We start from the raw sequence: 143,293 nt of genomic DNA on the forward strand, positions 1-143,293 counted from the left end.
TGCAGTGTTCTGTGGTTTTATTGCAGCGGCAGTGGAGGGAGGGGAGGGTTGGCAGTTCTGTTTTACCCTCCACGTTCAGTGACACACACGAAGGTTTTGCAATCCCTCTTCCAGAATTAATAGCACAGCTGAGCCTTTCCTAGAAGGGCTAAACCATTCAGAAAGAGGAAAGAAAGGAGAGGACGCAGAAGCATCTCCTCAGCTGCTGACAAGCAGTGGCGTGACAGGCCTGACGTGATTATGGAGCACAACTTGGACGCCCTTCCTCCCAAACCATTCATCCTCATCTTCCCAGCCCAGCACCTGGCTCCCTGGCTGAGCTCCCCACCACCTCAGTTATTTGCATTGTTACTCTCACGTCTGTGGAAACAAGAAACTTGTGTCACACTCCGAGCTGCATCTCAGAGCATCCCGAAGCAGGGGGGCGCGGGGAGGGACAGTGTTACCTAGGAGCTCTGGGATTTTCTCCGATAGACTTGGTTCATTTTCTCTGAAGCTTCTGTGTTTTCTTTTTTCCCCTTTCGCCCCACTTCTCTCAATGGTCTGGTGCCCTCGGAGAGTCCAGGATCAGACACCAGCTGGCCCTAGCAAAGGCCACATCCCCCACTGCCTGTGTTGTTCTCTCCAGCTCGCCTATATGGATCCCTTAATTGCATGCATGTCTTTCAGGCTATTCTCCATGCATGAGCTGTCAGCAAAACCTTGCTGGAAACACTGGAATTTCACATTTTTCATGGAGATTTTCCATATCAAATGGGCAGTTTCACATTTTCCATGAAATTCCTAATGACTACAAAAAAAATACAGCCCCAGTGTTTGGAAGGGCTTGCTCAGCTTGCCTTGGGCACCATTTGCGTTTTAAATGCATGTGTGTGAATTTACTTAGCATATCATTTCAGGGATGGGATTGGAATATTTTTTTTTTTTTGTTGTTGCAGATGACAGGAGAGTAGCATGCATTCATCCATTCATTTATAAACCCAACTTGTGGCACGGCACGCCGGGGAAGGGATCTTTCGCATCATTTTTAAAACAGAGAGAGTGCAAAGCCCTGTCAACTGACAATATCCATCCAAGCTGTCATTGCCAATCACTTGAATGGACTGCAGCAGAGAGTATTTTCCACAATGAGATACCAATGGGGGTGACCATTAGGTCAGGAATCTTATTTTCTCAGCTCACCAACCCCTGCAAATAATTTCTCACCAAAAGGAGAGAAAAGCCTCATTGATTTGACAAGCGATCAGACACTGCAGTTGTCATTTTCCCAGCAGTTGCTGGCATATTTTTTTGCCTGGTGTGTGAGATATGAATTTTGTGACTTAACCTATCAAGCTCTTAAAGGGATCATCCCTTTTTCATCTGCATCCTCATGAAAAGTAGAACTCACAGCAGCAAGACTCTGAAAGCAAAATACTGTTCTCAGCTTTAGTATATTAGTTGATTTACAACAAAGTTCACGCAGGGGCTCTAGTTTGTTGTTAACAGTCAGACACACTTATTTGACCTGCAAGAATGTGTTTTTTCCACCCATCAATACCTGGTTTAATTTGTAAAACACATTTTTACAAAGTTGCTGGTATTTTTCCCTTATGAATGCATAACAGCCAAACCAAGAGAGGCTACAAAAGCAAGAAAAACCACATTCTTTGACAAAAGAAGTCACATTTTCAGGTCTTGGTGTTCTTAGACACATGAGTTCTCCTAACTTTTAAAAATACTGCATTAATATAAAAAAAAAACCAAAAAACAACTTCATGCTGAATTCCAGCAAAGGGCCTAAATTCTACTAGTGGATCCAGTGAAACAGATTGGTGCTGGCAGACAAAATATATTTTCTTCCATGCTACCCAAATCCACTTCATCTCTTTGAATTAGAGCTTGAAAATTCGTGTTAAATTTGCTGTGGAGTTTATCAGGAGTATCTCAGCACGACCCAAAAGTAATTTATTTACTGATGTAAAAACATAGACTTTGTGATGTTTTTACAGGAAGGTTTTTTGAGAATATTTTCGGAGCCCAGCTAAGAACAGGTAAGAGCTGAGATGAGTCCCTGGGTTAGCTGCCTTCCCACAACAGGCACATCAAGGATCTGAGAGTTCCCCACAGTGACAGCTTTGCTTTTTTCATTAAAAACATAAGTTTAGTCTATAGAAACTTTATACACTATGAGAAACTTGTCTCTGCCCACTTCTGGATACTTTCTGAGGAGCTCAACACCAGCTTGAACACAACTACTTCAACCAGGCTGGAATATGATTTGCAAAACATGCAATTCCATCCATCCAGCCCTTTAGTTCCCAACAATAAAACTGCACTGAGTCTCACTTAGTCTATAGTATTATTATTATTTAGAGAAATAATGTGATCCACTCATACTGGAAGCACTTCTGTCAACAATTCAGAAGATCTTTAAAATATGACATCTCTATATAAAATATTTTCATTCCAATAATTGATGTACTTATATTTACTATTTCGAGAACATGACCAAGTCAGAATGTTTCTTTTTAAGTATTCTAAAGAATGGTCAGAATTCTATTAAAAATAGATTAAGGATCAGGTAAAGCCTCACCTCAGTGTTTTACACTTGGTCTAGCACCAGGATTTTTGCTGTCAGTATAGTTTCTCTAGTAAGAATGAGAGGAAGGAGTTTTATGATCAAATGTCAGAAAAATAGTAATTTATTATTTTGGTAAATTGACAGGTCACTAGACTTGGTATCAAATTCTTCTAAGCATTATAAGCCATTCTTTGTTAATCAATACTGCACATTTCTTACTGGTCTTATCTTTGGAGTACATTGTTCCAGAAATTCTAGCAGCATATTGAGGCATAAGTCTGCTTCCAGATAAGCCTGGTTGTCTTAATTTTTCTTCTTCTTTAATTCAAGATATGTGCTCCAGTGCAGGGCCCCACCAAAATGACATTTTATTCCTGATATACCTATTAATTCTAGCTTTGCCATATCCTTACAATACAATATTCAGCTGCTCAGGCTATGAGCAGTCTGTAGGTAGGACTGACTCTCTATTCCTTTTTCTGATGTTTTTTCCTCTGTGCACACACGTGGTAAACTCACCAACAAGGTACTTTCAGTTGCTGCTGATTCCCTGCTACAATTTCACATCCAACAGTTCCACTACAAGGTGTAATTTTAACTCAGACAGCAATGCTTTCAGTGCAGTGAGGGCTTAGTAGGTGTGTGAGACAAACAGTTTCTAACACATGTCAAGGAATTTGGATTCAATGTTCAGGAATATTCTGAAACCAGTCAGCTGTGGATAAAATCCTGAAATTAATTTTCCCTGGGAAATCTCAACTCCTCAGGAAAAAATACTTTTCTGTTTTTCACAAAAGTGAAGTTCAAACAACTTAAATAAGCATTTTCAGATGCTTCCACTGTAGATCACCATGGATTTTAAATGCAAGCAGGCTCATACTGTCTGTCAGGAGGACTTTTTCTCCCCCCTGAAGTCCATTTTTCCTCTGTCTGCTGTTAAGTTACTATTATCTTCCATTCCTTGTAATAATGGGCTTAAGATCAAGTGAAACTGGAAATGGAAAGAACAGTGAAAGATGACAGACTTGAAGGGGCTTTATTGGGACTATGGGTTGCTCCTGAGGTCAGAATCAGTAAGTATAATTAGATTCCTGGCATTTACAACAAATGTAAAGCAACTCAGAGCTCCCTTTTGTGTGGCTGTAATTAAACATGCACTTTTACTGCCCTCTGCAGTGCTCCAAAGTACCTTTGATTCCAGCACATGAAAGTGGAATGAAAGAGCAGGCGCAAATCTTCATCTCTATATGGCACTCATATTTCTGAAAACAAAGTATTTCTCAGCAGAAATGGAATAGCCCTTTTCTAAAGAAACACAAAAGGGAACCTTGTTTTTGCTAATAATTAGGGCCATGCCTGTACCTCCCAGAAACTTTCTCAATAGAAACTTGGACAGATAGAAAAGTCCCAACACAGACAGCTGGGCCCCACTTTAACCCAGAAAATAAGTTCCAAACTTCCACTCAAGGTGAAGTTATTTCTTGAGTGTATGAATCAGCATTTTTTGGATAAATTACTTTTCTCTTGTAAGTATTGTACTTTATTAATTGTACTTTTCTCTTGTACTTTTCTCTTTAAACACAATCCAAGAGGTAAGTGACAAGCTCAAAGAGTGAATACTTCTGGTAATCAAAAAATACAGGGGGGGGCCAGCAGTGGCAGATGCTAAATCTTGGTTCCTGGCATGTTTTGTATTTAGGTATTACCCAAATGCCACAAAACTAAATATTAGCCAAGTAGAGTAAATTCTGTTCAGCATTACCACTTTCTCTCCTAACTAAAGTGTATACATTACAACTACACCATTTTCCTTGAAAGTAAAATGGATTTTTGACACTTCACCATGTAATTTCAATCTCTTAACTATTTATATAATATTTTGGCAAAATTATCCCTAGTTGTCAGGAAGCACTCAAACTTAGTATTCAACAGCTAGCAGCCAATCTTCTCATGTTATGAGAAACCATATAGAAGAAGAAAACAGAGAAGAGCAGAGCTTCCAGTAAGGTCAAAATTCTTTCAAAAGGCATCTTTTACCAGCCCAGTTTTCATAAAGAAGGGCCTGATCCCCAAGTTTTCCACACAGATCCATACTCAGGCATACATAGTTGCTCTACATCTGCTCAGATAAACCTGAAAACAGCTTCAGTAAATACTTGCATGAACAAAAAGTTGTTTGAATGGTATTCTGGAGTTAAAATGGATTCATCGAAGAAAGCTGGTTTTAGCTTGGCTTCCTTAGGGGCTTAAATTGTTGTATTGGCAAGTCTTTTTCAAAAATCTCTGTCCTGCCCCTCCTTCTAATTTCTGAACTGGCTGTCCAGATACCGAGCAGAAAGGTAAATATGTTCCCTTAAGGTTTATGTGACAACAGCTGAGTAACGAAGGAAGACCCAATTAATGCCCAAGTGAAGGACAAGCTGGGACAGCTCAGCTCTTTAATGTTCTGCTTGCCATGCTACCCACACACATGTACCAATGGCCCAGCCAAAACAGATGGAGCTTTAAATTAGCCACAGCCATGACTGCTGTCAGCCAGGCATGGCATGAGGATGCTCAAAGGGGACAGGGCTTGGTGCGAAGCGAGTAAGAGAAACACAAAACAGAAGGCACAGGTCTATAAAAAGCAGGGTTGACAGGTTCTGCTGCCTACAGAACAACCTGCTCCGTTTTATTTTTGGAGGAATTTAACCTAATAAGGCTAAAATTTGACAGCAGTACTTTCCTATTCTCCATCTGAAGCAAACTCCACTGCATGCAACTATGCACAACTGAACATACGGATATTGTTTTTCTGTAAGATTCCTGTTACCAGACACTGCCCTAAATGGATGGGGTTAGCCCACATTTAACCACTAGAGGGCTTCACTCTATAGCTAAAAAAGCCCCAAAACAGCGGTCGTTTTCCAATTCGGTATTCAGTACCTTTGGAAAAACATCCAAACTGAGAGCTCTCTTTAAATACCAACCATAAAATCGTAGTGCTCCACATAATTGAGACCAAGGGATATAACTGTAGTGAAGACACTATTGTGGATGGCCAGCTCCTTTGGGAAAAAGTAACAAATCTGAGCCTGTTTCACAGATCAGCTACTGAACACAGACCAGCTACATTTCTAGGCTGGATCACACTCACACATCCCTGGTTCCTGGGTAAGTGTGCTGCACAGCACAAAACTGAAAGCCCAACAGCACCTCAGGCTGCTTTTAATGACATCAACAGAATTAAGATATCTGTAAGCAAGCTGGAGCACACCACAGGAAAAGAAAACAAGGGACAAACTAGCTGAAAAAATGAACAGTGACATAGAACTTCACAGTCTGAAGCAGAAGTGACAGAGCACACTGAAAGGTGACAGGATAGAGAAGAGATGGAACAGAGTGAGTGCAGCACAGTGAGAAGCAACTCCCATCTCAGCAGGGTGGGGTGGTGTTCAGGAGGGCACAGCTCAGAGGGCAAGGCACAGGCAATGCAAGAGGGTCACACCCCAAGGCCTGTGCTGAGAGCCTTGTCTGAGTAGTAGCAGGCTAGTTGGATTTGTCTCAAATTATATATCATATTATGGACTAACCACTGAGAAATTACTCTGCAGAAATTTAAAAGCATCTCAAGACGTTTGTCAAAGAATTATTTGTCGTGTGCTCCATTGTAACAGAAAAGTACTTCCCAGTTGTTTGCCTGGTCTCTTTCTACACTGCACAGGTATTAGTGTTCTTCACCATCTTTTCCCCACATTCCACCCCAGAGCTGGATGCAGCACTCAAGGTGGGGTCTCAGCAGAGCAGAGGGGCAGAGTCCTTGGTGGGAGTTCCTTGGTGGCCACACTGCTCTTGGTGCAGCCCAGGACACAGTTGGCTTTCTGGGCTGTGAGTACACATGGCTGAGTCACTTTAAGTTTCTAATCCACCCAACATTCCCAAGTCCTCCCCAGGGCTGCTTTCTATCTATTCATTCCCCAGCCTGGATTTGTGCTCAAGAGATTGTCCCAACCCATGTGCTTCCTTATTTCAAAACCAAGTGTGAGTAACTTTACCCCTCAGAAGCTTCTAAACAATCTCCTGAATATTCCACTGATCCAACCTGTTTGGGTAACTACAGCAGGATAGAAAAACTTCCTTTAAAAAAACAATTTTACTGGCAGTTCTGATAGTCAGGTACAGATTGACACACCAAAAATACTTGTAAGAACAACCAGAGACAGAAAATGAGACATGAGAATAGCAATCTGGGGAGGACAGAGGGGACTTAGTCCAGGTAGAAAACAACTACCATTTTGCTGCCTTCTCTGGAAAAATACATGCTAGGAAGGCTGTCTCCTTAACATCAGAGCCTAGCCACCAACCTTATCCCAATGCCACTGCTTCCTCTTGGAAGTTCCCCCACCAAAACAAGCTACCTGATTTCAAGAGTGCCTAACAAATTACACAGCTGTAAGCAATATTACTAGCTAAGATACTCCCTTGAGTTGATGAGTTTAAATGGTGTAACATCAACTGCCAGAAATTCCATGTTAGAGATAAAACCAGGTGATGTGACTGTAGAAGATGTCCTGTTAGTAAAGAAGATTGAAGTATTCACACAGCTCTTCTTGCAGTTTTTCTTAGAGAACAGGACTTGGCAGCCAGCTGATGGACATCTACTAAACTAAACTGTCTCAAATTCACCCCTATGGCCAAGTAAGTAGATTTTAAAGTCTCCCTCAAAGTCAGAGGATGGTGCTAACACAGATACATCCTGGCTTAGTATCAGACACTTGGCTTTCAGTATTTCACTGCATTTCATTATCCACAGAGCACTGCTAGCAGGAAATGAAGAGTCATATGTAAAAGTAAAGGCAGTTCTGTTTATTTTCCAGCAACAACCCACGCAAAAGCAATAGAAACATGAACTGCTCCCAGCAGAAAATCTGTACAGTTGTTATCATTTACAACAGTTTTACATTGAAAACCAGCAAATCAAAAGAATCAAGCACATTCCCTAGACATTGGGTTTTTTTGACTGCATTAATAAATGACTGATGACTATTTACAAATTTCAAATACAGGCTGCTGCTTCAACAAAAAACATCATTGCATAGACTTTATCATATTGACCTCGAATTTCTTGAGGTTATTTAATTTCAAATTGTTTCTGAAACATTTTTGCAAATAAAGTGTTTTTTTTTAAGGTAAGGTAGTTGATCTTACAGTCACTGCAGTAGATGGGTTTACTAGTACCAATCAGCCACATGGTTCAACTACCATGTGCTTTACTTCAAGTCAGGTCTTTTAGAAGAGCCAGATATAAAAGCAAGATAACATAAAAAAAATATCTCCCCACTTGGCTCTTGATTTGCAGGTGGACAACTGAAATGAAGTTCACAGTGGGGAAAGGAGTGGAGGGAAATTGGTAAGATCTTGCTGTACTATTTATAATTACTAGAGGATAGCACTGCCTTTGGCTATTTTTCTATTGAAAAGTTTTATAAAAAAAATCTGATATACATAAATTAAAAGTTAACAAGAAGTCACACAACTTAATTGCAATTGTACATAAATCTGGTCTGGAGAATATCTAGACCAACCACAACTTTGAGAACAGTCTTCAACTTTGCTTAAGCGTTCTTACTATTAACAGGTTATGGATCAAGCTAATCTCTCAAATCTAAAAGAAACTCTCTCTAAAACAGTTTGCACAAGGCTATTTAACTCACAGTATCAAATTCTTTCAGTGGCTCACTCAAACACACTTCCAAGTCAAATTCACCTTCTGCTTGATAGTCAACATGTCTAACTTTGGTGGGAGTGCCAGAACAGGTATCCTGGAAGACAAAAGCAATTAATAATTACTAGTTAAGTAGAGGTTATCAGTACAGGTAATTCAATTAACTTCTGTTTCATTTAGACCACACTATAACAAAGCTTACAAGTGCTTTAAAGGCCATACAAAAACCCAAGGCTAGTCTTAAGATTAAAGAAATTTATGCATAGGCTTCTGCCGATTCAACCACATTTGAAGATCTCCTGCAAGTGTTCTAAAGATATATATATGCAAACATTAAAACATTACACAGATTTAACATTCATCAGAAAAACAAACCTAGTACAAAAAGCATTCCTAGATCTTTACTGCTCAGCTGTACTAAGTGCTTTCTGGATAGAAAAAGACCTTACTTCTGTGTGACAAAAGAAGTCTACCCTATTTTAACACTAGATATTGCAATCTAAAGTAGTATTTCAACTGTACATTACAGTTCATAACTGATTTGCTTTCAACAGATAAATATTCTTTTGTAGGCTACGAAAAAATGGGATATTTTTGAGATGATCATTTAAGTTCTAATCCTGTAAACCAAAACCTACAAATAATGCCTATAGCTGGAAAATACCTGAATTTAAAGATTGCTCAGCTTTATAAACAATCCCTAAACAAAGTAGATGATGGAATTTATCATGTATTCAGGCTACTCTGAATATAATTCTAAGCAATGAACCAATTATCAACAAATATTTATGCAAATGACAGATATGCTTACATCATTATCTTGACAGCTTGTTCGAGATTCAGTAGAATTGCTTCCAACAGATTCTGTCTCCATCTCACCAAGGTCAACAGGACAACTGTAAAATCATTGAGAAGAATACCATATAAAACAAATTGATATTTTAGTGTTAAGCTGCACTTTGTTGTGCAGTTCTGAAAACAATGGCCAGAGGAGAGCAAAGAGACCCACAAGATCACAGGGACAGTGGTGGCAAACTGGGGAGAGCAAACAGAACTGCAGGCCAGCTCAGTACATCCAAAATGGCCAAGGAATGAATTACTGTCTTGAGACTGAACAGTGCAACTTGCCAAAGACAAAAACCCAATGCTCAAACAATGCCTCAATACAAATGTTACAGGAAAGGAAGAAAATTTTTTTCCCAGACAAGGTTTTCACCAACCTGTTTTGCAAAGTTTTAATATCCATTATACACAGACCTAGACCCCAGGGTCTGAAGGCAGTATTTCAACACCTATGTATACAGCACAGTTCTGGCTCAGGTACCAACCCCCCTCATAGTGATTATAACTAAAGGGAAGCCACAAGGAAGCTTTGCTTTTAGATCCCATTGCTTGCATTGTTTTTAAATTCAGCATTCTGCTAGGGACAAACAATGCTTTATTAACCAAACTGCATTATGAGGAACCAAGTTCTGTCTCTGTCCCCTTCATTCTCTAGTGCCAGTTTTATGTCATGTATTATCTGATCAGCTGTGCTGCTTTCTTTAGAGGAAAATAACTACCTCATTACATCTTCTAGAGCTTGGACTGTGAACACTTGTGGCCATACTTCGAGTTTAGTGGTACCTTGGGATGAGTTCACAGCTCTCCCTCTCTGGTCAAGAAACATTTTACACCACTGTTCTAGAACTAGCAAGTGAGAAGGGTGAGGCAGGTTCTTGGACACTGGATTGGTCCAAGCTCAATAGTCAGGAAACCTGCCATTGGTGAGAACTCTCCAGCACTGCTCCCACCAGATAATTTGATGACTGCACTGAAAGAATCAGCTCATGTCGATGGTGCAGCGATTTTTTTTATAAAGCAGTGCAGAACTGGCTCTGCTTTCACCATTAAAAAAGTGAGGGATATATATGTATGCCCTTCCAAGGACACTGGGCAAGTCTACTCCCACCAACCAGGTCCAGGAAGCTATTGGATATTTTGATTGAGAAGGAACTTAACAGCATGAAGTGTGGTCAAAAAATTACTGAAAACATTCAGCCCTCACTGACTTATCTCAAAGAGGACTATGCTGAGGGTTGTGTTTATTTTTTAAACATGAAACTTCACACAATGATTTCCATAAATGCATCTTGAATACTCTGTACATACATTTCTTGCAGATCACATCCTTCTTCAGTGGGTGGATCCCAGGAATGCAGTGCAACTTTCCACAGTTTAATCTGCTGGTCCCATGACCTACGGCTGTACTTCTTAAATTTATTTGGAGTTCTGGGATGAACTCCTGGTATACGATGACATCTGTTCAGATATTAGACATGAAAAATTTATCAGTGTTTTATTCACACATGCATAACTTAGCTTTAAATGCTAACTGATTGTATTATTCATTTATGAGAAAAGGCTAATGTGCAATTCCAGCACTCAAGCAAAGATTTGCCAGCTCCGTATGAACTTGTTTTTCTGACTTCAAGTCAAATTAAAAAAAATAAAGATATATCATTCATAGGTCTGAAAATCTCATTCCAAACTCAACAGCAACTGTAGCCCACTTTGTCTTGTAGTTAACTCATGAGAAAACTGACTGCAAAAAGCAGTTTCATTTCCCTCTTGTTGATAAACACAATCAAAAGAACTTTCATTTCCATTTCTGCAGCATGAGGTATTTCTTAAATACTGACTCATTAAAAAAACCCAAAACCACATCTCAGTTGATTGTTAGTGAGACCTAACAGTTCAAAAATGTCTTAAAAGTTTAATTTGTAGATGCCTCCTATTTGAATGTGTACTGGATACCAAGTTTAGTAGATTAATGTGTTTATAAAGAACAGGTGTGACTTGCAGTTTAAAACATTTAGTTTTCCAGAAAGTCAAGCAGCTTACCTGGGAACTTCTTTAATGTATCTATCATATGCAATGGTGTTTTTTCCGTAGTTGATCTGTTTTTGTCTTCTCATCAAAACCACTTCATCTGTCTCAAGTTCTACTGTCACCGTGGACTCCTTTGAATCAGAACTAAAGAAGAAAAACATTGTAGGTTTGGGACTACTAGGAAACAAGTGACACTCAGACAAACCCACTTGTAACAGACTATAAACAAACATGTCAAAACTTTTCAAACAAATGCTTGGGGTGTTAGTAAACTATGGCGTTGGAACAGACTTAAGATGAACTATTTTAAACTGTGTGTTTTAAGAAGCAACATTGTACACCTGAAAGCCCAGACCTGTTTTTAATATTTTTCCCAGCTAAGCTAGAAATGTAACCTACCTTCCTGAGGAGGACTTCCTTTCTCTTGAAAATTCGTTTATCAGGAGTTTTCTTCTGTATCTGTAAGAATTCATATCAATATTAAGAATATATGTACACAAAGAGAGCATTAAGCACTGCCACAGATCACAGATGAATTAACTTCTCAGCAAAGCAGTAGCACCTGAGATACTGTGGAGGCCTTTCCACTGTGAAATTTCAGTTTCCCATAAAGAAAAAAATAAAAATACAAGGACTTGCTTTTTCTAACTATTTTCCCTAAAACAACTTCTTGTAGAAATATGATATGAAAAACCAGTCATTAGTGAGAGGGTACTTTAAGTGTTTCAATCTAAGAGACTTAGGAAAAGCTTCTTCCAAAAGGGAGATATTTAGGGATACACATCCAATCTCCAGAGAGTGTCCCCTGACATTCCTGCAGGACTTAAGCCAAAGCTGATTTAAAAGCAGCAGACAAGAGGCTAAAGTTGGCCTGATTCTACTACAATGGTGAAGTTAAAAACAGATTCTACAAGAAAACTTCCATTTCCCTTCCTTTCCCCACTTCATTTTAAACAAACACCCAGGGGTACCTTGCAATTTCTTTGTTAACACTGGTTCTCATTTCATCTTCCTCCACTGCAGTTCCCCAGTCTAAACACCGGGAAAGGGGTCCAGGGCCTTCTGGTGTTGTAAAGCTAGAAAGAAAAAAAAAAAAAAAAAGTAAAAATTAAGGCTCTGTGTTAAAAGTTTGGTTTACTGTATTCACCTCCCCCACTCACAGCTTGATTCCTTTAACATATTTATTAACAGTACTCAAAATGGCTGTGAAAATCTTGTGTTGCTCTATTAAAATTTCATCATTGTAAAATTAAGCATCAGTTGCAAGTTCCACCTTGAGGTTGTATAGTTTGTGTTGGGTTTTCTTAAAATCTATGTAGATATTTCTAGAAACATACCACTGTATCTTGCTAATCCAGCCTATATTTTCAGTAACTTCAGCTCATGTCCTTCAGAAAATGGTATGTGAAAAACCAACTTTACTCACTTGTTTTCACTCCACTAAATGACTTAGCAATTATTTATTCTTTCATGACTACGCACTCATTAGCTATTTAAGAGATAAAAACTAGAACACAGAATTAAGCTGCAAAACTAATTAATTAAAATTACATGATAGCACCATGAGTTCCTCTCTGTGAAAATATGCCTAGTAGAGAAGACAAAGGCACAAAAAGGTCCTATTTTAGCTGGAAACTGAGATTTTCTATGACTTTGCAAACTGGTTTAACAACTTTACTGCAGCGCATTAGCATTACAAGTAAGTTCAGCCTCTTGCAGGGGAATAAGCTCATATCCCTTCCCAGCCATCTAGAGCTGTCTGCATTCAGATTATTCAATACTTCCCCTGCCTGTCTGCCTGATGACCAATTTTTTTAAAGTACAAACTCAAAACTGTATCCTATAGAGCATAGCTTTTTCAGTAGATCTGGAAATGCTCTGGAGACTTTCCTGGATCTGTGCAAACACGTCCATTGGAGCCAGGGAATTAGATCCATCTGCACTAAAACCAGCTCCAACTCCCTCCTTGCTCCCAAACTGGTTTGTACAACTTCGAACGTTTTGTTAAATTCAAACTAAAAGATCTTTTTTAGATGAAACCCAGTTACCAGCTTGGCAAAATTAAAACTCCATAGCAAAACAGTATAGGTGATTCAGCAAAGATCTGTTCAAGCTGCAAGGATTTTTAACTTTTGCCTGTACTGATTTCTAATTTTGCAGAGAATACAGACCATGTTCAATAATTGCTCTCCTGTGACAGAGAGCGAACAGCAGAATCGCAGTCAGTCCCAACTGCTGAGCTTTTTCCTCAACCCAGTGATGTACCTTTTAGTCCTTGTTTGATTCTGCACCTGTGCTGTGATTATAGATGACCCAGCCTCCATCCTGATCTTCTATACTTTTGAGAATTATGATGTGGCTGGATTGGCATAAACAAGAAGTTGTTTCAGCACAGGCAGAGAATGATTTCAGTCAGAGCTCAGTCCAAACTGAAAGCAGGAAATATTCCTGCACAATTCAATATTGGAAGACACACAGAAGTCCTGCTCTTTTACATTGAAACTGATGAAACTATCTGTCAAGTTTCACCCTTGTACTTTTATTCATGCTTCCTGAAATTAGTTTAAACTACTCTGGATAGTGTAAGTTGAACCACTGACCAACATAAGGTTCCCTGCTTATTGTTAGCAAAGGAAAATGGCAACTTACAGGGCACAACCCACACTATTTTACATTAGAAACCTTGATTCAGTCGACTGGGCTGTGGCCACAACTCCCATCCGCTGATCAAAGTGACTAAAGAGACTGTGGCATGAATAGCTCAGACTGTAAATGTGATACAAAATAAGATAGTTTAGTCTAGCTGTGCTGGGAAACACGGAAGGCAGCGAAGAGCAGTGTGAACATCACGGGGTGACCCTCAAAACTGGATCCCCCCACAAATGTGCTGAAATACAACGTAACTTCTCGAGGTGGTCTGTACTCCCTTCAGAAACATAAAATAGATGATTCTAAGAACTCGACTCTTAAGAACTGACTCCAAGAGCATTGCACTCGATCTTCTTCCCTCCTGTGGCTGATGAAAGAGGGATAACCAGGCAGGGCTCGGAAAACTGAGCGGAACGGTGCGTTCAACATCTCCTGCTGAACAAAAGAGCAGGGAGTCGCTGCCATTGTCACCACTGCTCACCTGTCCAGCCGGCTGTCCTCAGGCCTGGGCTTGTTCTCCTCAAACACGGCGGATTCGGGCTCGTTCTGCCTGCGCCGCTTCCCATCGGCGCCGCGTTTCCGCGCCTGGGCCCAGCGCGGGGCGTGCTGCGGGCTGGGGACAGACAGCGACACGCGAGGTGAGCACCCGGGTGGGTTATAGAGCTTTAGCCTCCTTCAGAGACCGCGGTTATTGACCGATTTCACTCCCGACGACCCAGCGAGGCGACGCCACTCGCTGCAGGCTCTCTGAGGGGCTCTGCGCCCCCCCCACCCCCTCAGAGAGCTCTGCCCGAGGGACGGCGGGGAGCGAGGCCCGGGGAGCACGGGGGGAAAGAGGGCCGGGGAGCACGGGGGAGCGAGGCCCGACGCCGCCACCCCACCTCAGCCCGGCGGCCCTACCTGCTCTTCGTGCTATCGTGCGGGCTCCGCTGGCGGAAAGACATGGCGCGGTGTATCTTCGGGAGGGAGGGCGGGCAGGCTGGAGGCAGAGCCGGGCGGTGAAGGAGAGCCGGGCGGTGAGGGAGCGGCGGGCGAGGGGAGCTGAGGCGGGCGGAGAGGCAGAGCCGGGTGAGCAGTGAGGGAGCGCTGCCGCCTTCCCGCTCAGCCCCTTCGCATCTCCCGCCGGCGCTGAGCGACACCGCCCGCTCCGTCTCCCCGCGGGGCGCCTCCACGGGGACAGGTGCGGCGGGGGGGGCGAGCGGGGAAGCGCAGCCGCCGCCCCGCGCCCTTCCACGCTCACACGCACATATCTCCCCCCCGCCAGCGCAATGGCTCAGCCCGCTCCGCCCGGCTCCGCCCCCGGGGCGTGTTGGCGGGAGAATCGAGCGCGGCCGCGCGCGGTTTTGGCGCGCGCTGGCGGCGGGGCTCACGTGAAACAACAGGGAGAAAAAACCAAAACAGCACAAACAAAAGGAAAAATATAAATTCCCGCGATTTAAATATGAAGGATGGCTGGCACTGGCACGGCTCTACAGTCGATGAAGCGCACAGGGTATTTCAAGGGCCAGTTTAAACCCCGCGCCAGACGGCTGCCACATAAATTTCACAATGACATAGCATTAAATTTCATACCAATAGTGAGGAAGGCTGGGTAATACCACGAGGTGGCTACGCCCTGGTATGTGGAGCTTTCTGGGGTTTTCAACGGCACATGCATTCACAGTGAGATCCCATTCGTCCTGCTATTAGGTATACTCACATTTTAGAACAGTAATTTAGAAACAACCTGAAGAACTCCTTCAGCAGAACACAAACAGCTTTAAACAAGAATACCTTTGCAGTCCTTGCAGCCTGAAGACTGGTGGGACACTTCAGAGAGATGGTTTTCTTCTGGCATTACAATCACAGGATCACTAAGGTTGAAAAAGCCTTATAATCACAGGTTCTTTGAAGTTGGAAAAGATCATCAAATACAGTCATTATTAACCAGGCACTGCTAAGTCCATCACTATACTATGTCCCAAAGAACCACATCTTGCAAAACAGATGGCAGAAGCTGCAAACAAAAAGTTGTTTGGTGGGTTTTTTTCTCAGCTTAAAACACAAAAGCAATTATTGAAGCACAGCAATGGTTTTGGAGAGACTTTCTGAACACACAGTGACAGGTGCTGTTTGGGTTTGATTTTTTTTTTTAATAGCCTTGCTATGCATGAAGGAATTTACCTTGAAAATTCCTTTCCTGTTGCCAAGACTTGCTGTCATTTTGTATAAACTTACACATCTTGGGTGGCATCTGCATGAACATCCACGTTCCTACAGAAATCTGCTCTGCTGGCATCTCTCCCTTCCCACACATTACCACGGAAAACAGAACTGTGTTCCTGAATCAAGGTCATGCCTGAAGTACAGCAGAGGTTCAAAACATGCACAAACAAAACACCTCTCCCTTCAGCCTGGCTCTGATATAAGCTGCAACAGCATGTTTACCTGAACACATCCAAGCAAGCCAGCCAGAGTACAGCTACAGCCTGGAAGCCATACAGTACTTTTAGCATAGCATCACTATGTACAAATCAAATTCAGTTTATCCAGCAAAACTACCTGCTGGGACACAGCTCGGGGATTACAGCTGCATTGCATCTTTCTGTCCCTGTCAGCAACAAAAATCCTTCAGAAAAGAGGTTGCAAACCATGGTGAGAATTTAAGGGGAGGAGATATCCTCAACTGTGACCTCAAAGGAGTTTTACAAACCAAAAAGAAATACATACAACCCACGGCATTTCAGAACTGCCAGTGAAGGATGGTTTCCACATCAGGCACAGATAATGTATCATCTGTAAGGAGATTCTCCCAGTGGAAGCATGCCAAAAGAAGATACATGTCCCTTCTAGGAAGAAATTGAAACCTGTCTGCTGAAGTTCAGGGTGTATTTTGTCTTAATTACAAACTGAGCACAGATTTATGCAGAGGAGATTTAATTAAGTTGGGTAAAATTAAAGGAAAAACTGGGGGTGGAGTGCCAGACTTCTGCTTCACTTACTTCAGTTGTAAACTGTGTCAGACAGCCTTGGGTAGGTAAACAAGTGCATGGGCAGGCTGCATTCCAGTTTTGCCTGCTGTGTTTAGACTAATGAGGTTACTAATTAGAACACATGATGACTCTCGATCCAGTGGCAGCACTGCATGAAATGACTTTAGCACACCTCATCTTCATCTGCTGTTTCATTCTTTCCCTTGTGCTACCATAGTTTGTCAAAGCACACAGAATCTGGATTGGGGAATAAATCTTCCCAAAATTTAACTGCTGCAGGCAGATTGGTTATGCTATGTCTAGTCTAAGTATCTTCAACCAAGAAATACAAAGATTTTTTTAAGGACAGCTGAGTTACAAATCCTGTGGATGTGTCCATAAATCCATTGCAGGCCCTGTCCATCACAGGCAAAAGCTTAAGGGCTCCTAATACTCATGAAATACTTAAGATGAGTTTAAGTATTTCATGACAGCCTATTACTCTCAGCTAGCAGTTCCATCTTCTCCAGCAGGACACCTTTCCATGGCAGAATGGGTGTTGGGGCTTCAGCAGCTCCCTTCCACTACGTTACAATGCCCTAAACATAAACTGAGAGGCTGGACACAACCCAAGTTGCAAACTGCCTTCAAGAGTTTAATTTAATCTCTGAAGATTCCTCCTTACCCCTTTTAGCAAGGGCTAAAACAGCAAAAACATCACTCAAAATAAACAAAAAAGGACTACTGAACCCACATATTCCTTTTATAATCAAACTGACAACACAGCTGCACAAGCAGACAAAAAAGGATTTTTAAAGTTAAAGATTTTAATTCTTCTCCATAAAGGCAAATTGCCAAAAATGTAACACATTCCCTTATTTACAATCATCATAAATCACATGGAAGCATGCACACTGGAACAACAAGGTACTAAATATTACTTCTTAGAAAAGTGCTGTACAGATGTGTCCCTTGTACACACACTCAGTGCTCTGTGGTGTGTGACTGATACACCCTTGTGTTGGGAAAAATGCCAAAGCATGCCTGGAAACAACATTCTGGGAGTCAGAGTAGTTTCTGGAGAAGCAGCTTACTTCCAAATCAGCAGCACAATGGGCTCTTGGCCTGAGTACTGCAGGCCCCACAGCAAGGCTGTGGTGAAAAGCAAAACCAAACTCCTGCAGAGAGACAACTCCCAGCTCTAGCAGACACTGCTATCCCAGTACATGCCACGTAAAATGCCACAAAGACTGTAAAATTCTTGCAACTGGCACATGAATTTAGTCTAAACCACTGTAGCCACAGCTCTCACTTCAAACTTCTGCACATAATGCTAGAAGAGTAAAACAAAGGAGAGCCTATCCCAACACCATCACAACCCTTAGCCTGGACAAGAGCAGCTCCACACCTGCAAATACTTCTATTCATCCCCAATAGTTGTAGGAACAACAGGCACTGAATGCATCCTCTCCTACTCTTTAACAGTAGACTAGCTCTTTGGGTCAGGCTGCAAAGCAAAATCCAGGTAAAAGCAAAATCCAGGTATTTAAGCTGTGCTGCTGTTCTAACAGTCACTCAGCCCCTTCAAAAGGATCTGATTTTACTAAACCATCTACTTTTCCCTTCTCTTCTCCCACCTGGCTTAGGCAAATGCCAGCTTAATACATCTCAGAAAACAATGAATAGGCCAAATGGGTGATCACCCAATCCAAAAGCTATGAACAGCTTGTCTTAGACAACAGCTGGAGAAAGGCTGAAATTATCTACATTCTTTTGAAGCAGTTCTTCAGGCTGGATGTACAATTCTGGTCCAGTGGAGCAGAGGAGGTTCCCTGGTTTGAGGAGTGGCATTCTTCAGTTTGACTCAATACTGGACCAATTCACTGGAGACACATCAGCACACTCTGAGGAACAAGATCTCCAGAGGGAACGTCAAGATCCATTACCTGAAGCAGCTTTGCAATATAATGCACATGTCACCTGCCACCGCAGGCACAGCAGGAATGTCCTCAAAAAAGCTTTAAGGAACATCCATTGTCATTGCAGCACAGGCTTCATGAAATCTGAAGTTTTACACTTGAGGCACAGCTTGCAGAAAACAATCTATCCTTATAAAGATCTGGAGAAACCTAAACAAAAAAGCAGGTAACAGCATTTTGTAACAGTGCTATATTGAAGCACTAACAGCAAAACACTTCCTCTTTTAAGCTGGATTGTTACAGTAGCAGTAAATGGAAAAGAGTACTGCATATGGTGAGCTTATACCACAGTATGAAGGAGAACCCCATATTGTCCATACTAAAGGAAGTGTTACAGCTAGTATGAACATTTTAAGAGGATGAATTACTGAAAAAATACTATACTAGATACCCTACATTCCGAAAACGTTTGTCAGAAAATGAAGTAGCTGAGCCTAGTCTTCCCAACCCCTCACGTAATTTTCATTTCAATGTCAATAGACTTCAATCTCAATTCTAATTAACAAATTTCTGCCAGGTCTCATATATCCTATTGACTAAGGTTTTCCTTAGAAAGCAACCAGATATATTTATATTTATTCCTGTGCAAGACAGAAATTTTCCTTTAGCAAAAGGGAAGGTCATGTGGAATTCTACCATGTAACCCACTATCTGGTTTTCCTTCCACAGATAAAGTCCCTGACATTTGAGAGTTAGAGCTCATCACACCTAAAAGCCAGGATTAAAGACAATGTAGCTCTGAACACTGATTTTTCCATCCCAGAAAACCAAGGTACTGCTCCACACAGATGCTATTTAATTCACTTTATACATTTTACATCTAACAGAGGTATTTTTTCAATTACAACAAGTGATTCCAAACCCACTGAATATATACACTCCTTAATAAAGCCTTATTTACAACAAAGACCACTGCAAAAAAGCTAAATACCAACTACTTGGAAACCAGAAAGGCTCTTAACTGTGATGTAGAGATGCTTCTTTTACCTGAATAATTTCACCTTATGTTGATTGCACGTATGCTGACTGTAAATCTCTTCTTCTTTCAGTGCAGATCCTACATGACAGCACCAGTTTTCCAAGACTTGATCTGCTGATCTCAGACTACATCCCTATTCTTCAAGTCTTTTTCTGTCACAGGAGAAATTCCTTCTTCAATATTTCTATATACAAAGAGAGACTAGATATTTTCAAATATTGAATTAGCACTTTAGAAAAGTGAATGGATATTAAATCTTATTCATGCACAAATAATTTATATTAAAAATCAATAAAGTCAGAAGAAAAATGCCATCAGCATAATTTTTAAAAGCTCTAGCCACCTTTTCCTCATATTGCTATAATGCAAAATCTAAGTGTAAAACTAATTTTGGCCATATTCTTAATAAGTTTTATTATGCAAAATATTCAAAGATCCTTGTTTAACGACAGTTACATCCTAGGCCATGTTTCAGGGTCTGTATCAAATGCAGACCAAAGACAATCTAATTACACAAAAGACTACCTGCCAATAAAACCTGTTTGACCCAGATTACCACCCACCCTATTAATGCATCACATTATCTATTGGAATCTACAGCCCAAGAGAAAATTTTCCCTAAAATCTAGTGCTGCAAATGCCAAGTTGTGACTTCATCACAAAAATATTAAGAGGCAGAATTAGGCATCAATTATTACTGAAATAATTTAAAAAACTGGCACTTTTCATTTGAGTGATAAAACACATTTTCTGGCTGACAGGTAACAATTTCAATTTACTAAGTCTGAAGCATTAGATCTTTTAATTAAGGTGCTGTATTAAGTGCAAGAGGATGGGATAAAATACTAATAAAATAAAGGAATAAAAGAGAAACTGATCTGCATGAACTGAACAGTTGGATTCTGTAGAATGATACTGGGGATGGACTACTGAAACAGAACAGGTCAAGTAAGTAGACAGCAAAAACTCACCTTGGTATTTAGATTTTCTTTCTCAATATTGTATCTTCAGCATTTGCATCTTCCCATCCTCTGTCAGGATATTCTGACTGATGTCCTTCCAATAAGCTGCTACAAAGTTTAAGCCTACAAATATAACAAAACAAGACATTAAAAAACCCTCAAAAACCAAGAAAAAAACCAGCCAAACCAAACCAAAACCCCCAAAGACTAAGCGGCTTTAATATGGTAACTTTTAAATATTAAATACAGCTACAATCTATTTACATTAACACAGACTATAACATGAGAACATAAAGACAGAATTTTACCACACAACATATAAATATTGACCAACACATTCCTAAGAAGAATAGTAAAAAATAAATAAATGAAAATTAAAAATCAATGTTTATAATAAAAGCTTGGATTGAATTACAGCAAGAAAGCAACTAAGCTTCTAAATTAATATGCAAAAATACCCTCAACCCCCAATTTATGAGCTGCATTTGATACCTCTCCAGCCTGCAGTCTGCATCTCTGCAAGTTTTGCTGTCAGGCAGAAAGAAGCTGGATTTCTGCTGCTTTGGATTACTCCATCCTGAAGAACAACTGGCTGGAATTGGGTCACTGCATAAAAACAAACAACTATCGTTGTCAGCTACAAAACAAGTTAATCTCTAGGGAGACACAGAGGAAGCTTCCAGCTCTAAGGCTGAGGAAGTGAGAGGCAAACTCCCAATTCTTTCCACAAGACAAAGAGTGTGAAATGAGCTAATAATTTTCCAGCATTACCTGGGATGGCAGATGCAGCAGAAAGCAACAGATGGAGAGTCAGCAGACTGGAAAAAGCCAAGTAAACTCAAAGAACAGAAATAACATATCACGTGTTGGAGGAAATGTAAGAAAGCAAAAAAGGTAGTAGTAATTAGTGAAGGACAAGATTAAAAGGAAAAGGACACCTTTACACCATAAGCAATAAACAGAAATAAGATCATAATCACTGGGGTATTTACCTTGTTATTTCTCTACTTTGTTGTACTGTCATTACTTCATCTTTTTCATTGCAGGCTTCCCACTCTGAGCACTTTGAAAAAGCCTCCTGATGTCCTGAGTCAGTAAGGCTGGGAAGAAAATGAAAAGGTCTGAATCCATGCACTTTTGTAACACAGTTCTTAACTTTTCAGAAGGGAGCTAGTAGTAGTAGACAGAAAAAAACGCATCTGTATACACATTTTTACTATGGTTAGTGTGAAATGTCTGCATGGCGAAAACCCTTAGTGCTGCCTAAACCTACACACAAAAAACCTGTGTTGTGTCTTCTGACAGTTTGCAATGGACCACTGTAAATACTTGCTATCATACAGTACAATTATTCCAGCATGATTTCCTTTCCTCATTAAATTGCAAATGCTTAGATAAAATTAAAGCTATTAACAAATGGAGGGAAAAATACCAGTCATATACTAAAAGTCAGTTAATAATATCAGTGAATTCCCATATGGAGCATCATTTGATACCTTTCCAGTGTGTGGTACATCTGAAGATAATGGTTTTTGCTCTCTGAAACCACAGAGGAGTCAGAATTGTTTCTTTTCCTGCGTTTCCATACTGGAGAAGAATCGGGAGAAGAGGAACTACAAAAATAAGACACAGACTTTACACACATCACATTTTTTATCTATGTCTAAATGTTTATCAGAGTTCTCCTAAATAATGGCATATGCTACAGAGGAAGTCTTCTTTTGAGGTATGATTTTTCAGTCACACAGAGGAACACAGAGCAAATGGCTCGCATTTTGGAAGCAGAACCATTTTGAGCTCCACACGTCACCCCAGGACAAGATATTTCAGTAAACAGGGAAGTACATGTCACAGTCAGTCTCCCTGCTGTTCTGCAGACAGCCACAATACTACTTAGGATGGGAACTCCTGCTTCTGAAAAGGCTGCCCTACTTTCAGCACATCCCAGCAATGGTTAAAGAAACCTCAGTACTCTGCTGTATAAACTGAGAAGCTGAAAAATACTGCCTTTCCTTCTGTTAAAGCGTGTAATTCTGCAATGCTGGTAATTTTTCCACATTCAGTGCTCTGTAGCACTGATGGATTACATTAAACAGCAAAAGTACCAAACTCCAAAGCTGAGCATTAACTGCCCTTCTACACTAACCATTTCCTACAAAAACCTGACAGCATCAACACATACTGAATCATTTCCATTAGCTAACCACAGAAGTTTTCTCTCATACCTCTCAGGTGTGCAGTCAGCCTGTCTGAATTTGTCTTCACATTCATTTCTCTTCTGCTTTTCGTCAAACACAAAGGAGCCAGAAACATCCTCATCTTTGCAGAACCATTCCTGGGAACTACCTGAAGGTTCTGTACTCCTAAAAACAGGAGGAAAAAAAAAGTTTAAAAAACTACCCAACTGGCTTACTGCTCAGCAGAAAGCAGTTAAGCTACAGTAATAATTAACAGTTCATCTCACATGACATCCAAATGGTGTAAAACCTGCAACTTCTACCACAGTTCAATTACAATGCAGCTAAAACTATTTACACAGTGCAGTTACAGAGCCAAGAGAATTCCAGTTACTCTTTTCCTCCCAATTTACTAGTCCAAATCTTGTAAAGTATGAGGTGGCATCAATTAGCAGAGCTAGCCTTGTTACAGAAATTCAAAGTTCTGAAAAGGTAAAAATATTTCCATCTTGAACATAGCTGCTACTCTCCTGCAGAGAGCAGAGAAATCTCTCTCTCACCTTCTGAAACATCACAAATCCTTGAACATATTGTTACTGTAGGAGACAAGTGGTTCCAATGACATCAGGAAAAGGAAAGATGGAAAGTTATCAAAGTCAAGGAACAGTAATCACCAAATTTCTGCTTAGGCCTCTTGCTTTCTAGAAAAGGAATATTGCTTGTGCCCACCAGTGTAAATAAAAAGGGGAAGGGAATGTACTATTTCAGGCAGACCAAATACCTTCCTCCCCATAATGCCTGACTGCAGATTAATTTAGACTAAATAACTGGAGTATCTCGAGGACTAACAGGATTCAAACGGAAAACAAAACATTCAGGCAGACTCCCATTTCTGAGTCTGATCTTTTTTCTCCCAGTCAGGAATGCTCTAAAGGAAATACAGAGCCCTCCTAAATTCTTTAAGCCCTAACTTAATTCACCCATATACACACACTGGCTGCAGATCCCAGGTTTCTTCAGCAGGAGGATCCCAGGCATGCAGTGCTATCTTCCACAGCCTGATCTGCTGGTCCCAGGATCTACGGCTGTACTTCTTAAACTTGTTGGGAGTTCTAGGATGAACTCCTGGAATTCGCTGGTTCCTGTAAATGCACAGTGGTGTTTATTGTTTCAGAATATATTTTTTTTTCCTTGAAAAGAATCCTTAGGTCACCAGATCACACAGGCATCAGTGGTCTGATAAATAAAGTGTCCATAGTTTTGAACACTTAACTGAAATGCGTGTATTATAACACATTATCAAAAATAGATCACAAAAGCAACAACCAACCATAATGTGCTAAGTCAGACTGGAGGCTCATCCAGTCCGGCACTTTGACAGCTGCCAAGAGCAGATGCCTACTGCCCACAGACAAATATGAAACAGAAGCATAACTCATACTCCTTCTGTAGTATCCTAACCTCCAGATCCCTCTACTTTTTCCTGAGTCAAAGTGCAGCTTCTTTTATTTAGTATTGTACTGAGACTGGCTGGGACGAAGTTAACTTCCTCCACAGCAGTCCCTGTAGTGCTGTGGTTTGCATTCATGGCTAAAACAGTGTTGATAACATACTTATTCTTGGTCACTGCTAAACAGTGTGCTTGCACAGCTTCAAGGCCTTCTCTTGTCCCCAGTCAGCCCTGCCCCATCCCACAGACACAAAGCTGAGGGTGAACTCTAAGCTCAGGGGGAAAACTGCTGGGAAAGCTGACTCAAGTTACCCAGAGATATTGCACACCATATAAAGTCATACTCAGCAATAAAGACCAGATGAAGAATTTGAAGAGAACTAAGGCTGTGTGTTGTTCTACACACCCACACCAGGAACAAATAAGAGTTCATCTGAAAATCTGCACCCCAGTGGAACTTACTTTGGAACTTCTTTAATGTATCTGTCATATGCGAGGGTATTCTTCCCAAAATTGATCTGTTTTTGTCTTCTCCTCAGGACCACTTCATCAGTTTCCCTTTCAGCTGGATTGGCAGAGTCACTTGAAACAGAACTTGAAAACAAAAATTAGAAGTTGGAAAGAACCTTAACAGCTTTACAAGAAGTTATATAAACACATACTCTAGAACTGCCTGTATTCCTACTCTGATAGACAGTGAGCACAACTCTTACCTCCCTAGTTCATAGAAGTGAAAAATCACATCTGCATCTCAAATAATCCCACAAGTAGCTTTTGAGATAAAACTTCTCAGTGCTACTCCCCTCCTTAAGGAAGGCTTCCTTCAGGCTTGGTATGGTACAGCCTGTCTGTGTTTCAAATCTTCATTAATGCATGTAAATTAGTCAGAGATCATCACATGGCTATTGCTAAAACCAATGCAACAACAAGCAGTAATAGCTCAGTACTTACTTTGTCATTTTTTTATTTGATGTCCTCATTGTTTTGCCTTCTTCAATTCTACCTTCCCAGTTGGGGCAACTGGAAAGAGGCCTAGAATGTTCTTGTGTTGTAGAGCTAGAAAATAATGGGAATTCAATGTGAATGTGTGCTGCTTATAACACAGGTAATGAACAGAAACATCAATAGTGGACAAAACCATCTCCACAACTGTAACACCACGGGCATGCTCCTTCTCTATTTCAGTTCAAAGTCACCTTCAGTCTGCCCTCTTCTGTCAATTTTAATGCCTCAACATTTAACAAGCCATGCAAGTAATCCAGAAGCAGATTTAGCTTATAGTCTTACTTTCCCTAAATGGTTTCACAACAACAGATGAAATTACAATCCATGCTGACAATGTCATTTTAACACAGGACAAAGATTCCACACTGAAAAGGAACATATCCACTCAGCAAGAGAAACACAAAACACTGCTGGCACATCCATTTAAGTTGCACACTCATGCCATACTGTTAACATTTTTATGACCACATCAAAGACATAGAAAACACTCCTGAATACAAGGCCTTTTCCTAAGCTCTTCAAAAGATTCAATTATTAAAGAAGCAATATTAAACATGCCATCAAAAATCAGAATCACCTTTATACAGTGTAATACTCAGAAATGTTATGAATTACATAAAAAAATATTTTCATGTACCCTCAGTAAAATATTTCCTCTTACATTCTGTTCAGTTTTCTGCCCATATCTCAGCACTCACCACTTTTTACCCTTGGAATCAGACTGTAAGATAACAGTCTCAACCACTTCCTCCACCTTAGGTCTTTAGTATAGAATATCCAAAAGCCAAGCAGATTATCCCTAGAATTACCTAAGTATAAAATTCTAGCTCATCTCAAACTGTCCTCAGTAAGGGACTGCAGAAAAAGAAAAGGTACTCACTAAGAAACTCAGTACAGCTGAATACACCAAGTGCACTGTGAAGAGACAAGGATGGTCTGCCCACACTTACACATCAAGATGCATAGGCAAATTATGAAAGTAATAACATAGGGCTTCACTGGGAATTTCATACTAATATTGAAGACTTCAGCAATAAAGGGCTTAAACTACTATCTCAGTACACAGCATTTGTCCCTTTCATTTGGAATACTTGCTAATACTATGGCATGTATTTCAGTTAGACAAACTGGATGGTCTTCTTTAGGCATGATGCAGGCATCATCTCCTAACTCTCTGCTACTGTATTATAAGAAAACACTCAACCTAAGTACATTCAAGGTTTTCTTGGAGTCCTAAAGAAAAGTGCAGGAAAATGGAGCTGTAAAGAAAATTCACATTTATTTCTTACCTCTCCAGCCAATGGTCTGAATGGCTGCATTGATATTCCTCAAACACCAAAGAATCTGAATCATTCCAGCTTCTACATTCCTGTTCTTGATGCCAGCAGTGTGGATGTTGCACAGAACTAGAAAACAAGAATTTTCATCTGAAATTAAGTCACTGGTAGTCCTGAGCATGCCTATAAAAGAACAAATATGGACAATCTGATTTGGCACACAGATATGTGATCTACATCAACTTATTCAGAGAACACTTACTTAACAAAGGTGTTACACAATGAAATTGCTGAGAAAAGGTCTTTGACTAATGCAATTAAGACATTAAAATTTTCAAGGAAGCCATTATTATTTAGATAACCAAAAATATAATCTATTTGCAAACAAAATGGCAGGGAAAAAAAACCTAACTGAAGACTATCACAAGTGTTTATGAACCTGTGGACATGTGCCAACATCTGTCAGCAGTGCACTATTTGACATTTATGTACTGCCCCATCCGGTAGTAAACTCATGGAAAAGGCAAATGCAGAAATATCACTTCAACGTACAAAAAAAAAAAAAAAAAAAAGACTAAGGAGAAGTAGGTCAAATGTTTATGTGGAAACACTTTTACACAGGAAACTCTTGACCAGACGAAGCTGCACAGTCCTCACAGGGAAGCCTGGGACAAGGAGCTGACTGTAGTGCTTGCGACACGCTGGCAGGTCAGCCAAGGATTGCTTAAGGGTTGAGTTCTCTACGTTTTTCTCCTCAGTTCTGGCAGCTTTGACATCTTAAATGACAGGTTACTAAACAAAACACAATCACAGCTTCTACTAACACCAGACCTGGCTTCTAGGCTAAGGACCACACCTGCAGATCCACCACACCTGCCCCAGAGAATGACCTGCTACTGCAAACCCTGCGCTGTAAATACACGTATTTCTGATTGTGTGAGTAACTGCAAACACACTGCTCGCTGTATGTGCCAGGTCTCCATGCTCAGCTCAACCAGGGAGCGGGAAAAAAGGGGTTTTGGTATTTTATCCCTGCGTTAACCACCCATGTTTTCTTTCCCTTCCTCCTCCGCCCTGACTGGCTTGGGGAGTTTGCTGCTCCCAGAGGCCTCCAAGTTACCAACACCACAGAGACAAACAGCTCCCTCTGAATCACAGACCAGGGAAAAGGACACTAACAAACCCGCTCGGTTGTCGCCACGGCGATGAATGGATAAAACCCTCCTCTAACCACCTTCAACCATCGCACCATTTAACGACTTTAAAGAACAATTTTAAAAAAGCACACTAGCTTAGGTGCTTCACTACAACACACGCCGTAAGCACAACACTGTTTGAAAACGAAAGAGGAAATGACAACCGAAAATCATGCCTTTTAGAAACATTCCGGTATTCGCTGCGCACCGCCCGCCCACTCCAGCCCGCAGCCGAGCCGCGCTGCTCCCAGCCGGGCCGGGGCGTCTCGCCGAGCCCACCCGCCTGCCCGGGCCGCCGCTCCCTCATCGCCACCGGCACGGGAGGCCGAGGGCGCAGGACAAGGGCTGGTTTGCAGGAGGAGCACGGGCTGCCAGCACTGCCGCCAGAGCCGCCCCGGTACAGGCAGCGCCGCACCCCCGCCCGCCCAGCGGCTCGCTGCCCGCCCCGTCCCCAGTGCCCCCGCGGCCGCTCCCACCTGCGCAGCCCGCCCGGCTCCGCTGCGCCCGGGCGGCGCGGCCCGCCGGACATGGCTGAGGCGGGCGGCGGCAGCGCCGAACATGGCCCCGGCCCGGCCCGGCCCGGCCCCGGCCGCTGTAGCAGCGCAGGCGCGGCCCGTCCTCCCGCGGGAGCGCAGGCGTGCGCCGGGCGGGGCCGCAGCCGGACGGCCCGGGACGGGGCTGTGCTTGTGGGAGGGGTGGTCGGTGGAGCAGCCGGGAAGAGAAGCGTTCTGCGCCCCTGTGAGAGCCCTGGTTCAGCTTCCGTCAGACCGAGGGCACCGCTGCCCTCACAGCATCTCCCTCCGCCCGCATCCCCCGGCCCGCTCCGCTCGGAGATCCAGGGAAAATCCAAAATCCAGCTCCCCCAGCACGGCGTTACCTCACGCAATAGCCAAGGATTGGTTTTGGGACAAGTTAGTTCCCTGCTAGATGTCGTGAGGGGTTGGTGGCCGCCACGGTGTACACGCTGCAGGAATGTGTCCCACATTTCATGCCATTAATGCAATCACAGAGCAGTTTGGATTGGAAAGGACCTTAACTTGGTCCAGTATACATATGTATCTCAATTCCTTAAATAGCGCAAAGTCAACAAACATAAGAAATGGCATTCAGAGCTTTAGTCTTACTGAGGTTATCCAGACTGGAATGGTAGTTAGCTGCAGGCTAACCAGTTCCATAAAATCACAGAATGGTTTGGGTTAGAAGGGAACCATCGACTTCCAACGCCCCTGCCACAGGCAGGACACCTTCCCCCAGAGCAGGGTGCTCAGAGCCCCATCCAGCCTGGCCTTGAACAGGATCCCTCCCAGGGATGGGACAGCCACAGCTTCTCTGGGCAACCTGTTCCAGTGCCTCACCACCCTCACAGTAAAGAGTTTCTTCCTAATATCTAATCTGAACCTACTTTATTTCAGTTTAAAGCCATTCCCCCTTGTCCTGTCATGCCACGGCGTTGTCAAAAGTCCCTCTCCAGCTCTCTTTGAGACCCTTTAGGTACTGGAAGGTGCTCCAAGATCTCCCTGGAGCCTGCTCTTCTCCAGGCTGAACAACTCCTGCTCTCTCAGACTGTGTCCATAGCAGAGGTGCTCCAGCCCTCTGAGCATCTTCATGGCTCTCCTCTGGACTCGCTCCAGTAGGTCCACTACTACAGGAATATGATACAGGAATGTGATAGGTGCTTGGTAATAAATCTGAGCAAGGTCATGATAAAATAAATGTTTTATATAGGACACACTATTGCTGCAGGCCGGTGCTCCCTTGGAAAGACAAATTTTTAGACACTTGCCCCTGCTGATTTCATGAGATCTGTTGTCATTCCTTCCCATCTGGAAGTTGCAAGAAGTGTTTGGAGGCTTTTTTCTTGAAGTTCTTATAGAGATTTCATACACACCTTCTTCCCTTTATGCAATCCTCTGTATCCAGGTTACAGTAGGGAAATCCATCCAAGAAGGACTTACCATGTAGACCTTTAGGAGAATTTAAGCCCTATTTGCAGTTATTCTCGTATTCTCAAATAAGACATTGCATACAGATAAGTCAGACTGATTTCCACCCATATGAAGTTTTACCTGATAAACATAATTTTAAAATTAAAACCAGAAGTCTTACAAAGAATCAACTGCATTTTTATTCAGTTCTTCAGAGAGTTTTAAGATTAACTGCATGTATTCATTAAGCCTTTTCCTTAAGGGCTATCCAGATAATACTGTTCATTTTAAACAGGTAAGCTATCTAGCAAAAATGACCACCAAAAACCACAAATAAGAAATCTTACAGTAGGTCTTTGGAGGAACATGTCTTGTAATCCATGTGAGAGCTTGAGTATTTGTATCTCAACTCCTTAAACAGCTCAAAGTCAACAAACATTTCTTAAGAAATAGCATGAGAACCTCGGTCTTACTGAGGTTTCTCCTGACTGGAATTGTGCTTAGCTGCAGTCTAACAAGTTTTATAAAATCACAGAAAGGTTTCAGTTGGAAGGGACCTTAAAGATCATCCAGTTCCAACCCCCTGCCACAAGCAGGGACACCTTCCACCAGACCAGGTTGCTCAAAGTCCCATTCAATTCCTTTAGCACTTCCAAGCACGAGGCAGCTGCAAACTTCTCTGGGCAACTTGGTCCAGTTTCAGCCCAACAAAAATACTCATACTGAAGAGATCACATGATAACCTGGTATTTTGGTTTCAAGCTATGCCAAACCTCATGGTAGAAAAAATGTATTCATACAATGGATTAAAAATATCTCCTGCTTGGAAAAAATGTCTTTTTTGGGTTGACAAATTATGTTAACCTAAAAAACCAACAGATAACATTTTCCCCGATATCTTCTGGAATGCTACCATTACAGAAGTAACAACACTCATGGAAATAAATAATAAAGCCATGATTTGAGAAAGACCTGTTGAGCTGCAGCACACCAGGAGATTTGGGCTATACATGATACACTCATATGGGGTATTTATACTGACATAGTCCACTCACAGATTGTCTTTAGTTTAATGACATCACTTTTATGTAATGTACTTCAGATTACTAACACTGCCCACCCCTGAGTAAGTGATGTGGAAAAGCACACACAGCTGGAAATACAACACAAAATCACTATTAGTGATTTATACACAATAATAAAAAAGAAAATTCTTTCAGCAAATATTTTAGCCACTTACATTACTTAGTTTTTTTTCTTTTTTTTTTCTTTTTTTTTGCAAAATGTGGTAAGAAAACTGATTCTAAACCTTCTCTCATATTTAAGAAATGTATCAAGATTGTGTGGGAGGCAGTGGTGTGTTCTTTACTGCAAACAGAGAGGATCTTCTCTAGAAATGGCTCTATATATGCATGTGGCTCTTTGGATGATAACCTAAAGCGATCATGAAGACATATGCCTATTTTTGCACTCTTATTTTCCTGTTCATATGGATTTTTAGCAAGTTGTTTCTCTAACACAGCCTTTAAGAAGCTTACAAACTTTGGAAGCACATCAGATTACTTTGAGAATCTAAACTTTGGGAACACTACTTGTTTTAAGGAATTTAAGTCTAGGCGCAATCATTAACACAAATTATAATTTGGTTTTTGTTATCATTATTAAGTCTTCTAAGAGGCACTTCTGTGGACAGTGCATTAAAAAAGCAAGGATATAAAACATCTAACACTGTTACTCTGTCATACTTTTATATAGAGAGAAGAGGTAAGATGAACAAAAGCAAAGTTCCACTGAAGTGAAAACTTCCAGTGAATTCAGAGTAGATTCCACTGCAAAAGCAATTAGGAGTTTAAAGCTTTTATTACATGAGATAATATTGGCAACTGACCTGCTTTTATTTAATAAAACCATCTGCAACTATGTTTCCATTATCTAAGTTTCTCGAGGCCTTTATGATTTTAGCTTCACATTCTTTACAATATAGATTTTTTACTCCAAACTGGCAAAGTGCTGTAGGAACTGAATGACTGTAGGTGGCAAAACCACAGCTTCAAAATCCTACCCTTTCTTCTGCAACTATTTCAAGGGCTATATCCCTTGTATCTGTGCCATATTATGTAAACTTTCCAGAAGAAAATGTTACAAAATGCTTATTTGTAAAGGCTGCTGTGTACTGATAGGTGCATGTCAGACAACACCACCGGCCCTGTAAAAATCTGCAAAAGGTTAAAAAAATCCTGAAGTGACCATTTTCAACCTGGAAATAAGTTTCCCACAGAAGTATTGGAAAATATTTAAAATTAAATCTAAAATTGCTGATCAGCACCTAGCTTTGTTTTATTAATTTTCAGACTTGCCAACAAATCTGTCTGAAACTCCAGAACTCAATTTAATTCTCTTCAGATGAAGAGTGACATGCCACTTAAGATCTCTTTGGGAAAGAGAGACAAATCCATACTACCTGTCTCAGTGTCAAATTTTCACTCTGTACAATCCAAAACAAAACGTAATGAACAACAGAGAAGTCACTCTTATTAATAGGTAGTTTAGATAATTGCATAGTAGATGTCATATATAAAGAAACTGAGATATGCTAAAGCAATGAGTGTCCTTAAACTCAAGCAGTTTGGATTTTTACAAATGCGTATTATTGTAAAAAATCCAAAAGTTAAATCCAAAAGTTAAATCCAACACCAACAGTAGAACATAAATGCTAGTTTTCACGCAATGCTGTCAGATCTGTTTTCAGTTCCTTACCTCTCTCTAAGTTATTGCTTGCAGCCACATTTGTAACCATTTCCTGCCTGACTCCAAGTGCAGGTGGGTGCATTCCCCACCTGTAGCTCAGCTGAGACTCATGAAATGTTTCATGGTTGTGCTTGCAGTACTTGTACCCTTTTTACATCCTGCTGCCTGTTCCTGCTCCAAGCAGCTGCCTGTCATGGTAATCAAGAGGTTTTCACATCACCTCTGCCCATGATTTACTGGTAAGATCCTTCTGATTACTCAGGTGGGAGGTATTAAGGACTTTTATTCTCCTAGACCAAAGCATTAAAGTATTCCTTTTTCTATTTGACCCAGCCATGATTTTAATTTACAAATTAAAGCTCAGATGTTTGCTGCACTCCCTTCAAATGTATGTTAAAAAAGTCCCATTACCTAAAGAGCATTGAAAGCAATGTAGCTCCTAAGCAATGTAGCTCCTGGAAACCAACAGATTTAGTGATGCGTAGCATTAGCAGTGTAAGTAAATGGGTTATGCTGCCAAATCCTTCTGTTCTTTGAAATAAAGACATCCATCAAAAGGCATGCTAGAGGCAAATTAATGGAATAAAAGGTCCATACGGACTTGTAAATCTTCAGGGACTAAATTTCTTAGCCTACTGCAACCCTTTGTGAGTGGAATGGAGCATCTGAAGGAACACAACTGGTACACTTGTTTGAAGAACACCTGCAAAGATTAATAATAACTTTAAAACTGGATTAAAGAATAACAAATGTATTAATGAAGTCTAACCAAAGCAATTTTTTCAGTTAGCCCTTTATTAAAGAATCAAAACCCAAGTTAAATTTAAAAATATAAAGAATTTAACCTACGTTAAAACCTGAAAAGACAATAGTACTGCAAATGTAGAAGGATAACCTTATCCCATCCAAAATGTAAGAAAGGAAAATATGGGTTTAAAAAAAAATTAAAATCCAGAAGCTGACATCAGGTGAGTAGAATCCACAGATCCAGGTAAAAGTGGAAAGGAACTGAAAAGATTTACATCTGTTTTCAACACTGTAAAAGAAACCTTTATAGTCTGTACACTGATAGAACACAAAGTCTCTGAAACAGATCTAGCAGGCCTTTAACCAAACCCACTGTGAAACACAGTCAAATAAAAAAAGTTAAAACATACCCAAGTCCTACTCATCGTATTAGGCAAACATCTAGAATGCAAAATTTGGCTCGGCAGGTCGGACAAGGCACTTGGCTCGAGAGCCAGGTCTCTGGGTGCTGCTGATCCTGTCTGCTGGCAAACCACTTGCCCATGCAGGTGAGGCACCACATGGGCCTGCAGTAGCACTGCTGGCATTCCCCCTCGTTCGGCTCCTGGCAGTTCTTGATGAGCTTGATGTTGGCAATAGTCTGCATACACCCTATGCATGGCTCCAGCTCCTGAGGGAGGAGAAAAACCATCAAAAGTGTAAACTGCACAGAATGGTTCCTGTTACTGCTTTTCAAAGGCTTTTGAAAATCATCTGTGGTAGAATAATCAAGGCAGAACTGCACCACCAGAGGATATCAAATGGTTTTATTAGAACGCTCTCTAACAAATGACAGCAAAGCTTCTCTTTGAACAGAAAACCCAGAACTGCTGCATGAGACTAATGATTAAACAAAAATGACTGAAAAATAACCATTGTTTCACTCTCTGAAGAGCTTCCAGCAGCCACAGCAAGGTAAGCAAGCAGCCAGCTTTGTCATTCAAGCTATTTTTCAAAAACCATACCCATATAAAGTAAGGAAAACAAACCAAGCGAACAGTTCTTACCACTTAAAAGGGCAAATGGCTGTTCCTATCTACCATCTTTCTAAGTAAGAGACATAAAAGAGGAAATCAGGGCTGTACTAAACACAAGGACACTCATCCTGGAAGTCCAGAAACTTACTTAATTTTTATTGGATAATATTGGAATAACTGATCTTCCCCACAGTTAATTATGCCACATGAACTTGCAGTTGCATATGGGAACATCATCTTGCTATGAAGTATTTTACAATTAATAAACAATTAGTATTTCCCACATGTCTTCCAGCTGTCCAAGAAACTGACAAAGTTCAAAAGACAGCACACTGAATAGGCACAGAGACCTGAATCCTATTCTTGCTGCTAGAACAAAAACAAGCTCTCCCTCTGCTCTCTAGCTCTCACCTCCACTGACTCTTCCCTTGTCAGCTCAAGTGTCTGCTCAGCTGCACTGGCAGCTGGGCTGTGGAGCACATCCAGAGGAACACAAGCCATTCAGCTTTAATTGTGAAATTAGGGCTAATCTTAGCTTTTAAGCAGGTGAAATTGTAGAATAGAAAGATTAACTAACTTTTTAAACATATTCATGGAGCTTCAGAACAGGGAAAAAATCAGTGTATTTTTAACATCCTTATCATAATCAGTGATGTCATTTATCACTCAGTGTCAAACCCAAGTTCAGTAGCTCAGCTGCCACTTAAATATGTCATAAATTAAATGCTTTGCAAGAAAGCAGCTTTAATATCTTCTCTTTATTTTGAACATCTCTTTTCACTACATGCTGGCAGTGCAATCAGAACACACAGAATTATGTGCAGACACACCTGATCCAGTTATTTTATTATATTTTATATGTATAAATTTATTTAGTATATATATTTATATATGATTATTTTACCGAATTCATGAACCATATAAGCTGCATAACACTGCCAAAGCTGCCAACCCCTCACTCCATTAGCTGAACCACTGTACACAGACTCCCTGTAGAGTCACCAGAACTGGTTTAATTGGTTCCCTCTGGTACACAGGACAGTGCTCCAGTCACACTTCCAGCTGCTGCACAAGTATAATAATGGCCAGGTCTCTGTGAATATTACTGGAGGTAGGACTCTGTGGTGTTATAATTAACATCATATAATAAGAGCTATAATAAATACAACTAAAGCAAATCCTGATTAAGAGTCATTAGTTGATTTCAGCAGAAGATCCAGCAAAACCTGGCTGTCTAGAAAAGCAAGCTGTAATGGAGCAAACTGCCTGAAGGACAGCAACAGCAGCTGTAACTCTGGCTCCCCATAAACTTTCTGCAAGTGTAATGTCATCATTTCCAAATGTTTTCACGTAACATTTTAATGGAAATTTATTACAGAGGACTTTATTTCACTGCTACTTCTCATGTCTCAAAACCATAATGCTCACAATACAGTTTGTCTCATAGCAGGAACAGAAGCAGCAGCCAGAGCTACATTTATGACATGTTTACTGAGACAGCAGGTGAGCCCCTGTGAGGGAAGCGTCACCCTGACTGAGCAAACAGCTTCTGGCATCACTGACTGGAGTCAGCCCAGCTGTGCAGACCCTAAGAAATTGTTCTTGGCTGTATCTTCTCAGGAAGTTAAGGAATCTAGGCCATGTCTTATCAGGGCCCAGCGAGATGAAACTGTAAGTCCTACGGCTGCACACCCACACCAAGGGACACTTTAACCAGCAGTCACTCTCTAAGTCTAACAAAAACAGCTCTCCCTGTGGTCTCTAGCTCTCACCTCCACTGACTCTTCCCTTGTCAGCTCAAGTGCCTGACACACTTAAGTCACTCTCTGAGTGACTGCAGCTCCCAAGCCCATGGAGCTTTCCTGTAGGGCAGCATCAGATAGGCAGGACACCTCTTAAGGTTTACCTCCTGAGGTCAAAAGATCCCTTACCTCGTATCTGTTATCTACAGCAAGGTAAGTGACAGTTTATATTAGATCTAAAACATATCATATGCAAGCTAGCTGAATTATTAGAAGTGTAGTGAGTATTAGAGTGTTTGACTGCTGTTCAATTACCATTTAATTACTGATTGAATACTGCTTAATTATAAATGAGGATTATAAGCATAATCATATGATAACTATAATTTAATCATCATTCATAGTTTAATCCATATTTTTAATAAAACCTTTTTGTTAACCCCACAACAATGAATTCTCTTAATACTTCACCTGAGACAGCCCTAAGTAAGCATTTATCATTTACACAGTAATCACAGGCTCATCTACATTGAAAGTATAATTATTACAGTCTCACACGGATAGAAAGTCTCACCTGAGTGCTTGGAACGTGGTATGTCTGGTTTATTTCCACCAGAGATGTAAAGGTTTCTAAAAATAAATCACTAAGGCTTTGATGGATCACAACATTAGCTGCATTGCTGATAGGAGCACGGAGCTTTTCCCGGAGCTCCCCATACTCTGTGGAGTTCAACCTGAAGAAGAAAAGATGGAGCAAAATGTTACCATGATAATCCACCCAAATACCTTGACAGTACACTGCAGAGGTCAACACCAAGGAAGTGAATCCACAGAAAATCTATTTAGGCTGGCACTTATTAGTCAGAATAAATACACAGCACTGTCTTGTCTTGTTTTCTTTTGCTGTTTAGTTATTGGTTTTGGCACAACTTGGTCAACAGAATATGCTGTCCTCATTCATATCTGTGTAAGATTGCCAGCAGAGTATATTAGAGATCAGCCAAAACATCATACAAAAACAAAGGAAGGTTTTTGCAGTAAACAGCATGAATGAAGCAATATAGGTACATAAATCATGCATTAACTGCAAAGCATTGTTTGCACTATTTCTGTCACCTTTTTAATGCCTGTCTACTTAGACTGTATCTACATTCTCCTGTATTAACTCCTGAGGACAGACATTAATTATATCATGCAGCAGGCATCACAAGGTGATTCAGTACTACATTTGTAGCAGAAGAATGTCAATCTATCAGGTTCTGTGATTTTATGATACAATTTTACATAAACGCAGAAATTTCACAGAGGTCACAAACCACTGCTGATTTAAGGCTGCTACAAGCTGTGTTTCACAGCAGCTGCTTCTGTAAATTAAATTAAAGTGATGCCCACAGCACTCAAGTGGCACCTGAGACCTCAGATCCTGAAGTGGCATGTCCCTGTTGTTGTCCCTTTCTACTGTTAAGGTTCTGAACTGTAGCGTCAGAACTCTTCAGCTCAATGCTTCCACTCCTTAATCAGCTTTCATGGAGAAATCCCAGGAAGATTGCCCTCATTTTCCTATCACTCACTGAGTTCCCAGAGCCCAGCACAATGCAAGGCTGGCTCAGCTCTAGCTCCCAGTGGTCTCCATTGTTTTTACTGCTACAGGATAATGTCATTTGTTAATAGATGCTGTCAATGCAAATCACAGAGACCTTTATATCCAGAGGAACAATTCACACTGAACGTGCAGGGAAATGTGGCCCACTTTCACAAAAGCATTTTTCTTCCAGAAACATCTCACTGCATTTGATTCTGATTCTGAATATATACAATGATTGTATATGATTCTGCTACATTCTAGCAGAGATTTACTATTTCTGACATCTTATTAGAACAGCTTTTAAACACTGTTCGTGATGCTATTCTGGTTAGCCACAAAGTACAGTTTGGGGTTAGGACTTTTCCCTGAAAGGAATTGTCAAACAAGTCATGATTTTCTTAGCTGGGGGTGTAGTTTTGCCACTCTGGCACTGAAGTGGTTGCAGAAGAAAATCATTAGTTGTTTAATACTCATTTGGTCACACTCTCACAGGTCTGTGAAAGTCTCCTTTCCTGTCATGTTTAGCTCAACTAACCTCTTGTTCCGAGTTCTACTCACCTGCATCTCTACCATAATCACCTCTTTGCCTTCCTCATGCTTGCCCCACAGCACACCTACAAGTCTGGTGATCTGTCTGCTTTTAATTACCTAATTAATGCTGCTGACATACAAATATACAGCAAAAAGACACTTAAATACCTATTCAAATAAGGCTTTGGGAGTACTAACATGGCTCTTAATAACACAACAACAAAGACTTTAGTATTCTTCTACTCAGTGTGAGAGGTTTCTGCAGAATTTGTACTTTAGACTGGTTACACTGAGAGACTGTTGAGATAAACAGCATGGGTCCTTGCAAAACAAACCCTAGCAGTTCACATTTGCTATGATTTACTGCTGTGAGAACACATAAATCAGGAAAGGACCAAAATTACTTCCTTGCTTTAAGGGCAGTTGGCTTGCAGTAGCTCAGTAAGAACTCTTCTGAGCAGTGACAAAATTATGAGCCTCAAGCACAAGAAAAAATCTAAAGTCATGGGTGAACAACAGTTTTAGACAAATAGCTATTTCTCCTCACCCAAAATTTGGAAGACCAAAAATTCTACCTTTCGTTCCTGTTCTCCATCTCTCACCTAATTTTCTCCAGTTACTTCTTTCTGCATCCAGCACAATCCTCTCCCTAAGAATGGATCAAACAGGGCAATCCCTTTGTTTATCCGTTGTGTATTCAATGCTGCATGTGTATAAAGCTCTTTAAATAACCCTCCCTGCACTGCATGGCAGAACTGCACATACAGCACCCCTGAACACCAGGCAGGGAACAATAAGGAAGGGATGAGACCAGGGAGCCTCCAGATTGGGCACAAAATCATTCCATCAGCACCATCAAACAGCACACATGTAACACAACAGGTTTAGCAGTTGTTTTACCGGATATCAAATGCCTTGACATAGGGATTAACACTGGCAACTCGGATGGTGAGGAACTGCACAGGCACGTTGGAGTCTGGGGTGAGCTCATGCTGTCTGGAGTCTGTCACCGTTAAATGAATGTCCTGCTGCTGGGCAACATGTAAACAGTAGGTGGTCACTTTAATCACCCACGTGTCTGTAACAATCACCCTTGCTCCTGGCGCTCCAGTAGCGAATTTGTCAATTCTCCTAAATTCCATGTTGATGGAAGAAGCTACTGCCCTCCAACCCGACTGCGGGAGAGCATGAACAGCAAGCGTCCGGGCGAGCGGATGATTATTCCAACCTTTCCGTGACCAGTAATATGCCAGGGCACTGGTGATTGCTGGAAGGAGTACCGCGAAGAAGAAGAAAGTTTTCCATTCTTTTGAAGCCAGGTAGAAAAAACAAAGATGTTTTTCAGGTGCAGCAAAGCACATACCAAGGTAATAACCTGCAAGGAAAAAAGCTTACTTTCAGAAAACAGTTAAGAACCTGCAATAACTTATAGCCCTGATTTTGACCAGAATCACATAGCTAAGCAAAGCTAATTTGAATTTGCTGATTGAATGAAATTACCTGTAAAATGCTACTTTTACCAGAATTATATACCTAAAGGAAGGTGATCTGAATTTGTTGGTTGAATAAAATTACCTGTGAGATGCCACTTAGTTTTAGCAGAATTATATGGCTAATGGAAGCCGATTTGCATTCTCTGGTTAAATCACAGACCATGACGAGTTGGAAGGGACTCACAAGGATCATCAAGTCCCAACACTTGGCCCTGCACAGGACACCCCAAGAGTCACACCATATGCCTGAGAGCATTGTCAAAATACTCTTTGAACTCTGTCAGGCTTGGTGCTGTGACCACTGCCCTGGGGAGCCTGGAACAGTGCCCAACCACCCTCTGGGTGAAGAACCTTTTTCTGACATCCAACCTAAACCTCTCCTGACACAATTTCAGGCCAATCCCTCAGTCCTGTCACTGTCACCACAGAGCACAGATCAGGGTCTGCCCCTCCTCTTCCCCTCATGAAGCTTTAACTACAGTGAGGTTTTCCCTCAGTCTCCTCTTCTCCAGGCTGAACAGACCAAGTGCCCTCAGCTGCTCTCACACAGCTTCCCCTCAAGGCCCTTCACCATTTTTGTTGCCCTCCTCTGGAAACTCTTTCATAGTTTAATGTCATTTTTATACTGCAGTGCCCAAAACTGCCCCCAGCTCTCGGGGTGACGCTGCCCCAGCCCAGAGCAGAGCAGGACAATCCTCTTCCTTGCGCAGCTGGCCATGCTGTGCCTGATGTCCCCAGGTCAGCGATGTCCCCAGGTCAGCGATGTCCCCCTGGCTACCAGGACACTTCAGCCTCACATTCCACTTCCCATCGACCAGCACTCCCCGGCCCCTTTCCGCGGCGCTGCTCCCCAGCATCTCATTCCCCAGTCTGTACTTCAATTGCAGCTCCTCTGTGTGTGGTGCTCAAAGCTCGGGATGTCCATTCCGAAGCATCCCGAGCGCTACTCACCCAGGGGCAGCAGCGAGTGCGCCAGCAGCGTGCCGGTGCTGCGCCGCAGGTGGTACTGCACGAAGGCCGCGTCCTCGCTGCCCAGCCAGGCGGACAGCAGGCTCTGCACCGTCAGCCCCGCCGAGCGCACCTCGTCGGGCGGGAACACGAAGCACACGGCGAACACCAGGTAGGCCAGCGTGAAGGTCACCGCGGGGCTCTCCATGCTGCGCCCCGCCGGCCGCCGGGGTGCCCGGGAGCGGTAGTTCCCGCCGCGCCCCCGGATGCTCCAGCGGGGAGCGGTACTTCCCGCCGCTCCAGCGGTAGTTCCAGCCGCGGCCCCGATGCTCCAGCGGTGGTTCCAGCGATAGTTCCCGCTGCAGCCCCGGATGCTCCAGCGGTAGTTCCCGCCGCACCCCCGGATGCGCGGCGCGGGCGCTGGCGGGGCCGCCGGGGCGGGACCCTCCTCCCCTCGCAGTGACGGTGCCCGCCCCTCCATCCATCTCCTCCCTCTCCTCCGCCCATCTCCTCCCTCCCCTCCATCCGTGCCCTGCCTCCCCTCCGCTCCTCCCTCCCTCTCTCCTCCGCCCGTCCCGCCCCGAGCCACGTCCCCGTTCCAGCGGGCAGCCCGACCTCGCCCGCAGCCCGGGCGGGACGCGCAGCCCCTGCCGCTGGCCTCCGGCGCTGTGCGCCTTCCAGGTCATGCTCCACGGGCCTGGCAGAAGGAACCGAGTCCAGCTCTTTATGAGCTCTGTTGGATGAGCTCTGTGGTACTTCCAAAGGAGGGAAATGGCCTGTTTTAAAAGTTAAAAAACCCTCTTCTGTTTGTTTTTCCTTGTGTGTTTTATGTAATGTTTTTTCATATTTTTTCTAATATTTTCTAAGGATGTAAGATATTAAAATGCCTTAAAGGGAGGCATGTTTTAAGGTATCTTTGTATGCCCCCAAACACAGTAAAGGGAGAGGCCTGGCTGGAGTCTCTGGTTATTGTTGGGAGTACAAATGATAGCTAATAGCCACGACATTCGCTGTTTCTTACGGAATGTAACAAAACCCTTTGTGTGCAACCTGTTATAACCACAAACTTCCATATCTGTCTGTTTTAGAGAAAGGGGAGATTGTATAACTGGAAAGCAGGGCAGAGAAAGAAGCATGTGATGTTATATGCTGCTAGTGATGGGAAAACAAGTAAATAGGAAATGCCACCCACGGAATGTGACATCCTAATGCTGGCAGGCTGCTCGTGTTACTGTTGTGATGGAGATTGGGAATTCTTGGTGGTTTCATGACTCTTGAAGATGGTTACATCAATAAAATTGTGCTTGGATTCTGGGCACCTAATTTCATTCTAAAAGATCCTTTGTTAGCAAGTTTATTGTTTTAACAATCATTTCGTTGCTGCTGTCTGGTGACTCAAGACTAAGGATTGTTTTAATGTGCTGAATGGACTGCTAAGTTCAGTAATAAAACACAGGCTGTGAAGCAGCAAGTTTCCTTTCTGTGATTTCATGCAAAAGATTGTTGAAACAGAACAATTGAGACGGTAGAATCATAGAAACGTTTGGATTGGAAAGGACCTTAAAGCTCATCTCTTTGCAACCCCCCTGCCATGGCCAGGGGCATCTTCCACTAGCCCAGATTGCTCAGAGCCCCATTCTTTCTGGCTTCCATGGATGGGGCAGCCACCGCTGATGGGGCTGTACCTGGGGACACGGGGGCATTTGTGCAGTACCTGGGGACACGGGGACATTTGTGCAGTACCTGGGGACACAGCGCCATTTGTACAGTACCTGGGGACACGGGGACGTTTGTGCAGTACCTGGGGACACGGGGCCATTTGTACAGTACCTGGGGACACGGGGACGTTTGTGCAGTACCTGGGGACACGGGGACATTTGTGCAGTACCTGGGGACACGGGGACATTTGTGCAGTACCTGGGGACACGGGGACATTTGTACGGTACCTGGGGACACGGGGACGTTTGTGCAGTACCTGGGGACACGGGGACATTTGTGCTGTACTTGGGGACACGGGGACATTTGTGCAGTACCTGGGGACACGGGGACATTTGTACAGTACCTGGGGACACGGGGACATTTGTGCAGCCAGCGGGGCTTGTCCCGGGCGGAGCCGCGCCCTGCACTGCCCGCTCTGCCCCGCGCGGGGGCGCACTCCGGGGGGGAAGGGGGGGGAATGCCACAACGGCCACGCTCGCGCAGTCCCCGCCCCCATCCCGCAGGCGCTGTTCTGATTGGCGGACGGGCCCCGAACGCCGCTCTCTCATTGGCGGGCAGGAGCTTCCGTTGGGTTTGAAATCGTGTGGCGGCGGCGGAGGGGCTGCGGTTGATGGTGGGTGCGGTGTGCGCCGCCTCAGCTGAGCGCTCTGAGGGTTTGTCCCGGGAACTGCCGGCAGGTACGGGGGGCCTGGGGACCCCTCTGTGAGCTATGCGGTGGTGTGGGACTGGGGGAGGTGTTCGGGGACTCCTTTGTGAGATTGGGGTGCTGTGGGGGGCTCGAGGGCCTCTCTGTGAGCTGGGAAGGGAGAAGGGCGAGAGCGGGGGCAGGCTTAGGGGTCCTTCGGTAAGCCTGAGGTGCTGTGGGGCTGGGAGGGGCTGCTCAGGTACCTCTCTGTGAGATTGGGGTGCTGGGGGAGCTCGGGGACGCTCTGCGAGTCTGGGGTGTCTTGGGGGTGGGCTTAGGGACCCCTTTGTGCGCTTGGAGCTTGGGGGGCCTTACTGAGCCTGCAGTGCTGGGCAGGGGAGCTCTGCGGCCGCTGCGGGAGTTTGGAGGATGGCGGAGTGGGGCTGATGGGAGGCCTGGTGGCACCTCTGAGCTTGAGATGGTTTGAGTTCGGTGGGGCAATCCGGGGGGCTGAAGGGAGCCCGGAGACCTCTGTGGGGTGGTGTGGGACTGAGGGGGGCCGGTTGAGGATTCCTCTGTAAGCTTGGGGGAGATTTCAGACAGCCCTTTGTGAGATTGGGGTGCTGTGGGACCGGGGGCACCTCCTTGTTTAGGGGTGTCAGGGACGCTTCTGTGGGCTGCAGGTGACGTTTGGGGGTCATTTCTGTCAGCCTGAGGATGAAGAGAAGGCAGGATCTTGGGGATAATGGCAGGAGGGCGTGGTGGCAGGTGCTCCCCCCAGTGAATTCCGGGGTGAGGGGAGGATCCTGGGAGCACCTCTGTGTTTTGAGCATGATGTGGAGCTGATGAGGGACTAGGGGTGAGTCAGGAATAAAGAGAGACTCGGGCAGAGTTGGGTTTGGGGTTGTGGTGGGTTTTTTTTTTTTTTGTGGGGTTTTTTTGTTTGGTTTTTTTTTTTTTTTTTAAGTTTGTTTTTGACTTAAACATCGGTGCAATGGTGGGCAGGGACAGAGCTTCTCCAGAGATCCTGCAAAGCCTTTCCCAGCCTTGCTGCTTCTCCCCTGCAGTCAGGAGAAAGTGTTTATGAGAGAGTCAGTTAACTAGGAGAGTATTTATTTGTTCTGAAGTGAGATGTTTGCACTAAAATACGTATATGTGTGTCATATACATATATATATATATATATCAGCTATTTGTCAGTTTGTATGGGAATCTTCACAGCATGTACCAGTTTGTTTTGTCATGAGTGAGTGTTCTGCATCTCAGCTGCTGGAGGAATTCAGAAGAAAAAAAATTCCATCTCTGCATGTTCAGTGGCTTTTCAGGCATTTGAGGCCACATTGGTGTTTTGGATATTGTGTCCCAGTATTTGTTAAATAATAGGTTACCTGAAGCACTTTACAAATTATAGGTAACTGAGAATTTATAATCTGATGTCACTGAATTCATGTTCATTCTTAACTATAGAATGACGGGTTCCTGTGTGTGCCCAGATAAATATTCTTCTAAAATGAGGAGTATTTTCATTTTTGTGAACCTTGATAGAACCATGGAATAGTTTGGGTTGAAAGGGACCTTGAATAGCATCTTGTTCCAACCTCCCTACCAGGGAGGGAACCTCCCAGGGACATGGACACCTTCCAGTGGACCTGGTTGTTCCAAGCCCCATCCAGCCTGGCCTTGAATCCTTGAACTTTGTTTTGCTATATTGAGAAAACTTGTGTGCCTTGGATGCTGACCACTTTAAACAAAGATATGTATAAGGCTGCCCTTTCCATTTCACTTTATCACAGCTCCTAGCTAATGAACTTGTGGAATACAATTTAGATCAAATCTTGACTGCAAATCTTTAAAATTAATGCTGAAATACTTTTAATATTTTAATTCTAGAAAGGAATTTGATTTTTAGATTCAATATCTGAAGTGCTGGGTAAATGGTTTGTATGCATAAGGTGTAAATTTATTAGGTATTTTAATGACTTGGATTTGATTTACCAATGGTGCACAACTAGCTCAATGACAAAGCTGAAAAAGTCTCCAAACGAACCTGCCCTGCTTACAGAGCTTGTTTTAGAAGGTGTTGACAACTTTATCATGTCCTAAGCTTGTTTTTAAAGTAATTACAGTAAAAAAAACTACAGTTCATAAAGATTCACTTCATCTGTTGTCTCAATTTTAGTTTGGAATGAAGGAAAGCAATGAAGTTTGCTTCATATTCTACAAGTGGTTCATGTAAGAATACTTTATACATAAAATAACCTGAGCTAAAACATTAATATGATGAGTAAAGAAGGAATGAAGAAATAGCTAATACAGGCGTGCTTTGCATACCATTGCTTCTGAAGCCATTGTTTGCATTCCATTGCTGATTAAATGTACTGTTGTCTGGCTTGCAGACAAAGCAGCTGAGTCCTGTGGAGAGTAGGAAGCAGATTTCCCATAAGGATTAATGTAGGAGTGGAGAAATGTGTATGGAGCCTCAAGTACAGAAATTTAAATATATGAGGGCAATGGGATTGGAAATATGGCTTAAAATTTTCAGTCCAGGTGTTCTTGTTACATCTTTGACACTGAAGACAATTTGTAGTCTTCCTCAGCTGATTTTCTGGATTAATCTTGAGTACATAATGGAAAAACAGGGTAAAGATTACATGTTTGGCTAAATGAAGCATTTGAGATCACTTAAAATGGTTATACATTGCAGAAAGCCAATGTCTCCTCCACTTGATACTGATTATCTTGCATAGGTGATACAAGATAATACATCAGCTCTTATGAAATAAGTTGCTTTGATAGCAGTTTTTCCAGATAACTAATTGCACTTCTCAGGTGCCTTCTGTCTGTTTGCTTTTTAAAAAAATAGCCATGGCATCACTGTTATTAGACTTTAAGAATAGCAGACACTCCAATGGGAATAAAAAGTAGGCAGAATTCAAGTACATACGGCCTGGTGGCTTGCCTGGTGTATTTTAAAGGTGCTTTTTCTCTATTTCCAATTTATATTCACCCTTATCTTAGTTTCAGCTCAGGCTTTAGTTTCAAGTCCTTCACACTAGTAAAATCAAATCAGCATATATGATGTACTAAAGCTTGTGCATGTCCAGTGTAAGAACAATATTCCAGAAATACCTTTCTAATGACAATTTTCCCCAGATCTGCATACCAATAGTGTCTATGCTGCAAAGGATTCCTAAGTACTATGTGCTTTACCAGAGCACCGTATGCTCAGACAGTGCAGGAAAAAGCTAATTTGATCCAGACCTCTGATCCCAAACACACCCTTACTAGCCAAATTTGGTTCTGCTGTTTGCTGGTGTATAATGTAGTAATGAAACCATGTGAGTAAAACAGACATGATTATCATCTGTCCCTTGCAGAAGCAGTTGTGTTGCTTAGCTGGATGCCCTCTTACAAGAGACATGGCTGTACCTCACTGGCTGAAGGGGCTGGGGATGAGCAAACACTGCAGATGACAGAGCACCCTTCGTAGGATGGGCATCTTAATTAGTAAGGCTAAAATGTGAGCTGCGGAAGGCCTAATATCGACAATTAGCTCCTGAAGCCCCCTCCAAAAGCAGAGGGGCTGTGCAGTGCTGCTTTTAGATACTGCCAGAGTCTTCTGAGATACATCTTTCCATATGAAGACTTTCCATGCTTCCAACTTTCCCTTTGAAGCTGTTAATCTTGGCTAGTCAGTGCCAGGCTGCCAACTTCTTCCATTATCTCAAAGTGCATCTGGCTGACCACACCCTCTCATTCATGCTGCTGTGCTGTGTGTTGATGTTCTAGAATGAGTCTGCAGATTTTAAATGCAGAAAATGGAGAAAATGGAGGAAGCATTAAGGATGATCTAACAGCGCAAGACTGTGGCTTTTTCTTTGCGCCGCCGGAACCTACAGGGAGACCTTCCATTCTCCGCCTGTCCCAGAAAGAAAACTTGCCACCAAAAAGTGTGGGAAAAGCAATGAAGGTAAACTTTTAGTTTCGTATTATTTTTATTCTTTCTCCTTCTGTGATCTCTGCTACTGAATGCATGTGCTATTTGGTGCTTGAAAAATGCTGTGCTCATGTTTTTCCTTTTTTTCCCCTCCACCCCTTTCTTAAAGGTAACCTTTCAAACTCCTCAAAGAGATCCTCACACTCGAAAAATCCTGAGTCCTGCTATGACAGACAAACTTGAGACTACTTTTGCACTTGATGATCGTCGTGAAGACTTGATGGATGATATTTTATATGCACCCTCTGATGCTGAGTGAGTAGTGAATTCACTGTTAGTTGTGTTACCCAGGTGGGACATGCTCAAGCTAACTTTCCCCATTTTAAACCTGTGAAATTAAAATAGGATTTTCAATTCTATAATAAGATGTAAACTGTGCAGGAGGACCAAAATTAATGACTGATGCGTGAACTTTTTCAAAGATAAAATTTTCTTAAAAGTAATGACAATTATGTTGATTGTAATATTGATTATTGAACTTTATTTCCAACTCTTTTAATTGATTTCATTGAGGTGACTTATGGATAAATAGCTTGAAGAGAAACTGTAAGAAACAGTTTTGTGTTCTCTAGCTGATGTAATGTTTTCATGTGAGAATACAACTATTCTGAAGCTAAGCCTTAAAATATCTTACCTTGTATGTTAAGTACTGTTGTATCTTGAGTAGAATCTAAAGAGGTAAATCTTCTGAAGGGGTAGCTTGAATTGACACCTTGAGTCAGGGAGTATTAAGATTTTCTTTAATCTAGCAGTGCACAGTGAAAATAACATCAGTCACAAGTATAAACAAGCTTATGTGCCTTTATAGTCTAGCAGCCTGAGTCTCAAAGTGGCTCATGGTAGCTGTTTAGAGAAGAACATCAAATCTGTGGTGTTTGAATTCAGGGGGCGTCATGACAATATTAAATGCAAATTTTTGTTACTGACTTTTAGCCCCCTTCTTAACTAATGTAGATATCTGACACCAGCAAGAAGTCTGAGGTCTTAGTTTTGCCTTCTGCAAGCAAAGAAGTTTGTTTGTGTTAACTACCCAGAACTTTTATTTGATCCCTGTTTTTGTTGTTGGGAAGGAGAGAAAGGGAAAAGGGTGGCAGCGCTTATGTGTTCTTTAAGTGCATATATTTGCTTCAACTGTTTATTCCCATGTGCAGCCTAGTTCAGAAAACTGTTTCTGAGCTAACCACCACAATTAAATAATGTAATGCTATTTATGCCTCAAACTCATTGCTTGCACAAATAAACAAAGATTTAGTACTTACAAAGCTCAAGTGAGTTTAAAGGATCAGCGCTGAATTATTTTAGTTAGGGCATAATTGTATCAATGCACTGCTTGTGCTGAACATGTCCTCTCTAATTTTAAAATGTGAGTACATTGTAGCAAATAAATGAAAGGACTCGGTGTTGCAGAACGGGGTCACTTTTGCCTCGTCACAAGTGGTTGACGTTCTAAGCAGGTGTATCGCTCCTGACTGGCATTTATTAGGTTAAGCGCTGAAGGAGAGTGGGAGGGACCTGAGTAGTCGAAGCCCGGGGCTGAGCTATTGCCCGGAAGAGGCGCTCAAACCGGGTGAGGAGGACTTCTTCAGCTCTTATCTCCTGCCTCTGCTTTCGAGCTTATCAAAGTGGAGTTTTTAGTGAGTGGCTTTTAATCATGTTCTGTTTTCCAGCAGATAAGGATGGCACATAGAAATAATAACTTTATGGAGGGACAAAACAATGGGAGGAAATCCTGTTTCAGGAAGTAATGGCTTAACTCTCTGTAGTCTGAGGCTAAACTTTGAGAAGTTGTGTGGAGTTTGGGGAAATAAAGTGGAGAGCAATAACTTGTAGAATACTCAGCAATAGTGACTACTCAAACTCTTTAACATATTCCTTTTGCTAGGAAATATTGTCTTTCTGTTATTGGAGGAGTATTTTCCTGTATATCACTCCACTCTTCAGATCTGCTGTTGTACAGAATTTAAAGTGTATGAAGTACAGGTTCTGTTTTGGTATGTAAGCCCTCAAAAATCAAATGCTGGTGCATACTTTCAAGGGGAAAATATTTGCCAGAATGAGCAGACAAAGTAATGACTAGCAGGAGAGAGCCTGAATCATGACTTGGTTTGGTCCCAGACTTGAGTCTGTCGTGACTCAGAGATGAATCTGCATGAAGATGTTCCACAAGTTGTGCTTGTGCTTGAGCTGCTGTCAATAACTCCTCCTAAGCAATGTGTTTCACTGCCTACTGAAAGGGAAATGTCCAAATGCTGTGGTGAGTAGAGCAGTCTCCAGGCATGACTGGCATAAGGTAGCAAGGCTGTGTAGAACAGGTAGCTTAAGAACATTAACTTCAAGGGTTGATCCTCCCTATGCTTCACATGTACCAGAGCTCATAAATCTTGACTGTTTAGGTGACAACTGAATTCTTGCTGTTGTGTTTTGCTGTCAACTGCCTTATTGAAAAAAAAAATCAGATTACTCCGAACATGCGAAGCTACTTGTGCAAATCTTTCTAAAGATAATTTCAAATCATGCCTGAAAATTAACTATAGCATGTGTTGTCTTTTTTTTTAACACAGCACATGTCAACAAAAGACTGAAGCTGAAACCAACAATACACAAATGCCAGAGAAGGTCAGCGTGGCTCCTTACCCAGATGATGAGATGCCAGTGAAGAGTCGAGGTTCCTACAATCTTGATTTTGATAACTTAAATGACATCAATCCTTTTCAAAGTTCAGTACAGTTGCCTCATTCTCCTGGAAATCTGCAGAAGTCTCCTGTAAAAATATCTAGCAGCCCTGAGAAAACTATTGAAAAAGGTAATGATTCTCTTCTGCAGTATGATGCAGCTCCTTTTGTTTCAACCACAGCAAGTACAGAGTGTTTAAGTGAAGAGAAGACTCTCATCTCTGAAAAAGAATCTGCACTGAGCAAGCTGGAGTCTAACAAATCCAAGCTGTCCCCTAAGCAAGCAATTGGTGACTCTGAGCAGGGTGTGAAGTCTGCTTCCACAGATGCAAGCCAAGCTGATAATTCAGTGGCACTAGCAGAGGCACCTACACCTCCTGTACAGCCACCTGGCAACTTAGGTCCCAGTAGTTCTGATGTAAATGATTCTTTTAAAACTGAGGAATCAAAGCTTCAGAATGTTTCAGCAGCAGAAAAAGCCTCTGCAGAAGAGTCAAAGCCTGACAAAGAGCTGAGTGTCTCCAAAGGAAAACCTGCAGAAAAGCCTGATGTCACCAAGGCTGGACCAGTAAAACTGGAATTTGACTTTGATAATACCACTGCTAGAAAACCACCTCCTAAGAAACTAGGTAAAAGACCTGGAATTAAGCCACCTACCAAAAGAATTCCTGTTACCAAGACAAAACCAGAGAATACTGAAGTGCAAAATAAAAGTAATGTGGAAGATGAAATCCCTCTTCCTAAAGCATCTTATAAGTTTGACTGGGACAAACTTGATGATCCAAACTTCAATCCATTTGGAGGAGGCTCTAAAATTTCCACCTCACCCAAGAGGTCTAAACCCAGCCCTCAGAAAGTTCACCTGCCAGAGGAACAGGATAGGATCTCACCAAGAAGGGAACCTCTTCCAGTGGAGCAGGAAAGCAGTCCAAGTACCTGTGAAACTCTTGAGAAAGAAGAACCCAAAAATCTGTAAGTAAATCTGTAACTGAATGCAGAGTCACCTTGAATTTATGTGAGGAAAGTTAGATAGTATCTCAGACCAGTCCATTCCTACTTCTTTGATTGCCTCCCTCCAAGGTTAGCCCTGTCTGTTGTTGTAATCTTTAACACAATTATGTTGCAACAGCAAAGATCTTAATTAGTGAAACTCCTGAGATGATTAGCTCTCGGCAAAAGGCGTTCTTAAATCTGGGAGAATGAGAGGTAACAGGCTTAGATATGGGAAAAGCATTGTTCAAGTGGTGCTTTCCCCACTCCTTTAAGAGTAAAGTGTGGAGAATCAGGTGACTGCTGCTGTCTCCCAATGAAACAGGGAAGTAAGCAGCAGTGTTGAACATGGTGCAGCATGGGAAGGGACCAGGCAATTTTGTTCTCACTGAACTCTGAGGTGCTGTTTATTCCCTGCATGTTCTTGGTAGCTAAATGCTATCTCAAATAAAAAGACCTGTCTCTGAAGCTGCAATTTGTTTGGCACTACACAAACTTTTTGAGAATGGAATATGTTGTTCCCTTTCCTAGAAAGTCTAGTCATTAAAATGTCAATGTTACTGTAGACAGTCAGGTGCTTGCCAGAACTAGACTGTCACGAATTGTTCATTTGACGGAAGTGTTTGTACTTTTGCTCCCTGTGTAACATGATCAGTTACTGTTTACCAAGGTGAAAAGTTTACTTACTGCTGACAGCACAAGTGGAGTATCGGCCTTCTCTAATGAAGTTCACACCAATAATCACAGCACTGCTTTGGAAAGAGGAGCAGGCTGCTTGTAATTCTGTTCTTAATTAAACAAAAATCCTATCTTTAATTTAAAAAAAGTAATGAGCCTAACAAATGGAAATAAATGAACAGTGTTAAGTGAACAGAAATAAGTAATGCTGCTGTCACTTCCTGTTTTCCAAATAACACTGCTTCTGATGGAGGGAGAGCTTTCTGTCACATAAGTTCTCACCTGATGAGACAGTAAATTTACATCCCCACTCTCTCTAAAGCTTCCCATGCTGTGGCAGAATGTCTCAACAAAGCTACCTTTGTTCAGTTCATCTAGTAATATAGAATTTGAACTGTGTGACCTTAATACTGATTTATTATTTTTTAAAATTTTCTTCTTTGTTTTTTATTTTTCTTTTCATTAGGGGAATTGTTGAGCAGAGTGTGGTGGAAGACATGCCAGAAGCTCAAAAAGAGAAGCCAGGAGTTCAAGTAGAAGCTGAACTTCCAGGAAAGAGAGAAGTGGTAAGGTATAGGAAAGATAGACAGTTCTTACCAAGTTGTTCTATGAAACAGAGTTCTGACTTAATGACTTAATCTTGTGAAACCTATTTTTGATATTTTTGTCTAAGAATTAGTGGGTTTATACATCTTCAGCAGCTCTAGAAGGAATATCAATTGTGCAGACCTGAGTTTTGAAGGTAACATCAGAGACAGCCAAATTGGTACCTTGGTATTTAGTATCTTTTTTTGATCAGCAGTTGCATAGAAGGACAAACATAAGGGTGTGGACTCTCAAGAAGTGGCTCCTGTATAATATGAGCTGTGCTCAGTGTTGGTAGTTTAACTTCTATGCCTGTGAACTCTTGTTTCATTTTGTTGGCTGCCCAGTTAGTTTAAGACAAACCAATTCAATCATTTAAAATTATTTTCATTACATTTTAAAATAGTTATTTTAACAGTAAAAAATTGTTTTTCTCATCAGGAGAAGCAAATGAGCCCATCTAAAATGTCTCCAGCCAATGCAGCCCCCTCTCAAGATAACATGGTTTCCACTGACAGTGGAACAAAGCCAATATCTACGGGAGAAATTAGACCTACTTCCCCCAAAACTGAAGTAATAGCAGATGATACAGCTAATGGTGAACCTGAAGAGTTATTCAGACCATCATCAGAAGGTGAGAGCATTTCTTTTAAACTGACTGAAAATGTATTGTTACAACAATGTGTGTGTATATATTTTTGTACTTAAGTTTTGTCACAGATTCTATTTTTTTTTTCCTCTCCTTCTGAAAGGACTCCAGAGCCCACAATGTCAAGCAGTGCTGGGAAATGTACCTAAGCCTATTTCTAACTTACTCTGGTTTTAGCTAAGTTCAAAAAGCTGGCTGTAAGAATTCAGCTGCCTGGGAGGATGAGATTTAGGCTGGTGCAAAAACTATTTTTTAGGGTTTCAGTGGCAGTTTCTGTGCTGAAAAATTGCTCCCTTAAAATAATTTCTAGTATTAAAAGCTTTGTAAAATAAGAGCACTAGAGCTATACAGCTGTTTGTATTTGTGAGTGTTGTAGATTACTGCAGGCCTTAGCACTACTGGTTTCATATTGCAGTGTGGATGATCTTTCTGACAAGCATGCTTGTCTTGAGAGCTTCTTGTATAGCTGTGATTTAACTGCTTGGAAGGTTTATTCCTGGTAGGAGCATGGAGTGGAAGGATGAGCAAATGGTTTGACTGCAGTGTAGTCTGTCACTTACCTTCATACTTGCGTGGAGTCACTATATTGGGAAATGGCTATAACTTTGTCAGTCAAATCTGAGCTGTCTATGAATTTTAATGGTAGGATTGACTTTCTTGCTCTTTATGGGGCATTGTGTATAATAGAATATCTGAGTGTGCCTGTCACTTTAACCATAGAAAAACAGAAGTTTTTCAACTGTGTGTTAAATCCTACACATTCTTAAAAGTATTTGGTAACAAATGGAAGCTGTAAGTTTGCTTAGCTTAGAAATCGTGGCTTTTTTCAGGTCTAGATAGAAAGTATTTTGAACAAATGAAGAACCTAGGAAGTCATGAGAATGAGAGCAGGAATTTATTTGCTTTATGCATATCTGTTTGTTTCTGAGTGTGGTAGGACAATATAACAGCATTACGTCTTCATTTTATTGTTTCCTCCTTTTTCAGTTTTAGGAATGGGCATAGACTATCTGGAACAGTTTGGGTCTTCATCAGTAAGTATGACATTAAATATTTTGTTTGCCTTCCTGGCTCTGTGGAGAGGAAAGGAAAGATGAAACTGTCAAGCCTTAAATATTTTCTTGAATTAACTTTGAATTGTCTACAGAAATTTGTCACCTATTTCAATGGAATGTTGCAACAGGGCTGGGTAGAGGGTGATGGTGCAAGGAAATGTAGCTAAAAACAATTCAACTAAAAAGCTCTCTGGCTGTCAGTTTGCAAAGGTGCTATTTTTCTGTAATAGCAGTGAAACTGAGGTGAATGACATTTCACTTCTGGCCAAAACTGCCAAAACATGATGCTTTGAAAGTGCAGGATTATTATTTAAATTTTTTTTTTTTCTAAGCTCTTTGGCTTTATGGTGAGGTTCAGGGAAAATGTCTCTAAATTGGGCTTGTCATGTTTTAATCAGTTCAGCTTAGTTATTCTTTATCCTGCTTGGGTCCAGAATAAGAGTATCTCTGAACAGCAGATATACTGAATTGAAATTGTTTTTAGTCATGCTGTGTTTGTCATTATTGTATCAGCAAAGGCAGAATGGCATACACTGCTTTTTTAGCTTACAATGCTATCCTTCCCTCTCAGTGTCTTCTGCTGGTTTGGAATAGTTCATGAATGTTTGCCCTTTTGATTCTGTCTGTGAGCAGATTGAATTCCCTTGATATTACATAAGGACTTAAGCATGTGGGCACTGAGTTCTCTTATGTAATTTTCCTCCTGAGAACAATGCTCTGGCCACTGAAGAATAGGCTCACCCACTCTTCAGAGGATTATTTATGTGTGTGGGTGGGATGTGTGTGTTGTGCTCTGAAGCAGCAGATCTGCCAGTTTATGCCTCTTTCCCTTCAGTTCAAAGAATCAGCCTTGAGAAAACAGTCACTGTATTTGAAGTTTGACCCTCTGTTGAGAGACAGTCCAAGAAAACCAATTTGTGGTACTATTGAATCAAGTGAGAGTATCATGGCAGCTCCACCTCAGCCTGGGTAGGTACTGACTTAGTACATAAAATCAGAGTCATTTAGCTTGGAAAAGACCTTTCAGATTGTCAAGCCCAACACTTAAATCAGCACTGGGGAGTCCATGACTAAACCATGTCCCACATCTACACATCTTTTAAATACCACCAGGTTTGGTGACTCTACCACTTCCCTGGGCAGCCCATTCCAATGCTTGACTATCCTTTCAGTCAAGAAATTTCCCCATTTAATTTAACCTCCCCTGGTGGAGTTTGAGGCTGTTTCATCCAGTCTTCTTCCTTGGGAGAAGAGACCAACCCTCACTTCACTACAGCCTCCTATCAGTTGTAGAGAGTGGTAAGGTCTCCCTTGAGCTGCCAGGCTGAAATCCCTCAGCTCTGCTTTGTCAGACTTCTGCTCCAGACCCTTCACCAGCTCTGTTGTCCTTTTCTGAACTCACTCCAGCACCTCAATGTCCTTCTTACAGTGAGAGGCCCAAAACTGAACACAGGATTCAAGGAGTGACTTCACCAGTGCTGAGTACAGGAGGACAGTCACTGTCCTGGCCCTGCTGGACACACAAGAGCTGGTACACACAAGCTGGTACATGAGTTTTGCAAAGAAAGGCAGCACTTGATTTTAATGGTGTATGTTTGTTCATTTTTAGTCCTGTTGCTGATTTAAATAAACTGCTTGAGGAAGCTGGAAAGCCTCTAGTGAGTCTTGAAAGTGAAGAAAAACCAAAAGGACTAGATCTTCTGGGGACATTTACAACTTCTGTAAGGGTGTCTGGAATGCTTATCAGGTTTCATGTTGATACTTTGGGAAGGGGATAGTCTAGGTTCTGGGCTTAAGACTTCTGCAAATATTTTAGGGATTGCAGAATGTGATAAATGATTATTTAAACAGTAGTTTTAAAGCAGGTTGGATACCTATTTGTATCAAAGTTGAACTTGGTAATGAACATTTTCTAACATTTCATTTGTGATGAAGTATTAAAAGGTTTTTTTGTGGAAACTGTTGCTGTTGCACAAGGTCTAAGAGAATTTGAGTTGTTTTTAAGAATGCTTTAGTCGAGCAATCTTTCATGCAAGTCAAGCCACAAAAGACAGGCTTTGTGTATTGTAATTGCATTGGTGGGATGAAAAGCACTTTGATTAAACTGGATGGTCTACAGTCTATGGTTTATAGTTTGAACAGCTTTTCATGAGCAGATCTGCACACAGCAGCTCATCCTGAAATGGTATCTTAACTTGTGGGGAGCAGCATGGTGTTGTCTAGTTTGTTTCTGATAGCTGTAATTGTGGGATAGCAGTTCTGGCTCTGCCTTGTAGATATTTCTTAGAGCTGTGTGGTTAACTTCAAAGTAAGAAAGTTACAGTAACACAATTCTGGAGGTATCTTGTGTGTTTAAGTAAGATATGTTAACTTAGCATTGAATAATGTCTATATAGCTACAATGACATGACAATAGGAATCTGTTGAAACTTTACTTTTTTTTTTTTTTCCTCCTCACAGGACACTGGTCCCCTAATTCCAGACTCCCTGAGTAGTGATGTTCCTCCAGTCCCTTTTGCTGCTTCTACAAACACTGCAGTGGATGCTATCATAGATGTGCTAAAATATAGCCAAAAAGACATGGATGCAGCAGTTGAACTGGTTAAGAGAGAGGTATGGTGGTCCTTTCAAAGTAGAACCTGGCATAACCTTGCAAGATCCTTTTGTTTAAATTGTCTGGGATAGATCTCTACTCTGCAGTTTTTTTCATTGTACTTAACATAAGTATCTCATTCTGAAAAGCTTGCTGTGGACTTGATGGGTGCTGTCGGTCTAGAACTCTTTGGAGCTAATATTTAAGGGAATAGGTTAAACTTCATTATTAGGTTCTACTTTTGATGTGGTCACTATTAAAAGGCACTATCAGATGGGGTAGTTAGGCTTAAGATCAGTGATCTGGATACTTATTTTGCAGGCAGGAAATAAATTTCATGCTAATGCAAGAGAGTGGCTTCTTATATAATTTCCCTAAAACAAGATTAAATTGTAGTGCCAGTTCAGTGCTATGATCAGTTCTTTCCTTGTGGGATGTGAATGCACACCAGTATGTAAAGCTAATAAAGTGAAGGTGAGATCTGGAGCTCACTCCAGAGGACAAAGACATTAATGGAGGAGGGAAGAAGTAGTTGGTAAGATTTTAAGCCTGTTCTGTAACCACAGAAATTGCCTTTAAAAGCCCATCTTCTGACTGATGCAAGAACACTTATATATACACTCATTTCAAAAATTGGGGTACTTGATTCATTATGGCTTGAGTTATGCAACCCCACAGATACTAAATAATGTAAGAGGAGTATTGAAGCATGAATGTCCTTAAAGCTAATTGTATCACTTCAGTAAAAAATGGAGCTTTCAAGATTCCTGACTGCTGTATTGTAGGCAGTGACACTAGGGACAAGAAACAAAGATGACCTATGATTATTCGCTGCTTAAATTATTCTTTCATTTTAGAATAGAGGTCGTGGCTTTTCTAGGAGTAACTCTTACTTTCTGTCATTTAGAGGTGACTTTCACCCAGCATATTGCCTAATACAGGAAAACAAATGTGTCTTTCACAGGGAACAGCTCTTAGTGCATTGATCTAAAACTGAGAATCTCTATATAATAGCAGGGGATAAAGCTTTTAATATCTTAAAAGTGCTGCTCTACTTTCATGTCTAAAAGCACTATTTTAAACCTGCAAACCTTGTTGTAGGTGTGACTGGATGACTTCAGCTGTATCAGCTGTATTCAGCTTAAATTAAAAAATACAGCAGTATTAAGCTGTATTCAGCTTAAATAAAAAGGCTTGGAATTGCAATATTAACCTGAAAGGAAGATGACTAAGTTTTAATTTTTATTTTCCTCTGAAACAACTCAAGAGTTGGAGGACAAGGAAAACCTGTTTTCCTTCTGAACAAAGCTTGCTTTTTTAGGGTCTGCTGAATCATTTCTGTTTGCAAGAGAGTTTCTAATTTGTTTCCATCTTCACATACTTTTGCTTTTGTAACATTTGTTTCTAGCCTATCACTACTTCTCTTTATAGTTCGTACATTCTTTTTTCACTTGTGCCCTGCTTCCTGTCATCTGAAATATTGTAATACATTTTAAATGAATTTGCTTTAAAATAAATAGTGAAGTTCAGTGTACTACAGTATACTGTGCAGTTTTGGGATAAAATTAGCAGTAATAATGTTCTTTCACTTTAAGACCAGGTTATTTTATGTATTTTGGGCCTCTTTTCTGTGATGGCCTCTCAGACTGCAGTCAGCTCTTTGTTAGTTCTTAAGTATAATTTGTCCTGAGGTCTCTGTTATGGAGTTTGCACAAAATGTTTAGCAAAGAGTGTTTGTGCTGCTTAATTGTGTTACTGGGAGCTCTGCTTTAGTTCAGCTGATGTGAAATAGGTATCATTATTCTGAAGTGAATAGAGGCATCTTTTAATCCTCCCCCTTCCATGTTCCCCAATTTAGTGTTGAATATAAATTACTGCAAACACCAATTTGATCTTGAATAGGCTTCTGGTGTTCGTTCTCTCATGTGTTAAGATTAGCAGGTTTGTGAAGTGCATTTTTGTCTGCCTTGTAAATGAGAGGAAAATATGTTACTAGAGAGAGAGTTCCTTGGCCATTTGTGTTCTCAGAAGTTATAGTGATCTACATAGACACTGAGTAAGAGTAGCCAAGAGGCTGGTTGGCTGAGTTGGCTCTGATCTTGCCACTTGAAGAGATACTGGTAACGTGGTAGGAATCATAGATACAGAACCCATGTATTAATCTAGATCTTATGAGTCAGATTTGTAATGAAACAATTTTGATTCTATTAAGCAATTAGAACTTCTCTCTCTGTGCTAAGTTAAAAGTATACCTAAGCTGCCCTTTTGTCTGTTTTTAGTATAAAATCTTTTATCTCTGTTTGTGCAAAAAATGAAGGTTTACCTTTTCACCCTCAAAGGTTCAAGAGAAGGAGCTGGAGATTCAGGAATGGAGTAAGAAGTATGATAAGCTTCATATGGAATACAAGGAAATGGGGTATGAATCTGTCCTTACACTTTTATCTACTTACTTACTCCAGAGGCTTTTTCTAACTAATGTTCAACTTCTCTTTTCATGGTTTTTAGAAAAATAGTTGCTGAATTTGAACAGACAATAACGCAAATTATGGGTAAGTTCCATGTTTGTACTTTGAATGCCTTGAGGGGCTGGGGCATGCTTCATCTAGAGTTACTAAATAAGATTAGTACTTTTCACCTCTGACATTAATATCTCAAGTCCTTCCAAGACAAGTGTAAAGTTTAAGACAAGGTAGTTAGACTAACAATTTTATGCATATTCATACAGACATGATACCACTTGGTAGGTAACAATGACTTTTTTGATCTGGCATGAACACATCTTAACTTTTTCTTATTCTCCACTGGGGTGTGAGCTGTTGGTTTATTAAAACTAGCAGCTTCAGTTGTCAACACTTTGTGTTTAATTGTTTATTATCTGACATCATTTAAGTGGCCAGATACCACTAGAAGTTCTTGCTGGACAGATCTGGCCTTTGCTTTAGTCAAGTTTGTGGCTTCAAAACTAGGAAAGACATCCAGTGAAACTCTGGTTGTATAGTACACTTTCTCAGCTCAGAGCTGAATGGGCACATCTATGCCAGCTCTTTTGTGCTTCTCTAAGGCTATGGGAAACATAGCTTGGCCATGCTAACACAAACCTGTCCTGAAAGTCTGCTATGCTAGTTTGACTTGTTGTCCCAGTCTCCTCCAGATCTTTCAGCTGTTGTATATGTTTAATGAAAAATATTTTTGGATTCCTTGCTTCTATCACAACATTTGAGGCTTCTGTTATGGTAAACTCAGGTGGAGTATTTTGACTCCAGTGCAGAAGAAAAAGTGTTTTTGGCAAACACCTTGACATGGTGTTTAATGACCTTAAGTTTGGTGTGAGGTACTATGTAACATAGAGACAAAGGCAGATTTCTTACAAACACAGAAATGGTGTCTTTCCAGGTGAGAGGCTATGTTATGAAACATTTGTGAGAGGAAGAAGTGAAGATGTGGGTGTTACGTCTGTACAATGGAACTAATTTTATGCTAAAATAACTCTAATGGGTTAAATCCACTTTCTCTAGAGGATTCTCAGAAGCAGAAGGAAATCTCGAGGAAAGAAATACAGAAGCTGGTGGAAGAGAAGCAGCAAGCTATTTCAGATCTGAACTCCATGGAGAAGTCTTTCTCTGAACTCTTCAAACGACTTGAAAAACAGAAAGAGGCATTAGAGGGTTACCACAGAGTAAGATAATTTAATGCAAATAAAATCCTTCCAAAATAAATGAGATTTAGTGGAGAGGAAATGGTGAAATTTCCAGAGCAGCCATTAATCAGGTAGTATAGGAACTATCTGTAAAATCACATGCTAAGTTCTTTATTGAAAGATTATAAAAAACCCACTAATTTGTTGTATTTAGTGAGTGAGATAATGATATCTGTTAGAAGGCAAAGTTTCTTCAAACAGAAGTGAGGTGGTTTTTGCTGCAACACATTTTTGTTAATCAGAGACACTCTCATGTAGCAACTGCTGCATAAGAGCAGCTTGTTTCTCCTACATCATATTGAATGGGTGCTGAAGAGGGTTTGCAATTACAGGTCTGAATAATAGCTTATTGGGTGCTCTTTACTAAGACGTTTGTGGGGTTTTTCTAAAGCTGAAGTCAAGCCTTCATTCTACAGCCTCTTCAGAGGCTGGAGGAAGGAGGCTGATGAGGGGTATAAGCTGTGGTTTCTTATTGCATGAAATCATAAGAATTGATTCAGTTGGTGCCTTAAAAATTTGTCTTCAGATTTTTTTCATTCAGTTATCCTTTAATGTCCCTATTTACTGAAACTTAGAAACTAGCCTGTTAGAAGTTTCGTGGTAGTGTAGGTTTGAGAAACAGGCATAAATGTCTATTATAACTTTAGTTTCTTCTTTACTAATATGTCAGGCTTCCTTCATCTTGTGTCCCTTCCGTTGCCACCCTTAATTCAGAAGCCTTTTTCTTAGCACAGAGAAGCATCACTTGGATACAGAGTTCCTAAATTCAAGACCTGGAATTAGTAGGGAGTCTTAGCACTTTTTTTCAAGAAGTTCCAACTTGCTACACTAGCTAATAAAGTGTGCTCATAGTGTGACTACCAATGGAACTTTTTTGCTGTTAATCTTGGATTTGGTTACATCAGGATACAAAGGCTGAATCTTTCTATGGGTTCTTTGTCTTAAGTTGCAACTGTCCCAAGAATAGCTAGAAATCCAGCTTCTTCAAAGCAGATTTTAAAAAAATCAAAGCAAAACAGCAAAACCAAGTAGTGACTGTAGTTTTAGCGACCTTCCCCTTTACTAGAGTTTGTTACTAAATGTATATTGGGGGAAATATGATGAATAAATGTTTGCAAAGTTGATAGTTGAAAGGAGGCACTTTAGTCCATATAAGCCTGTGGTACTTCACAGTTGCTCCTGTTACTCCAGTGAGCAAATTCTGCCACTTGAAGTGTAGTCAAATAGCCCATTTGTCAAGTGGAGAGACTCTTCCATCTGCTGCATAAAAGGTTAACTAAACTTCTTTGGTTTTGGGACAGAATGAAGAAGTTTTGAAAAAATGTGCAGAAGACTACTTGGCTAGAATTAAAAAAGAGGAGCAGAGATATCAGGCACTCAAAGCACATGCTGAGGAAAAGCTGCAGCAGTAAGTACCATGTCAAGAAGCCAAGTATTGGGAATCAAATGTAGTTTTCACAGTTGCTGCAGAATGTGGTTCAATAGTGCCAAAACTTGGCTTAAATGTGCTTCATTTGGTGATTAACCCAGAGTGCAAGCATCTGGTGGGATTCTATGAAGAGCTTTGCTGTGCTGTCTGAAGGGGATGTAAACATTATCTTGCACCTGTTTCAGAGCCAATGAGGAAATCGCCCAGGTTCGCAGCAAAGCAAAATCAGAGACCGCAGCACTTCAGGCCACTCTGCGCAAAGAACAGATGAGGATCCAGTCTTTAGAGAGGAGCCTTGAACAAAAGGTCAGTCACAAAGCCATGGGTGAGTCTGTTCAAGCCATTGCCTTAGACTAGGTCAAGAACTCCCTTGTACCAGGGCTAGAAGGAGCCTTGCTAACTGTGCTGGTTTAGATGGCTGCTGTCCTGGCAGGCTTCTGGAAATAGGCATTGAGACCTAAGACACAAGTGTATCATGTCAGGACTTGTCTGTATGTTTAGATTTTTTTTTTTTTTTTTGAGCACAAGGTTTGTTCCCAAACCAATCTGGGCTACTGTGTCAGCAGGTTACTGGAACTACTAAAGAAAGTGGTGATTAACAGTTACATGTGCAGAGCAGAATTTAGAAATAAATTTTGAATAACTGTCTGGCTCAGCTTGTTCATGAACATGACTTGTAACCTATTGGCACTAATACATATTTGACTGTATGTGACTCAAGTTTTCAATATTGTTCAGGCCATTAATCCTTGTACTTTTTATTGTTTCACACTGCATAGGTAATATCTTAAAATGTTTTGTAAAGGCATGTCAGTTTACTTTGTTGGAATAATTCAAAGGAATAAGCTTTTTGAGGATTAAAAGTCACTGCTGGAAATGCATGCTGTTAATTTTACTGCATCATTGTTGTCTGTGCCAGCATTGAAGCTTCAAAAATGGGTATTGCTGACAGATTCCTATAATGGAGAAAGCCCATATTTGTGAGTCTTCAGGCTTATGGCTAAAGTTTGCATAGCTGAGGAAACAGTAGGCCTGTAGCTGGAGAGATGAGACTAGCAATTTAATCCAGAACTAGGTTTGGTTTTATCATAAATACAGTAACACTTCAAGGGTTCTTATCAAAATTGTGTAACTGTTCCATAAGGAATTCTACAAACTAGGAATTATTGACACATGTCAGTAAAAGTTTGAAGGCATCATTTTAGAGTATCTCTTGTGAAGATTAAAATCTAAACTATCCCTGTCTTGAATTTTGGTGTACCTAACCAAAAGTCTTGTTTCCCTGGATCAGTTGGTTTCCATGTATTATGGAAATTTCTGGGGAAGGAGAAACAGTATAGTGGATTCTGGCTCTTTTCCGGAGTCTTCTAAGGATGCCATGGGACCTTTGACTTAGTAGACTCTCCTTAACATTAAATTTGCATGAGCCACTATCATGTAAATGGACTTTCTATTCCATATACTGGCAAACAGGACTTGTTGCCACTCAGCTCACTACAAGTTTGTAACATTGTTTGGACATATCTGAAATTCACTTTTTTAAATTTCTTCCACAGACTAAAGAAAATGATGAATTAACGAAAATCTGTGATGACTTGATCTTGAAGATGGAAAAAAATTGATATCTTAACTGTCTTGTAAATATGTTTAGTTTCTGACTTACTGTCTTGTGTGTTCATTCATTTTTTAATGTATGTGGGGAAAAAATAAAATTCTTGATTCACACTTGTCTCTCATATTATTGGCTGTGTCTTTTGTAGGAAACATCTATTAACTTAAGTTCAGTTGCTGCTTTCCAATAAGTAACAATGTCTTTCATAACATTTTCACATGTTGGCCAAAAGGAAAACTTTTAATCAGTGTACCTTCAAGTCTGTTCCCTGTGTAAGAACTTCAAAGTTCTATACTCTTGACCTGGCTTTGCTAGGAAGGGTTGCTGTGTGCCACATCTCTATTTTGCACTTCCTATTCTCTCAAATAAAGGCATTCCAGAGTTATAAGACTCTAATAAAACTGAACCTGTCACAAATGGTATAAAGTGTTTAGTAATGTTAAAGAAAAAAAGCAACTTAATTTTGGTTTTTTTTGTTTAAGTAAGAGGAATGGGAGTGATCTTGTTTTTGCAAACAAGCTAAGCTGAGGGCTGAAGGGCAGTACTGATTGCCTGCTGTTCTCCCTCTGGGGTTTTCCATGTCATTAGCCTGTCTGACATTATTGGCTTTAAAATCTCCAGTCAATCTCCCTGCCCCTGCCTGTAATGGAAAGCCTTGAGAGCTTGAGGTAGGCTGCAGGTCACAGGTTATGATGAAGTCAGCCCTAGGCACTGGCAAACATCTTGGATAAACTATTATTACCTAACAAACAGCAACAGGATTGTCTTGGTGTGAGCTACAACTTTTGATTTCTAATATTACTTGGAAGGTTATTCCCTCACTTGCCTGACTTGTAGATGCATCTTGCTCAGAAGGGCTGTTGCTGCTGTGTGTGCTGAGCTGAACTTGAAGCCCTTCCCTGAGATAAGGGTAGTGTGTCAGGGCAGGTGGAAAAATGAGCAGCAGTGCTGGGGAGGCCAGAGTCAACTCCTCTGTGAGGCAGCTAGGGCAGGAACACCCTATAGATCAAAGCTAGTTAAATAACATGCTTCAGGTTCATGAGTTGTGGGGTTTTCTTTGATTTCTGCACTAATGTGAGGGTCAGGGTGCCAGCAGTGGCAACAGTATTAAAGGCCTGTCTCTTACAGCACAGCTTCTGCATCTTTTAACTTAGAGGTTAGGAAACTGGCAGGTGAAGGGGAGGAAAAGTAGCCATAGAACAGAGTATAAAACCAAAGTTTACTACCCCCTGGCTTAACTTCAGATTGTAGGAATTGTTCCAGACTGTCTGGGGATGTTCCTTTGTAAACACAGCCATACTCATGAGAAATCTTGTAGTTGGTCTCATTTGTGAAATATCTTAATTATGGAAACTGATTTTTACTAGATTTGTAATAGGAGGGTTTGGAAAGGACCTCAAAGATCATCCCATTCCAACCCCTGGAGCCCTTCTGCTAGAGCAAGTTGCTCAGAGTCCCAGTGAACCTGGCCTCCAACACTTGCAGGGATGAGGCATCACAGCTTCTCTGGGCAACACAAGAGGCTGGTGCTGAAGTTGCTGCTACCATTAGGCTACAATTAGCAAAGGTTCAGCATTCAGCCCAGAGGCCAGACCTGTGCTTTGCTCCCTCATGTTGGATCATCTCTGGTGTGCTAAGCCAGACTGGCCTGGGGGGATAAGGGCAGTGACTGGATGAAGCTGCTGTTTCATAATGGATCAGTGTGTTTTGCAGGTTCACTTTGTCCATTGTGCACAAAAAGAGGGGTTGCAAAGGGCAGAGTGTTTCAGGGATAAAAGGATATTTATTCGGGACAAGCCTGCAATCCTTAATACTTCCACAAGATGTAGCTGCTGCTCTTTGAAATTTGGGCTTTATGGGGTGGTGGTTCAGCACATTGCAGAGCCAGAGGTTGTCCCTCTTCTCTAGTTGTACTTAATGCTAATAAGACAAGTGTTTTTATGGATTTCTGTTGGAAAGGATAAAGAGCTGCACAGTGATGTTTGATAAATAGTAAACTGTAAATAGTGATGATGCTATCTGGAGATTTTTGCTACAGGTGCCAAAGTATTATACCACTTGTGTGCACCTTTAGGAAACTGCTACATCAGGGAGCGCTGGGATCTTCCTTACCTGTATGCTTTCAGGGTAAAATAGCTTTCTACTCTTCCCTTTGGCTCCCTATTGTTTATGCAGAATATCTCTGGTCCAGTTTGCTGGGTGAAGTGAGGAGAGACTTGCAACATATTTTGTTCTGTTTCTTGACTATAGCAGCTGTACAGACACCACCAGCCCCAGTCTATTGATGGAGATGAACACAGAAAGTCAGAGACCAGTGTACCAGACACAGGTGCTAGGGTTGTATTGGTGCCTGACAATTTTTATTGTGTCTGTTACCACCTATTTTATTAAGAATTTCACCTTGTGTGGCCAGTTACTGCCTGTTGATGTCAAATACTGGAAATTGTACTGCAGTGTAATGTGGAAATACAGCACACCACACTCCTGCTGTAATCTGTGACTCCTGCCTGGGAAATCTGCCCGGGGCTCTCCTGTTTGCCGCTCTTGTCAGTTCCTACAAGAAAACTGACAGTACATGGAAACTAATGCTTGAATGGAGATGGCTATAAAACACCAGGGCACTGAGCAGGATGAGTGAGCAGCTTTTCTATGTGTGAGTCCCTGAGGCTTAACTTCAAGGCACTGCCATAGGTAACAATTTTCCTTGCCAAAGGTTGGGGGGTGAGGAAAGCCTCTGCATTTTAAACTGCTCATAAAGGATGGTTTATTTTTCTCTGCAGGTGCAATATGTACCTCCAACTTTAAACTGATACTATCTAAGAATTTGGTGTTTTGGAATTCCTACCTGAAAGCATTGTTTAAGTGTTGCCTTCTTTATTTAAAGAATTGTTTTTGTTACTATCTTAGTGCTGGACAGTCCCTTGCAGAAGAATTCACCTTTACAGTATTCAATAGAGGTGCCAAAATACATATTAATCAATTTGTGTGAACTGTTGTGTGAAAAATACACATGGGTTTCATTAGGATTAGTTAGTGTTTGCTACTAAAATAAGATTTAAGCTGTCTTGTTTTTTGCCTTATTGCCATTTGCTTACTGATGTGAATTGGCCTCTCTGCAAGCAGGTTGTAGGAGGGAAAAGTGATACTGCTTGGTATTCTGCTCACTTAATTTTATTTATTATTTATATGAGAAGCTGCCAGGTGTTGTACAACAGAGGATGACAGTTCCTGCTCCAGACAGCCTATTCCCAGTTCAAGTCATGGGAGGATGTATTTTATCTCAGAGCTGATTAGGGTGGATCAGAGGTACTGAACTTTCTTCACAGCCCTTTCCACTCCTGTTACACCAAAACCAATTTTCAGCAGAACATTCATCATGGCCAAGCACAGACTTTAGTCTCTTGCATAGTTAAAGGCTTCTGCTCAGAAACCACGGTTTAGACCTCTTTGGAGTCAGGGAATATCTCCAGATTGATTCTAGAGTCAGTGGGCTTTACTCTGACCAGCTTTCCATCCTTTTGTGCCGCTCTGACAGCACAGAGTAAGTAAAGAAACGTCAGTTCGACATGAGGGAATTTCGCCTTGGTGTGAAATTGAAACCGGCAAGGGCTGATTCAGCTGAACTTCTAAACACACAGCTTTACTTCTAAGGTTTCAAGTTACACCTCCAAAGGATGTATTTTTCTTTCCCATGTTACAAAAATTAAAGTTGCACAGAAGAAAATCAGAGAAATAATGAACTGTCTCCTTTTTTTTACTCATTTTGGAGGAGGGTTTTATTACCTGAACAAAAAACCAACAATCTTTTAAAGCAGAAAAGGAAAACTAATACTAGTTTTCCATTAGAAAACAAACATTAAAAGCATTTAATTTCAGCATGCTGCCTTTGGCTGTATGAGGAGCTCTCCATCTCTTTAAAAGTCATCAGATCATGACATGACTAATCCTTTTATGGTTTTGAAAGATCTGTGTGGTTTGACTTTGACAAATGCATCAGTCACAGCATCTACTTTCTTACGGATTTCCTTTCCTCTCCAGCACACCTAATGCAGACAAGCTAAATCCTCTGTAGGGATGAAGGGGAAGGATGTTCCTTGTGAGTTTTGTCCTATTTTTGATGATAGTGCATGGAAAATTAACAGCAGTTTACATCAGCTATTTGCTTTTCAGCTCCTGCTGCCAGATTTTTGCTGGTGCGGTCTTTGCTGTTTGAAAGTCTCTCCTAATTTGCAGACAGAGCCTGTAGGAGACCCTGATTTTTTCTCCTTTTTGTGAGAGAGTTTCACAATGGTGAAGTTCTGCTGTCCTCGAGAGGTTTGTAGTGTAACTTTATCCATCTCTCTGGAGTTTCTCCTGGCTCTGGGTTGTAAGGGGACTGTCCCTTGGGTAGTGTTCCCTGTCAGAGCCCTGCAGGACCTGCTTGCCTGACTGGGTTTGTGTGATAACTCTCAGTGGCCCAGGAGCAGCTGTGGCTGTTTAATGGGGCTGACACATGTTGTGGCACCAAGTGTGCTCACTGGTGTTGTGTGGCTTGTTTGGCTTGAGGAAAGAGCCACTGGGGACTCCAATGTGGTGAATCTTCCTCCCTCCATCTCTTTAAATCCACTTGGCCTTGCAGCACAAGACTACATGAGGAAGATCTTCAAACCCTTTCAATGCTAACTTCTGTATCACCTCAGCCCCAAACCTGGTGTTTTGGACAATGCCAGGGTGGGCTTCAGATTCTTCTGGAGGAAATGGTGCAGGATGGCACTGAATTAGCTAAAAAGTAATTTAAACTTTTTCTTTTCTCTGTGTTTTCCAGGCTTGCTAAGCAGTATTGCATCCTGGAGCCCAGTTAACTGCTCTCCTTTTTACTTTTTCATATCTTCTATTACCTTGTCTCCAGTGCTATATCAATTTATTTTTTTTCTCCAAATCAAGAGCCTATATCACCCCCTCCCAACACAATTAAATGTTGTGTGTTTCAAATTCAATGAACCCATTTCCTTTTGTATAAGTTCTCCAAGCCAGTTCTCCATTATTTCCTCTGGGGAATGCACCAGCTAAAAAGAGAACAAAGCTAACTGAAAGCTTTGGGGATCAAGCAGCACATATTAGTAAGTATGAACAGGCTGTGCTTCCTGGAGCTCAGGAAGGTGCCAGTCAAGCCCAGGTGGTAAGGAAATCCAACTGTTTCCTATTAATTTCATGGCTGGGATTTGCCTCCAGTTTAATGGACAGGTATCATTAAAGAAAAAAAAAAAACCAAAACAAACCAGAAATGGAGGGTAGACCCAGGAATTGAACATTTTTGGAAAAGTTAGTTATGCAACGTTTCAATATGCAGAAAGTTCCATTGGTTGTTCGTCACTTGGCATTTAAAACATCATCCCCTGCCTTTCTTTCCATTTGCAAAGCCAACTGGCCTGTGCTGGGGAGGCAAGTGACAAGTGTTACCCTGGCTTACACTGAGGAGTTGTGTGAGAGCCTGTACCTGACAGCTGATAATTTTATTTATGGTTGTGGCACCATGATTCATTGCTCTGTTTGAAGGCATTGTTGGTATTACATGGCAGAACTATGTTTGGGTTGGAAGAGAGGTAAATGCTGGTCTAAAAATACATCCAGTCTGGCTCCTAAACTGAGGAGAGAGGGATGCAATGGCTGCTTTGTTTTCCCAATCACAACATCATCTGCTGCTACCCTGATTTTTTCCCAGGTATTCATCCTGGCCCACAGAGTTTAGATACAGAGTCACTGGCTATAATCCACAGTCTCAGTCAATAATGTTATTTATTGGATGTTGCAGTAAGGATGGGGTTTAGTTCATTGCAGGGTGTAATGATCTAGGTGATGTGAGGTGAATTTGAGCACAGTGATCTGAATGCTGAGTAGTAATGTGCTCTTGGAGAAACCACTTTGGTGCTCTGTACCTCTCTTTTCCACAGAGGTGTCTGGAGATTAGCAATGTCTGCTGCTTTTATGCCACACACTTGAGATTTTCAGTTCCAAAAGCTGAGTGTATTGCTAATACTTTCCATCTGATGGGCAGCCTGGAGTTAGCACTTTAAATTTTAGCTGCCCAGATCTCATTATAGGAAAGCTGTTGCACCAATAGATGAACTAATTAACAATGAAGCATCACATCTGGTTGAAAAATCTCTGCTGTAGTTTCTATGGAGATTGCTGCAAATAAATAAAATCCTTTCCAAAACAATGTTTTGATCAGCAATAGAACTCATATCTGCGTCCCAAATCTGAAGTCTCCAGACCAGACCTAGTATCACGGGAATCTGGGACATCAGGACTGGTGAATTTGTTGTGGATTTAAGTCTTTAATGTAGGTGATGTCCCCTTTCAAAGGGAAACTTGATCTAATTTTTTCAGGTGCTTTTTGCATTTACCTGTGACAAGCAGTGTTGGAGCTCTCTGTTCTTAGAGCATATGGTAAAACATCACATGATTATAATGAGTAAAATGTGATATTTCAAAATAAAAGTGGAAACAGCTCCATGTTTTCTGTAAAATGAGTGCTTTTAAGGAGTTTGTAAGCTGTGGCTGCTGTTAGGAGCCCAAGTGAGGCAGAAGCACCCCATGGGCATCCATCCCTTTGCAGAGCCTGCAGCAGCTGGTACTGACAAATCCATCATTCCAGCTCAGGATATTTCAGGGCTTGGAGTGACTCAACACAAGCAGTGAGAGTTATTAACCTCCTTCTGGAGCCTGAGGTCCCTGCAGTGACACTTATGCAAAGTGCAGCCTGGAGTCTGTTTGTCTGGCAGGGATCTGTAATTCATTCCTCCAAGTGCTAATCTCCTGTTTTACCATAAATCCCATTCGAGGAGCCCTGGGAAAGCACTTGGATAATGACAGAGCTCAGAGGCTGAAGGAGGATGCTGGTGGTGACACCAGGTGGTGATGTGGAGGGAGGTGACTGAGAAATGTGTGCAACTGATAAATAGCTGGACCAGGTGTGAACATACCATGAACTGTCCTTGGTATGGACTGAGAAGATTATGTCCATTCAGACCACACACATAAAAAAAATAAATTAGGAAGTATCTGTGTACACTTGAGAGTAAACACTGGTTGTGTTTGGCTGGCTCCTGAGACAGGAACAGTCCCATCTGGAAAGAAATTAGTTTCCCAGTGACCTTTGGAGTACCTAATCTTCATTTCCAGGATTAGATATAATCTGAGCATCTACGATAACCTGATCAGGAAAAGAACTGCAATTGGAAATGTTGGCAGCATATTTGTCTTTCTCTGCTCACCTGTGTGTATATATAGATATACTTGTATCTGTATCTATATACACATAGCTGTAGGTGTCACTCCTTGCTGTCATGTCAAAGCTTCCTAGGACAGCAGCAGCAGATGATGTGTGTGTCTGTCTGTTGGGAAGTTAAGTGTGTTTTTCAAATCCATCTCTGAATTTTTATCCCAGCACTAGCTGGGCAAGATGCCACTTGTGGCAAGTATCAGAGTTGGAGCTGCTGCTCCCTGGTGTCTTTGTTGTGGTATCTCTGAGGATGAGCCTGACTGCAGAGAATTGACAACTCCCCCCTTGCACAGGAAAAGAGCTTCAAAGCCCTCTGTGAGAAATAGTTGTGCAGCTTTTAGTCAGGGTCCAGCTGTCTCCTGAGTACAAGTAGCCAAGGTTCTTGACCCTACAAGTGATATCCCAAAATCTTCATGTGCCGTGGAGGAGAGTTTTTCACAGGCAGGTGAAGATAAGTTTATCTCAGAGGTCTCATTACAAAATGGCAGTGATCTTGTCAGGCAGCCTGGTCTCAGCTCCCCATCCCCAATACTACCAGGGATGTGAAGTGTCCCTCACAGCTCCCCTGGGGCTCACCAGCTCCCAGAAATCCTATTGTGTTTTACCCCAGTTGGCTCCTCAGCCCCACCCAGCTGCTCCCTCACCCCTCCAGGGGGTTTGAGGAGAGAATCACAGCACGGACAGTGAGACAATTCATAGGCTGGGATACAGGCAATTTAATGGCCAAAGCAAAAGCTGTGCATGCAGCAAAGCAGAATGAGGAATTAATTCCCCACTTCCAAGGGCAGGAGTTCAGCCATCCCCAGGACAGCCAGGCTCCATCACATGTAATGCTGACTTGGGAAGACAAACACCACCTCTTCAAACAACTCCCCCTTCTTCCCCCAGTGTTATATACTGTGCATGATGCCATATATATGGTCTGGAATGCCCCTTGGGTCATTTGGGGTCAGCTGTGTCCCCTCCCAGCTCCTCGTGCACCCCCAGCCTCCTCGCTGCTGGGGTGAGGAGCAGAAAATGCCTTGGCTCTCTGTAAGTCCTGCTCTGCAATAATAAAACATCCCTGGGTTATCAGCACTGCTTCCAGCACAAATCCAAACCACAGCTCCATGGCAGATTCTGTGAAGAAAACGGACTCTAGCCCAGCCAAAACCAGCACACACAGCTAAACAGGACTCCTGATCTCTGACAGGAAAGCACTTTGCATGGACACCAGGTGTTTTTCAGCTGCTTTGCGTGGATGGACAGGGAGCAAAGCAGCTTGATTGCCATAGACTAGGCTGGCTGTACTGCCTGTCCAAGTGTGACATTACTGTGTGCTTAATTACTTGCTTTGCTCACAGTAATGTTCAGTTTCTCAGCATTGTAAAGAATATTATTTATAGGAACTTTATCCTCCTGGCAACCAACAAAGTAATTACTTCACACCGCCTCTTTCAATTGGATTTTACTGTGATTTGTGGCTGTGAAATCCAGATGTTAAAGAAATGGATAAAAGGGATTTACAGTTGCATTCTTGCAAGTAAAACGAACTGCAGCTTGTGCTTTGGTTTGATTAACAATCAGTAAGCTATAAAGGTAAGGGCTGTAACACAAAGATTGCAGGAGAAATTAACTGGATGGGCCGATTTGAGTTCCAGGTCCTCTGATGTGGCTCAGGCAGGGCTGTGGGTCCCTGGGTTAGCAGCCAGCATATCTCCAGCTCCACATGAGTCCTGAGAGGGATGTGAGCTGGAAATTTGTGACAATCAAGACAAGACAGAGCAAACTACAAGGCAGCATTTCCACACCACCTGCAGCCAGGTGTGTGAAGGAATTAGGGGCTTTTGCCTTGACTGTCAAACTGCACTGTCAACTTGTTTTACTCCCCCTGCAAAACTTGGGGGACTGGAGTAGCACCAGCAGAAACCAACATCGTCTCAATAATGAGCTCAGTGGGGTAAAGTTTCAATTCTTTCCCTCCATCCTGACAAAACCATTGAAGAGCCAGCACCTCTTTGCACAGAAATAAGGGGAATTAAACCCACCTTGCTAGAATGAGACAGTAGCATCTTTATGAGGCACAGAACAAGTCCATAGACCCATGTATGTTCTGTGAACAGACACTGCAGGTGCTGGGGCATTTCAGTCTCCAGGAGTGTAGGAAACAAAACTGGGGCAGGAAAGGTTTCCAGCCCTTGTCCCCATGTGCCTGAGGCTGCCCCAAGTGCAGTGTGTCCATGGGCAAAGGCAGTTCCTGGCTGGAGGCTCCCAGGGGGACAGGCTGATGTGTGATGCCCACAGGTGACACAAGCCCTGGTGGCCCTGCTGAGCCAGGCTGGAGTCAAGGTGGGGAAGATGTTCTAGTGCAGAAGGCAGACACCTCAGCTCCTTCATTCTGTTACAGTGGGAATTCAGATGTTTCCCGAGACCAAGAAATTCTTGCAAATGACCCGAATTTTACTTAGACCTGTAATTTTCAAGTTTCTTAAATGAGTTCTAAGAGGCTCTCTCAGACACAAACTTGCTGAGTGACAGGGAGAACCAAAACAGGGATTTTATTTACTCCCTAATCTCCTTTTTGAAGCCACTGGTGAGGAAACAAGCTTTTTTTTTGAAGCCTTCCATTGCTGTCAGCCTTTTCTGCTGGGAGAGAGGGTGAGGTTTTTTCTTATTCTTTATTGCTACTCAGGACTGTGCACACTAGCAAGTGACCTCCTCTGAATAACAAATTAGAGGTGACCTGGAAAAGAAATGGAAAAACTGCAGTTTCTAGGGAGTTCAGAAACATATGCTCCAAAATCTGTTTGTCTGTATATTGACTGTTATACCCAATTGCCAAGGAACTACATGTACATTTCTGTTTTTTTCAAAAGCACATTGTGTGTGTTGTTGACAGGAGGCACTTTGGCTCCAAAATACTGCCAAATAGCCTTGTCAAATGGAGATTTTTTTTCTCTCTTTTCTTCTTCCCTCCTCTCTCTCTGTCCCTCTCCCCCCTTCTCCCTGTCTCCTGTCCTCTCTGCACCTAGCAGAGGATATGGGGTGAGGGGCTGTGCTGTGCAAAGGGGTGAATTTCAGGCTGAGGATTCAGCAGTGCCTTTGTGTTTCTGACTTTTTAACTGCTGGAGGAGGCAGTGGCATGGCAGTGACCTTAACAAGGTGACAGGGCTCACAGTGTCACTCACACAGGAGAGATCATTACCTGCAAAAGGACATGAGGAGGTGGCAACCCTCATGCAGAAATTCCAAAGGTGGGGAGATCAACCCAGGCTCCTAAAGGCAGGTGTTAATAACAGGGACCTTAATATTTAATTAGTATAAATTTAGAAATTAATACAATTGTGCTTAAATAATTTAAATACAAAGCTACAAAGTTACAAAGTTTTTTGAGACTTAGAAGGGGCAAATGCTACTGAGAAAGGCAAGGAGCTAAAGTTGGTATCTGGCTCAGGAATTGTAATATGAAAGGGAAAGGTAGATGGCCTTTTTTCCCCTGGATTTTGTGCCTCTGGTTGTAACATTCTGTTTCAGGAATGTCTATTAATATTAAATAATTCACTTGGGTGACTTTAGTAGGTGGAAACCAGAACCGATTTCAAAGGACTCTGAAGGAGACCCTTCATAAAGGAAACAAATAATTGCACATTGTTTTTTATTTTGTTGTTTTTACCTTATTTGTGTCCAAGAAACTTTTAAATAGGCCTTCTTTGTTTGTCCACACTGGAGCAATATTACCAGGGAATTTGGCAGAGTCCCAGATCCTGGCAGCAGCTGCCAATAAAAGCTCGCTGAGCAAGTACAAAAAATAAAATCACACAATATCATTTTAAACTTTGATTAAGTTGTGCTGAATTGCTCCAAGGGAGGTAATGGCAAGCTCCAAGGGGTTAGGACCAGCCTGGGATGTGAAGGATGTTTATCTTGCAAGTGTTTGCTCTGGGCTGTGTATGGAGTTCCCACTGCTGGGGAAACACTTTGTCAAAAGCCCACTACTAAAAGAGTTTGGGGAATAAACACTGCAACAATGGGAACAAATAAAAACCTTTATCCTGTAATGTGCATAGCAAGCCACTGTCAAATATAAAAGCTGAATATGCTTTAAAATACTCGGAGTCATGCAGCAAGGGGGCTGCCTTGGGTTTGCCAGCGAGTGGCTGAGCAATGCCAGGCCATGCTCCTGGGGTGATTTGTGCCATGGGGAGCAAATGGTGAGGGCAGAGTCACACTGCTGTGTTGGTTGGGCACAGCAGGGCTGCTGCTCCTCTGCAGCACGGTGCTGCTCAGCCTGGGGAAACTGGCAGCTGATGCTCTGGGCTTGTGTGCTGTGAAATTAGGGGGTCTGGGAGGTCTCCTGGAGAAAACACCTCTGGGAAGGGGAGAAGGAGACCTGAGGAGCAGCTCTTGGGACATCGGGCTGGTTCTGTCAGCCAGGCTCATGCCTGGAGTTTGGTGTGGTGAAGAGTTATGATGGATCCACTCCATGAAGCCAATGGCTTGGATCCATTCATGGGATTTTCCCTCACCTGAGGCCATGGGGGCTGCTGGCTGTGCACTGAGCTCTCCTTATGCCTTTTGCCCACTCTGGTCCTTGGTTGCTCTGCTCTGTTTCAGTAGTTGAGGGCTGGTCTCTTGCTTAAGACATCCTTAGCTGGGTCCTGACTGTCTCTGTGACACCTCTGAGATTTATCTCTGAGGATGTGTTCAGAGAGCTGTCAGCCTTCAGGTACTTCACACTATTTTTTCTTTAAGGTGCAGGCTCTTCTGTCAGTGCCCAGGGTGCCAGGGACCTCAGCTCTGCTCTGTTCCATGGGAGAGGCAGCACATCTTCAGAGCCACAGCTCAGCACTGCCTCTCCCCTGGCTTATCCTGTCCTGGAGTAAAAGCATCTTTACATGGAGGGGAGAGGACTGGATTGGAAAATCCTCTAATCCTAATTCCACCCAGCCTTGAGATCTGCTTGGACATCTGCCATTATACTGGAAAGTTCCAAGGACTCAGTCACAAAATCTGCTTTTTCCTTGCCTGACTTCTGACAAGTAGGACTAGCTGAGGGCACAAAGTAAAACTCCTTCCCCCTGCACTGGTATCCAAAATGTAAGTACTTTTTAACTTTCCTACATCCCTGCACTGCCCTGCAATAGATGATTTCCCTATTCCCAGCCTCCCTTCAGCTGTGTCCTTGCTCAGCTCCAGTGTTTGTTGATCACATCCTCTCCCTGGACATTTCTGATGGCCTTCCTGTTGGCAAGCCCAGCTTTGTTGCCTGTAGAAATTCCTCCTGAAAATCTTGGGTCCCACAGAGAGCTCTCTCTCGAGTCAGGAAGCATTTGTGCTTCCTGGTTTGTATGCAGATGCCAAAGTTCTCAGCTGTGGAGTAGAAGTCTCTATTCTGTCCTCCATTCTTTAGTTTCAAGTGAAAAAATAACCTAATCTGCAACAACAAGCACCAAACCCCAAAGAATTACTTTTCATTCTTCCAGCTGATGGAGTCTCAGTGTTCATCAAATGACTCTTCAGCCTTTGCATTCCTGGAGACATCATTCTCCAATGCCTCAATTCTCATGCTTTTTATCACAGAGAGGCAGTAAAATTAATTGCATTTTTGTTTGCTTCCCTGTATCCCATCCTCAGCCCATTACATACACTGTGCTTGTTTCCACATTGGTCTGAAAGTTGTTTGTTTGTTTTTTTCTCAAGAAATCCATCACTCCCATAAGCTCTGGCACAGGTTTGCTTTGTTTCCAAGCAGTGTCCCTACCACCACCCTGCTCCAGAGCATCTCTGGCGTGACCCACACCATCACATCTCACAGACACACAGGCTGATTTGCCTTACCTGCTTTATAATGGAGACTTTTCTTTTTAAACCCAAAGAAAGAGTAAAAACTGCAGTGAAGAAGTGGATTTTAACTGAGGTTATATATTACACACAGAAGAACCACTCCATGTGGGGCTGCAGGTCACTCCTTGCACCAGGAGCTTCCTTGAGGGTGGTGAACTTCCTGCTGATAGCAAGGGAGACATCCCACTCCAGATGGAAGCATCTTGTGCTGGTGACACCAACTGGGGTGGCAGCAAGGTCCTGAGAAACTCTGCCCAGCTGACCCAGCAGAGGAACTGGGGTGAGTAGTTCATGGCTCAGCAGAGACACATTGCTCCTTTGCCCAGCAGCAGCTTCTTTGAAACCTTCCCCTAGGAACTGTTTGGACAGGACCTGGCATGAGGGTCTGGCCAGTCTGGTGTCCCTGTGGGCAGCCTGGCTGGAGATCTGCCAGCCAAAGGGTGAAGGACACACCTGATGTGAAAACTTTATCCCAAGGCTTTGAATGAGAAATTCTTCTTGTGTGAGAGCACCAAGGAGAAACGTTTACTCTCATTGGTTTTCTTTATGAAAACCCACAGGTTTTCTTTGGCTGCTTCTTCAGCACGTTTGAAAACACAAGGAACCATTTCTTAGGGAGCAGCCAACGAACCCTCCAACTCCCAGTGTGTTTCCATTGACTTTCACATATTTTTGTCGTGTTTCCCTTGGCCTGTGCTATAATTTAGGCACTTGCTTCTATACCTCTTTGGTAAAGGTTTATATGGAACTAAAATCCCATGGTGCTTTGCTGTGTAGGCTTGGGCATGGCTAAATTTTTTTGGGATCTTCAGCTCTGTTTAGTTTTTTTGTATGCTGCATAGTGCCATTGGTTAAAAGCTCTGCTTTTGCAGTAAATTAAATGGGAGCCTGTTTGTATTCCTTGTGTTTCCTCTCGCAGAAATGCCAATAGTCATGAGGAAAGCTTCACCAGCAAAGGCTTATGGGACTGGAATTTTTGCATATGGGTGTTTGAAATGGCCTCCAGTTGTGCCAGGGGAGGTTTATACTAGGTATCAAAAAACCCTTCTTCACTAGAAGGGTCGTCAAGCATTGAAACAGGTTGCCCAGGGGATTGTTGGAGTCACCATGCCTGCAAATGTCAAAAAAATGTGTGGATGTGGCACTTGGGGACATGGTTTAGTGCTGGACTTGGCAGCATTGAGTTACTGGTTTGACTTGATGATCTTTGAGGTCTTTTCCAATCTTAATGTTTTTTCTTACAGCGCATTTTTATTTTTTTTTTAGTATTTCTGCCCTATTGTGATGTCTTATGATAGAGACAGATCTTCTGCTCTTTGTAAGGAGCTGAGAATCTCACCCAGATTCTCCCTTGACTGCTGGGGTTGCAGCTTGAGGAGCAAAGCTCAACACCAAAGACATGTTGATTTGGAGAGAACTGGAATCAGTGTGTGGCTGTGAAACTGAACATAAATATGCAAGACTGAAGAGCTGGTGTGTTTACCCACCCTGCCATCCCCTTTTATAGCAGTGGCTGACAGAGCTTGAAAGGATATTTATACTGGAGCCAGCTCCCATTAAGAGAATTGAACTTCTCCCCTCTACCCCCTGAATCTGGTATCAAAACACCTCAGCAGAATAAATATAACAACTATAAAATGTACTATTTACTTTTGACCCTTTTTGTATTTTCTTTACAGCACATTTGCCCAGTTAAACCACTGGCCACTCACTCCAGCTGTGCCTGTGGCAGGGAGAGCTCATGAAGACATGGTTAGAACTGAGTTCCCTCTGCTTAATCTTTTTTAGCAGCTGAAGTTATTACTTGGTGAGATATTCATAACCAGATGCTTTTCAGCCCATGGTGAAGCTGAAGCATGGAGAAACCTGCTAACCTCCACAGGGATGTGTACATCTTCCCACAGCCATGTGGGGACTGCTGGGCCTGGGGCTTACTGCTGCAGACCCTTCCTGGTGCTGAAAACCCTCTGGGAGCTTGTTTCCTCACCCACAATTTGCCCTGTTTCCCCTCCTCTGACATCTCTCTTAGAGGGTCCTTTCACACTCACAGAGGATGGGGTTAGCTTTTGATGGATGTAGGTTTTTAAAAGTGGGGATATGTGCTTGACATGAGTTTGTTGTCTTGCCCTTTGCCTGGTCACTGGGGAGGGAAGGCATTTCCAGAGGTGGATTCAACCTTCTCAGCATCCTTCTTTAAGATGGGATAAATCAAAACCCCAGAAGGACTGAGGGGGAACTCTAAGCTAGTTTTTGCAATCCCATGCTGTAAGGCAGGGCTGACTTCCATAGTTGTCTGAAATATCTCCACAAGGAGCTCTTGAAGGAAGTTAGACTGGTGGTGGTAAATACAGAACCATCCCAGCACCACTCTTATCCTCTGGGCTTTTCCCTCTTCTGTCCCATGGGGCTGTGTGCCATGGACCTGCAGCAGTGTCACTGATAGTGTCCCACAGTCCTTGGGGACTCTCTGGTCCCACCTGGCTGTTTCAGCCAGCCACAGGATTTCTGCCAGAGAAACAAAGCCAGTCTTTGCTTATACCTGCATAATATGAAACTGCAAAGCAAATTTTCATATGCATGCATAGATAATCAGAAATATCAGGGCATTCAGAATAATCAAAAATCGATGTGTTTTCATACGCTGACATCAGCAATGCTATAACTTCCCTGGCTTTCTTGGAGGACAGAAGGTCTGCAGAGATCCGACTTAGCTGGTTCATGCAGCAGCCTCTTCATATCCCAGAGTTATTACAGCTCACCCTTAAAGAAGAAGATTAGCACTCCACTTAACAGCTCTTTATATGACAACACATCATAAATTAAATTCAGTATAGAAGGAAGTATATGCATGCCTGGACCTCTGAGCCTTTCTGTTAGGAGTTATATTCCAGATTAAGATGCTATAATAGCTCTGGGCTTTGCCACAATTAAATCATCTTCAGGTTTGAGCTGTCATCTGAGACAGATTCACTTTCTCCTGAACAATGACACAGACAGAAATGAGGATAGGCTATAATGGGGAAACTGGCCAAATGCCTTACTTTCCAGGCAAACATTTTGGGGTGGATGAAGGTATGAAGTGTCTGCAACAAACACAGAAAGCCATTAAGGAGCTGCCATATGTGGATGGGCTACAGAGGGATTTGGAGGAGCCTCTTAGCAGTAGCATTGTGTAGAAACCATAAAGAGTAGCTTTGGATGCTGCTCTTGGGCCAGTGAGATCAGCATCTGACCTTGGGATTGAGACCTCAGGCAGCCAAAGGCTGAACATGACCTTAGTGAGGTCCTTCTGGAAAGGTTTAATGAAAAAACAATAGAAAAATAGGAAACAGTGGGAATAATTAATTTTTTTCCAAGGGCTATCACAGTTTCTCTGTCACTGGAAATATCTCAATCTCAAGAAATACTCAGCCAATGCAGATTCTGATGTCATGCATTGACATAATGCAGAGGAGATTCAGGTGGCTTGAGCAGTCTCCAGTGGGGTACAGCCTCACTCTGGAGAATGGTGACTGTAACCATGAATAAAATAAAATAAAGAGGAGGAAAAAGCTCCTGGCAGGAGGATGGCCTGACAAGAGAAGGCAGACTGGACTACAGACTACACTAAGTAACCAAAACCTGGGAATAATTAATAAAAAGCAGTGAACTGAGTGAGAAATTCTGGCTTGTGGAACTCACTGCTGCAGGACACTGAGAGGGCTGAGAGCTTTTTCTGATGCAGAAAATGAGCAGACCTTGAAATGAGGTGGGGAAGATCTAGAACCTGGTTTCCCACCTCTCCTCTTGCCTTCAGGAGGGTCCTGAAAGACACATTTAACCTTCATGACTATGTCTGTAGATCATCCCCTCCTGGGACAGGCTGCCACAAGAGAGTGGTCTTGGACATTGGTTTACTCATGCTGGCTTTGGTGGGGGCAGATGCAAGACAAGGCTGAGGGCCATGTAAAACACCATGGGTGTGAGGAAATGCTTCAGTTCTTTTTGACTTCCTTCATTAAGCCACATAAAAAGATAAAAAAACCCCAAACCTAAAGGTGTTTAAATCCCTCTGTGAAGCCATCCTGGGCTGGGGAAATTGGAAGGGGATAACAGGCAACACCCTGACTCCTCTGCACAGGGACTAGTGGTAACAAAGCAGAATATATACATACATACATAGATCTATATATCTGTATCCATATCTATATCTATCTATCTATATCTATCTATATCTATATCTATATGTTGGGGGTTGAGAATTCCTTCCCATTCTTGTTGCCAGGTTACAAATGGTCCGATGTTCAGAGTGATCAAGCCTTTTGTAAAAGACAATGGCTAGGTTTTGGGCAGGGCTAGGTAAGGGAGAGCCTGCTGGAGAACACTCTCTCTCGTGGTTCGGACGCTGAGGGGAGAGGCTGCTGCCTCCTGGTTTTCCAGCTGCTACCAGAGGAGATCCAACTCTGCCCTGTTTCTCTTCCCTCCTAGCTGGGTGAGCTTTGATTCAACTTTTCTCCTCACGGGGAAGGGCACGTTTCCCCCCCTCCCCCCGGGCTGCGTTTCCCTCGTGGCTACTGCCGGGAGAGTCCGGCTGCCTCTGCTGCCTGCCCCTGCCCTCTGCCGCATGAGACCGCGGCGTCTGCTGTAACTGCAGAAATTCTCGCTGGCCGGAGAGAGAGAGAGAACGCCCGCTCCTGCTGCCCTGTTCCCTCGCTGCCCTGAGCTATTCCTGCTGCGCTACGTGTTCCTCAGCCCGTCGCCATTGCAGTTGCCGGACAGTGACCTGACCCTGCGCCACAGCGCCACCTACAGCCGCTCGGGAGTCATCGCACCTGCCCTGGCCGGCCGGGAGCTCAACAGCGCCCCTGCTGCTTGCAACCGTGATTACACCACACGGGAAAAAGTTCAGCAGCTCACATTATCTGCTGTTTAGTTTTCTGGTTCTAGTTGTGGCTTGCTATTATTGTTATTGTTTGTTTATAGATACTAGTAAAGAACTGATACTCCTTTTTTCCCATACCTTTACCTGAAAGCCCTTGATTTATTAAATTAAATAATTCGGAGAGAAGAGGAGAAGGAAAATCACATCCTCTGCTCTAGGAGAGGGTTCAGCCTCTCTTGGCAGACACCTGTCTTTCAAACCAAGACAGATCTTGGCGCCCAACGTGGGGCACGAAGGCATTGGAAGAAAAAGGAATAACAGTTTCTGTGAGACCTATTTTAGTGTGGTGAACATGAAAATCTCATTGAGTAGTACTATGCTGAGTATACCCTGGTTTGGTTGGCACATAATTGTGACCACATTTTTCCCATTTGCAGCTCCCTACCTAAACATGGGTCCTATAACTAAGGTTATTGTGGCTGTCATCCAGTTTGCACAATGGGCCAATAGGGTGAAGAACCTCTGGATCTTTCAGTTCATTTTAACGGCAGGCACATGGATACAGTGTTTTGACACCGTCAGTACATGTTTTTAGAGTTTATTTGGTAATGGTACCTTTTGTGAGGAAATAACACCAGGAGAAGGTTCCTCTCAACCTTTTATTCATTATTTTGGGCCTACTCAACTAATGCTCGAAAGGTTTGGAAATTCTCTAAATGCTTATGATATCATACAGTGCCTGGTTTTGCTGTGGCTGATAGGTTTATCCTACCTTGCATTCCGGGATAAGGTGAAAATACCCTGAGTAACCATTCCAACACCTGTGCCAGGGAATAGGGATGCAGCCACAGAGCCCAAGGCTGTCGCAGAGCCTGGGGATACCCCACAGCCTGACTCTGTCCAACAGCCTGCCTCAGAAACAAACCGTCCAAAATGGGTGGGGGTGCTAGTGGAGGAGATGATACACAGAATACACCAGCTGCTGAAGGAATACATCTCCCTAGCAGGTATAAAACCCTCTTCTCGCCCCAAAGGGAAAGAGTCTGATGGTACAGCAGTGAAACCTACAGATGTTACGACCATCCAAGTTCCAGCTGAATCCCAAGAGCAGCCACAACCAGCCAAAGTTGCCCCTCTGGTGCGTACAAAGTATAAGACCAAATCAGTACGCCCAGTTAATGATGATGAGGAGCCATTGCCCTCACAACCAGCAGTAGAATCCGAGCCCATAATCATCACTGAGTCCTTCAACTTTGATACTCTCCGTAAGCTGCGAGATGATGTTAAGAGACGGACACACGAAGCCTTCCTAACCTAGTTACTTCGGGTTTGGGACCTTATGGGCCGAGGAGTGCAGCTGGATAATAATGAAGCAAAGAATTTGGGACCCTTGGCCCAAGACCCGGCTGTTGACAAAGTGTTCGCGAGAGAGACAGGGCCCCTTTCTCTCTGGGAGAGGCTTTTAATGGGTGTAAGAGAGAAGTTTGACGACAAAGACCAAATGCATGATCCCTACCGTAAATTGTCCTGGAAGACCATTGAGGAAGAGATCCAACGGCTGAGAGAAGCAGCCATAATGGAGATGCTCTTTGGGGGGGATGGACAGCACGAAAATGACCCTGATAAGGTCAGGTGCACCACGCCAATGATGTGGAACTTTATAAGGCGAGGGCCAGACCATCATGCCCCTTACCTTGCAACTATTAATGTTGCTGGCAATCGAGAGACGGTGGGTTCAGTAGTTGACAGGCTCAGGTATTATGCAAGTGTGATCAGTGACCCAATGCAGGCTCAAGTCTCTGCTGTGGTTAAAGACCTCAAGAAGGAGATTAAAGAAGAGATGAAAGACCTGAGGGAGGAAATTAGAGACGAAATGAGGAGGATTAATGTGGCACCAGTGAGAGTCACAGGCCCCGATACCAGAGCCCGACGCCCCCCAGCTAGAGAGAGAGGGTACACCCCACGAGCTGAGTTGTGGTTTTTTCTGCATGACCATGGGGAAGACATGAGGAGGTGGGATGAGAAGCCCACTACTGCCCTGGCAGCACGGGTGCGTCAGCTTAAGGAGAGAAATGCTGGCCAAGGGGGTTCTGCTAAAGCGAAGGTAGCCTCAGCTTCCCGTAGCCGACCTGCTAGGTACAATAGAAAGGAAGATGATGGGTCAGATCCCCTTGAAGGAACCTCTGAAATGTATAATCAGGAAGAGAATGATGACCAGTGCTAGAGGGGCCCTGCCTCTAGCCAAGTAGAAGTACGGGAAAACCGTGTTTTTTGGACTGTGTAGATTCGATGGCCTGGCGCATCAGAGCCACAAAAATATGAAGCGCTAGTTGATACAGGTGCGCAGTGTACCCTAATGCCATCGGGACTTACGAGAGCAAAATCTATTTCTATTGCTGGGGTTACGGGGGGATCACAGCAGTTGACCCTGGTTGAAGCCGAGGTGAGCCTGACGGGGAGGGAGTGGCAAAAACATCCCATTGTGACTGGTCCAGAGGCTCCATGTATTCTGGGCATAAACTTCCTCCGTAACGGCTATTTCAAAGACCCGAAAAGACTCAAGTGAGCTTTTGGAATAGCTGCTGTCGAGGCAAAGGGCGTGAGGCAATTGAACACCTTGCCTGGTCTATCAGAGAACCCTTCTGCAGTCGAACTTTTGAAGGTGGAAGACCAAAAAGTACCAATTGCCACCTCGACAGTGCACCGCCGGCAATACAAGACTAATCGAGATGCTGTGGTTCCCATCCACAAGATGATCCGTGAGCTAGAGAGCCAAGGGGTGGTCAGCAAGGCCCATTCATCCTTTAACAGCCCCATCTGGCCTGTGCGCAAATCTGACGGAGAATGGAGATTGACTGTGGACTATCGTGCCTTGAATGAGGTGACTCCACCTCTGAGTGCTGCTGTGCCAGACATGCTGGAGCTCCAGTATGAGCTAGAGTCCAAGGCAGCAAAGTGGTATGCCACTATTGACATTGCAAATGCATTTTTCTCCATTCCTCTGGCAGCAAAGTGCAGACCTCAGTTTACTTTTACCTGGAGGGGCGTGCAGTATACCTGGAACCGACTGCCCCAAAAATAAAAGCACAGTCCCACCATCTGCCATGGACTGATCCAGGCCGCTCTGGAAAAGGGTGAGGCTCCAAAACACCTGCAGTACATCGACGACATCATTGTGTGGGGGAGCACAGCGAAAGAAGTGTTTGAGAAAAGAAAGAAAATCATCCAAATTCTCCTGGAAGCCGGCTTCGCCATCAAGAAGAGCAAAGTCAAAAGACCTGCCCAAAAGATCCAGTTCCTAGGAGTGAAGTGGCAAGATGGCCGACGTCAGATTCCTACCGAAATCATCAACAAGATCACAGCGATGTCCCCACCAACCAACAAGAAAGAGACACAAGCCTTCCTAGGCGCCATAAGTTTCTGGAGAATGCATATCCCCGAGTACAGCCAAATTGTGAGTCCTCTCTACCTGGTGACACGCAAGAAGAACGATTTCCACTGAAGCCCTGAACAGCAACAAGCCTTTGCTCAGATCAAGCAAGAGATCGCTCATGCAGTAGCCCTTGGCCCAGTCAGGACAGGACCAGAAGTGAAAAATGTGCTCTACTCTGCAGCCGGGAAAAATGGTCTGTCCTGGAGCCTGTGGCAGAAGGTGCCTAGCGAGACTCGAGGTCGACCACTGAAATTCTGGAGCCGAAGTTACAGAGAGTCTGAAGCCAACTATACTCCCACCGAGAAAGAAATCCTAGCAGCCTATGAAGAAGTCCAAGCCGCCTCAGAAGTAATTGGTACGGAAGCCCAACTTCTCCTTGCACCCCGACTGCCAGTGCTGGGGTGGATGTTCAAGGGAAAGGTTCCCTCAACCCACCATGCCACCGATGCCACGTGGAGCAAATGAATTGCTCTCATCACACAGCGCGCCCGTATTGAAAACCCGAATCGCCCTGGGATCTTAGAAATAATTACAAATTGGCCCGAAAGTGAAGACTTTGGCCTCACGGATGAAGAAGAGCAAGAACAAGTAACTCGCGCAGAGGAAGCTCCACCTTACAACCAACTGCCACCAGATGAAACACGCTACGCTCTGTTCACTGATGGTTCCTGTCGTATTGTGGGAGCAAATAAGAAGTAGAAAGCAGCTGTATGGAGCCCCACCCGACGAGTCGCAAAAGCTACAAAAGGAGAGGGGGAATCGAGTCAACTTGCTGAACTCAAAGCCGTTCAGCTGGCCCTGGACATTGCTGAAAGAAAGAAGTGGCCAAAGCTTTACCTCTACACTGATTCATAGATGGTAACCAATGCTCTATGGGGTTGGCTAGAAAAGTGGAAGAAAGCCAGCTGGCAGCGTAGAAGAAGACCAATCTGAGCTGCTGATGAATGGCGGGACATTGCCGCTAAGGTAGAGAAACTACCTGTGAAAGTCCGTCATGTAGATGCCCATGTCCCCAAGAGCCGAGCTAATGAGGAACACCGAAACAACGAACAAGTAGATAAAACTGCAAAAATAAAAGTGTCACAAATAGATTTGGATTGGCAACACAAGGGAGAGCTGTTCCTAGCTCGTTGGGCCCATGATGCCTCAGGTCATCAGGGCAGAGATGCCACCTATAAGTGAGCACGAGACCGAGAGGTAGATCTAACCATGGACTGTATCTCCCAAGTAATCCATAATTGTGAGACGTGTGCTGCCATCAAGCAAGCCAAGCGGGTGAAACCCCTGTGGTATGGTGGAAGGTGGTCTAAATATAAGTATGAAGAGGCCTGGCAGATCGATTACATCACACTGCCTCAAACCCGTCATGGCAAGCGCTACGTGCTGACAATGGTAGAAGCCACCACAGGGTGGCTGGAAACCTACCCTGTGCCTCACGCCACTACCCGTAACACCATCCTGGGCCTTGAAAATCAAGTCCTGTGGAGGCATGGTACCCCTGAGAAAATTGAATCAGACAACGGGACTCATTTTAAAAATAGCCTCATAAACACCTGAGCTAGAGAACATGGCATTGAGTGGATATACCACATTCCTTATCATGCACCTGCTGCTGGCAAAGTGGAGCGATGCAATGGTCTGCTAAAAACCACCTTGAAAGCTTTAGGCGGAGAAACTTTTAAAGGTTGAAAACAACATTTAGCCAAGGCCACCTGGCTAGTTAACACCCGAGGTTCCACCAACCGAGCTGGCCCTGCTCAATCTGAACCCCTGCAAACAGCAGACGGGAATAAAGTTCCAGTAGTACACATGAGAGGCATGCTAGGGAAAACTGTTTAGATTGATTCTACCTCAGACAAAGACAGACCCACCCGTAGGGTTGTTTTCGCTCAAGGTCCAGGGTGTACCTGGTGGGTGATGCAAAAAGATGGAGAAGTACGATGCATACCTCAGGGAGACCTTAGTTGGGGTTGAATTGTCCATAACACTGTGCGTGTATCCATATCTGTATGTATATATGTATATAATTAGAGTAATGCATGTGTGTATATAATCTAAATGTTTAAGCTCAATGTAACGTGTTGGAATGGGAAAAAATTCGGGGTGGATTATGTTGGGGGTTGAAAATTCCTTCCCATTCTTGTTGCCAGGTTACAAATGATCCGATGTTCAGAGTGATCAAGCCTTTTGTAAAAGACAATGGCTAAGTTTTGGGCAGGGCTAAGTAAGGGAGAGCCTGCTGAAGAACACTCTCTCTCGTGGTTCGAACGCTGAGAGGAGAGGCTGCTGCCTCCTGGTTTTCCAGCTGCTACCAGAGGAGATCCAACTCTGCCCTGTTTCTCTTCCCTCCTAGCTGGGTGAGCTTTGATTCAACTTTTCTCCTCACGAGAAAGGGCACGTTTCCCCCCCTCCCCCCGGGCTGCGTTTCCCTCGTAGGTACTGCCGGGAGAGTCCGGCTGCCTCTGCTGCCTGCCCCTGCCCTCTGCCGCATGAGACCGCGGCGTCTGCTGTAACTGCAGAAATTCTCGCTGGCCGGAGAGAGAGAGAGAACGCCCGCTCCTGCTGCCCTGTTCCCTCGCTGCCCTGAGCTATTCCTGCTGCGCTACGTGTTCCTCAGCCCGTCGCCATTGCAGTTGCCGGACAATGACCTGACCCTGCGCCACAGCGCCACCTACAGCCGCTCGAGAGTCATCGCACCTGCCCTGGCCGGCCGGGAGCTCAACAGCGCCCCTGCTGCTTGCAACCGTGATTACACCACACGGGAAAAAGTTCAGCAGCTCACATTATCTGCTGTTTAGTTTTCTGGTTCTAGTTGTGGCTTGCTATTATTGTTATTGTTTGTTTATAGATACTAGTAAAGAACTGATACTCCTTTTTTCCCATACCTTTACCTGAAAGCCCTTGATTTATTAAATTAAATAATTCGGAAAGAAGAGGAAAAGGAAAATCACATCCTCTGCTCTAGGAGAGGGTTCAGCCTCTCTTAGCAGACACCTGTCTTTCAAACCAAGACACTATATCATCTATATCTATATCTATATCTATATCTATATCTATATCTATCTATATCTATATCATCTATATCTATATCCATATCTATATGTATCTATCTATCTATATCTATATCATCTATATCTATATCTATATCTAATCTATCTATATCTATCTATATCTATATCTATATCTATCTATATCTATATCTATATCTATATCTATATCTATATCTATATCTATCATCTATATCTATATATCTGTATCTATATCTATATCTATATCATCTATATCTATATCATCTATCTATATATCTATCTATATCATCTATTTCTATCATATATATCTATATCTGTATCTATATATATATCTATATAATCTATATCTATATCTATATCATACATCATACATACATATATATATATATATATATATGTAGGGCTTGTAGTTACAGACACTTCAAGAGTGTGGTCACTGCACACCAGCGTTGAAATGCCAATTACATATCCCTGCAGCATTGTTCAGCCAAGGAGAAATGGAAACAGAAGTGTATTTCTGCCTCTTGTTAAAAAGGCACACTTTCAAACCCTGGGTCCTATCCTGACCTCAATTACTCTGGGTGGCATCTACACTGTAAGTGAGGTGGTTTGGTTTGTGCTGTGATATTGAAGCAGGGATCTGTCCTGTTATATGTCTTTATATTTTAATCTAAATATCAAAGCTGTGGAAAGGATGGTTGATCTTTAAAATAGTAGATGCTCTCATTAATTGTTCCAAGTGTGGCTCAAACTGGGTTGTAGAATTCGTAATTTAAAGGAATGTGTATATTTTAGTCCATCCCAGATTGAGCTGCAATTAGCATTCCCATTAACATGCTGATTTATTCCCATGCAGTCCCTTGTTACTCAGAGAGAGAGGCAGTGAACGAGATCAAAGACATGTGGTCCTGGCACTTCAGCATCTCCTGGGAAATCTCTGCTCCCTCCTGCCAGGAATTTTTGCAGCTGTAGCTCTGGGACTTGGTTGTTGCTGCTCCTGGGTGCCCAAAACTGCAGTGTCCTGTAACCACTTACCCTAAAGTGATTGAAGCAATTCCTCAGGAGGGGCAAAAGTTTCCAATCACACTACCTACTGGAAAACCAGCTCCTGGCCCATGCTGCTTTGCTGTGCCCCAGCATCTTGTGGGAGGCCAAGGACACTCTTGGGACTATAGACAAGGCATTTTCCATCTGGGATATCAGTATGGATGTAGCCACAAGGTGCAGTCTGCTCTCCAGGAGCTCTGTCTAATGAATGCTGGTGGGGTCTGGCTCAGCTGCTGCCAATCCAGCATGTCCTGCTCTCTGCAGTGGAGAGGGAGAAATCTGTCCTTTCCCTTGTGTTCACTGGTCCATGGCCCCTGTAGCAGCAAAACAAACACAGACTTGTAGCAAAAACAGATAGGCTAGGTTAGGACAGTTTGTTCCATCTCTCTTTTGTGCACCCAGCTCTTCCTCCCACGCTTCTGTGTGTACCACAGTGCAGATGTGCACAGCTGCTGTAACCTCCTCAGTGGTGGCTTTAGCACTGTGGCCATGCAGGATCATCCTTTCCTGTACAAACCTCAGTGTCTGGCTAACCCAGTTTTGAGGATATGACATTTCCAGATCATTTTGGGGGATGCACACACTATCCCACACTCATGTCTAGGGCACTGGGTATCCTTTGCAGCTGAGTCCTTCAAAGGCCAGCCCAGGGAATTTGAAGTGATGGGCCATGAGGCAGGGTTTTGTCCCAGAGCAGAAGACAGAGGTAAGAAGGGTTATTTTTCACTTTTGCTCTTCTGTGTGAGCATGAGGCATTCTCTGTTTGCCAACATTATCTCAGAGCTTTGTCTCACAAATCCCTTCCTATTGAATTTCACAGAATCACAGAATATTCTGAGTTGGAAGGGACAAACAAGGATCATGGAGCCCAACTCTTAAGTAAATGGTTCAGAGATCTGGGCTTCTCCTGCTCTCTTCTGCTGGCACATTTGAGTGATTTCCCAAGGTTTTCTGCCACAGGATAAAAGCTTGCCCTGTGAGTGACCCTTGGAAGCACTGCAGAGCAGCACTGCATGCCTCAGTGCATGGAGGAACTGTGCCATCTGAGCTGGGTGGGTATTTTTAGGACACTGGAGGCAGTGATCCTCTTCGTTTGCCTTTGGGAAAGGAGCAATGACCCCACTGTTGGCTGGGAAACTGAGCAGTGGCCACGGGCTGTTGTCACCGGCTGCTTTTACAGCTCTGCCCAAGCTTTTTCCTCTGTTTTACACCGTGGAAGCAGTGTACAAGGATCATACACCCCTGAAGAGCTTTTTTCTCCAAATACATAGCAGTGCTACCTGAGAAGGAGATTACAGCTACAAATCACACCCCTTTTGCCTCCAACAGTACAAAGCCTACCTCCCTGCTTTTAGTGCTACACACCAGCTGTATATGACTGTACATTAGCTTTCCTAGCCCCAGAGGTGCTGTTCTGTCTGCCACCTTCTCTTTCCCACCCTAACACCCGCACATTATTTTTGTCTCTTGTTTTTCTCAGCTGTGGAGGGAAGGAGGAGGCGAGTTCCCGCTGGCAGACGGGGGCTGCACATGTAGGAGGAGGCTCTAGATGGTGCTGCTGTCCCGTTAAAGCAAAGCTGGGATCTTTATTCGCCGATAGTAAAAACTCCAATAAAAGCAGTTAAAATGAGAAAGTCAGAGGGACTGAGAGAACCAGGGCTGCTCAGAGCTGTGGAAGCACCTTGGTGGATAAATCTCCAGGGCCAAACACTGGTCAGTCAAAAATGGGATTCAGAGAGAATGTGTGGAGTGACCATGGACCCTTGTGGGATTCACTGGGACAAGGTATTCTCCTTTGGCTGTCCTCTGCAGACGCTGTCTGAAGCAGAACAGTGCTTTGCCCTCTCCAGTTCTTCCTAGGCACAGGCTGGAGGCTCTGGGAGGAGATGTAGCACACCACAAGAGTTCAGGAATAACTGAACTTCAGAGAAATATCTTCCTAATCCCCATTCACTGGTTTAAACCCTGAGGATTTTTATTTCTTCTGAATATCTTATTTTTTGTTTGTTTAATACTGGCTCTTGCAACTAGCTAATCTTGTTAGCTGTAAGTGCAAGCCATTCTCTTTTGAGCTCCTGCTAGATTTGTTCTGGATGGGAAGAAAATCACAAGGAGTTGAATTATCATGGCACAAGAAACTACCACTTCTCCATTGAACTGTGGCTATTTGTGAGCTCTTAGCCTCCTGCACAGCAAAGCTCAGCAGCACTTTCAGCCAAGATTTAACCGGCATTTACAGACGGGTAAGGTGTCCCCAGCACCAGGCTGTTTCAATGTCATCCAGTGTGCTAAGGAGCAAGCCATGATCTGTTTATTCACAGACTTTTGGTAATGCCCCACAGCAATGAGTTTCACAGGTCAGTTGGACAGTATTTGAAGTATTTCCTAATGCTGGTAACATGTCTGTGGCTGGCCAGGTTCCTCCAGCTTTCCTGTAACCTTCTAGCCCATGCAAAAGAGAGCCAAGATGACCACATGGAAGCTTGAACTGGACTGCTGTGAGCTGCCAGGAGGTTTACTGCCCCAAAAACATGTCTAGCACTGCATACCCTCACCCCTTTTTGTGTGGAGATGCTTGAGGAGGAGCTTTCTGAGCCCTTCATCCCTCCTGTGCACAGTGCTGGGATTTGTACCACTGCAGCAACAATTTGGGGTGGTTCAGATTGGGTGTTTTTTGTCACATGGCTCAAGGAGTGCTAGGTAATGCTTCAGTTTCAGAGCTCAGTCTTTACTTCAGGGCTGGCAGCACCCCACAAACCCTGAATAACACCTTCATCAGACCCTTCAAGTAAATCGAGACAGCCAGCCTGCCTCAACCCCATTTCAGCCCTGCAAAGACTTTTTCTTCTTTGCCTCCCCTCTCTCAGAGGAAGTTTATATCAGAATACTGCTGAAATTCAAGATCCCTCATCTGCCTCCCCCCCACAAAAAACAGAGGCACAAAAGAGGCATTAAAGACACTGAACATGCAAATAATCGAATGTTTTCATATGTGGAAGAATGGTTGCTTTTAGTAACTCATCCCAGAACACGACGGCATTAGAGGTTTTGGAATGAGTGCCTCCCAACAGCATCAATAAGGGGAAAAGGTCCAAAAAGTAAGCTAAACAGTGCTGCTGCCTGAATATAGCCTTTCATTCAGCTCTCCCCACACCGTTTCATTTGGAGTTTTTTTTTGATAAATGATGGAATTTGTGTTTTTTGGCTCCCGTTCAAGAGTTTATATTTTCATTCTATAATTTCCTTAAACATTTAATTTCCTACATTAGTTGACGGTCTCTTGCATCTGCCGGAATATTAGTTCTGGTGCTTCTGTGCCTGTGCTGGGAATTTATTTTTTCACTTTTGTTTTTGAAATGCAGAGAGAGAGAACCCACCTGTGAGTAGATGCTGCTGAACATCGACCTGCAGTTTGGCAGGTGATTTAGGAAGACATAATGGATAAAGAGATATATGAGTCAAAGGGCTCCACTTTAAAACTTTTTAGAGAATGTTCTGTTCTGCTTGGCTGTGATACTGCGGCCATCTCCTACAGATCTGGACCCAGAGGTGATAAAGCACAGGAAACAGAGTTTTCTTACAAATGCTGCCATTGACCTGTGTGGAAGTTGCTGCTTCAAGGAATTGGTGCCACCCTCAACCATGAGGCAGCATTTCTGTGAGGTCTCCCCATTCCTCCTCCATTTATGCTGTTCTTCCTTCTCAGTGCTGCCTCTGCAAACAAGGTGCTCCTCATTCCAGGCTGACCTTCCTTATGATGGTGGAGCCAGCACATCTGAAAAGTGGCAATGCCAAAAAACAATATGTGGAGATATTTCTCAGGTCTCCAGGACAAGAATTCATTTAGCATGGAGCATCAAAGGCAGTGCTCAGCATCCTCGGAGGAGAGGCAGAGCAAGGTTTTGGAGCAAACACAGGAAACAGCTCTGTAGAAAACAAATTAGTTAGGGGTAGAGTGAATAAGGTGAGAGGTAAAATTATCCTGAAAAAGTGTCAATATACATTGAGAAGCATCATTTGACTGTCTGGCGTTTTCTTCAAATAAACTGAGACAAGAGTTTTCTGAGACAAAACCCCTGACCCTGGTGCCACAAGTATATTTTTTTGTGCTACTGCAGGAGTCAAAAGAAGTCAATTTGATTTCTGTGTCACCAGCAAATTATTCCCCACATGGAGTGACTCCTCATCAATTCCTGCTGGGCAGCTGTCAGATGGATTTGAAGATGCAAAATGTCAGGATTTGTCCCAGCTTATCTAAGCTGTGCATTGTTAAGGTTACTGAAAAGTCAAGAATTTGTGATTTCCTTGATGCTTGGCTGGAAAGAAAGCCATGTGCTTCACTCTTTTGCAGCACAGAGGACTGAGAGTTCTTGGAACTGAGGCAAGGAAAAAGGGTTGAAGTCCTGAACTGATGTGGGATCAGACATCTGAATGGCAGACAACACAGCAGTGGGACCACCAATAACCCATCCCATCAATAAGTCAGGTGCTTTCTGACCAGGTTACAGGATTTCTAGGATTTCAGTCTGGTCAGATGAGTCTGATCTCATGAACACTCATGGTTCTTGTAGCAGCCTGAGCTTGCCACCACAGTCTCCAAGGAAATCTGACCTGGTTTGAATTAGCATAGTATTATGAGAGATAAAGGCCTCCTCACAATTAATATCAGCTGATACTTGTTCCAGCAGACATCTTGCCCAGAGTTTTCATAAGTAAACTCTTCCACTGACTGGACCTTAAAATGTGTGATATCTCAGTGGAAACACTCTGATGGAACACACAACAAATTCTCTTTGTTCATTAAGCCCACAACATGCACAGTGTGTTTGTGCCCACCTTTGTCCCTGGTTGCCCATGGAGAGACCTGCAAGAGATCTGAGAGAAAACAATGGGCATGCCAGCCTGCCCAAAATGGGGCTCATGCCTGGAGGGGTCTCTCATGCACAGTTCTAGGATGCAGATCACATCCTTCTCTCCTTACTCCATCAAAAGATTCACTAAATGTTCACAGGTTTTTTGACCTAAGCAAGGGCTTCACAGTCCATTCCTGCTGATGTCTGGATTTCAACTCCTCCTCTTCTGCACAGTGTGCTGGTTGTCTCCTCCATCCCCTTGTTCATCAGGCTGGGATATTAGAAGAGCTGTGTGTGGTCCTGGCCAGCTACTGATCCACGCTTGCTCCAGGAGAAATTGAGGTTTCAAGGAAAAAGTGTGTGTGTGGAGTGGGGATTATTTTTCTTGATACCAAAAATGTCTGGGAAAATGAAGTTAGGCAAAGAAATGCCTGCAAAAGCCACACATCACCTGAATTCCCAGAAAGGCAATGGTTGGAGAGCACAAAGCAATATGTGAGCAAGTATCAGAAGTGGAAAATGTACAATGGCAGTTTTTAGGGCTGACATGTTTGAAAAATTGGCACTCACAACCAGTTCTGCCATCCTTTTCTGCCAGATGAGGTGAAACCTGATGCTGAGACTGGTCAACAGGAAAAGGCACATGGGCTCTTGTACTGCTGGGAATTTTTGTTACAGCTCTGTGTTGAGGAGGTTTGCCCCCTTTCCTCCAAAGGTGACTTTTTTCCCTGATGGTCCTACTTGCTGCTCTGCTCCCTGACCTTCATCTCCTCTGGAAAACTGTGGGAAAAGGCTGGGAGAATGACCACAAGAGGAGAATAGTTTCAGTGAGAGAGCTTGATGTCTTGAGGATGGTGATAAATGGAACAGATGGACAGATCCAGCCCCCAGAATGGATTCAGACCAAGGACATGCTGGTGTGGACTGACATTCCCAACATGGGCCACCACAGCCCCACTCTCCTGCCCATCTGTGCCATGGGGATGACAGCAGGGGTGCAATTCTGCTGTGCAGATTGAGGTGGGGATGTCTCTGGAATGCTGACAGACCAAGAAACTGATACAGCTGGCTGAGAATTGCCCATGATTTATGCTAAAAAATAAACAAGGCCAACAATGCTGAAAGGAAACATTTGGGCTCAGCTGTGTTAGGCATACAGGATGGAGACCTCATGGTCTCTTACACAGACCAAGCCATTGGCTGGATTAGGAATTCTGTGCTGAACTTCTGCCTTTTGGATTTCTCTGTGGTGCCATGGGACCTGGTGATGAATGTTGGGTGGGAAGTCCTGGATGTTCTGAGCTGGTCAAAAAAGGAGTCTGGTACCACAAGGCACTTGCATGGAGACTGCTGGGCAGCTCAGCCAGGTGCAAGTTCAAGTCTGAAATACGTCAAAATGACGTACAAAGCACTGCTTCCCAGAACACTTCATCCTATGAAAATGCTTTGATATTTCGACATTTTGTCCCCAGCCATAACGGAAACAAATACTAAAATATTGGAAATTCCTGTGGGATGAAATTCCTGTGAAGTTCGCTTTTGCACTTAGTGAAAGTAAATACAAAAATGCCTTGTGGGTGGTTTTTTGTTTTTGCTCCCCTAATTAAAGTTTCCTGATTTTTCCATCCAGTGTCAGGGATGGTTTAAAGAGCTTTCTCCCTTCAAGAGTCATTGCACACAAATAGGCCTTGAGATTTCCCCACAGTGAGGAGGGAGATGTGTGTGGAAATCCGCATTATTAGTGAGCACAGACCAAGAGTGGGGAACAAAGCCTCCCCCTTGTGTGGTTATGAACACCTCTTTGCAGAGTGCTGATTGTTGCTCACCGGTTTGCACACTGCTTTGAATCAATGTGATACTGTCAGGAAGAAACAAAGATATGCATTTTTAATTCATTTTCTTCCTGGCGAATGTAAAATGTGGTGCTTTGTTGGAAACCTTTTCGGTTCACTTTTAATAGGAGCGTGGGATGTCAGGAAACATTCAGATTTCAAGTCTTGCACAGTGGCAGAATTCACATTTAGAGAGGTCTGAGGGAAGGCTGCCTTTGGCCAGCAAGGTGCTTGCCAGCCCTGGCACTCATCTGTGAGTCTCTTCCTTCTCCTCTCCTGCCCAACTCCAGTGACATGGCTGGTGAGTTTATTGCTACCTTGATTGGCAAGAGTTTTACACCAGGCTGGGGCTTTACAAGCAAGAGGCATTTTTGGCAGGTTTTGTTTGTCTGCCTCCTGAGATTCCAAGTCTGAGGTCCAAACTTTAATTTTTGTTCTGCTTCAGTGTTCACAAATATTAGTAAGTTGAGGTGTGACCTTCTTTTGCTCCAGAATATGCCTTTCCCATCAGCCAAAGACCTTAACCTCTCTGAAACCTAGCAGCAAGAAACTCCTTTTAGTCTGTACAGCAAACAGCAAGGGTGTAACAGGGCCATTGTATCTCCATCTCTTGATATCCTCTCCAACTTCTGCATCTTTGCTGTGTTTGGAGTTTGCAGGTGATCCTCCAAAGTGGGCAAGTCTGGGGGCTCCTGTGGTATCAGGGTGGATTGATGCTGCATGGTTTCCCTGCTTTTGCCACTCTTCCAGGATCAGAGCTATGCAGTACCAGTGAGTGTTTCCCAGCTCAGAGCCAAGGGAGCAATTCAGGATGGCTGGCACTGAACACAAGTGGACTGTTATCTTCAGCACAGAATATTCCCTGGCATTTCCAGCACATTGGAAACCTGTTTATTATATTTGACCTTGGCAAGGAAAGTATTCCGTGTAAGAACAAAGTCCCAGGCTCATAATAGTGGTAAAAGCACAATATTTATAATGTGGTGAGCATGGGGAAACACAGAGGGACACGAACCTAAGGCTCTTTGTATGTTTGGGGGGCTGTGGCCCCACACCACCACAGGTCCAGAGAGGTGACATTTCCAAGTGACTTCGAATCCACTGGCACACACAGATTCTCTTGAAAATTGCTGTGCTTCCTGTGTATCTAATTTGGGATTTGTGGGTCAATGCTGTGGTAATCTGAGCACATGGCTTTGGGTGTAGGACCTCTGAAGGAGCTGGGGTGGCTCCAGAAGGCACAGCTGCTTGTGAGCTCTCCTCTGCAGGCTGACAGGGAACAGCCTCTCCTCAGGTGGCTGCTGCTGCTGAGGAGCTGACCACTGCAAGGACAACTTATTTAGGGGAAAAGCTGGGACAGTGGTGTGTCCAAGTCAAGGAGACAAGCCAGAGAGTCTCTTTTGGAGGGGAAATACCTGCCCCAAGCCAGGGTCTCTGCTGTAGTGCAGGGCTGGGTGGCTCATGGTGATGCTTTCCATGCAGGTGTCACAGCATCCTCCCTCCCCAGTGCTGCTTTTCAGCTGGTAGGAGTATGAAGTAGAAACAGCAGTAAAGGGGAAAAGGGTACTTCCTTTGGTATTTAATAGGACTCTAGGTGCACAGCTCTTTGCAGGTGAAAATACGCTGAGATGCATACTCCTGTACAATGCATATACAATTTTATGGACTTTGCAAATTAGCATATTTACTTAAAATGTTTCGAAAAGAAATTTAATAAAGGAAGTAATTATTTCTCTATTCTAATTACTTTTACTTAAATGAGACTGCAGCTTAGTTTACAAAATATGTTCCAGAGAAAGGCTTTATTTAAGGTTGGAGCTTCTAGTTTTGGGATAGTATAGAGCTCTTGGCTTCTTACTGTGAATGTTTGGTTTTCTCACTTTGCAAAACTCTCAAACTAAGCTAAATATTAGACTACAAAAATTACAAGTATGTGGGGCTAAGGTACAAGGAGTGTGTAAAGGGTAAAAGGAAAGGAAAAGAGTATAAAAATATATGAAAAGGGTATAAAAACCACAAAAATCATCAGGCATCACCAGCAAACTGCAGTCGGTTTTCCTGATGTGGTTGGGGCAGTGTCCCCTCAGGACCATTGTATCAGCAGGTGACAAAGCTGTTCAGCTGCAGACAAGCCATTTGTCTTGTCTCTGCAGAAGAGCAGGCAAACACAGTTTTCACAAATGCCATTGTGTGCAGGGGAACTGCTGCCTTGGGAAGTGCACATCACACAGGACCAGTGAGAGTTTGACAACAACTGACATGAAGCCTCAGCTCTTTTATTAGCCAGAACAGCAAAATCAGTAGAAATGCCCCCTCCCTTTAGCCACTTCAGCTTACTACAATAATCCTTTCTATCTACACCAGGGATGAGCTTCTACCTGTCTGTTCCAATCTCTTCAGTTCTCGGGAGCATTTAGGAAATGTCAGGCAGCAAAAAATATTGAGCCATGTGGGATTATTTCACTGCATGGCAAAATAACTTGAGGCACAGACTTACCAAACTGTTAAGACTTTTTTCAGCCTTGATCCCCATTAAAATGCACCACGTGGTGTTATTTAAATACAACATGTGCTACAGTCCCTCAGTAGCCAAGTTGTCAATATTATGGTACAAAAGTACCTTAATGCTAGAATAAGCACAAAAGAACTAAAACTTCTCCATAGAATAAACTTCTCTGAAATCCCACGTGCGTGGGGAGATTTCATCCTCAGCTCAGGTGTGGTAGGGCCAGGAGGGCAGATCTGATAAATGAGAGATCCTGGGAAACTTGTGTCTGCTGACAGCAGCTTCACACACATCCTGAGCCCATTGCTGCCATGACCAGCCAGCAAGAAAAGTGGTTGTGCCAATCTCTTTCAAGTCACTTCACCTTTTTTCCTACATTTTTCTATTCAGTACCCAAGAACTAGTTACTCTTTTGTGCAACAAGCAGTATCCAACATGATAAGACTCTAATCTTCATTGACTTCTGGAGAGTTAATGTTAACTAGTGGTTCAGAGAAGGGACACATTGCAGAGGAGATGAATAGAAGTCACAGAGATATGCTGCTGGAGATTTTGTTCTGTGATTATCTTGAGACTGATACAATTTGAATTTCAGTGTGTTGCCCAGACACAAAACCAGCAGACAGTTCAAACATCAGAACAACATACACATGACAAGTATAAGAGGAATGGAGAGGAGGCTTCTTAGCTGGTGAGATATTGGTATGCTGAGCATGAAAAATTTGTCAACAAATTCAAAGAGCCCAGGGGTGGGGGATGACTGACATAGCCAATGTAGTGTTGGGAACACACTTCAAAAGGTGAATGCATGGGATGCTGCCAGGCATGGTGAGAGAAGACAAATACCAGCAGCTATTGCTGTCTGTGAGATTTTCCTAAGGGAACCAGATGTTTGGGAGGTGAACGGTGTGTCCCCAAAGTCTTGCTCACACAAGCCTTTTCCAGGACAGCCCTTCTGCTCCCCTTACTCTCACAGGCACAGGGTGTGCATGTGGAGGGTTGTGCTGAAATGCTTTGCCCTGACAATGTGTATTCCTCCCCTGAGTAAGGACAGACTCAGCTGAAGTGTTTGGAGCTGTGCAAATGCACTGAGTGGAGAAAGCAAAGTGGATGCCGATGGCTGCGAAAGAAACTTTAAAAAGAAGTCTTTTAATATATCTGTTCCTCCCTCAGGCACTGAGGAATTTGGTCCCTGTTTGTTTAGGTTCCCTGGTGTGCTCTGGTGCATGATTCAGAGCAGACCTGCTCCTCCATGCACAGCTCACCCTAGTCCAACCTGACAGACTGAGCAGTCTGCAGGGTGATGGAAACAACTCCAGGAGAGGCTGTCCCACATGGGGAGCTGCTCCTGCTGGACTCTGCATCATTCCTTGTATTAGATTTGCCCTTGAGAAGCCACGCACTGCCTCTTGAAGGTTGCACTGACTGTCCACATGCATCCTCCAGCTGGAGACACTTCCCAAGTGTCTCCCAGGTCCTCCTGTGAGAAACCTGCAGGTGAATCCACACCTGGAGCACGCCTGCCCCTGCAGTCAGTGTGCATTCCTGCTTCTCCCTCACCTCCTTCTAGGGGGCTTTAAGCTATTGGGACCCATCCTGTAGGAGCTGGAGTGAAGGTATTCTTTTTTCACAGTGCAAGGAGCTTTGCAAATGCAGAACATGTCAGAGAAGGAGCAGAGGTCAGCTGGCACTGAGCTGGGTGAATCAGTCACCATGCACATTTTTCTTTGTGGTTTGTGTTTCTTTTTATCACAGAGAAGGTGGTTTTTGTTCCTGAAGCAGGGGGAGACTGTCTATAGTATTGCTGGTATTTGCTTAACTACCTTCCTGCGAGTGTAAATCTTCCCTCTTTCTTTCTCTCTATGGGGGTAAAACATTCAGCAAATCCCCTTTTTCAAACCAGGGATCAGGTATATCAGCAGGCACAAAATGAATTTCGCATTGAGTTTGGATCTCCTCCCCTGCAGGGGTCTCTGGGTCTGCAAAACTTTCACACTTGATGGCTGAAATCTGCTTGTGATTAAAGGGGAAAATGAAAAGCAGAAGGCCAAGGTGAAAGGTGCAGATTGCTCTGTTTTACTGCCCTGGGAGTGAAGGGGGTTGGTATGCAGGCCACTGTAGAGAAGCTCAAAAATTTCTTTCCTATTTCAGAGACTGAAGAGAGCATCACATCTTCCAGACAGTGATGATGAAGGGCCATACAGTCCAGGCTCAGGATGCAGCTTCAGCAGCCCAGCAGCTTCTCTCTAGAGAGAGCTGGGGCAGAAAAGCTGGTAATGAGTGCCCCAAATTGCCCATCACTGTCTCAGCGCTCACCAGGGGGATAGACAGGCACCTGCTGGGGCAGTAAACCCAATCTGTGCTCTGTCCAAACTGCTTTCATGGGTGGAAGTATCAAAGGAAAAGTGAAGCAGAGGAATCAATAAAGTGAGTGATGCCTGCCCAGGGTCCTGTCACTTCTTCCAGAGGAGATATCTGGGACACAGTGGAAAGGTGTGACATCTTGCTGACTTTAGCAGTCCTGGAAGGAGCTGGAGGGAAAAACTGGCTGATGCAGTTGTCCAGAGTGATGGAGTGGAGAAACAGACATCAGAGATTGGCACCCAATGAATCAACTGAAGTGGTATTATCTGTAAATAGAGGTGGAGAACTGTTTCCATCCTCCACTTATTCCTTTCCAAGCCCTCCTGGTTCACTTCTCCCAGCCTGGCTGTGTGCTGAGGTTGAGCTGGGACTTGTGCTCTGTCTGGGCTCAGTGACTGCTGATTTCAACCCTAGAGCTGAGTGAACCCACCCCATATGACCAACACAGCCACAGCCTCACAGCCCCGGGGCCACAGTCCCCATTCCAAGTATTACTGCATTCCTGAGGGAGCATTCCCAGCTTGGAGGATGAAGCAGAGGCCAAAATACAAGGGGGAAGTTGAGAAGTTTGGATTACACAAGCAAAGCAAACCTTTGCCTTGACTTCTGTGCTGGGCATCAATCACCAAAACAAAGGAATGTTTTTGCTTGAGTTAGAAATCATCACCAAACCCTCCTGGACAGGCACATGCACCACTCTTGTCTCAGTCAAAATAGATGGGCCTGATGATGGCATGGGATGTCTCTGTCTCTTTCTCTCTTCAGCTTGGGAGGGGAGTTTTAAGCAGGTTAAACCATTGTGTTTTCACAGGCTCTCTGAAGTGCACAGCTGAGGAGATCCTCCTCTGGGGATCAGACAGACACTCTGCTCGCGTCAGTAAATGAAGTGGTGAGAAATTATTAAGAGGATTAGCTGCTGGTCTGCTGGGGCAGCCAAAATACCATTGCTGGTTCATAAGCTTCCTCTTGTATTGTCTGTGATTTCATAATTCAGGGATTCAGAGTTCATAGGAGAGTTGAACTGGTGAAGCAGCAAAAGGGCAGATTTCTGTATGAGACCTCTGAAAGAAGATATGATAAGGAAAGTTACCAAAATGTAATTTGCTGTCATTATCCATGGAGCCAAATCCTAGAACAGACTGAGAAGGGTCAGGCCAGGACTCTACCAGGTAACAGCAAGAGGCACAGCTGAACAGAGCAGCTCCTCTTCCACTCCTTGCTCCACTGGTTTTGGAGGGCTAGGCAGATATCTGACATTTGCTGAGGCCCTGAAATATTTGCTAAAAGGGTATTCTGGCTGAGTGGGGAAAAGTCCCAGGCGGTGCAGAGGAGGCTTCTGCAGCTCTCCTGCCAACCTCTCCTCCCTCCTGCCAGCAATCTCTTGTTTCAGGTCCTGGGGTACATTTGCTCAGGACTTTGCCCCATAGCTCAGCAATATTCCCATGAAGCCTTTTACTTCTGAGCCAGTCTAGATTTCTTCTTTTCTTAGGCAATATAAAACCAAGGGTGCAATTTACTCACGTTCCTTCAGTGGCTCCTGCCAGAATAAAGAGAAGTAACATTTGCCCTGTTGCTTGACTGCTTGCTCCCAGCCTGAGATCCTGGATCTGCATTCCCTTGAGGGCAAGTGGAGACATTTAGATCCCATGTTTAGCTTAACTTGTGGCTATAAAAAAAAAAAATTAAAAAATCAAATCTAGGCTGGCTGGCACTCCAGAATTCAGGATGATGAAGGCCTCAGGGTTTGGTTTCCTAATTATATATTGTCTATATAGGAAGTTAAGACAGGACACAATGAGCATAAATTAGAGGAGAAAAACAATTTAGATATTAGGAACAGTAGAAAGGCCTCGACAGCACTAGCAGTGGGATCTGCCATGAAGATCTGTGGGAACAGATTAAATCTTCTCTTCACAGAATCATGGAATGCTTTGGATTGGTAGGGACCTTTAAAGGTCATCTAGTCCAAACCCTCTGCAATGAGCAGGTCTTAACCTGGCTGGTGCAAAGGTGCTTTCCAGCTTTAAAGAGGTTTTTATGAGTCTGTGAGTAATTTAATGTCTAGCACAATTATTTATGTTAGTGTTATTAATTGTAGCTACCCAAATGCTCTTTTAAATGCTGAGATAACATGAGATCCTTGATGAGATATTGACAGCTATGGAAAGCTGGAGGAGAAAAGCTCCTTACTCTCAGTAAAAAAATCAGTAGGATTAATCCTGATCTGGCTGAAGTCCACTTATTACTGATTTCAAATGATCTGGTGTCCATGCAGACCTTTCTTCAGGTCCATAGGATCTTCCCACAAACCTACATCTGTTCTACAAATGCATCTACAAATATTCATTAGTTAGTATAGAGCTATAATAAATCCTTGATTGTCCGGGAATAGACTTTGCAAGACAATAATTACTTGACAATTCCCAAGTATTGGCATTTGGGATTTCCTCTTTATGCTGGAAAGTAAACTGCTTAATTAAAAGGAAGAGTGGAATTAAAATAATAGAGATGAAAAGACTCTTCAGTAGGTCAAACTGTAATTGGTTCCTTAGCTCAGTGTGGTTCAATGAACTCTCCTGCACTCAGTGGCTCAATTAGCTCTGAGTATCTAGGGCAGTTTTGCAGCATTTTCTAGCTACTGTAGTGAAAAGGTTTAAAATAGAAATATCCAGAAATATCAGAGGCTTTCTGTTTTAGAGGCTTTTCCTACTCAGACTCAGGGAGGGGGTATAAAGGAGAAGACAAACTCAGGCATTTTGGTGTATCTCTTGGAATGATGATGTTTAGACATTTGCTTAATCTTATCAGTCCAGCCAGAATGTCTGTTGAGTCTGTGTTCTCTCACACAGTTACAGAAAACAGCCAGGGTGGTGGAAATTCTGAGATGATCCTACCAGAGCAGTCACAGGCTGAGCTGGCTGTCAAAGACCATCCTACCTTTCCCCTCTGCCTGGCTCCTGGTTTTCACCTTCAGATTCAGGTGGGATTTGAAGGTGATCCTCATTCTCTAGAAGACCACAAAGGGGAAGATTCTTACTTTCTCTGACTTCAGGGGGGGACCTGTGGATCCACTCTCAGGAGCATGACTTTGGTGCTCTCCTCACATCTAGGATGCTCCCACAAAATTGTGGCAATTCTGTGTTTCCCTGCACTGTATCTCCATCCAAGTATGAGAAGTAAAACAAGAAATTATTGGATATTTCTAGACATGTCAGTTCTTTCTCACTGGACTGAAGGCCTCTCAGCACATACAAAAATCCATTCCTGCATGCAGTGGAGTGTCCCAACCTGCCATGCCACAAAAGGTCCCTCTGTGCTAGAAGTTTGAGAGATGATAGTCAAGGTGTCAAAAAAAGACAAGTTCATAGGGTGAAAAGATAATTTTTTAGATTTCATTATCTACACAGAAATATTTCAACAACTATTTGGACACACAGAGCAGATCTGAAGGACTTAAACTCCCCCAAATCATGTCAGGTCAGCTGCCCAAGAAGGACTGTGTGCCCTGCAAGCTGATGTTTAATTCCAGCTTTACCTGCCAGAAGTTTGCCCATGGCAGACTTACATTGATCACCAGGGAGGTGCCTGTACTCAACTCCTGTTGGACAGTAGGGAATTAAAGCAGGCAGAGACCTTGGTGAAAGCCTGCTGTGGGACAGGAAGAATAGCAGCATTCATTGCTTTGAGGGAACCTGGCAGGATGGGAAGTTTCCCCTGTATCTTGGCACTCCTGCTTCTGATCCAGGGACCCTGAAGAACTGAAGGGAAAAGAAAGAGAGGAGAGGAAAAAAAACAACTCCCAAACCTCTATTATTCAGACTTTTAAAAACCTCCATCAAAGGGTTGGTCTGTGTTTTGGACATGTCTCAATGTAGGTTGTCATTAGTGACTGGCTAGCTATATTTGAATAGATGCAAGTGACAATCCAAAGCCTTTTCCCAGCCTTTTTTTTTTTACGCTCCGGTATGTAGGAAAAAAAAAGGTTCATTGCAGTCTAAAATACATCTGCAGATGGTGTGTGCTCTCCTTGGCTCCAGTTGGGGCTCAGAGTGAAACACCACAAAATGCCTATTGTTACCAGCACTTTCTGCCCTGCTATGGTAAGAAGCTCTGTTTGGTCTCAGCAGATTTGGATCCCAGCTCCTGGCCCTAATGTTTCATGTGAACTTTTTGGATGGCACACCAGCCTTTCTGAGGTTTGCCAGTTTCTGATTATAGGCTGGTTCTTGGGAACAAGGAACAGACCAGTTGTCATCCTGCCCCAAATGTGGGCTGCATCCCAGGACCCCTGAGGTCAGCAGATCAGCAGCAGTGGATGTTAGAGGGAATATGAAACCACAACAACTCTGCTGAAGCTCTTGAAAGATGAGTAAAGTTCATTGCCCTTCCACTTCCAGTAAGTCTGGAATTTGGATCTTGATCCACAGAGGCATTTAGGTCACTGACTCCCAGTGGTTTCCTTGCCATGGTGCAGGTTAGGAGCTGAGTCCCTAAATGACTGGTGGCTGTGAGCCCTGTGTGTTCAGATGTATCTAACATTACTTGTGTTATTGTTGTTTACTGAGGTCCTCAATGGAATCTGGGCTCTTTGAAATAGAGACAGAGACACACAGACTGGGATTTAGGTGGCCAAGGGTTGAAGTTTATAGTGTGGGTGCCACATCAGGGCTGTAGGCAATGGAAACAGTACAGAAAATACAGTTTCTGTAGAGTGGGACATCATGAAATAGTCACCTAAAGCCGATCCTCTGAGAAAGTCTCTGTCTCCTCATCAACTGCCAGGGAAGTTGGAGTTACATCTATGTTATTGGTATCTAAATTTAGGCAAGAGGTTCAGAATAGGATATAATTCCTTCTTCAAAGAGGTCATCATGCTGTACAATTGAGGCAGCTTGAGCTGGGCTGTGGAAAGCAGAGGCAGTGCGTTTTAGTTCAGGCCCAGACAGCAGAGTCAGGAGCTGGCAGCTGTCATGTTGATTCTCAAGTTTGCCATCCACTTCCCCACTGCTCATCCCAGCTGAGAATCTGCTGATTCAAACATGGGACAATCTGGTCTCCTTTAAGCTGAGGTCAATAGAAATGAGACAAAGTCATTAGCCACTCCTGAAATCTTGGTCTGCCTGGTTTTCTCTCTGATCCTCTTCCCCTCTCTCCTCTTGCTCTCTGGCTCAGTTGTTTTGATTACATGAAGTGCAAACTCTTCTTTCTTGCAGCCTTTGCCCAAAATTCTAGCAAGACACCTTATTTCTGATTTCCATCATCTCTGGAGGAGATCAACAAGTTTTAGAAACCTAATTCTCCAGTGGTAGCAAATGGGAATGTTTCACCTGAGGTCAACAAATGTTTAGACTAGCTGAGGCTGAAATGTTTTATCTCTGTGATATATGTCAGAGAAAGATGGCAAAACATGAAAATGTTTGCTGAGTTTTGTTTTATGGATTATAGAAGGCTTTTTATTAATTTGTGAGTTGTCTGGGGTAAACTCTAAACCATCAGTCTTTATGTGTTCTGCTCAGATGATGTCAGAGCAGATGGTGAGAAAGTATTTTCACTTCAGCCTCTCCATGTGCTCTCAGGCAGCTCAGCTCCCTAGACCTTGATCCCAGCCCAGGCCTGTGGCTATTCCTGCAGTACATATGTTAGATAATAGCACATTTTCTTTTCTCACATCAAATGCTGGGTGTGTTTCCATCCCTTAGATAAACTTTATAGTATTTCTATTTCCCTTTCCCCCGTGGTACTGATTATCCCAGAAATAGATAGGCACTGGGAAGCTGTGTTCTGGATCTGAACTATTTCTGTGTTGCATCTGGCATTGTGACTGGATCCGTTTTTGGGTATATGATAATTCTGTGTTTGCCCTTGTGCCAAATTTTCTGTCTTTAAGTCTTGTTTTTCTCCTTCTCCAGGCATTGAGACTGGATTGATTTTCTTTTTTTTTTCTTTTGGGCCATTTCAAGTGCTTCTAGTTTGAATCATTTTGTTCTCTTCTCATCTTCATCTTTCCACTTGTGCATCTTTCTGCCTCTCTTATTTGTTAACTTCTGTTTCACTTCTGTCCTGGTCCCACGACATGGGAGCTGAACCTCCTGCAGTTATAACACAGCAGCAGTGGGACACTACGTTCTTAAAGATAAAAAAGAAGACAAAGGCTGTCTTTAAGCTTAGCCTTGCCTGAAGAGAAGCTTAAACCCTGGGTGAGATGCTCACCTGTTGATCACACTGATATTCCAGCACTCTGTAGTTGTTCTGGAAGGATGTGAAACCTCCCCAGGAGGAATTTGATACAGAAAACTTTGCTCTTCCTTCTGGGAAGAGCAATGTTTCAGTGTTGGGTTTTCTACACACATGAGTGTGAGATGTCTCTCCAAGGCTGTATCCCAAGCTGTAGATGATTTCTGACTTCAGTCTGTGTGAATGCTGAGCCAGAAACTCTTTGTGTGTGGCATGCAGAGGGAGTGAGGACATCAAAGGATGTTCCTCGTTAGAAGAAAACCAGACAGGGAAAATACATACATGAGGATACATGTAACTCTATTTATTATGCATAGTCTGTAGCATGCCACATGGAAACAGGATGTGTAAATATCACACTGACCCTCACAGTCTTTTTAATAGCAATTTTTTCTCCAGCCAAAATGACTCCAAGGACACTGCAACTTTGGAGGCTCCAGTATGAACTTGGGGCATCTCCTGATGAGGGAGACAGGATCTTGTCTATGATTTGCAAAGCTCTTTCAGATCCTTGAGATGCAATTATTATTTCGACACTCTTGTGAAATCTTGAGGGTCATGACTGAAGAAATAATTTGCCATGTGGAAATAAAGATGAGTTATATCAGTAGATGACAGGGCTATCCAGCATTATAATAACAACATTTTAAAGACTAGATAAACAAGAGATAAAGGAAAGACATAAACTCTTATGTTTCAGAGCATAACTATTGTGTGTCAGGAAGTAATTCTCCTTTTAGGCCATTTATTCTGTAACTGGTGGCTGCAACCCGAGCTGGACACCATCAGAATCAATAACCCACAGCAGAGGCACCTCTGATTGTTTGTTACTTCCATGTTTTGCAATTAATTCATTGGGATAAACAAGCTTTTGTTTTCCTTTTGCAAATTTGACCACCTCCTCACTCCTTGTATTCCCATACTTTATATTCTTCTTGGCACTAACTGCGTGCTTTCAGTCAGCATGTTTTAGCTTTCCAAGACCGTAAGCCATGACTTGGGGGCACAGTCACATTTACATCCCTTTGCAGATGGCCTGTTTCTAGCACTGTCAGTCCTTGGGTTTTATTTTTTGCTGTCTTTATGCTGAGGGACAGACACTGTTCAACGGGTCTTTGTGATTCTAATCTTTTTCATACAGTTTGAGGAGCAATGAACTTGAAAAACAAGATCCCTTTTTCCTGGGAGAGAAGGCACCTGAATTTCGGCCTGTCTTTACCACCCACTAAGGATGTGTGTGACAGTTTAGAGAGGGCTGAGAGCAGCGTGTTTGTGGTTGCTGTAATGCCCTTTGTTGTTTCCATATAACTCCCATTTCTGTGGGCACCATCTGTTTGTTGGGAACTTTTTTTTTTTTTTGCCCCATCATTGCAGGCTTCAGGAAATGCCATCTTGCCAGGTGGCACTTCTATTTGCTGCTGCCACAGCAGCTCTAGAAGCAGGTGCAGCTTGTGGGATAATGTAGCTTTGTGCCAGCCCATTACAAGCCACAGCCCATTCAGGGACTTGGATGGGGTCATTGCTTTAGCTCAGCTCCATTTGCAACGTGGGCATTGCTTCTGAAGTGCCCCTGGCAGCTGACTTCTCACTTTGATTAATGCTAACCTTAGAGCTGCTGGTAATTACATGCATGTTCTCGTATTCAGGAAGTTTTTGCAGTCGCCAAGGAGCAGGGACTTCTTCATGCAACACTGGGAGGATGAATTGTTCATTTTGATGGGCATCTCAGACACTTTGGGGCACATGAAAAGCCTGCCTGTGTGCTCTGTCTTGTCATGGAGGAAGGGGTGGTGGAAGAAGAATTGATAATAACACTGCAGCTCTGAACTCAAAGAGTTTCAGTACTAATTCGCTGGGTTTTCATCAGCCAAAATACTGTGTGCAGAACAATGGGTTTGCATTGTGTGATTCTGTGGCTCATTAGCCTAGTTGGATGACTAGCTGGGATTTGTTGTCTTCTTGACATCCCTTACAAATAGTGCAAGGGAAAGAGTCACCAATACCCATTTTTTCCATGGCACTTTATTTACCTGAACTAAATCCAAAGGGTCACTTCAGGGAAATGGTCAAAAATTCTTTTCATGCTGGTGCCTCCTCTGTGAGTGCCCTGAAGATATCATTTAGCTGGTGTCTTACATGGGGACATTTGTTCTCATCTGAGCAGTGACCACCAGCATTTCTCTCCTAAGCTACCAGGCATTTAATATTTTAGATAACATTTCTTCCTGTAGACTCTCATTGACATTTTTAATATTCACTCACTGCTGAAAAAGATCAGATGCAGTCAGGTGACAGAAGAAGAAGAAAAAGAAGAAGAAGAAGAAGAAGAAGAAAAAGAGGAAGAAGAAGAAGAAGAAGAAGAAGAAGAGGAAGAAGAAGAAGAAGAGGAGGAGAAGGAGGAGGAGGAGGAGAAGGAGGAGGAGGAGGAGGAGGGAGAGGGAGAGGAAGAGGGAGAGGGAGAGGGAGAGGAAGAGGAAGAGGAAGAGGAAGAGCAAGAGCAAGAGCAAGAGCAAGGGTTTTTCTGTCCTTAGCAGAACAGGAAAGCCCAGAAAGCTTTGGATTAGGTCCTTTATGAATTTTCATTTCTCCTCAGTGTTTAGGTACACATTAATACACAGAATGTGCTATTAAATGGGCTGTAAGCAGAATTGGTAACGCCACTAATAAAGGTCCAATAAAGATATCAACCTGTGTGAAATGAAGGATTATGTGATCATTCCCTCTGCCCATCTGAGTTCATTTTCTTAATCACTTGGCTAATTGCAAATCAATTTTGAGAGAAGAGGGGAGATGTCCAATACAATAAAGGTCCTGGAAGTTCTTTGAAACTTCATGGCTGAGTAGAGAATAGAGAAGTAGGTGAGTGTTCTGAAAATGGGGAGAAGAGGCCCAATTTCCTCATGTCCAGTCTGTCCATGGGCAGATGGCTCAGGACAACCATGGTGTATTTTGCTGCTTGTCCAGTGGGGCAGGTCAGGAGGCATGGAGGGAATGAGGGAACTTGCAGAGGGGCTGTGTTACTAGCCCAGGCTGCGTGTTGAAGTGAAACCACATTTCCTCAATCTCACTTTCATGAAACAACTTCCTGAACGTGGGCAAAGGAATGTATGTTTCCCTTGTCTTGTGCACGAAGTCTCCTGAAATGTTTTGTCTCAAATTGGCTCGAAACTTTTAGTGCACAGCAGATATTCAGAGCATAACATTTCAGCCCACACAGTTAAATTTGGCAAAATAGGAAGGGATTGAAAGTAGGGTCTGTCCAGGATCACTTAGGAGACTGAGAGCTGAGAGGGATAAGCTCTGCTACTTGTTTCACCCATGCCTGGCTACTTCTGCAAGAAATCATTGAATTTCTGCTATTATTCCTATCCTCCACTCCAGACAGATAGGTCTGAATTTAAGTAATAGAAGTTGTTCACTAAAGCAGCAGTTGTACCAAGGCTTTTCAGACACCCAGAAGTATTGCCTGTGGTGTTTCACTGGCAGCAGAAGGAAAACCTGGTGTCAGAATATTGTTTTGGTTGAATTCTGAGTGTGTAAAAGCAAATGTGCCAGAAACACTAGACAAGGAGAGAGGAAATAGTAGCAGAAATCCCCAAGCTGCCAGAATCAGCTGTGCACATAAACCCAACTGACCACAAAGAGGATGTTTTTGGGTGTAGATGTGATCAGAAGAAGAGACTGAGAAGATAGAGAGAGGTTCCTCTTTACTCTTTGTTTCTCACTATGCCCAGGGAAAAATGAGAACATGAACTTACACTGCAGATAAAAAGGACTGTGTCAAAAACAATCAATTCAATAATGGAAATATTTCCCATGATCAGAACTATCAACTCTCTACTCTGGCCAAATGTTGGAGTACAAGTTGCACTGCATTTATATACACTATATATATATATATATATATGTGTGTGTGTGTATATAAAATAAAATAAAGCCATTTTGGACTAAGCATCACTTCACAGGTTTTTGAGAGAATTCTATTTCAATTTTAATGTATTCCCATTTGTAATGTTAGGTGAGATACATGTGACCAAAAGTAGATGCATGGACATAAATATTTTCATCTGAGCCAGACTCTGGGGCTATCTTTTCTGGTGTTTTTTTTTTTTTTTTAAATACCCAGGGTATAATTCTACTTATCTTAAAATAGAGCTTTAAAGTAGGTCAGACAAGTGTCTCCTCATAGATCATTTATGGAAGAACCTGAGGGTGGCCAGCTCTACCTTGTAGGCATCTCAATTAGTTGAAATTAATTCCTCCCCCACTGATCACCAGGTACATGGCACAAAACTCCTGTGCTGGAGTGGGTGGTCTGATCTTTCAGGCCCTGAGCTGAATGACAGGGCTGTTTGCAAGTGGTTTCCATGACCTCTCTGTAGTTCTGTTTGCAGCCAAATTTTAGCTTTTTATACCTTAGATGGTGGTGGGACACTCTAGCCGTGACCGTGTGCTTGTCTTTCTGCAGATGTGTGTGATGTGTCTCAATTCTGCATTTTAGCAACCCAGCTGCTGACCCTGGGCACTGTTTTGCTCTCTGTGGGATGGCTGGTGCCACTGGGTTTGGAGTGTTGTCTCTTAGCTCAGCTCTAGCAGGCTTGCAAAGGAAGGAGGGTGGTGTGGTGAAAACGTCCCACTGCATGGCAGGAGATCTGAGCTTGACTCTTCATTCCACCACAAAAAATACCTCTGTTGATCTTGGGTGCATTTCTTACACTCTCTGCTCCACCACAGTTCCCCCATCTGTAAAAATGTGAAAGATTTTTACCTACCTGGCTGAAAACTGAGGACCTCAAAACTGGAACTCGAGGAACCTAGCGGGAAACTCTGGTCTGGATTTGCTCATGACAAAGCATCTACTAACATATTTTCAGCCAGTGCCTGGTAGAGCAGAAATGTTCAGATTTCTGTTTAAATAAGCTCTTTCATCAGATGAAAGAACATACCAGGAGCCAGTCAGCAATATTCTCTGCGGAGTGGCCCCTGGAAGGGGAGCGCAGAGCAGGGAGTTAATGGCTTCCAGGTAAGGAGAAGGTGCAGACATGCCATGAGATGGAGCTGGTAGCAGAGGACTGACCCAGGGAGCTCCTCACTCCTGAGCAATCCCAGTTACCAGTGCTGGTCACCTCTGCAGGGGGAGGACAAGGCGAGTGCAGCCATTGCTCTTCAGTCTGCCGGCGAATATTGAACAATAACCATAAAGCCTTTGACTTTAACTGGCATGAATCAAAGGCTTTGGTCAGGTTGGCCTTGGAACTGTTTAGGATGAAATTGATTCCTTTTAGCCTTCGAGAGGGTCCAATTTAAGCTGTTTAGCTGAGCAGTGTGGAAAATACAGCAGTTTAGCTATTATGTGGTCAAACTGGAGAGCAGACGCCATTTACCGATACTGCTGGATCCATAACCTCACATCCTCTTGGAAACACCATTCTTATTACAATTTCTATGACTGTTGTTGTGGCCACCAGCGATGAAAATCCAGCCTGTTTTATCCATCATGTTTCTTGGCTTCCATGTTTCTTATATGTCTTATATACCTCTCAGTACATTTGCTGCACATGTTCATCGCAGGGTTTCCACTGCAAGCAGAAACATGTGAGTTTTGAGGCAGCAGGGCAGGAAATGCTTTTCCTAGGTGTCAGTGGCCTTATAGTTTGTAAAGATAAATGTGGCCACAAAAGTTGTCATGAAAAGAAAAAACATTTCTGAGAGACTGTTTACTTGTGCTTTTAACCCTAGAGCTTTTTTAGCCTGGGTACAGTAGCATCTTGTTTTACTGCAGGTGTACAGAGATTATATGAATAAATACAATAACCTGTTTTCTGCACTAGACAGTCTCTTTGTCCATCCTACATGAGGGATGGTTTCTTCCATAAACATTGGAAATGACTTTGTGAAGGATAGTTTGAAAATAGAGGCTAACTTTCTTCCTCAGATGCATTTTACATCAATTCTCAGCAGCCATGAAATGATAGAGAGTATGAATTTGAGAGCTTTATACTGGCTGAGAATCTAAATTTTGGGCAATTTATATAATATGGATTATATAAACAAAGGAAAAGGTTAATTTGGGTTGCTTTCTGGAAGGAAAAGAACATTTCTGTCTTTACAATATCCCTTGGGAGCTGTGGAGGTACATGCAGGAGCAATGGGAGAAAATTGAGAAAGGAAAATTTGAGGTGACTGCTAGTAAAGTGAGGTGGTAATCTTTCTCCATGAGCACATGATGATGATTCCTCAGCAACATGCAGAGGGGAAAGAAAAGAGATGGAAATGGTGAAGTAACAGAAAAAGCATCTTGATTCAATGGGCACTGGTTTCACTTGGGTATAAAATGAAGAAGAACAGGAGAAAACAAGCAAAACATGAGTCCTTTTCCAGAAGAAAATAACCATGTGATGCAATTCTGAGGGTGGAATGAGCAGGCTGGTTCCTTGGCAAGGAATTTTATACCAGGGCTGGACAGAGACAAGAGGCATAACCCTATACTGGCACACAAATTAACCTGTGTGATCTTAGAGGCAGTTTCCATTCCTGTTTTCCCCATTTTGTTCCAGAGTGGTTGAACCTCAAAGAAGTTGGTATTTATCCAAACACTTCTATTCTGAAAAACTGGGTTTCTGGTGAGTTTTCCTGCCCTCCCTTGTGCTGATGGTTGGAAGTGCTCTGAAGGCACCACTGTGTGCAATGTCTCCTTACTCCCACTTCTGGCACAACTCTTAAGAAGTGCAAAACCAGATGAAGAAATATTAATAAAAGCCCTTGTGGCAAGGTACATCATGCAAAGTCAGTCTGAGAGCGTACAGGAGGATCTGCTTGAAGCTCTTTATCCTTGACATTGAAGCCAGACCCTGCTATGGATGTTGCCCACGACTCTTACCTCTGGAGCAGACCTTGCCCCTGGCTAAATATAGGTGGCATGAGGGACATTGCCTTCTCCATACCTTCTGTCCCTGCTGATGGAGACGGGCTTTCTTCCATACCCCAAGCCATTGTCCCTAAAGTCACAAGAAGCACAAATGAAATTAGAATTTTCAAAGCAATCCATTAATTTCCTGAAAATACATGTAAGCTTTTCTATTTAGACTGCTGGAGAATCTGGAAAAAACCCCACATTTGCCTATTAATTAACACGGATGGAGTTAAAATTAGCAGTCTCTCCTGCAATAAAAGCTTTGTTTATAATCATCGTGGAACATGATCAAGTTCTCCCAACACTCATGTCTGTCTTTATTTAGCACAGGGTTGAGAGACATCAGCTGAATCTCTAGCTCTGCCAAAGCAGGTCTCCACTAGAGAACGATACTGCTGCACTTCATGGTGCAGCTTTGAATGAGCTGGGTGTGCCCATACCAGAGTTGTCTCCAACCTGGCAAAGGAAACTTGTCTGTCCCAATCACAAACAGCTCTTTTTCCAGGAATGACAGTTTGGTGCCATGGGGAATTGTCTCCTCCTTCCCAGAAACGATGACTTGTGTGAACAGCAGTCGCTCACCCACGGCCAAGGATGTGCTGTACCTAAATCTGGTTATGTGTCAGCTCTGTCAGAAGAGTTTTCACTTTATGAAATGGTTTATTTTATCAAAACGTGATTTAGGTGACATTTAAAACAACCAAGCCTCCATTTTGGTTGGGACCTTTGATCTCAGTGGAGCATCATGACAATGACATGGTGCTCTGAGGGACGAAGCTGCAAACAAATGATGGCCACGTTGGTTGGGAAGCTGCCAGGGAGTGGCTTACAGGGATGATGTGCCATGGAAAAAGAGCAGGCATAGCCTAAACATGTGCATTTCTTTGGACCAAAAAAAAAAAAAATCTATGGAGGGAAAAATGGGTATTATTGATAAAACATTGTCTGGGGATAAAGAGCTGGGTTAAATACCATTGCTGGCACAGGCTTTGGGTGTGCGCCCAAGAGTAAGTCATGGCACCTCCTGCCCTGGTTCTCAGCCCATAAAATGAGATGTGGCAGAGGATAATAACAGCCCCTTTCCTTTATCCTGGCTTTGTGTGAGTCCAACCAGCAATCCTGGGGGAAGGGGCTGCATCAAGCACAATGGAGGTTTGTTCCCTTTCCGGCATGGCTGTGCAGCAGACACAGGTTGTGCTATCCGAGAGCTCTTTCAAGGTTGTTTTGTTGAGGCCAGGATTTAATTCTAGGCTTTAGAAACAGAAAATGAAAAGACCCAACTGTTTCAGAGGTCAAATTGTCCACCTGTCCCAGGCAGGCTGGGTTTGTGGTGTGCACTGTACTGCTGTGATGACTTTGCCTGAGGTCTGAGATGTGAGTTCAATGGCAATTTGCAGAGCAAAGCAGTAGCTTGATTGGCAAATCTCTAAAAGTTTGAGCTCAGCAAAATCTAACTTTCCTTCTGGGATGGCATTCAATTTTAAGGCTAGGTCATTTTTGTCCAGGACTTACTCTCATTAGAAATTCTCTCCCAATTGGGAAGATAACTTATATCTTGTGACATAAAGAAAATGGAGAGGATGATTTCTGATTCTTGACTTTGTATTTAATTTTGATTTTGTGCAATGTTTTGTTAGAGCGGGAGCAGTAAGGTAGAGACAAATCTGAGTTCGCTCTTTCCCCCACCATATTTTTTCAACAGGAAAAATATTTATTTTCTTTAGTCCTCAAATGGGAGCAGCTCCCACTGTGAGAAGAATAGTCTTTAAATTTTGAAAGGGAAAAGTTTCCCAAAGTGGGATTATTATTATTATTATTATTATTATTCTCCTTAAAGAATGTTACATTTTTGACATAAAGAGACTTTAAAAAATATTTTAGCAGTTTGTTGCAATACATCTTTTTTTCTCCTGCATTTGTGGGTTGCTCTATTGCATAGATTACAAAATCATAAAGATCATGAGCTGTTCTAAGCTACCTCTGTGGAATGGCTGCACTAGTGTGGGGAAAAAAATGAATATGTAAAATAGTTCACTAATACTTATTTTAGAAATATTGATAATAGGCAAGGCAAGTGTTACAGTCTGTTCACAACCTGAGGGTGAACTTTCTGAAAACTTGTAGGAGAATAAAAACGAAGATTGTATAGAAAAAAAAAGGATGAACACAAGTAAAAACATTTGAGAAAACTCCAGAAAAACTTATTTTCAGTTATCCAGGATCAATGTACAAAGTCTGAAAAAGCACTGCATGTGGTTGATAAATTTCAATGTTATTTTGTTTCCATTTTGAAATATTACGGAGTTGTGCTAAGCAGAATTCCTGAGGCTGAAGGAAAACTCAGGTACTCCAAACAAATACCATTTGAAGTGAATGTTTTTTGGCAAGGTGTTTCACAGTATGCATTGAAAAATTCCTTCCAAGATATTTTGATACCTTGTTTTAGGAAAAAAAAATGCTGAGGATTCAAAGTCAAATAAGACTGCGGGGGAAAGAAAATTAATCTGTTTTCTTGGAACATCTCTCAGAATGTTACAAATCCTGCAGAAATTTATGGGTAGCCAGAAGCATCAACTGAAGCCCTCACCATTCCACCAGCCTGTTACCAAAAACGAACATGAGAGAACATTTCCATTTCATGGAATAGGTATGATGATTTTATGATCGAGAGAGGTCAAGCTCAGACTAGCTCCTCAGGAATGCTGCTCTCCAAACTTCCCCAAAAATCCTCAGCATCCGGCGGCACGTCGTGTTTTGAAATATCTGCTCATTAATCACCACCTTACACCATTAATTAGTCCTGGCAATGCCTGTCAGACGGGGAGAGTTAAGGCAAGATAAAGTTAAATTCCAAATTATGGAGGGATTCCTCACTGGCTGTCAGGAAAACAAAACAGAAATCATAGGCATTTCTAAACAATAGGCAAAGCTGGAATTCTAGAGATATTTAGACACTTACCACTAAAACCAGGAGATGATGAGGAGATGTTTCTATTTCTGCTGCAGTCAGCATTTTCTCTCTTCTGTACCACAGAAACGATTTATATGTTTGCGGCAGATTTACAGAGCTATAGGAAATACTGAAGCCCATTCAACACTTGGAATGCGTTGTGGAGCAGAAAGCAAAGTGAGGGCCTTGTTGCCCTTGTAAAATCCTTGCTCCTTTCTGTTACTTTGGCTAGCTAGAAAAGCATTCTGGGAATGACTCAGCTAAACTAGAGGTGAAAAACAAGTTACATAATTGTAAAACAATTATTAGAACCAATAAGTGCTCACACTGTGGGGCTCATGGTTGGTTACACCTGAGGCCTGTTCCTATCATGGTCTGTGGAGGTTGGTTAAGCACATTTGTTGGGCCTCACAAGTATGTAAACTCGTAACAAACTAACAGTTTAAGAAGACTGGATTGTTGCAATAAGGTATCTTTGCCATACCACTGTGGAAATCGTGCGTTTAACGCCTCAGGAATGAGCACACTGAAAGTTGTCACGCATTATCTGGGATTAGAGCTGAGTATTTCTAGCCAGACCCTCCACTACTGAAAGTTAATTGGTGAAGTTTGATTTTATAGGCTGGCAAGATTCCAGTGTACCTCAGCTGGAGGTCAGGAGTACAGTTCTGCTCCCTGGCTAGGCTAAGCAGGATGGGAGAATTTCAAGGCTGCTTCCATCCTTCATTTTGGATGACAAGCTGTGGTTGGTCTTTGGAGTTGGGAGAAAAAATTTGAGAAAAAGCACGTTATTTCTTCCAGTTCACTGATTTAGGGGAGTTTATGGAAAGGGCTGTAGAAGCTCTCAATGATCAAAAGGACTGGCACAGCCAGGAGAATCTCCTCCCCTCCTCCAGACTTGGCCTGGACGCAAGGTTTGGCTGTGGACACATAAGAGGTACACAGTCAGGTCTGCATGCTTGTAGGATGTTTAAATTTTATGTTAAAAAGAAACTCAAATTAGTTCAAATTAATATTTCCCAGAGGTGCCTATTTTGCTCCACTGGCTGAGACAGACTAAAGGCTGACCTGAGTTCGATGGGATGAAACCCAGTCCAGCTGCTTTATCAGGTTCTGCCTCAGGGGTTTGTTCCTCTGGGGGTTACTGACCTTCAATCAACTCTGATGCTCCAGCCTTAGGGTGACTTTGCCTGAATCAGCAGAGAAAGTAAAAATCCAAGGTTTATTTCCCAGCTGCAGACAACTTCCTCCTCACCTTGTCTGCAAATAGGAAGTGACAGGTGATAAGGCTCCTCTCTGGGGTCCTGTGGGACTGGCAGCTGTTTGGGGCTGCCATGGGCATTGTGCCACCCTGTGCCTGCAGGAGTGGCATCAAACATGATGGGGATGCAGCTGCAGCACAAATATTTCTCACCCAGGTACCAGGTCCACACAGACCCTCCCATTTCTGTGTCAGACCAGGACCAGGACCAGGAGAAGGCCTTGAAAAATGAAGCTGCCAGCATGAAAGCAGCAGGGGAAAGCTTCCGAGGACCTTTCTGGAAAGCTGAAAACAGGAAATGTTTCATCAAGCTCTGAAGGAAAAAAAATACAACTTGAAAAAGAAGAAAAAGTCGCTTTCTTTCTGAGCAGCCAGGATGTTTGTGAAATCCCTGCTCCGTTTATTATGATGCTGAGTTTCAGCTGGCTGTTTTATTGAAGACAGCTGGGACACATTACTTGCGCATTAACACTGAGCCAGCTTTCATTTTAAAACTTACCCGTTGCTGGGAGCTTTCCTTAATGCTTTCCTGCTGCTGCCAGCTCCATAATCCACACCAGCAGCCGCAGGGGAAGATCACCTCGCCTCACCATACTTCTTATTTCCTGAGAAAGGCCTAATAAAAGTCAGCCTGGCTGGTCAGGAGCAGGACAGTGCCTCTCCTAGCTGTGTCTCCAAGGTGGAGCAAAGCTTGCTGGAGCAAGGGGTTGGGATCTGCCAGGAGGACATCTGCTCGTGGAGCAAAACCCTTAACACTCATGTGCAACTCTCTCTTAATTGCTTTCCAGGGACATATTAGGGCTTTTTGCAATGTAAACTGCGTTTCAGTACATCACAAATCACTGAGTGATGGCTCCAGAGGACTGGGGGGAGGCTGGTGGGGAAGGAGCTGCAGAGGTTTGTTTGTGCAGTATGGCAAGAGGGGCTGCTCAGAGAGCAACCTGGCAATCCCAGGCTGTGACCTCCAGCACTTGTCCCCCAAGCACACAGGGCCAAAATGTTCTTCTCAGGGATCTGAGGAGTTACTGCAGTCGCTCATCCCCAAATTTCTCCATTTAAAGAAACAGTCATGTGCAGATGGAGAGAGGGAGTATGTCTCTTGTGCCCCCAGCCCTGTAGTTTGGGGCACCAGAAGCTGTCTGGGCCCTTGCCTGCCATCCTGGTCCTGAGCATGGCTCTGAATGCCCTCTGGGAACACAAGTATAAAATCCTGGTGTGAATTCAGGTCACAGTTTTGGGAAGGGATCAAAGGGGTGGTGTTCCCATGCCCACACCCCTTCTTAGCTTAGTGTCAGAACAAGACTGGTGCCATCTCACAGCATGTTGGCTGTGTACACATGTAGGGTTTTCTTCAGCAGGTGTGTTCCCTAAATAGCTTTAGTTAGTCACAAGACAACTTCAACTAAACATAGCAGAAAGGCAGAAATTTAAAAAGTATTGAGCCCTTACAAGTGTGAATAAGCTGTGGGATGGAGAAGAGCAGCTGTTAATGCCCTTGCTGATAAGATGGACTGGGGCCTCAGGCTTCATTAGACACTTGAAATATTCACAACAGCACACTCCATGAAGTGGTTTAAGTGCAGAGGACAGTTCCTTTCCCATTTATGCCTTATTAGTAGCCACCCTTCTCCCATGTCCAGGAAGAACCTTTTGTCTTTTACATGGGACTAGCCTATGGGACAAACTGCCCTAAGGATGTGTTTCTTCTTGACATATCTTAGTTGATACAGAGTTGATGGCATTAAATTTCTCATCAATGCTAGATGCTTCCTCATTCTATAAAAATAACAGAATCCTTTCCCCCCCTTAAATCTCTTTGTGCCTAAACTTGTGAAATCAAACAACAGGTTCCTCAGATTACTAACCTCCATACAGAAAAAAGAGGTTTCTTCCTGTAAAGGTGTTTGTTTTGTTTTGTCTTATTTTCATGCATTTGCACTTCTAGAGAGGATAAGTGTCTGTACCATTCATTATTTTGTACCACATTTCTTTATGTTTTGTCTCCACAGAAAAAGGGCTTTAAGTTTAGTGCAGCAGCATTCTACAGAGGGGCTAAATGCCTGGAAAAGCCAGAGGTGCTTATCAGAATTCTCCACAAATTCTTCTTGGAAGGGAAACCACTGAACTACTGCAAAATGTCTATTAGGTTCATTAAATATTAGGCTTAGTAGTGTAGAGCTATAAGCCAAAATGTGGCTGATATGCATAAAGAGACTCCGAAGATGTTTGTGTGTGTGTAGCTGTCTAATATTTCCAAAAACTTTCCTCACCAGGTCAAAAATCATGGATTGAGGATCCTTATGAACACTTTTGGTTTCACTGGATTAGCACTGCTCAAGGGCGAGCTAGCTCTGTGGAAAATGCTTGAGGATCCCCAAAAACTTTGACATGGAGCAAGATGGGAGAGGGAGGAGGTGTACTCCCAGTCCTCCCAGGGAGGCAGCCAAGGATGTAGGTGTTCCCTCTCAGAGGCCACTGGGGAGCTGACCTGAGCTTTAATGAAATGTCTCACCAGCTCTGGGAAATGCAGAGGTGAAGGAGCTACTCTGTAGGGTTTCTTTTGAGGTAAAATTTCCCTTTGCTTCAGATGCTGCTCAAGCAAAGGAGTAGGTCATGCTATGAACATCAGCTTTCATACAGAGGGCTCTCTTTTGCAACACTCCTTTGATTCTGCTGCCTTGAAGCACTTTGTCTTCCTCATCACCTTCATTAAAATGTCATAATTCTCATCTGAATAAAGTGAACTTCCTATTTTCTACCATGTTCCTCCTGTAGGTAGGGAATTAATTACTGGAGTTAGGTATAGGAAGGAGCTCTGCACTTCATTCATTGCAGTTTGCTCTAATGAATTCAAGAGCAATTGTGTCAGGCCCTGGGCTTGAGTAAATCTACATAACTACACCAGACCAGGTGATGATCTGCCCTATTATTTTTCTTACAGTGCTGCAGTTTGCTTGGGACACTTGGTTTAACATTTACATCCTGAGTCTTGCAAAAAGTGCCAGGGGAAATTTATAAGCACGAGTTAATTAACCATGAATCAGTTAATATTTGGGCATGTGAAGTGCTATATACATGCAAGGGATTAAGCTGTCAGAGGGAACTTTGGTTTTAAATCTCTTAGGAAAGTTGTCACTTCTGGCAGCCTGCTGGTGTCCAAGTTAATGCTGTGCAGGGTGACTGCAGGAGTGTTGATTCAGGGACAAAGTTCCTCTTGCTATTTTTTACATTTCCTGGGCTTTACTTTTTGGGACTCCTCTCCAAATAATACTCCCCCTCTAACCTTGGGAACTTACCCAAGGCTTTGTTTAGGGGGGCAATCAATGCCTTTTTTTTTTTTTTGGTGAGATTTTTTGCTGGGTGAGATTCATATGCCTGTGCTGCACAGATCACAGTGTGTCCTGCTGGCTCTGAAAGACAGGCAGACACACCTGTAAGGTCTGCACAGACCCTGGTGTCTGCAGAGATGTTGGCAGCAACTGAGAGGTGAGCTCTGTATAGCAGGAGGGATTCAGCAGCGAATTTAAGGACCCATCTGCTATTTCTCCTCTTCCTGGCCAGTTTTGCTGGAGGATTTAGCCTCTAACCAATCCCACATTTTGTTTTTGTCCTAAGCAGAGCTGTAAGGAGTTAGCACTGTAACCATCTGACACTGCCTCTGCCCCTGCTGACATGCTTTGCCCTGGCCCAGAGATGCTCCATAGATGCAGACAGAGGTGAGCATCTGCACTTTAAAGCCAGTTCCTTACACCCCCTTGCTGCTGGGATCTTTGTGCTTCCACATGGGCTTTAAAACAGCTGCTGAAGCCATTGGGCAGCTGGGTGGATGGAGAGGGACAGAAATGTTAGTTTTGTGTCTGGCTGGCAAACCTAACTTACATTTGGGCAGCATTAGCTATTAGGATACTACTGGTATGCCTTGTCCTCAGGACAAAGAATATAAAGCCTAGGAATAAAGTAGGAGGTTTTTTTTTTAATCTTGTCCCTGGTGATGGAGCCTGGCTCAATGGTGCTGTTTGAAGAGCTCTGTCTGTGGTGACTGAGCAGGAGGAGGAGAGGAATAGCAGAACAGGTTGGTAATCAATCAATCAATCACAGAATGGCTTGGGTTGTAAGAGACCTTCAAGATCATCTAATTCCACCCCCCTGCCATGGGCAGGGACACCTTCCACTAGACCAGGTTGCTCAAAGCCCCATTCAACCTGTCCTTGAGTCTTTCCACAGACAGGACATCCAGAGCATCTCTGGGTAAATGCACACAGCAAATTTCAGCAGTCAAATGTCTCCCACCCACCCCAGGGAAAGCCTGCCCTGTGAAATCCACTGAAGCAGCCACTGCTGCTGCCAGGCATTTCAGCTCCTCTTTGGGACAGGGACAGGGTCAGACCCGTTGGCCCAGAGGCTGCAGGTGACCTGCTGGGGCCAGGAAGGGATTAGGAGCTGTGGACAGCAGTGCTGGTGGCTGTGCACCGCGGTGGGGCTGGAGGAGGTGACACTGCCTTGCTGTGGCCAGGAGCACCACAGGCACTGCAGGACCTCAGCACGCAGCCATCCCAGGCTTTGCCAGGCTCGGCTGAGCTTTAGGATGTTGACTCTGCTGCTCCAAGCTCCCTGAGGTGCCAACAACTGCGTTTCACACAGCTTCAAAGGGCCAGGTTTGATATAACAAACTCATTTTTTTTCTGCCTACTTGAACCTGATGAATGTCCTGTGCATGCAGCAGTTGCTGACAAATAGTGACAGTTTGCATGAAGAAAATGAGCATGAATGGAGCGTTAATAAAGCTCTGCTAGACCCATTTAAAGCAGGCACTTTCCCAGAGCTAAGAGCTGACGTTGAGTCACTGGAGTTGTGTAATCAAAGGAAGGGATGGAGCTGAACTTCCCTTTCTGTGATAACCCTCACTAAAATACCTGGAGAAATAATGTCTGCATAATGATATGCCACTATTCAGGGGCTCTTGCTATCAGTTGTTCCTGCTCTGTGGGTCAAATTCACAAGCCTTATAACATTTTTATGGGCAGAGAAGCAGATTAAGAATGATATTTTTTGCTGGGTGATGGTTCTACAATTGTATACAGGTAGGCAAATGCCTTGGGTAACGCTGTGACACCCTCCATGTCCATTCACCAATACAACCATTAACCTGATTTCCTGTGTTACTCAGTCATTTTGGACCCAATCAGGCTGGTTTTACCACAGGGAACAGCAATTAATGTTTCCTCCAGGATAAAGAGAGTAGATCTGTCCTTGTTTTCCTCCAAACAACTACATGGCATATTACATCTCAGACACTACTTGAGGATGATCAAATGCTATTTATAATGCAGCCATTTTAGCAGAAACTGGAGCATTTTGGCTCTAGGAGGCTGATTGCTCAGTTCTTCTGCTGTTTGAAAGCTTGGACAATATGAAAAACATACAACTTGTAAAACATAAGGCCAGATGTTGCCCTGTTTCTCTGCATGACACCTGGGGACTGCTCCAAGAGCAGGGGTGGGAAGGCTCAGCTCTTAGCATGGGAGTTGTGAAAGAAACACAGAGGTGGCAATTTCTTGTGTCTTCTCCAGTCTCTATCTGCAAATCCAGACAGATAACCGCATGAGAGAACAGGCTGCCATTTACTTTGTTCCTCAAAATATTTACTCTACTCCAGCACCTACCACAGCATGTCATCCTGCACCAGATGAGAATGGATGTGCTGAGCTCTGGACATGACCACATCATTAATTAATTTTCATGCAAGCAGAGGAACAGCACATAGCAAGGGAGATGGATGAATATCCACTTGGTTTTCCTGAAAATGAAATAGTTATTAATGATTCTGTAAACTTCCCTCAACACTAATTTCCTGTTTCATGCAATAGGTGAAGAATGTCAGCACTTTGTGGATTTCAGGGCTCATATTTTGTCCCTGATGGACCAGATACCTTTGTGATCGGATACAATCCAAGACACTTCTTGTTCCAACACATTGTTTAAAACATTTGGCCTCTCTTGATTCTAAATCCCTCAGGTGCCAAGAACCTGGAATTTCACCCAACCCATGTAGGAGCTGGTTTGGCATTCTCTTACTTCACACCTGTCAGGAGCAGCCTTACTGGAGGACAGAAAGTTGTACCAATACGAGATAAGGATCAGATCAGCTCAAGGCAATTTCCCTGGAAAAAACCCAAACAAACAAGCAAACAAGAAAAAAGAAAACATTATGGAGTTAGCTCTAGGATGAGCATAACACTTGATTGGCAGGAGTCTCTGTTGACAGAATGGTTTGGGATATGGTGCTTTCATTAGCATGACTGATGGAATTGCAGAGAATTCCCATATAGAGCCACAAGGCCCAGGCAGGCCATTAACACAATTCCACTGCATTTGTCTTAAACCCATTAGGCTGCACTGTTGTGGAGGCCCATTTTTTTTTTCTCCAGTTTGTGGATTCATTTCACAGGGAGTTATTTTGCAGGAGCACCTTCTGATTTAGCTCAGCATAACCCAAAGTCAGACTGTGGTCTCCTGAAGGAACACTTTAATTTCTATTACAGTCTATCCCCTCATGCTCACAACTCAGAGCATGCACATGTACATTTCTTATGAGATCCCTGATGACCACAGGGAAAAGGTGCTGGGAGATGCTGGAAATACATGTGCTATATGGAAACTATATCTCACCCAGGTGCACAGCTCTTGAGAAGCATAAGCCTCCAAGGAGCTGAAAAACTCTATTTCCTGCGTGGGAGGAAAAGGTTTTGCAAAGGTTGTCAAGTGGGAACAGAAATGCTTAAAACATAGACAAGAAATAGGTATAACTTGCCTTTTGTTCCTTAGGCTGTTGGGTTTTACAGGGGAATTCAAATAAAAATCAATTGAAATTAATCTTCTACAATAAAATGAAAGGGGGAATTAAAAACCACCCAAATAAACCGCAGCCATGAGAAACTATCTACACAGGAAATTTTCCTGATTACTGCAGCAGTGTCTAACTATGTCAAAATTTAGTCCCCACTGTGCTGGGCACTGCAGAGACAGTGACAGCCAAAAGTCAGTACAAGGAATAAGCAAGCTTAGTAGTCAGAACACCACACACTGTTCAACTCATTTTCTCATATGGAAATTTTAGCCTCAAAATATTAAGTAACTCAGTGACACAAAAGCAAAAGGCCATGCTAAAATCAGAAATTAAACACCACTGTGCTGAATTCTGGTCCAGTGGGGGTGTGCAGTGGCTCAGGCACATCACAGTGATCAGCAGCTCCTGTAGATCTGCTTCTAAATAAAAACATGACCCTACTCAGAGACCTCCCCACCTCCCTGTGATAACTCTGTGAAACCATACCTTCATCACTGGGAGGGTTGTTTGGTTTTTGCAATCAGGAGCTGCTTCAACCTCTCCCCCTGCACACACTTGCCTTAATTCCTTTCTGAATCCACCTCAGCTGTGTCTTCACTCAGGTGTCCTCTGCTTGTTAGCAACAGCAGCTCCTCTGTCTGCTGCTGCCATCATCTTGCTCGTTGCCTCCAGAGCAGCAACAGCTGTTTCCTCTGCATGCAAGACAATCTTTACACTACCCAAGAACTGCTAAATACCTCTAATTGCCAGTGTAATAATCCCAGAGTGAAGGATATGAGCTGGATAATTCCCATCTGTAGATGCAAACTCTTATCACCCCTCTGAGGAAGCACAGACTGGCTCCTGGTGAAAAAGAGGTTGTAAGTTGTTGGAAGAGGTGATGTTCTCAGGTTGGGAGTCTGCATCTTACTGATGTGGGGAAGAGAATATGAAAATGGCAAGTGTGGTGTTGCTTCTCAAAAATAATTCCCTTCCTATCACTGATTTGCAGATTAATTACAAATTGCCTTTTGTATTTAATAGCTCTGTGTTGCTTCCTCTGCCATGAATTTGCCTAGTGGTTTCTTTGAACCTAGGCAAGTGTCTGATATCTGGAATGTCGAGGAGTTCCAAAGTTCAACAAAGAAGCCACTTCTTGTCTTAGAACCTGATATTTTTGTGTGATGATTAATTGTTCTGCTATTAGGAGGGTATCTATTTATTGTGGACCCTCTATATACTACTCTTGAGCTCAGAAGTTTCCAGCACCTCCTGACTTTTCTAACTCAATATCTGTGGAAACCAGCAGCTGATGAACTCAGCTGTTCCACTTCTCTGAACTGAGGAGGTCAGAACTGTTACTGTTTGTTTTTCTTGGTTTTTTCTCCTAAAAATATTATCTTTTTTTTAATGATTAACACATTAATACTCAATTAAATGCTTAATAATTTAGATAAGCCACCATGTTATAACTCTCTTAATCATTTTCTATACTTTGCCTTCCTCTTCCAGCCTCCAGAGGGTCTTGACTTGCAGTTTGAGAAAATACTTTATTGCGCAGCATTTGAGACAGTAAGCAGTATCCTTAAATTGCCTTTTCTATGACTGAAACTTTTATTTATGATCAGTTTGTGGTTTGAAAAGGAACTGTACATCTCTTCAGCAGCTCTTTCACAGCTCATAGAGCAGCATATCAACATCAGTGGGCTAAAGTTTACCAAGTCTTAGGAGATCAGTGAAACTTAGATGTGCTTCAAGCGTTGCCATCTCACTGAAATGTTGATGTTTCTGCATTGGAAAGAGCCAGGAAAAGCTCAGTTTTGTATTTTCCTTGTCTTTGATCTTGATCTAATACTTATCGAGGTTTTAGAGATTTGGAAACAGGTACAGAGACTTGGGCTGCATCAGAGGACAAATCTTGGGCAGAAACTGAGCTGAGTTCTGTTTTCCCTTTCCTTATGCTTTAAAACCAAACTTGAACCTTACTGAAGGTGAAGAAACAATTTGCAAATTGTTGCCTGAGGAGTGTTGATTAATGTTTCATTTCACAGAGGAACTGGAAGCTAGGTTGTTTCAATGCACAATTTAACAAGAAGGTGAGGGCAAGAGGAAACTGCACACCATCCATCTTGGATCCTGAAAGTCTTAAATGCTAAGGAAAGCCGAGGAATATTGCAGTGTCACAGGCCATATTAGGACTTCTATTTTATACCTCATAGCCTGGAATTTCTTTTTGGGGACAATGGCAAACCTAATAACAGCAGAAGAAATTATAGTCAGGTAATCCAGCTTTGAGATAGAACAAACAGTGAGAACAGCATCAAATGCTTTGAATAACAAAACACACCAAGGAATGCCAATAAAAACAGGCTCCTTCCGCAGGTCTGTTCATTGCTATTTATTCAGCATAGGCTGGGAATAAATAACAAACAGTAGAAAGCTAAGTGGGATTAAACTTTGGTAATGTCAGATGGCACAGATAGGATGTACAGGCTTGAATTCCTCTGTAGCCACATGAAACAGGAGTAATTAGAGCTGGCTGGGCAATTGCCAGTAGAGTGTTCTCATTGAGAAATAAAATCCTGTTACAATGCAAGTACTTAACTCAGTCACACAGGTAATTTTAAAAGTAATGTGCTGGAGAAAGGGCCAGGATCTCAGATTTTCAAAATGAACCTTAAACAGAATAACATATGATTTTTGTTTTTCACAAATGATGTTTTGGTTTGGAATTTAAAGCTATGTACTTGAAAGTGAAAAAAATCCCAACCAACTGACACTGTGTAATCAATCCTAAATGCTATTTCTTCCATCAAAGAAGATTTCTCCATTTACTGAGTGGTGGAAACAGAGGGAGTATTTTAATGTGGCATGAAGACAGATGTCAGCCTCTCAAAAGAAGATTAATCTCTACTGTCAGTGGTACCCAGGGCAAGGAGCAACCTCTGGCTCCAGAGAAATTCAGTGCAGACAGTTTTGCATCTGTTACATTTAGGGGCAACTTCTGGAGCAAAATATCTGAGTCCATGCTGTGTGTCGAGGCACAGAAATCTTTGTTTTGTGGCGTGTGGTGTCTCTGGCTGGACAGGATGCAGCATTAGATGTGACCAGTGCCCTGTGGCCATCCATGATCAACTGCTGCAGTTGAAGACTCACAGAAAACTTTAATTCTGTCTTTAGATGGCAAATCTTGTTGCATGGGGAATGTGCCCTGCAAGCCTTCTGGCTGCATCATCTCTGCTCAGATCTGAGCCCATCTCTTTTGAGCTAATTACAGAGAGCCATGAAAAGAAAGGGGTTGCATGACAAGGTGATCTTCTGTTCTGCAGGCAAACCAAAATACTGATATTCATTTACCTGATTTTGATGGAATTTTCATTTTGTTTTTAAAAGAGATTGTGACAAAGCACTTGCCCTGGTTTACATGTAGTGTTACAGTTTAGGCTTTAAAATATTTTAAGAATTATCTAAATGTAGCTACAGAGTGAGAATGATTTAAGCTAATCTGTTTAGAGTGAGAATAATTTAATTTCACTTAATTTCTTTGAAGACGAGCTCTTTTCATACTCCATCTAAAGTTAGGCAGCTCCAGAGGATAAATCACCCCATCTGTTGCAAAACATTGAAAACAAAACTGTATAAAGAGTTTCCTTTGAAAGCATCAAAATAAAGTATTTCTGTGTTTAGCCCAGATTTGTAAGAGCTTTGTGAATGCAACACATTAAGAAAAAAAAAATTAGTCCCAAATTAGCCGGTTGATTGGAATCAGCAGTTTTAATTAAAAACATTCCAGTGGAAACCCTTCCTTGTCAGCAATTCAGAGCTGTTTCCAGCAGCTGAAGAGTCAGGCATGGTGGATGTTGGAGCTGCAGGAGCAGTGTGGATGCAGAGTTGGTGCACAAAAATGCAGCTGTGCCCAAGCAGTGCATTTCCTGCGATCACACAGTGCATGCAGCAGCACTGCCTGCCTGTGCCATGGGATGAGCCCAGAAAATAAGCCACTCTCCAGAAAAACTTCACTCTGTGCTCGTGTCCCTATTTCTGAGCCCTCTGGAGCCCTGATCAGGTCATGTTTGCAAGCTTTGATCTGCGAGGCTGGAGGCCAGAGGTGCAGGTCTTTGGTGAAAGCCGAGATCCTCGCTTCATCAGCCGAGTCAAAGAGCTGATGTTTGGGAAGAATGCCAGTCGTGACAAAACATAATGAAATGATGAGAGCTGGCACCACTACAGTGCAGTGTGCTGCTTGTTCCTGACAGCAATCCTGAAAGTCGTTTATACATGGAAAGCACACACAAAAGCCATAATTAGACCATATGGCTGAGTGATTCCTCTGGTGCTGCTCAGCCGAGCTGGAGAACTTTTCTTTTGCAGCAGAGGAGTGACTGGAAGGGTCAGATCCAACCTGGAGGATTTCCACTTCTCAAATTTTTTGTAGAATTATCTCTTACATCACTATAGAAACCTCCCATTATTGGCTTTCTGGGGGAAGAAAATGTCTGTATCTTTGATCTTAACCACAGCCCACATGGTCTATAAAACCTGGAAAGCTGCAGTGCTGGGATTCAGTATCCCAGAACAGAGCAGCCATTCTTAAAATGCCTGTATTTTTAATATCCTTGTCTTGGGCAAGGTACAAGACTCCAAAGGCTCAAATACGACTTGGTGCAGAGGAAATTACAGTTTATACATCTATATTTGCTTAACAGACTCTGAATAAAAATGTAAACAATTCAGGGAGCTAAATGGTGTGGAAAGCTCATGTGTACAGGGAAGGTCTGGTGTCACCCCTCCATGACATTCACTGGGTTACTGCTTGGAGAAGGGCAGGTGCTGTAAAGAGAAGTAATGACAGCTGGTTTTTTTCAGGTAAAACATGGGCCATTTCCAGTTCTCTCTGCTCTGGATGCAACTCTGGGAAACAAGTCTGAAGTCAGTGGGTTATATCAGCAGAGATGTGGTGAAGGGAACTGACTCTTTGAATTTCAGATTTGTTTTGTAGACCACTGAAAATGGATATAAATCCAGTGAGAGAGGACACCACTGCAGACCTTGCTAAACTGGGGTCAGAAGAAAATGAAAAGGCATTTTATTTGCCAAAAAGTATTGAATTTTGTGCATGTCTGTTCTCATGGCCATTGTGATTGTGTCAACATCAGCATCCAGCCCTAGGAAATGTTTATGTCTTAATTCTTCAGGGCCTGAGCATCTTATAATCAATAAATTATATTATTCACAGAGTAGTTCAGTAAGTGAAGGGGTCACAAAATGGGTTTCTAAAGGCTACAAAAGAGGATGGTTAATGGATGATGTTACCCTCAGTTACCCAGTAAATTTTTAGTACAGTTGGTATTGATTCACATCTGTTGGTTTCCATTTCAATGCCTGAATCATGAGAATGAACTTTATTTACCCATCTTTTATTTCCTTTTTTACTCTTCATTTGTCCACTCTTCTCACCTTTATGCACAACAAAAATTATTCCTTTTCAGGCAGAGAAAAGTCAGTGGGTGTGACAGCTGGTTCCAATATTTCCAATTGTCAAATATTTCAAATATTGATAATATTTATCACTGGAATTTTGAATTTCCTTCCGAGAAACCCCAGGAAATGGTTCATTTTTTTCACTGAATTCCTCTTCATTTTTGACCAGCCATGTACAGGATGTGGTTGGGGTACAAGACTGAGAAATGTCAGTACCATTTCAAGTGAAATCTTTGCTATAAGTCTGCAAAAGGCAAGCAGATGGTGCTTTATACTTTTGCAAAGGCAAAGCTCCAAAATTATTTATTTAGATCAAATTTAAGTTTAGATCAAATTTAAGATGGTCTGTGCTAAGCATGGGCCAGCTCATGCCTTCAACCCTTTGGACACTACAGAGACAGTCCCAGCTCAGAAGTTATGGTGGAAATGTCTTGTTGACATATTTAACTCCTTCCAGTGTTTTACAGAATAGACCACTGATTTTCAAGCAGTGAGCAAGTGTGGTTTGTCTGCTTGAGCATCAGAAAAATGAGCATCAGAGACACCAGAAGGCTCCAGTGTTTATTGGTGTGGCTGGCATCTTGATTTCTTTTGATACCTCACATGTTTTTATGGTGATGGGTGGGGAGGGCTCCTCTCCTGCCTTGTGGGAAGCTCACCCAAAGACAGGGAGGACGAGGAAAGCCCCATCATTCAGTCCTGTGCAACCCACAGCTCTTACAAGGCGCCAAAGCAGCCGTTGCTCCGCTCGTGAGTGGCAGAAGCAGTGCTGGGTTTATCAAATTATAGCTGGGTACAGCTCTTCAAAGGCATCCTTGTGGCACGTCACAGCAACACCACGATCAGGCATGATTTATGAGTGTCTGGCAGCTTCTCTGCCAGATGTGCCTGTCCTTTGTTTTCTGCAGGAGCTGGAAGCCGTCCATCCCGGAGCCGACCCACGCAGAGGGAGTGTGCAGAAGAGATGAGCTCTTGGAAAGGGAAACCAGGCGTTTTGGGAATGGCAGAGCCCCTGGGCACTGCTTAGATGTCTCATCTGCCTTTACTGAGCTGCATCTGCTCTTTACAAGCTGTAGGTTTCACTGATGCGTAGACGGATGTTGTGAAAGGCGGCTGTGGCTGGGATTTGCAGGGGCTTGCAGGTGGTAGTAAAATTTTGGAGAGCTGACAGCAAGTGATGTTCTAGTTCAAAATCTCAGAGAAATAACTGGGATTGTTATGGGGATATAAAACGCTCAGGATCTGTTGAAGCCAGTGGAAAACTTCTTATTCATATCTTGGGGACAGAAATAAAATGGGATTCAGTGATTCCTGTTAACATTTGTTGGCTGAAAGTAGCCACACATATAATTAATTCTACATTCATTTGAAACGCTGGTGGAGGAATCCAGTCCCCCTGCCTAAGGCACGTTGAGGAATAATCCTCCTTCACTGGGTAAAAATGTCTCTTCATACCTGCTCTTGGCTGGGCAGATCCTCACATCGTAGAATTCCTAAGTACCATCCTCTCCCTCCCCACAGGAGATGCACAATCACTTGCTTTAGGAAGTCTGGTTTGCCTGACTCCTAAAATGTACAGCTGCTAAGGGAAGCAGAATCCATTTCCCCAGATTTCCTCCATTCCTCTGGTTTGGGGCTACTTGGGTTCCAATGACTTCAGCTAAGTTTTATCAGCCAGTTATGGAAGTGACTCAGCTGAAGCCCATAGTGAAGAAGTGCTTCAGGAATTAGGAATCAGAGATAGTAAAGTCAGAGTGAAAGAGTTGTCAGAAGCAATCTGATCCTGAAAGGAGATTTACTGGCATGACTTTTTAGCCTTCTGGATCTTTTTTTCTTTTGGTTTGCTGAAAAGATGGTATAAACAGAAGGAAAATGTAAATGGGAGTGTACTCTGAAAAAAGCATAGCCTGGGGAGGATGTAGAGCAGGAGGGGACATGCTTCTTTGGAGGATATTTAATACTCTTCAGTGGAAATCTGCAGAGGAGAGGAGAACCATCCCTTCATGTTCCCAGGCTGTGAGCTGGTGAGTTACTGTGACCACAGATCACCCCTAGTTAAGGCCAGTGCCACCTCCAGGCACAAAGCCCAAGGGATCCAGGGTCTCCAACCTCTGGGGGAGAGGCAGTGCAGGTCTGACAGCTCATGCTTTTGTGGTGTTCAAGAAGGCTCAGTCTAAAGGCACAAAATAAGTTCCTTTAGACAGCAGTGAGCTCCACCACACAGCTTGAAGGACTAATTGGAAATAAATGAGTTTGGAGGCAGACCAATTCCTATCAGTGGTTGGCTGTAGACCGCTCTCTAAATGCAATTTCTTGGACAGGTAGGCCCCAGAGGAGTCTCACCTGGGACTTCCCACTGTTGTATATCTGGCTTTCCTTTATATGGGGGCAAGAAATCTGGCAAGGAAATGATAGCTGGAGATATAAGCTTCCAGGAATAGCAAGTTTTATCCATTTCACACTCAAATCACTTTAGATCCAGATGGTGACTAAATGACCTTCTTCTAGAAATTTGTCACCAGCAAATAGAAAATTGACAAAATCCACAAGCCCATCAAGGTTTATCATTGCTGGAGTGTGAAGAATTTGCAAAATCTGTTAGGAGGATGCTCCTTAAGTCCCTTCCATTTGCCAAAGAGAACTCACCTAGCAAGAATATGTGTTATGTATTATTTTAAAAATATTTTAGGTACAGTCTGATTGGTGGGTTAAAGGGCTTTTGCCCAGGTTAACTTTACTATCCTCTGTCCTTATGACTATCCAACACTGGATTTTTATTCTGGGGACTTGTAGCACTACTTAAATGTTGGTAAAAGCAATAGAAACTACCTCCTTTGAGTATTTGAGGGCCACATTCTGACGTGTACTGAGTGCATGTGGAAGTCATGGGAAATTCTGGGCACGAAACTGGTGCTTTGCAGTTCCCAGGCCTTGGCTGCATGGAAGTGAATGTTGTAGCCCCCAAATAACACACCCTGCCCTGTGGAGAGGGATGACACACTGGCAGTATTATATTGTGCTCTCCCATCAGCATGGGTATGGTGGAAATGACAGCTAGAGACTGTGGGAACATGGATTTGGGGACTCAGATTAGACCTCTGTAATTATCTGCTGTAAAATGCAGATAATTCAGAAATGTTTGTGGAAAATCTGAGCCATGAAATCCCTAGCTCTAACTGTGATTCTTGCTCCCAGGTGTGAGGCACACAGAGGCCAGTTCCAGCCCTCTTTTCTTCCTGGGTCCAAGTCCTGGAAACAGAGTAATGAAGGTCAAAAGACTTAAAAAGTATGCTTTTAATGTGGTTCCCTCTCTTGCTTTATGAAAGGCTATTGCTGGATACCCAGAGGCCACACCTTAGGATGAATCTGTGCCTATGAAGCCAAACACCTGAGATCCTGAAAAAGGTAACGTGGATCTGGAGAGATATAAAGAAAAAGAATTTCTCCCTTTGGTTCTGGAGCTGTGTTAAAGAGTAGCTTAGGTCTGGGTTGATGGTGATTGTCCACTCAAACCATGGTATATACAGCAGCATGCACAGTATAGAAGATAGGTGATGATGATGATGATGAGGGTCCCAGAGGATTAATCTGATTTCAGAGAGAAATTTATCCTTCAATCCCACCTGAGCCTGTAAGGTCCTTCCCTCAGTATCTGTGTGCCTATAGGCAATTTTTGGCCCCAGGTGAAAACCAGCTCACAGTGAAATATAAATGCACTCACACACCCATGGAGGGAAACCTGCTGATCTGAGCACTGACTGTTGGTGTCACTGACAGCTTTGGTGTCTGAATTGCCATCAGCAATCTCAGGGGCTTGAAAAGGAGCCAGGAGCCTTCCTGTGCAAGGAGTGAGGTGCCTTGGTGGCCGTGCTGTGGCAGTGGCAGAGGTCCTTGTCACCACCAGCAGCTGCCACCAGCCCCTGGCCATTGTGCCCCTGTGCTTTCCAGTGTACAGGGCAGGGGAACACCCCAGCACAGCTAATGCCAAACCACTCTTTCTCTGGTCCAAGGGCTGCCAGGAGGGACTTGGGGGCTGATGGGCTGTGTGAAAGGTGCTCCTGTCTGCTCCACACAAAGCCACTTGTCAGAGCCAGGAGGTGGGAAGGGGGAGAGTTACTGTACAAACAGGCATTCAAGATTAATTGCTTTTCATCTCTGGAGCCTTTCAGCCCCGGGACACAATAAGGGCCTGTTCTGATTGTATCTGTTCAGGGGCCATGTACAGCCAAGGGTTGTTTGGCAGGGGAAGGCTGAAGTTTTTTGGGAGAAATGAATCCAGCCACCAAGTGCTTTGTCCTCCTGGGGCTGGAAACTGTTACGGTGCTAATGGAAGTGATTACCTCGTGTTTACAACCACAAACAGGGTGTTTGCATCATATAATTTCTCTTCTCCCTGGAATTTGTGTTGGGAACCTGTTTTCACACCAAACTCCCACCTGTCATGGTTTGTCACTGCTTGTTGTGCCCTGATCTTGCTGATAAATCCTATATATTTGATAGGGCAATTCATGTGTCAGAAATCAGTTTGCCAGCTCTGGTGCCTTTCTTATGAATCATGGGACATTCAGTGTTTCCTTTAAAACTTGAGCAATGGCAGGTAAACAATTACATGAAAGTCTGAATCTTCATTGAAAAAATTGCATAGGGTATCAGAGAAAAAAATCTTGAAAAAAATAACTAAAAATTGTCCTAAGGCATGAGCCAAAAAAGGTGATATTAAAAAAAAAAAAATCATAGGATCATAGAATCCTAGAATGGTTTGAGTTGGAAGGGATCTTAAATATCAGCTAGGTCCAACTCCCCTGCCATGGGCAGGGACACCTTTCACTAGAACAGATTTCTCACAGCCTCATCCAGCCTGGCCTTGAACATTTGCAGGGATTGGACATTCACAGCTTCTCTGGAGAACCTGCTCCAGTGCCTTGCTGTTCCCACAGTAAAGAATTTATTCCAAATATCCAATCTAAATCTACTCTTACTTGATTCACTACTATGGAACACCTGATGGTAAACATCCTGAGAGCTCCTTGTGATCCTGATTGTACCATAAGATCTGTGAAACACAAATCATGGATTGCACTGCAGGGATGATGACTCTGTGCCACAGGAGGTCTAGGGGGTCTCCATGGGCCTGTGCAGGCAGCTGTATCAGCTTTTGGGGTCACCACACATCCACCTCACACCAGAGCTCTTCCCACCAGCCACAAAATGTAAAACCTTTTGTTCAAACCCCAGCTGCCTCATTCAGTGCAAACTGTTCTCCTCCTCCTGTGATGGGCTGTCTTCTGCCAGTGTTGATTCCAAAATGCCAATCAAGATGCAGTCAGGTCCCTACCTGCTCCTCTGCCCCACCTCTCTGCAGAAGAAAGGGGCACCTTTGGACCTGACTGTGTCCTTACCCTGCCATTATGTGCCATGTTAGTAACTGATGCCAAGAAATGGGAAATGTCCTCCTTTACTGGGCTGAATTATGGTTAAATCCTCCTAAAAAAGTATGTCTGTTTGCAAAAATGTCAGCAGGTAGTGAAGAAATTTGAGGTTGTCTCTGACATGAAGTATTTTAATTTGTTTTTGAAGTGGTTCCAGACTCTAACTCCATTGTTCTGATTTAACCATACCTTCCCCCAAATTTGCATGGCAGGAAATAAAAAAAAACCCCTTTAGTTACTTAATTCAAAACATGTTACAGTGAGTTGCCAACACAAACCTGTACTGACTTGTGGTTGAATTCAGCACTCACCCATATTGACCAATGAGGTACATATAGACCAAGTTGAAAATCAAGGAAAATAGAATCTTATGGGACAATATATCTTTATATTGGCCAGAAATATCAAGTCAATTTTTCTTATACCCTCAGAAGAGAAAAACTGGAAAACAATAAAGAGAAAAAAGCACATTTTTAAAGACGGGAAAGATATAATTTTTAAGGCAACATAGTAATTTTTCTGATTTCAAAACCACGTGCCTTACCGATTTTTGGTCCAAACCACATAAAATCCACATAAAAAATACAGCCTGGCCCTATAGGGCACTTAAAAATATACACTCTTTAGCTCTATTCCTTTGTCAATAAAGCATGTGTCACTGTAGAAGAAAAGCATCAGAAATAATAAAAAATTATAAGAGGGGATTATCTGCATTAGTCCAAGAGGTGTTGTGGAATCCCACAGCTGGGGATGGATTGTGGTCTCAGGCAGATGATGAGGAAGTCAATAGGGTCTTTGTCCCTGGTTTCAGTGAGGCTTTCATTTGCTTTGCCTTTGCCAAGGATCATCACATGAGGTATGTTGCTAAAATTATGCTAATATACAAATGTTTCTGAGCTTGCAGTCCACAGGGTGCCAGTGAAACCAGAACCACTGGAGTTGAGGATAGGAAAGATGTGACACTATAACCAACATTTTTTACCAAACTGATCTCAGTCTTGTGCAGCTGAACTTCCCCTGTTAATCTAAGATTGGGTCACTTTGTGTAGAGCTTCACCCAAACCCAGCTGAGAGCAGCAGCAAAATTCCTCATCCACAGCACTGGGCTTTAATTTGGGCCCATTAAAAATTCAGTGTCTCCTCATTTCAATTGCTTTCCCTGTGTCACTGTACATTCCTGAGTAATTCTATCATTACAATAACAACTCTGTGTGTTTTGGTATTGGTCATCTCATCTGCTTACCTCACATCATCCTTCCACCCTGACCTGGGGTCGTTGCTGGGGTTCCCTTCTGTCTCCTGTGTTGTTGGAGGCAGAACTGATTGCACTCCTGATGCAGATGGGCTGGATGAGCAATGGGAGTGTGGCAGCCTCCTCCACTCAGAGATTCATTTTTGCACAGGCAGACAGGAATCCTTTCAGGTATGGAGTGTTGTATTCCCTTAAAGCAAGCTTACTGAGGAAAAGAGAGCCCTTTGTGACTGAACACTTGCAAAGTGTTTCAAGGTTTCTTCTCTTCAGTCCTTGTGGGACAGTGCAGAGGAGTCAGGCCATGTCTTGGAGATGGCAGATGGACCAGATGACCCCTCTGAGTCCTTTAGAATCCTGTTTTGTATGGAGTCCATCAGGCTCGGGGTCATCTTTGATCTCCAGCATGCTTTTGTTTTTGATTTTCTTTACATTGTAAAACTTAGCAGCACCCGACAGGCTGCTGACCCTGATGTTTTGGGAGCACACCAAGTCATTTGTTTAGGCTGTACAATTAAACCAGATGGCTATATTTGAAATTTATTTATCACAATCAGTTTGGGTAGAATGAAATTGCAAGTACATGACAGCTTCTTGGGAATCATGATGATTTTTAATATCCCTATTCTTGATAGTCTGGTGTTGAAATTTCTCTAAGTTCACTTCCAGAAAATTAAGTGATTGCCATTGATAAATCTGTGCTCTAAGTGTGTTTCCATGCATATTATGGAAAAAGGCATTACATTCTCTTACATCCTGTTGACTCCACGTAGATGTGCACAGGATATGCAGGTACCTCTCCTGCTCTGGCTAAAGGAATTCATGTGCTCTGTTTCACTCCACCTCTGAAAGTCTGCCTTTGAATTGCTGGGAGCTCAAAACATGCTGCATCACATAACTTTCCTGCATGTTCCTAAAATATAAATCCAAAACAGGTTTGGGATTAAATGTTTCCCTTGGAGGCTCTTAAATCATGCTAAAAAATGAAGCTGGGCGAGGAGAGCACTTTATAATTGACATTATTTATTTTCTTTTCCTTGTGATAAAACCTTGATCCAAAACTCATTAGGGACAATAAGAAAACACTCCTTCTCCCTCCCTCAGTGGGTGAGGGTCCAGAGGCCCTGTGTGGAATCGTACCTTTCTGCTGACTCACTTGGGCTTTTTCCTGGAGATCCTTATCACCTCCATCAGACCCCGCCGGGGCTGGGGCTGTGGCAGGGCTGTCAATCCAGCGCTGGCTGCATCCAGAGGAAGTGTTTACGAGGAGCACACCTGGCGCTGGGTAGGTGTGTTTGCTCAGGAGGTGCTGGGAAGCCTCATCTCCTGACTGGAAGCCAAACGCCTCCCAGCCCAACGTGCTGCAGCACCGAGGTGTTTGCTCTGGGCTCACAGCCCTGCCCTGCCAGGGGGTGCAGTTTGCCTCCAGAGGCTGCCAGCTAGAAGAGATGTGCTTGTTAGTGCTCCTTCCTTTGAGGCTCCTTGGCATCTGCAAACACGAGGTTGCCTCCTCAAGAACAGAGAGGAGGAGAAATGTGGGGATTAGGGAGGAAGTGGTGACAAAGAAGCTCTGGCTGGAATGTTCATGCCAGCAGCAACAGGTTTCTCCATTTTTCTCTGCTTGTTTATCGTGGTCTTAATGAAGTGGGGCAATATCTCTGGATGAAAATGAGAGATGAAGGTGGTGGAAACACCACTGCTCTCTTGATGCTCTTTTCAGAGCATTGCTTTGCCCTTGGGAAAAATGTTTTTTAACGACACTGTGCCTTCAGGGGTTTGGTCCCACTCTTCTCCACCCTAAAGTCTCCCCTGCAAAGGATGGAGTAAAGGAGTAGTTCTTCCATGGGGTATAGCCCTAGAGAGTCATCAGTAGGGCACTAATGATACAAGTGGAACACATTATCTGTTGTTTAAAGGGCTTTTATCTGGAATTTTAGAGGCATCAGCTGGGGGGCAATATAACGAGGTACATGGAAATGCAAACTTCCCTGGAGAGCAAGGATGGATCAGTGGCTCTCCAGGTGGGTCAAGACTTCAAAATCTCTCTAGACTCACTTTCAGACCTTTTTTGTGGTGCCTTATTTAGGCAGTGGGACTCCTGGCAATCCAGAAGAGCTGGTGACCTGAGCTGCTCAGGTCATCTGAGTTTATTAATGAACTTACAGATGACAGCTGCTTAGAGAAGGGGCCTGACAGCACATTGCTCAACTACAGTAGAAGATGGCTTTAGGGACACACATCCGACTTTCAGGCTGAGATTGTATATGAACAATAGGAAATTATTGCCCAATGAGCTCTGGCTTCATCAGCTTCTTAGCCATAAGGTCACTGCAATGACCTCAGATTGCTTAAATTTTCAAGGATCTGTTTACTTTGAGAGGGGAACCAACAAGGAAATTATGGACAGAATTCAAAGGAGGGAAATATTTGGAGCTGTAAGCTGCTCTCAGTCTATCTGTGCAGGTTGTAAGCACAGCAGGGAGCAGAGTGTGTTAAATCTTCACTAGGTATGGGTGAAAAACAAAACCTGCAAGTAGTTATTATTGCTAAACACTCAGTACAGAATTAGGGTTGGAAGTCCAGGAAAAGATTTTTAACTTGCTATAAAATGACTTATCAAGTTATGTGAAATTGGTGAAATTGGCCTGATTTGCAGAATTAAGTGTTGGTAGGGAACAAATTCTTGGAACAGCTCCACTATAAATGCCTCCAGAAAATTAATAAGGAGCCTGAATGAAAGACACAACATTATAATCCCCAACTGGAGAAGTCTAAGTGTCAAGTCCCAGGACTGACACTGCAAATGGCTTAGAAAACAGCAGTCACTCAGGTCAAGGAGAACAAATAACCACGTCTGGAAATTGTCTCGGTGCCACTCATCTCAGTAGGAAATGACACAAAAGTGATGATGAAACAGAGCAGATTGCAAGTTCTCCCTGGGAGGTGGAAAGCCCATGGGAACAGCCTTAGACAACTTCACTAAAAACAACCAGACAACTTGATTTTATTATACAGAATAATATATTACCTTGAAATTAACATGTGCATTCACACTGGCCAGGTGGCTTACTGTAAAACTGAGATGGCATAGAATTGCAAAAGGAAATCTATCTCTAAATAAAGGCATTCACCTTGGATAGCTGATGGATTGTGTCTCAAAACATCCCGCAGCTTTCCTGACAGCTTGTGGGTTTTCCTCAGCAGACACTGTCGTGGTTTCATAGTTGACTGTCTGATCACTCCTCAGCATTATCACATTGAGTTCTCGCCAAGCTGTGTGGCGTTTCCTGTTTACAAAAACAGGAAATCATTGGAGCAGAAAGGGCAGGTTGCAACAACTCATTTGTTGCTGTTGTTTTTCCCCTACCCTTCACTAACTACCTTGAAACGAAAATAAATGTTGGTGAGAGTGCCCTCCATGTGCATGCAGCACAGAAAGAGATGTGCTTCACTGCCTTTTGTGCTGGCATTGGGCTGTGCTATCATTTGTCCGTGTGGAGCTATGCTTCACTCACTGCCTTTTCTTCTTTAAAGGCAAATCTATCTCCTGTATTATTTGTGATCAATGTGGAACTCAATGCAATCCATGTATTGCTTACTGCTCCATCTGAATGGTGTCTGTGGCTTTCCCAAAGTTATAGCACATCCATTAATTTGACTGTAAACCATTTTATGATTCTATGCTAAGTGTACACTCTTCATAAAACAACTCAGAGGCCTGAATACATTTTCTTTCCTCCTGAGCCTTTTGAAATGCTACCCTGGTTGGGAAGATGGAGGCTGTTTGGTCTCTAATGTGCAAGGCCATGGATGGTTTAAATTCAAGCTCAGAGGATGCAGATGGAGCTGGGATGGTTAAGGGAGCTCAGCCTGAGCATCCTGCAGCATTTGATCTCACAGGTTTGGGAGAGTCTTGTCCCAGCAGGTGTTGCAATCTGGGACTTGAAGCAGGGAGAGACATCAGTTACCATTACTAAACTTGTAATTTAAACACTGGTTGGGCCTAAGAAATAAAAAGGTTTTAACATTAAGAAGAAAGGCAGCAGAGGAGACAAACCTTGAACACCAGATCATTTTGCAGCTGGGGAGTGAGAGTTGACCTTCTCCTCATTCAGTTGCTCTGTTAACCAGGATGCCAAGCATTTGGGTTCCATGGATATCAGTACAAACCACATATTGTAACGAGGCAGGGAAGGTGTTAAACATTTTCTGTGGGTCCTACCCTAGCAAATCCTGCTGGTAATTTTGAGGGTGACAATGTGACATCCTCCCGGTCTGGGGCAGGAGGAAGACTGAATCCTTTGTGCAAGTGCTGAGACATCACACACCCCAGCCCATGCCCTGCTCAGAGCTGGTCCAGCTGTTCTGGACCTTCCATGGGTAGTGGTGGCCCCTCCAGCAGCCTGCTGGCACCCATGGGCTGAGCTCCCAGCTCTCCCAGGCTGTCTGGAGAAATTGTTTTGAGCAAGGGCCTTTTTCTCAGTGCCTTAAGGATTTTCAGCAAAAGAGCGTGAAAGGCAAAACCGACAAGGGCTGCTTGCAAAGGAGCCTTGGCAGCACTGTCTTCCCAGCCTTGCAGCCCATGCCACCCCACTGGCTTGAGAGGTGGCCTCAGGCAAGGTTGCCACAGCTCTGAGGCAGTGGTGAGCTGGGAATATTTTCCATGAGATTAAAAGAAGAAAAGAACAGAAAAGGGCCCTAATTCCAGAGAGAGCTGTCTCCTCTGGGAGGATTTTGTGCAGCCCCTGAGCCTGGGAGCAGCTGGGTTGCAGCACCGGGGTGTGCAGGGCTGGGGAGGCAGTGTGCTGCAAACACTGATGGTTTGACACCTGGGATTTTCTCTGAGGGGTTTTGGATCTTGTGGACCTTGAACTGCTTGGTCTTGAGTGCTTTGTTCATAATCAAAAAGCCCTTTGTGACTGAGCCATCTCCATCCAAGGGTGCCACAGCCTCTGTCCACACTCCGGGGCTCCCTTTATTTCAAGGACTTTTTGTCCACAGTCCAGGACTCCCATTATTTCCACAACTTCCCGGTGAATGCAATGGAAGTTAAACTGGTTCTTGAAGAACACAGGGACAGGAGAGACTCCCCTCACCCCTTCCTTTCCCAGACACTCTGGGACATTGCAATGCCTGTTTTTTTTGGGGAAGAGTAGCTTTCCTTGAGCATCAGCCTGTGCTGCTGCTGGCAGAAGCATCTCCGTATAGCTGTGCTGACACACCAAATCCAGCCTGCTCTGCTGTGCCTTCCCCGGGGCACTGCTGGCCATCCTCCCCAGCTGGCACAGCCCCCTGCTCTCCCAGCCAGCCTCTTAGCATTACAATGGGGGAAAACAGGGAAATACAGCTCTTCTGGTGTGAAACTGGAAGGAAAACCCCGGCAGAGAGCTGGAGGAAACGAGGCCTTAATACACAAAGGCAATGGGAACTGGGGCATTTCTGAGGATTTGGCTTTCAAAAAGCACAGGAGGTCACAGGGGCAAAGCAGGGCTTGGACCTCCAGACCTTGCAGAGAATTGGGCTCTCTTCCTCCAGCCCAGGACTGTGAGAGGAAGTGTATAACAAAGGTTGTCACTTGCTCTTCCCTGGTTTTAGGAGCTCTCCCATGTGGATCCTACCCCACATCCCTCAGTTGGGACTTCTTTTGACGTGGAGAGAGCAAAGCTGAGCAAACAGAAGCAGCTCTGCCTGTGAGCCTAGGGCAACTACAAAACACCTGCTAAGAAAATGGCATGCTTTAACACGAGCAGGAGAGCCTGGTTTTGTGCTGCTGAAGCAACTTCCCCTGGCAGAGCACATCAGCTGTCTCCAGCTGATAGATGTTGGAGATCAGCAGAGTTTGGGGAAGGGCAGCATATCCCAGGTGTCTCTCCTTTATACAGGGAGAGCCAAGATTGCCCTTTTTAGCTCAAGCCAGCCTTTCTTCTTATAACATTCTAGAGAAGCACAGGAAGAAGATATATATATAATACAAGAGACCCCATGGCTGCAGACATCTTCTGTCATTTGGAAGGACCAGCATAGCTGTGGCAGATTGCTGTGAAATCCTTTCTGTGGCTGTGGCTGTGGCTGTGAGTGCTGCAGACCTGTCAGGTCTTCCACAGTGAGGATAAGCAGGTGTCTGAATCAGTGCTGGCTGCCCAGAATTAGATATGTCATCTGAATTATCCTTTCAGGATCCCTCCAGTGAGACCTGGCCTGTGAGACACCCTTGTCTCAGGAAGGATGCTGAGGTCGGTGGGATGTGATCCACTTTGTTGGACTGTGTTTGGAGGAGCAGCAGGTAGACAAGAGATGGAGGGAGGGAAAAGACATATGCCATTTCTAATCTGGGGAGAAAAAACAATCTTTGTGGACCTCAGTAAATTTAAATGCCCAAATAAATGTTTCTCTTTAACTGAAAACCTGAAGTGCTATTGTCTTTTATACAGAGACATTTTCTAGGTTTTTTTTTCTTTTTGGTCCTTGATTGGATTCCACCCACAGAATGAAGAGCAGGACATGTTTTCTCAACACCACCACCAAAATGTGAGTGAAAGACATGGAGAAAAGAATGAAATTACTTTGAAGTTTTCTTGAGGCTCTTCTGATTTATTTGCAAAATAGTTTGCAAAATGACAGATGTGATTTTGTATGGATTGAAAACTATATGAAATGCTTTGTTTGGAGTTGTACTGAATCTAAGATAACTGTTTCCATTTTTATGTGGTGAGGAGAAAAGGGGTGAAACACAAAGAAATAAAGAAATCAAAACCAAAATGGAAACTTTCTCAGGAACTTCTTTTTTAATAAAATGAAAGTGTTTCACAACTCCATTTTCTAAAAGAAGCTAAACAGAATTTGATCAAATCATAGTCAGGTTAAAATAAAACTTAATAACAGTGTTTTAGCAATTTATTAAATGAGATCCTCAGCATCCTGTGCTGATGTGTTAAGAGATGATCTATGTAAGAACAGCATTAGGAAGCTCTGAAACACAGAACCTCTTAGGAATGAGCTCCTGCCCCCCAAATCATCACAAGCAATAAAGTGAAATACCTGGAGTTAAATGAGCTTAACTAAGAGATGATGGATGTGTCTAGAGCTCAGCTGCACCTGTTCTCAATTGTTTTTTCATTTTACTGACAAAATTCTAAGCA

General features: G+C 43.2%; 4 protein-coding genes across 6 annotated transcripts; 1 reads left to right on the forward strand and 3 right to left on the reverse strand.

Annotated features, from left to right (window-relative positions):
* Positions 1-7,387: 7,387 nt before the first annotated feature.
* On the reverse strand, positions 7,388-15,046 carry SLBP (stem-loop histone mRNA binding protein). The gene is made up of 8 exons (XM_085059599.1): positions 14,688-15,046; positions 14,269-14,400; positions 12,110-12,214; positions 11,538-11,597; positions 11,151-11,282; positions 10,419-10,568; positions 9,079-9,163; positions 7,388-8,364 (listed from the first exon to the last, which is right to left on the reverse strand). Exons 1-8 carry the CDS (start codon positions 14,729-14,731, stop codon positions 8,248-8,250), a joined length of 825 nt encoding a protein of 274 aa, XP_084915725.1. The 5' UTR covers positions 14,732-15,046; the 3' UTR covers positions 7,388-8,247.
* A 2,499-nt stretch (positions 15,047-17,545) lies between these two features.
* LOC146438707 (uncharacterized) lies at positions 17,546-28,419 on the reverse strand. Its single transcript, XM_085059598.1, has 12 exons — positions 28,240-28,419; positions 26,580-26,696; positions 25,237-25,341; positions 24,748-24,879; positions 23,828-23,977; positions 22,884-23,021; positions 22,155-22,271; positions 21,651-21,758; positions 21,151-21,264; positions 20,668-20,781; positions 19,705-19,897; positions 17,546-18,867 (listed from the first exon to the last, which is right to left on the reverse strand). The coding sequence occupies exons 1-10, from the start codon at positions 28,290-28,292 to the stop codon at positions 20,676-20,678; spliced, it is 1,140 nt and encodes a 379-aa protein (XP_084915724.1). The 5' UTR covers positions 28,293-28,419; the 3' UTR covers positions 17,546-18,867; positions 19,705-19,897; positions 20,668-20,675.
* A 1,446-nt stretch (positions 28,420-29,865) lies between these two features.
* TMEM129 (transmembrane protein 129, E3 ubiquitin ligase) lies at positions 29,866-40,941 on the reverse strand. The gene is made up of 4 exons (XM_085059600.1): positions 40,502-40,941; positions 38,958-39,432; positions 36,516-36,675; positions 29,866-33,853 (listed from the first exon to the last, which is right to left on the reverse strand). Exons 1-4 carry the CDS (start codon positions 40,704-40,706, stop codon positions 33,605-33,607), a joined length of 1,089 nt encoding a protein of 362 aa, XP_084915726.1. The 5' UTR covers positions 40,707-40,941; the 3' UTR covers positions 29,866-33,604.
* Positions 40,942-42,765: 1,824 nt separating this feature from the next.
* TACC3 (transforming acidic coiled-coil containing protein 3) lies at positions 42,766-62,923 on the forward strand. Of its 3 annotated transcripts, none has more exons than XM_085059602.1 (16): positions 42,766-42,894; positions 46,632-46,812; positions 46,949-47,094; positions 49,401-50,483; positions 51,646-51,745; positions 52,206-52,398; positions 53,401-53,447; positions 54,304-54,437; positions 55,078-55,189; positions 55,929-56,081; positions 58,401-58,477; positions 58,567-58,610; positions 59,577-59,737; positions 61,060-61,166; positions 61,373-61,493; positions 62,744-62,923. In XM_085059602.1, exons 2-16 carry the CDS (start codon positions 46,633-46,635, stop codon positions 62,807-62,809), a joined length of 2,724 nt encoding a protein of 907 aa, XP_084915728.1. In that variant the 5' UTR covers positions 42,766-42,894; position 46,632; the 3' UTR covers positions 62,810-62,923. The 3 variants fall into 3 exon arrangements, with proteins under 3 accessions (XP_084915728.1, XP_084915730.1, XP_084915729.1); XM_085059603.1 differs by lacking the exon at positions 42,766-42,894 and adding an exon at positions 43,576-43,701; XM_085059604.1 differs by lacking the exons at positions 54,304-54,437; positions 55,078-55,189.
* The last annotated feature ends 80,370 nt before the right edge of the window (positions 62,924-143,293 follow it).

Source organism: Lichenostomus cassidix, chromosome 4 (assembly GCF_008360975.1).
Source record: "Lichenostomus cassidix isolate B80296 chromosome 4, HeHo_3.0, whole genome shotgun sequence".
In the NCBI taxonomy this organism is placed as follows: Eukaryota; Metazoa; Chordata; class Aves; order Passeriformes; family Meliphagidae; genus Lichenostomus; species Lichenostomus cassidix.

Bases quoted from the DNA above. Each gene is read 5' to 3' on its own strand.
- SLBP (XM_085059599.1), bottom strand. From the start codon at position 14,731: ATGTCTTTCCGCCAGCGGAGCCCGCACGATAGCACGAAGAGCAG. The intron at 12,215-14,268 runs GTGAGCAGTGGT...TTTTCTTTCTAG, and splicing joins GAGGACAGCCGGCTGGACAG to CTTTACAACACCAGAAGGCC. The intron at 10,569-11,150 runs GTAAGCTGCTTG...ATATCTGAACAG, and splicing joins TACATTAAAGAAGTTCCCAG to ATGTCATCGTATACCAGGAG.
- LOC146438707 (XM_085059598.1), bottom strand. From the start codon at position 28,292: ATGTCCGGCGGGCCGCGCCGCCCGGGCGCAGCGGAGCCGGGCGGGCTG. The intron at 23,978-24,747 runs GTAAGTTCCACT...GTGCATTTACAG, and splicing joins TACATTAAAGAAGTTCCAAA to GAACCAGCGAATTCCAGGAG. The intron at 21,265-21,650 runs GTAAATACCCCA...GTTTTTATGCAG, and splicing joins CAAAGTAGAGAAATAACAAG to TGACCCAATTCCAGCCAGTT.
- TMEM129 (XM_085059600.1), bottom strand. From the start codon at position 40,706: ATGGAGAGCCCCGCGGTGACCTTCACGCTGGCCTACCTGGTGTTCGCC. The intron at 39,433-40,501 runs GTGAGTAGCGCT...TTTTCCTTGCAG, and splicing joins GCACTCGCTGCTGCCCCTGG to GTTATTACCTTGGTATGTGC. The intron at 33,854-36,515 runs GTGAGACTTTCT...CTCCTCCCTCAG, and splicing joins ACCACGTTCCAAGCACTCAG to GAGCTGGAGCCATGCATAGG.
- TACC3 (XM_085059602.1), top strand. From the start codon at position 46,633: ATGAGTCTGCAGATTTTAAATGCAGAAAATGGAGAAAATGGAGGAAGC. The intron at 47,095-49,400 runs GTGAGTAGTGAA...TTTTTAACACAG, and splicing joins TATGCACCCTCTGATGCTGA to CACATGTCAACAAAAGACTG. The intron at 55,190-55,928 runs GTAAGGGTGTCT...TCCTCCTCACAG, and splicing joins TGGGGACATTTACAACTTCT to GACACTGGTCCCCTAATTCC.